The following is a 128,581-nucleotide window of genomic DNA, read 5'->3' on the forward strand; positions in this document are numbered from 1 at the left end:
TTATGTAGCTTTCGAGGCTCACACAGGCTCCCATCCTTCGCTTGTGAAAGGCAAATTCCCAGTTTCGAGACCCGGTCGGGCACACAGATTTAACCTTCCAGGAAGTTTCAAATCAGCACACACGCCTCTGCAGGGGGGAAATAACATCCCCGTGTTGCTTGGCGGTACTGTTTTTATACAGTATGAAATTATTGCTCTAGTATGGACGTTGGGTGCATTGTCGAAAGTGTTAAGAAAATTCTTTAAGTAGTCTGACGTACAGACAATATACTGTAGTACCTTTACTTCCTCGCGAAGTTTGTAATTAACAACCGTTAACGGATGAAATGTTATAAAAAAAAGAAAGGTATCAGTTCTTCGCTGTTAAACTTTCACGACAAAATGAAATTATTCTTGTACAGTGAGGTAAATTAACAAAACTCGTCGATAAAATGTTTTTCTTCTCGTTAATCACCTTGCTGGGACCGTGGTGGCCCAGTGGTAGGCTTTAACCCTGGGCATTCCGTGTTCAAACCTAGCTAGGGGGCAAGGATTTTCCCTCGCTCTAGTTCTTACAGGATGGTCCCAGATAGTTTCAGTATGTTGTCAAAATGAGTAAAGCGATCTTTCCGGGGATGAAGGGCTGCCAGAGGGAAGGACTTACCAGCCCTGCCCCTGCTAGTGCCAGATCGAAAGGCTACACACTGCCGGCAGTCATGATACTAGTCCGATCATGGGATTGCACCACATACATCTCTTTACATTTTTAGTCACTCTGTTATCTACAAATGTTAAGCTATAAAAGCACTTGTTCTGCTGTCCGTCCCTTCCTCTCTCCTTCTACATACTATTTTACTTAAGGAAGTAATTCACAACCATTGCCGGTAGTCCATATACTGACATGCTTTAAAGGTGCCTGTGTAGTCTTCTGTTGCTTGTTATTGTACTGCTAAGAAGTATTTGCTCTTTGCGTTGTTTCTCAAGATTAATTTTTCTGTTTCTGTTTGGCTAGAATATCCAAACACCTTCACCATCTTCGTAAGAAAATTCATTTTATTTGTCGCACCTCAAATTTAGTCTTATTGAAATGTTATTTAGAGCGAAACTTGAGAATAGAACTGTATCATGTTTTACAGATAACTCATCAGACTATAGTATGATATTTGTACATTTCTCCTCTCAAAATCCGGAATCACTCTCCCATTACAATGTTTTAAATGTTTCATCAATGTACTTATTAAACATTATTGGTAAAATATATCGAAACAAAATTTTTGGTACCTTTTCGAACAATTTTTGAAGATGTACCTAACTTTTATTCCTTAAATCTGTTGTGACGATATGGAAGCGTAAGTTGCAATAAAACTTTTGCAGCTACTATACCGTACCGTATATTTCTTATACTGACCAATGGTTAGACCATTTTTGAAATACGACAATCTTGTAAATTTTAAATGTGTTAAGTGGATGAGCATTGAGACAAATGGGTATTATGTGGAAAATGTGAAATGTCCAACACCACTGTTCAATTATCGCATGCTTATTCAGAAAAAGAAACGGACGGTTTCTTTTATTACTCTGATAACAGAAAATACAGATCCGAAGAAATGTTTCAATAGAGCTTAAGTGAATTGACAGCAACAATTGGCAGAAATGAACTCCAATTGACAGACTTGCACCAATTTATTATTAGTCTATTATTTTCACAACGTTCCATTTAGCGAAATATGTGTAAAAAATAATCTTACAGTGAAGAAGAGGGTCTGGTGCGTTTCGTTAAGTATAGACAAATTGTGGTTAAACGCCTTTGTCCTCTTACAGTCTGAGGAACTAATCAAGAGGAACAGGCTGGGAAACCCACAGTCTAACATAAGATCTGAATCACGGTGGAACTTTCCACCTCTCATATTTACGATGTGCTGCTTCATGCGAACAATGAGTACTAATTGTTCTCTCTAAGAATATTCTGGGATCCATGACGGACATGAGGAGTTGTTTCGATTGAAGTCGAACAGCTTCGATCAGTATCGGCAGTTTTCACGATGCACCTTACCTAGCAGACGACATTTACTGACGTCATTGCGTTTACATAAATGGTTCAAATGGCTCTGAGGTCATCAGTCCCCTAGAACTTAGAACTACTTAAACCTAACTAAGCTAAGGACATCACACACATCCATGCCCGAGGCAGGATTCGAACCTGCGACCGTAGTGGTCGCGCGGTTCCAGACTGAAGTGCCTAGAACCGCTCGGTCACACTGGCCAGCCTGCGTTTACATACCCGTAAAAGAAATTATGTCATTAGTTTTCAAGTAAGGGGATGTTGATGTTATTTGTACATAACCATAATCAAAGGACGACGTTAACACGGAAACAATATGATTATAACAATGCCAGTGCACTAGCGCACGGTGTTGAAAGCTACCGAAAACAAGTTAATATTGGTCAAACGTCACACATTATCTTCCTACTTCTATTGTAACAACTACTCCCGTCAACCACCGCATAGAGGCTCTTCTCACAATGAACAGTTAATAGAGACATTAACAAACTGTAAATTCATAAATTCTATCTCAGTTGGTGAAATACTGTGCCTCATTTCAAATTTGCACTTTTTGGGATTTGTTTGTCAGCTGAAAAGTTGGATATTACATTGATACGAAAGGAACATCATCCGTATATCCCAGGCCACGAATAGAAGTGTCGTAAATTAGAAATACATTTTTTGTATTAAAACTACTAGTCGACTTTATATCTGTACTTTCTCTTGAATAAGCGAGTTATCGTTATAAGATAAGAGATTGAGCTCTAACGTCTTTAAGAGCAGTGTCTATTTGGCCCTCATTCGAATCGATGTGCGCTAAAACACTATTCTTTACATATGCAGAATATAGCTGCATCGTTTAGCAATTCACACAGTAATTGTATTTAACACTCTACACAGCACACCATATTCATCGATTTTAACAAAGAAACAACGGTAAAAACCGTCGTGAAGAAAGTTTTGCGGTACTTACCTAACGCTTCGCCGATATATAATTAGTAGCCCAGCAAGTCACCGACATAAACTTGTACTTTTCTTTTAATTTTCTGGTTACGATTCGTTAATCATTTTGCAGTCGAAAACTGCGAATGCTTTGCTTTTATTATCCTCAGTTTTCCCATAGTATTTATTGTGAGATAGAAGAAACGAGAAGTACGAGATACAGGACGCTCTCGAATATATTACTCTGTGGCGTTGGCGAAGCGTCGTCAATGTCTAGCCGAGCAATGTTTTAAAAAGTCGTTCCAGAGTGCACTGTAACAATTTCTTTGTATCTCTTCTGCCTGCCAAATTCTGGGCCGTTCTTGTAACATTAAAGTAATTTGACAACACTTCATTTATCGCGGAAATGCGTATTCAGATGTCACAGATATATATACAGTGATGTCACAGTCTAACATGGTGCTATGGACTGTGGCTGTGGTGCTTTCCATGGAGGTAAAAATAAGGGGAGATGGCGCTACAAACTTAACGCTGTACTTTGTTTTAAAGCCAACGCCGCCATGTTAGACGCCCCAAAAAATTAGCAGACTATTGTTTACATGGAGATTGTCTACGATTGCTTTTTCTTCTCAATTTCTGTCATGTGTGCGTGACAGTTGTTTTAATTAGTACATATTATAGTGTTTATGTAAATAACGTAGTGTCAGGAATGGATTTTGGAACGTTTTTCTGGTCTTAAGTGCGTATACGACGTATGTGTCCTCGTAAATATAACTTGCTTTTTTGCTATACATTTCAAACAACAAGAAAGTGAAGCATCTGGAAAGAAAAAAATGCTTTTTTAATTCATACAACATCTTTTATTGCATTTGCATCGATAGCTCATGGAGAGAGAACTCTAAAAATTGCTCTTGTTTGCTTACTGATACTGATTCTTACTCGTTATATTTTCAACTTTCAAATCATATATGCAACAAGCTCAATGTTCACGTTTGCAAAAAACTTACCTTCGTTTTCTTTGCCAGCCCATAAATGCGTGCAGAGTGGGGAAAAAGGAAAGATGCCCTATCTTGCCTCGTGGATGTCAACAAAGTGAAAGATTCTTGAAATGTAGAGGTATACCTCCACGCAGAACTAATTCTTATTTCATCAGACTGTCCGTGTGTTAATGTCACTGTAGTTGACACACCTTCTTGCATTGAAATCTTACCCATAACGTATCATTCACTTCCACTCAGTGTCACTTTTTCAGAAATAACCCACTACATTTTACTTTTGAATTTCATTTTGAGGTGTTCAAAGTATGTAAGCCTACACCAAGCTTTGTGATAAATCTGTAATAATACTAGTGATGGGATCAGTGTAATTCGAAATGATTGACTTATGAATACTGACTAATCGGGCGCCAAAGGATTACACGCAACTGGAAACTCTTTACCCAATGAGAGCATGAGCCTAACTGAACTATAACCCAGAGCGACAGTACAGAACACAAGAAATAAAAACATTGAACGTAAAGCCAGCGCCCCTGACGGCCGGGTGTGGAATGCTTTGACAGTCGCGATTCACTTGTTACACTCGAAAAACGCAACGCCTCTGGCGAACGGCGTAGAACTACCCTGACAGCCGCGATTCAGCTGTTGAACCATGTGACAGTGCACCGTAGATACATTATACGAACACTTAAATCCTCCGCTTAGCAGCTGTTGTGTCGGATATTACATTTCTAACACGATGCAGGGCCGGACGCAGACATGCATTCATGAGATTTATTCGTAACTTATTTAATATTCTGTAGACGTTCTTCTCTTTGTTGTGCTGTATTATATACGTATACGTAGTGTATATATGTTGTTATCTTTGAAAATGACTGGTGATCAATCTTTATCTACACTTCGATTCAGTAACTGTGGCGTCAGAGGAGCATAAAAGAGCAAGCACGCTCTTTCGTCTTGGTCTTACATATCTGGTCTTTCGTCAGTTGTCATTCACTTGCAGTTGTTGATAGGTGGACTGTGCAGTCGAGTGCCTCTTGGCTTAGATTAACGTTCGACGGACACTGAACAAAATTCTTGAGTTTACATGTTGTATAAAATTTGATGGAGTTAGACAATTTGGCGAGTACCAGTTCCAGACCCTAAACTTCGTGCTAGACTCACAATTTTTTATGTGCTTTGCGATGATCGTTTTTAAACTGTGATATTTCGCTACAATTATTACCGATATTAGCGAATGATGAACGCGTTGGACTTTTTTCACTTTAGTTATTGTGTATAAAAAACGTTAGCTTACACAGAAACTATAAGTGTGAACTTTCGAACTGCGATTTCGAGAATTATTGTGTTATTATATGAACTTCATTCGCGTGCGTTACTGTATTCAACGCTCTGCTCGCATTACATAACTACACACTTTGTACTGCTTGTACATAATTCATTATTGTTTTAGGTTTTATTTTCATTTTGAGGCCACAAATCTACGTCAGGCCACAGTTATCATTTCGCTGCAAATTGTGTTCATTTAACACTTTCTTCGGTTTTAATTATGTTTCTCTGGTTTAGCCTACATCATTATCCTACGGAATTTAACCCAGTTAATTCAAATTCAAACATTTTCAGTCATTCTGCTTGCTGATTTGTCTACTATTTAATGGTTTGCGTAGTATTGTTATATTATACATTTGGGCTTAAAAGTGACGGACGACCACTCAGACATAACGACGATTCAGGCCAATAAATAAGTGGGTCCTGTATTGCCTACACCTATATCGGCTATTTTAAACCAAGATGCGCTCGAAAGTACTGCCCCACAAATACACCAACAGAAACTGCAAATGATTCCAAAACATTATCATCAAAGCAACTTCAGTACATCGAAATTAAGCGATGGATATTGGCCAGTATTCATAGAACTGAAAGATTTCATGTGCACCCACACAGCATTAAATTTCACCAAATACAACCCGGCTTTATTTTGGTGACCTGTCCACTAGTTTTGATATCAAGTAATAGTGCTGGACAATAGTCCAGCCACCCGACGATGGTTCAGGACACCCGCCGTCCACTGACGAGGTAGACCTGTTGATGAACAAGGGCCAACCACAGCACAATATCCTGCATCCACACCAGCGACTCCAGAGCGCACGTCTGGGCCACATGTTCGGTTGTATCCCCAGGTGAAGTTTGATTCAAACATCACATCTGGCGGCGCCACCACACACCCCCAGAAAACACCAGCACAACACCCATCCAGCTACAGACCACAAATGCCATGGCCTGTTTGACATCTCCTATAGGCGATCCATTCTGTCCCCATCTTCCTTTGGTGTTGATACACTACTGGCCAGTAAAATTGCTACATCAAGAAGAAATGCAGATGATAAACGGGTATTCATTGGACAAATATATTACACTAGAACTGAGATGTGACTACATTTTCATGCAATTTGGGTGCATAGAACCTGAGAAATCAGTACCCAGAACAACCACCTCTGGCCGTAATAACGGCCTTGATACGCCTGGGCATTGAGCCAAACAGAGCTTGGATGGCGTGCACAGGTACAGCTGCCCATGCAGCTTCAACACGATACCACAGTTCAAGAGTAGTGACTGGCGGATTGTGACGAGCCAGTTGCTCGGCCACCACTGACCAGATGTTTTCAATTGATAAGCGATTGGAGAATGTGCTGGCCAGGGTAGCAGTCGAACATTTTCTGTATCCAGAAAGGCCCATACAGGACCTGAAACATGCGGTCGTGCATTATCCTGCTGAAATGTAGGGTTTCGCAGGGATCGAATAAAGGCTAGAGTCACGGGTCGTAACACATCTGAAATGTAACGTCGACTGTTCAAAGTGCCGTCAATGCGAACAAGAGGTGAACGAGACGTATAACCAATGCCCCCCCCCCCCAATGGACCCCATACCATCACGCCGAGTGATACGCCAGTATGGCGATGACGAATACACGCTTCCAATGTGCGTTCACCGCGATGTCGCCAAACACGGATGCGACCATCATGATGATGTAAACAGAACCTGTATTCATCCGAAAAAATGACGTTTTGCCATTCGTGCACTCAGGTTCGTTGTTGAGTGCCTGTGATGCAGCATCAAGGGTAACCGCAGCCATGGTCTCCGAGCTGATAGTCCATGCTGCTGCAAACGTCGTTCGTGCAGATGGTTGTTGTCTTGCAAACGTCCCCATCTGTTGACTCAGGGATCGAGACGTGGCTGCACGCTTCGTTACAGCCATGCGGATAAGATGCCTGTCATCTCGACTGCTAGTGATACGAGGCCGTTGGGATCCAGCACGGCGTTCCGTATTACCCTCCTGAACCCACCGGTTCCATATTCTGCTAACAGTCATTGGATCTCGACCAAAGCGAGCAGCAATGTCGCGATACGATAAACCACAATCGTGATAGGCTACTATCCGACCTTTATCGAAGTCGGAAACGTGATGGTACGCATTTCTCCTCCTTACACGAGGCATAACAACAACGTTTCACGAGGCAACGCCGGTCAACTGCTGTTTGTGTATGAGAAATCGGTTGGAAACTTTCCTCATGTCAGCACGTTGTAGGTGTCGCCACCGGCGTCAACCTTGTGTGAATGCTCTGAAAAGCTAATCATTTGCATATCATGGCATCTTCTTCCTGTCGGTTAAATTTCGCTTCTATAGCACGTCATCTTCGTGGTGTAGCAATTTTAATGGCCCGTAGTGTATGATCGGCGCCTGCATCATAGTTCTGCGAGCAGACGTATCCCTGGACCACACACGGATCCCTCTGAAAACGGACACAGGGCTTCTTGCCACAGCCGACCCTGGGCTCATAACAGTGGAGGAATCATTGAGATCCCAGCAACAGGGCTGGATATACTAAATACCCAGCCAACACCCCATGGCGCGTTGTCTCCCTGACTCCTTGGCACCTCTTCTCTCCATATGTCACCGGTCCAGAAATTACCACAGACAGACCATATCTCCATTGGTGATAATGAGGGGGAGAATCTTATATCTGAATTGACAGTGATATCGAAATGTACACGGCCGATGTCAAACGGATTGTGCCTTTGTCGATTCACAAAATCGGCACTTATCGCACCCTCCAGGATCCCACCTGGTGCATGAAATGGGCAGAAAGAGTTCCGTTCAAATATCCAACTGCAGAAACTGTCAGACTGAGTCACTGTGTTTAATGCAGTTTAATAGTTCACATAATTACTGTCTCTCGTCAACAATTCTGGTAGACTGTTTGGATAAAGCATTCCATACTGTTGCACTGTTTACGCTATCTTAGAGCAACTTTGGCACTCTTGCCGTAGCAACATTGAGTCGTCGCGACGGTTCCTTATCTATTCTTCTCTGGTTTTCGTAGTCGTATGTGTTTATGGGGTCACATTTTCCTCTGTGTATAGGTTCTCCTTGTGAAGCAACTCGTCTAATGGTGCAGCGAGGGGGCGGCGGAATGCGGAGGGAGCCAGTACAATGACGGCAAGCGAACAGCTGGGTACGGCGGAGCAGCACGATTAGCAGACCGGACTACAAGCGGCAGCTACACTACTGGCCATTAAAATTGCTACACCACGAAGATGACGTGCTACAGACGCAAAATCTAACCGACAGGAAAAAGATGCTGTGATATGCAAATGATTAGCTTTTCAGAGCATTCACACAAGTTGGTGCCGGTGGCGACAGCTACAACGTGCAGACATGAGGAAAGTTTCTAACCGATTTCTCATACACAAACAGCAGTTGACCGGCGTTGCCTGGTGAAACGTTGTTGTGATGCCTCGTGTAAGGAGGAGAAATGCGTACCATCACGTTTCCGACTTTTATAAAAGTCGGATTGAAGCCTATCGCGACTGCGGTTTATCGTATCGCGACATTGCTACTCGCGTTGGCCGAGATCCAATGACTGTTAGCAGAATATGGAATCGGTGGGTTCAGGAGGGTAATACGGAACGCCGTGCTGGATCCCAACGGCCTCACTAACAGTAGAGATGACAGGCATCTTATCCGCATGGCTGTAACGGATCGTGCAGCCACGTCTCGATCCCTGAGTCAACAGATGGGGATGTCTGCAAGACAACAACCATCTGGACGAACAGTTCGACGACGTCTGCAGCAGCATGGACTATCAGCTTGGAGACCATGGCTGCGGTTACCCTTGACGCTGCATCACAGGCAGGAGCGCCTGCAATGGTGTACTCAACGACGAACCTGGGTGCACGAATCGCAAAACGTCATTTTTTCCTATTAATCCAGGTTCTGTTTACAGCATCATGATGGTCGCATCCGTGTTTGGCGACATCGAGGTGAACGCACATTGGAACCGTGTATTCGTCATCGCCATACTGGCGTATCACCCGGCTTGATGGTATGGGGTGCCATTGGTTACACGTCTCGGTCACCTCTTGTTCGCATTGACGGCACTTTGAACAGTGGACATTACATTTCAGATGTGTTACGAGCCGTGGCTCTACCCTTCATCCGATCACTGCGAAACCCTACATTTCAGCAGGATAATGCACGACCGCATGTTGCAGGCCCTGTACGGGCCTTTCTGAATACAGGAAATGTTCGACTGCTGCCCTGGCCAGCATATTCTCCAGATCTCTCACCAATTGGAAACGTCTGGTCAATGGTGGCCGAGCAACTAGCTCGTCACAAGACGCCAGTCACTACTCTTGATGAACTGTGGTATCGTGTTGAAGCTGAATGGGCAGCTGTACCTGTACACGCCATCTAAGCTCCGTTTGACTCAGTGCCCAGTGGTGTCAAGGCCGTTATTACGGCCCGAAGTGATTGTTCTGGGTACTGATTTCTCAGGATCTATGCACCCAAATTGCATGAAAATGTAGTCACATCTCAGTTCTAGTATAATATATTTGTCCAATGAATACACGTTTATCATCTGCATTTCTTCTTGGTGTAGCAATTTTAATGGTCAGTAGTGTATATTTCTTGGATGCTTATTTTAGTCACGGCCTTAGCGTTTCTCGCCTGGTGCAATTTGTGAGGAGACGGCGGCCTGTTGTATGAATTCCATTCGTCTTGACGTCCGTTGGTTTGTGATTCAGACGACTGGATATTTAATGTTATTTAATATTCGGCTTACCTTTGTCTTTTGTTCCTTCCATGCACAGTGGTCGTACTACGACAGCTTCTGACTTTGCCTGGTGTTGGTGGCTTGATGAAGAGCTGAATTTAAAGATAACTTGCAACTCTTGGTACGTTGTTTTAGAGGCTTCATTCATAATTGTTAAACCGCTTCTTTGGCCCTGACTTATTTAGTGCCTTTGGTCAACAGTATTAACTTGCCTCAGCTCGCGGCCGACTTCTCTACGCTTCACGGGCGCAGAGCCCTGTTGATGTTACACGCCGTCTTGTTGTTCGTTAACTTGTCTCGCGGCGCGGGGGACTGGCCTAACCGCAGTAATTCAGGCCATCTGTTGGAACGAGCAACTTAAGTCCTTATTCTAATCTGTACCTTTCCCGCACTACATCTTGTTTATTAGATTTAAGTAACTGCACTGTGCCAACTTTCTCTCAACCATTAGGGATTCATAGTTTATTTGAAGATGTTTCTTTAAATGGCTTCAGCTTGACTTGCCATTGTACTGCTTTCATCTTGCATCCCCTAGAGGCACTTAGTGTTTTGTTTTTTAAGTTGAAAAAAGGGGAAGGAAATATTCTGTTTTAGCAGTATATTTGCGTCTTTTCTTGATATAAGGAACTGTTAATGTTACAATGATATTATAACTTGTGGACTTTTATGAAATTCTGATTGTACTATAAATTGTGACAGTTTCTGCCTTCAGCAACACTGCTAGGTCAAATGCAGACTGAATGTGGGAATAGGCCCTGAGGCCTCATTTTTACCACTTTCGTAATGTTTCTTTATCGTGGTTATAGCTCTGTTATACATTTTGACATATTTGCCCTTAGGCTGTTGTTTCTTAAGAGAGAGTCCGATTATTACTGTGTTAATACTATTTCTTATTTGCATAAATGTAATCAAACGTCTAATAACATTACTACTCTGGGTTGCCCCCACACTTTTCCTTATCCCTTCCATCCTGTGTAAAGTGGTTATCAAAGGTTAGTGTTGCTATCTCTATGGATGTAAAATGAAGTTTAGAGTTTAACATCCTGTTGAAAATAAGGTTATTATACTTTCTCCAGTTTCCACCTTAAGACGCACAAACCAAAAAAGGCTCTGCATTTACATTGCTGTACTATTTTTGAACCCAGAGTACCTAGGAAACGAATTCAGTGTCTTAGACTCCTTTACTTTGAATGATCTAGGTAACGGACTTCTTTCTTACATGAGTTGCTAACTTCAGTCTTAATATGCGTACTTATTGAATACATATGAATGTGAAGCACTGTTAGCGGAATCATTAAAAACATGAAGTAGTTTCTGTAGAACAAATATCCTTCAGCATTTAAATTGTTGGTGTTATTTACACTCGCTTAGTAATATACTGAATTTGTACTTACATCACTGGAACTTCATTGTCCATTGTCATAGATCAAAAGCCATAAATTAATGTCTGATTAGAATCTTTAATCTGATTTGTTAATTCTTCTAGTAGTTTTTATGAATGACAGAGCTCATAGAACATATAGATATACTTTTATTTAGTCACAAAGTCGTATAATTATAATTTTGAATTCATCACTTTCTAACAATACATTGAATTATTGAAAGGATAAATTCTATAGCAGTTCTTAGTGAAGAAAGCTTAACCATTATACTCTATTATTGAAAATGACCAGATCTAGTAGCTTTTCCATCCACCGACAGCAATACTTAGGGATCTGTCAACATGGGATTGCAACTGGTATAAAATATGGACCTTTAAACCATTATTCAGTTTTTTTTTTCCAGTAGAGCAATTAGCAATACAGTGATGTATGAAGTAAGACATGTTGCTGTAATTATCGTTTGGCTATAGGCACGAGTCTGATTATCCTAGTTGCAACTGTTTGCTGCGTGTGCCACAAATTCCTGGTTTATTAGGAACGCGGGAAAAACTTTGTCTGACACAACCAATATTTATAATCTCGGTACATGTCTTTTTGTTTTAAATTTTGTTTCGAGAGATTGGCCATCCTAGTTACGATTATTCGCCGTAGTTTTTCTCTCGCAGCTGTCGTGATCCAGACAACAATCATAAACGACGACGAAGAGTGGGTAGCGCTTCTGCAGCTGAGTGCGGGGAATGGCGGCTCTCCATTCAAATCTCTGTGTAGTGTCTTCGTCGCTGTTGCCACACTTCCTTGGGAACTTGCATGACGAGGGTGCATATTCCTTAACGGCTAACAGGAAGTGAAATCCTTTAAGTATATTGATGAAATTTTCCTCTTAAATCAATAGACGACAAATAGAGATTTGAGTAACGTATTTGCATTAGTAGTAAATGTTTTTATTAAAGGAAAGGAGTTTCTCCGAACATATATACATATAGGCATTTAACAACATCAGTTATTCGAGACGGATTTAGTGATTTAAATAAGAAGAAAAAAAAGGATGTAATATTTACATGGATGCATACATACGTTTGGCAAAACTAAGTCCTTGCGTACATAATTTTTTCGTTGTTTTGCTTTGAACGCATATTAAAATACGGGTGAGCACCTCCCATACCGGACGCACATTTGAAAATATTGTTGCCATTAGCACTGATGTGTAATAATTAAAAGGAAATACTTGGGGCGTCAATCAGATAAAGGACATAACAGCACATTCTGCTCATCCGTTGTTTCCAATGGCACCCAAAGGTTTGGCATGCTAGAGACTAACACTGTAAGTGTTGCCTACACTACAAACAGTTTACATATCTAACACAAACTAAAGTGACAAACACTTTGATTGCGCTGAACCTTAGCGAGCAGTTGACATGTTTGCAGGAGAATTTGAAATTCGCTTCTTATTTAATGCCTCGGTTTGGTGGCATCTGTTGTTGATAATACACGTAATTCTTGCGTATATTCAGTTATTCTTGAGCACATATTGGAAGAGGAATAACACAGCAGTTATAGCTGACAGCTGCTAGTAAAAACTCAGAGGTGTTCAACGGATCCGTTTACTAACAATTACCGATTCGACAGAATTCCGCGATAAAGTAACAGTGTCCTGAAATTGCCCTTATGAAAGGCGGTAAGATATATAGGAACCACAAGTCGCACTAAATTTCAAGAGGTATTAACTATGGAACAATCGTGGAGGTAATGTAATTTCAATACATATCCATTGCAGAAAACTGTAACATCTTACCACGTTTGTCTACTTATAATTGCAAGCAACTGTACAAAATAAACGCCTTTGTTCCAAAATGTGCCACCTGTGGCTAATATTTCTTTTAATGACTTAGCTAGGAACTTGTTAGCCGAGAAATGATAGTTCGCGAAAATCGAAATCAGCACGATTTCTCAAGAGTACTCTAGTAACCATTTCTTGCTAAAACAATGTGCAACATTTTGCTTCGAGCATTATTTGAACAGTTTCCGAATATACCAGTAACATATTTTTTTCCGGGCGGGAAGGAGCGCCGGTCCCCGGCACGAATCCGCCCGTCGGACTTGTGTCGACGTCCGGTGAGCCGGCCAGTCTGTGGATGGTTTTTAGACGGTTTTCCATCTGCCTCGGCAAATGCAGGCTGGTTCCCCTTATTCCGCTTCAACTACACTACGTCGGCGATTGCTGCGCAAACAAGTTCTCTACGTACGCCTACACCACCATTACTATGCCACGCAAACATAGGGGCTACACTCGTCTGGTGTGAGACGTTCCCTGGGGGGTCCACCGGGGGCCGAACAGCACAATAACCCTGGGTTCGGTGCGGGGCGGCGGAGGGTTGAAGTGGACTGCGGTAGTCGCCGTGGGGTTGCGGACCACTGCGGCTGCGGCGGGGACGGAGCCCCTCCGTCGGTTCTATGTCCGCGGTTAACAGAACATAACATAACATCTTTCTACTAAAGCTACTAACAGGTTTGTCTCAAGAACGTACTCTGCAGTGGCTTCCGAGACATTTAAGTAGATTTAGATGAGAGATACGTAACGAAGGTGCATGAAGAGATACATTAAAAGCAATGAAAACTGAAAAATTAACAAAGAGAATAGATAGCTGTTAACTGACGTGTATAGGTAAAGTTTTGGGTGAAGATGAACTTGTCAGGCCATGCGTTGAGCCGCCATGCATCTTATTTTATTTGTTGTTTTCGTTCTCCGCCAGAGCTTCTCACTATGACTTTTTGTAAGAAGACTTGATTTCGAAGGAAATGCACAGTAACTATTTGAAGCATGTGAATCACAGTATTTCCATTCACAGTCATCGGGAATGTTACGTCACAAAAGCAAAAGAAGACAAACGAAGGTTACAACATAGGTTGCATGTATCTCTAATGTTATGACTGGTTCCGGTTCCACCGAACCATCTTTAGATCTCTAGAGGTAATAAAAATTAAAAAAAAATATATAGCGTGACATGAGATACACAGTATTTCTATTAGACCATATGTAAAACCTGATGCATTAAAATGTACCTCGTGTAATAGCTGCTTTGGCCGAGTTGCGTCTTTTTATGATTAGTTATTTTATTTTTCTTAACAATAAGCATCTGAACCTATTTCGATGAAACTTAAACAGCCATAACGTTAGGGATATAATAGCTCTACAGGGTGAAGGTTGTAGGGGACATAAAAACAAATATTTTTCCCTAATGTCATTTTTTCCTATGAGGAGTATTTAAACTGGTAGAGGATGATTTTTCTGGTCGCAAATTAATCAAACCAACAAACACTTTTCCATTTTTTATGACCAAGAGACAACACATTAACACAACCCAATTTCAGTTACATTAGATTTTCAAAAATGCCCTCATTGACTCGTAAACAAAGGTTACACCGTTCGATCATGTTCTGTCTTACACGCTAAGAAGCCCCCGGGCAACCAGATCCTCTTCTGATGCAACAGGAGTTGCGTAAACAGGGTTGCGCATCTAGCCCCACACAAAAAAAAAAAAATTAGAGGGGACATATCTGGGGATCGAGCAGACCATGGTACAGGACCACCTCTGCCAATCCACGTTTCTGGGAACCGTCGGTCCAGGAATCGATGCACAAGACGACCGAAATGTGCCGGTACCCCGTCATGTTGCAACCACATGCGTTATTTTGTAGGGAGCGGGACGTCTTCCAGCAATTCTGGCAATGCTCTGGCGAGAAAATTGTACTAGTGCCTGCCATTTAATGGTCTAGGTAGCAGATACGGTCTAATTAAACAGTCCCCAACAACACCGACCCACACATTAACGAAAAACCGTACTGATTGAAGGATCCCGCTGCACATGCTGCAAGACAGCTTCCTCAAATTGCAGCGTTCTTACCGTGCGACTGCGTCCCTGTCCAGGTAATCTGCTAAATGACCCGGTCTCACGCAGACGTCGGTACACAGCAGCAAAGGTCGTATGATGCGGGATACGGCGATTAGGATATTGTTGTTGATAAACTCGCTGTGCAGCTCGTCCGTTGTGGTGCGCTACGTAGTACGCACCAACAATATCAGTGTCCTCACTGCAGGTGTATCGCTCCATTAGTAAACAGAGACAATGCACTACTACACTGATGGACAGCAGTTGCCTACAACTGAAGAGCGTAATACGCCCTCTAACAACTGAAGATCGTAATACGGCGTCTAACAACTGACGAGCGTAATACTGCCTTCACCGGTTTAAATAAACCTCATAGGAAAAAATGACACTAGGGAAATATATTTGTTTTGATGTCCCCTACACCCTCCCAGAGTTTGTCGGTTTAAATACTTTTCACCCTGTAGACGAACAATAACGTGTTTTCAAATCATTGATTGTGGACTTGACCCAAAAAAGTCAGTATGCCAGTTTTGCGATAAAAAGGAGTGGGACGTAAGACAAAAGCGAATGAAGTACGAAAGCGGCGATTGGTCAGAGTTTGTCGTAGAGAAGAGTTCAAAATTAAACTTATTATTGGCTGATGTCGTGAACTGTCTCTCGCATTCGATACAGGGACAGGTACGCATCACGAAGGAGTTCATGACTTCCCCGCAAGTTCCTTCTGTATCTGTGCAAGTGGCTTGTTTCTGGTCTCTATGACGAAGAAGAAGATCCAGGTGGCAGCCACAAAACAGATGCCCGCGTACACCCAGAAGGTGATGGCAGTGCCGAAAGCGTCCACCAGGTTGGTGAACGTCTTGGAGACGATGAAGCAGAGGATCCAGTTGGCGCCGCCGCAGATGGAGCTGGCGATGCCCTTGATCTCGCCGGGGAAGAGCTCGCCGATCATGGCCCAGGGCAGCGGGCCGGTGCCCAGCGAGTAGGTGAGCAGGTAGGCGCACATGGCGAGCAGCGGCAGCCAGCCGACGCCGGCCACGGCCGAGGCGTTGTGCTGCTTGAGGTGGAAGTAGACGCCCAGCACCACCATGCATGCGCCCATGCCCGACAGCGACAGCACCAGCCACACCCGGCGGCCCGCGCGCTCCACCAGCAGGGTCGACAGCAGCGTCGACGCCACCTGAAACGTCAAACAAAATTCTGACACACCGCTCCCTGGTAGCCCATTAACCAACAAGAGCGATACATGCTCTACTGGACATTAAAACTGCAACATCATTGAACTGTGGTAAAAATTGTTGTTTTGAAGAGTGCGCCGCAGCGCGTTGTGTGAAGCAGTCGCCCTCCGTTTCCGGCGGTGGCGCCGCTGTGGCAATCGCAGCTTTGGTGTCTCCCTCTGGAGGGAAAAGGGAAAGGTTGCTTGTTCACGTGAATTTAAGGGGCGCTATGAGCTCGCCAGTCTCCCCCATCTGCTCCTATTCCTCGAACATATCCGCATCCTCTACACCTCCTGCCGCCTTGATCCCCCTCACCCCCTGGTTGCTCGTGTCCTCTCCCATCCCCGCCCCCTGCCACGTCTTCACTGTTGTGTCCCCCCTACCCTCCATCTCTACACCCTTCATCTACTTTCCCAAGGTGGCTTCCATCAACTCCCCCTCCCGGATGATGCCCTCTCTCCCTCCATTTATCTGTCCTATCAACTCTGATCCTCACTCCCCCTCCTTTCCTCTGTCCTTCCCCCGGGCTCCCTCTCCCCCCCTTTCCATCCTCTTTTTTCCCCACCTCCCCTCTCTCTGCCCCTTCTCTCCCCTGAGTCCTTTTGCATTTCCCTCCTCTGCCTCTTCTCATTCCTCTCGCGTCTGCCCTGCCCCTCTCCCCCTTTATGAGTCCTCTCCCGCCTTGGTCCCCCCCCCTTTTCGTTTTTTCCTTCCTCCCTCCTTGTTCTTCCCTCTCCTCCAGGTCCCCCCCCCCCCCATCTGCCTTTGGCTCGGGAGTGTCATCTTTGTGCCGCCATTTTCGTGTAGTGTTTTACAGTGAGTGTTTTACAGTGAGTGTCCCGTGTTGCGTTTTTTTGGGAAGTGTTGCGAACGGCCATCATACTGTCGCTGGGTGTGCTTTTTATCTCTTGCGAACAGAAACCAGACTATGTTTTTTAATTGTGTGTGTACTATGTTACTTGTCTGATTCCTGTGTCTTTTATTAACATTGCCAACCCCTTTTGCTTTCTGTTTTAACTTTCCGCATTTTTGCGCCTTTTTACACTTTAAGTCACCGTTTTATCGCCTGTTTTTCTTGTTTCTTTTCTTCTTCCGTTTAGAAAAAAAAGTCTGTAGGCTGTAGAGCAGCGTACTAAGCTGCTGCCAGCCCGCCCCCTTCGGGGGAATTGAAAATCAATAAAGAAAAAAAAAACTCGCCAGTCGGTCAGTCTGGGTCAGTCTCTCATCCCCAGCTTGCTAGTCTGTCTCTCGTCCGCATTTGTTAGGCAGTTAGTGTCTGTCGTTTGGAGTGCTAGTATGTCTGTCGTTCGGATCAAACTTTAATGCCGGCAGAATGAGAGTCTTTGCACTCCGCCAGTAAGAGAACTCAGCGAGTGGTCGCCCGGTCGGGGCTTGGTTCCTGCATCTGAGTCTGCGCGTTAGGCCACCAGTCTGCTCAGGCAATGGTCATTGGCGGTTGGATCGATCGGTTGGTCGGTCGCGCACTGAGACACGAATTGTCCGTCTTGAGCGTCGGCGCATGTGAGGTCGCCACATCAGTCCAGTGGGCCGCGGCGTATAGCGAGGGGTAGTGACTTCGCGGTCGACACGAAAGCAACAGGAGTCAACCCACGACATCAGTCTGGCCGGAGCGAGCCGCGACGCCGTGAGAAGGGAGATCGGCGCGCCTTCCTGCGTCCGTTGAAGCGGTTGGCAGCGGACGGATCGGGAGAACGATTTTGGGGTGCTGCGCCAGGTCTTCTCGAGAAATCGCAGTTTATTAGAAGTTAACTGATTGGTGATATGTTGTTTGATTTACTCTTGTTGAATTCTACTTGTTTTTTTTGGTGAGGTCACCAGCCGTACGTTAGTAGCTGCCTCTGTCATGTTTGTCGGATTTGGTGTGTTAACGAATTTATTGCTTAGAGTGTAACGGCCTAATACCTGAAATATGTTTTGATCTTTGGAAACTTTGATATTATTGCCTGTGATCTTGAGAGGCGGTATCTCTGTATTGTAGAGCATCTTAACTATTGTTTCGCCAACCTTGTAGAATTTTATACAAGATTGCATTTCATGGGATTTTATTTAAATGATCATTTTAGTATATAACGTTGCCACCCTTTTACCGTAAGACTTTTCTTAGAAGTTAAAATCAAGTTGCACCTTCGATGGCAAGGTTAATTTGGTTATTGTTAGTGGGGGGGGGGGGGGGGGCATAGTTTGTGTGCTCGTGTGAATTGTTAAAACTCTTAGTTTAGAGTTATCTGGTTTGTTGCAGATTTGCACCAGTGTAGTCTTTCAGAGGCTGTTGTGAACGGTCGTAACTACGGCCGTGTCAAAAGGGAGCAGCGAGGTTCTCTGCCCGAAAGCTCATACAGTCAAAACTTGTTTCTTTCTGCCTCTGAATAAATTGTAACTTTGATATTTAGAGGGTGCTTTCTGATTATAATTTTAAATCAGTTTCTTTTTAAAAAAATTCTTTTAGGCACTATTAAAGTGAATAAAACTCCCATTTGTTAAAAAGAATTTGATTATGATTTCATCAGTTACTCCCTGGCAACTACTTCCATGCTTACATAGTGTGATTAAATGTGTTAATGTTCTTGATGAATCGTTAGTAAATAAAATAAATTCCTTAGAATATTCTTTCAAAATAAATCGCGGTTCAATCATTTAGGCGCATGTAGAAAATGTCTGACATCTCCAAGACTTTCATCAGAAATACAATGTCTAATTACTGGCAGCCAAAAGGAACGCATTAAATTATAGACTGAATGCTAGACTCAAGTCAAGCAGACAGAGTATTTGTGTGAGTCATCTTACAATGAATCTTCTTAATATTTGGGATCTGTTAGAGACTGGGGCTCATAATTTTATGAGAATCTCGAGCTAGCATATCAACATCCCCAGGACACAGCATTTAGTCTAGACACAGGTTATGGCGACAACATATACCTCCTGGATCGGTGTTCTGCCTAACACAACCACAGCCAAAATTGATAATGTGCCCGGTGTCCAGAAAATCGATCATAGTGGTGCATGTACGCCTGTACATCTATATCTGTATCCACATCTTCATGGATACTCTGCAAATCACATTTAAGTGCCTGGCAGAGGGTTTATCGAACCACCTTCACAATTCTCCATTATACCAGTCTCCTATAGCGCGCAGTAAGAATGAACACCTATATCTTTCCGTACGAGCTCTGATTTCCCTTATTTTATCTTGGTGATCGTTCCTCCCTACGTAAGTCGGTGTCAACAAAATATTTTCGCTTCGGAAGAGAAAGTTGGTGATTGGAATTTCGTGAGAAGATTCCGTCGCAGCTAAAAACGCCTTTCTTTTAATGATGTCCATCCCAAATCCTGATCCATTTCTGTGACACTCTCTCCCATATTTCGCGATAATACAAAACGTGCTGCCTTTCTTTGAACTTTTTCGATGTACTCAGTCAGTTCTATCTGGTAAGGATCCCACACCGCGCAACAGTATTCTAAGAGTGGACGGACAAGCGTAGTGTAGGCAATCTCCTTAGTAGGTCTGTTACATTTTCTAAGTGTCCTGCCAATAAAACGCAGTATTTGGTTGTCCTTCCCCACAACATTTTCTGTGTGTTCCTTCCAATTTAAATCGTTCGTAACTGTAATACCTGGGTCGTTAGTTGAATTTACGGCTTTTAGAGTAGACTGATTTATCGTGTAACCGATGTTTAACGCGTTCTTTTTAGCACTCATGTGGATGACTTCACACATTTCGTTATTTAAGGTCAACTGCCACTTTTCGCGCCATTCCGATATTTCTTCTAAATCGTTTTGCAGTTTGTTTTGAACATCTGATGACTTTATTATAAACGACAGCGTCATCTGAAACAACCGAAGACGGCTGCTCATATTGTCTCCCAAATCGTTTATATAGATAAGGAACAGCAAAGGGCCTATAACACTACCTTGGGGAACACCAGAAATCACTACTGTTTTACTCGATGACTTTCCGTCAATTACAACGAACTGTGATCTCTCTGACAGGAAATGACAGACTCCGTCCACAGACCCTGCCAGCCCCATCGGCACCGACCGACCGCCGCATCTTCTCCCAATGGCGCATCAGATGCTGTATGGAGAAGCCCAGGATCAGCACACTGCTCCCCCGGCCATTGCTCGTTTCCGTTACCTGGAGCCACTACTATTCAGTCAGGCAGCTCCTTAGCTGGGAACACGGGACTGAGTGCACCACATTCCAGTCGTCCCACCAAGGAAAAATCCCTGGCAGTATCGGATATCGAACCCATGTCCTCTTCATGACAACCAGTCGTAGTGATCACTCAGCTACTGAGGCACACATGTGTATGCAACTGGCCATTATAATTGCAATTCCGTCAGGGCTGCATGCAACAGATGTGAAACTACGATAAAGCATAACACATGCTTGGACACGCAAGTGATCAGTTTTTTCCATGCAACCGTACAAAGCAGGTAGAAGGAACACTGTCTACATTTTGTATTTTAGGCAGTGGGTTTCTCATCGAGAAAACACATTTCAATGTTGTTTGTTTGTGCCAAGATCGTGTTGTGCCTTGTGCAAGAAAGAGGAACGCCTAGCAGCATGTGTCAGAATTTCACAGCGGTAGAATCGTAGCCTATCGAGAGGCAATTTACAGTTCAGTAATACTGCTGCTCGCTATGGTCGTGAGCCGACGACTGTCATGGGACTATGGAATCAATGGTTACAGAAGGTCCCATGTGTAACGCCGAGCACGATCTTAATGGCCGCAAGCGTCTAGCTCTCGAGAGGACAGACATATTATGCGTTTAGACACGCATAATCGTACATCCATATCATTTACGAGCAAGGAACAGGACAATGCGACGTTTGGAGCACTTTGTACTGTCAGTACGGTAACCACTGATGCTGTTTCTCAGCAGAGAAAGTGCACTGATAGTGATGCGCCGGCGACAATAGGGGAAATAGAAGCGGCGCCACATCGTCTTGTCTGATGGGTTACAGTTTCTCATACAGAATTACGAGAGACGTATCAGTCTGTGCAGGCTCTGATGAGAACCAACGCTACCATAGTGCATGCACCATCCGTGCCTGGTGCGATGGCTTGAGTATCATTATATACAAAATACAGTCAGCACTGATTAGCTTAGTTGGTAAACTGGACAGCAACCATTATATTTCTGAGATGTTAAGACCGACTACTGTTCTCTATATCCGAGGTCTGTAGGACGTTTTCAACAGGACAAAGCAAGAGCACCAAACGCCCGTACTGTGCCGACCTTCTTGGACACGAAGTGTGCTCAGCTGTCGTCCTGGGCAACACATTCTTCAGATCTCTGGTCCACTGGAAACATACGATCATGGCTCGCCGAGGAACTTGTACGCCAATATTCGTATGCCACTATAATATGAACCACGGCACAGAGCTCAAGCAGCACACAATGACTTACCCACATCTGTCATCCAAACCCTGTTCCAATAGATACCTATCCGGGTTAGAGTCATTGTTGCTGCAACAGGTAGAAACTCTGTATATTAGATTTTGCATCGAGTATACTATGAAATTGCCCGAACATTTAATCACGTATTTCTCCTACTATACTGGATGTGCACATAGAGTAAAATTTCGTTATTTTCAAACTTTCCTGGTGTTGAAATCTCAACTGCCAGCATTGTAGACCTATTTCTGTGGACACACAAGGCGTTTCAAAAAGATTCATTCTATCTCAGAAGGGTATATGAAGAGTGATGGAAACTAGGGGTGGATTTTAAGTTACGCACTGGAACTAAACTTTTATATTGCCTCCTGTCATAAACTGCCAGCTCGTGTGATTGCCGGTAGTAGTCTCTCTGGTGCAGCTAGTCCGCTTAATTACTATGCAAGGCGCGTCGAGTCAAGATGGCGACAACATGGCAACAAAAGGAGTTTGTGTTCTCCCTTTCAACGATTACGATTCAGTTATACGTTTACGGTGTAATTGCGTTCAAGAGTACAACACTACTCCTTCTACAGCTCAAAGCATTCTACGATGGTATCAGCAGTTTTAAGACACTGGTTGATTATATAAGGAGCTCAAAGCATTCTACGATGGTACTAGCACTTTTAAGACACTGGTTGATTATATAAAGATTAGTCGACAGCATCATTTACTTCACTGTTACTGCTCCTTTACTCGGCATGACAATAATGCTTCTACAGCATCAATTGGTATAGCTCTGTCATTTGATCCACAAATTTCTGAACTTTGACCAACTAGTGGTACATGTCAGTTTATGTCAATGCTCCTTGATTTAATCATAGGAGTTCAACCTTTCAGTCCTGTACAAATTCCCTTACTTAATTGAGCTATTCTTCTTGTATCAACAGTAACTGTAACATGAGCACATCATAAACTTTGGAATCTAATCATACACAAGCATTGCAAGGTCTGTTTTTCATAATCTAAAAAAAGTGTGTAAGTAGGCTGTTTATGTTTTCTCTATGTAAGTAGGCTGTTTATGTTTTCTCTATGTAAGTAGGCTGTTTAGGTTTTTTTATTGGTAACGCCACCTCTGTATGAAAATCACTGGCTGTGCTGTGCGCAGTCTGTGGCTAGTTTGCATTGTTGTCTGCCATTGTAGAGGGGCAGCTGGATGTTAACAGCGCGTAGCGTTGCGCAGTTGGAGGTGAGCCGCCAGCAGTGGTGGATGTGGGAGAGAGATGGCGGAGATTTGTAATTTGTCATGAACTGATATATATATTATGACTTGTGATGATATTAAGGTAAATACATTGTTTGTTCTCTATTAATATCTTTCATACAGAGATAAACATAGAAACAGACAATATGGGAACCAAAATAATTATTATCAAGGGAGACAGAATAACGTCAGACGCAACAGTTCGGCGCACAGTTACGATTCAGGGAGAAATTCTCCACCACGTGACGGACAAGGAAGAAACTACGGAACCCACCGACATGACGACAGACGATATATTCGTAACGACAGACCTGAATTGCATCAGAACTGGCGGGATTCAAACAGGGCAGGGCCTTCTCGTCAGAGTGAATTTGTAGAAGTTAGGTCTCCTAATCCCAATAACGACGCGCGCCAACAAAGAGACAGACAATGACTCGCACAGCAGGCAGCTGCGTGCGGCCGCTGGCTCAGGGAAAAATAACAAAGACGCTAGCCTTGAGAAAAGATTTAGCATTCTTTACCGATGTAAACAACATGATAATTGCTTTGAAGTTGAAAGTCTGCGTACTAGGAAGAGTAAAGGATTGCACCACACTTCACATGTAAAACCGCTTACTGAGAGATAATCTGCTTTTTAACTTTGTCTTTGCCATATAACTTTTCACTTCACGTTACTAGTATGCTTTAGAAACTGTTACCATGCAACAATGTTTGAAGTTCAATATCCAGCCAAGAACCAAGAGAAATTATTTAAACAGAAATTACGAATGCATTGTTATTGCGAACAGACGACACAGTGTAATTGTGTGTGTACATTCTTGATTGTTAGTTGTACGATTAGAACATTTACCAGTACTGCTAATGAGATTTTAATGCAACATTTTGGTTTACTTGAAAATACATTCCGGATTTAAAGTACTTTCTGAGAGATACCAGATGACACAGAAGTTAGTTTATGTGACAGCTACACGATTTTATCACGACGCTACTAATGAGTGACAATTTACAATGTTGCTTTTGCAGTGTTTCTGTTTTATATCTGCACAGTTTTTCTGTTTTATTCTGGAAAGTAAAACATGTTTTAGTAGTAACTTTTGTAGTATAGCTACAATGAGACAGGGTTTTCCGTAGCACAACAATACCTTACAGCACAGTACGTTCTTCACCACAACAATAAGCGTAATAACTAAGACATTTATACGCAAAGCATTTCACTTTTGTTTATCATGAGGTAAGTACATTGACTTCTGCAGAACTTAGCTTTCGGAGGACGATAACTACGACACTTCCACAGAGATTATGTTGCAACAAGACGCACATTTAGCGCTACAGTACATGTATTTGAGTGATTAATTTTGTACTTAAAACATTTATTTTTAAAGATATTTGAAGTACAATGATACGAAGTTTTTCCATGATACATTTCATTCCATTGCTGTAATCTGTAACACCTGAGGGTATAATTACATTAATCCTCAGGGGGGTACACGCTTACTTTGTGTACCATGTGTGTGGCAACCACAAGGAACCCTAGCTAATATGGTATTTGCTTATACAACTTTACACATCGGTACCATATTTCTCTAACAAACAAATTACACAGCTATCTGATCATGTAACTGAGAGAGACAAACATTTATTTTACTATATCAGTGACAGATGTTTACGTAATTACACAGTTGGATAACTTCACACTTATGAAACTGTATTTTGTCTGTACTTTGTAAACTGTTCATATTTTTTTCAGAACCATTGTGATACTATGAGTGCTTTGAATGATGTATTTGGTATGGGATCATGATTTTTAAAGTACGTTTGAGGTAGATGACACTATTTAAATGAGCAGAGAATTCTTTTTAGGCTTAGAAATTATTGGAGGAAGTTACGACGATTTTGAGATTTGACTGAAGTTTTATGATGTTATTATTACGACGACTATGTGTATTATGTTGTTGAGGAATGTTTATTATGCTACGTATTTCTCACGATGAAATATTGAAGAAGTGTCGACGAATATGTATATGTATAATGAGGTAAGGAATAATGAGTAGTGTTTAGGGACTCTGATTTATGAAAAGGATGTTGGAAACCAAGAAACGTACATTAAGAGTTATGAAATGTATGACTGTATCACAATGCTGACGAATATTTTTTTTGGACACTTATATTTATAGGATTTTGTTTCTACAGATTTGCAACGCTAATTCTTGACCTGTGAAATATTTTTATATGAGACAGAGACTGTAGCGGAAACTGCTGTCGTAAATATTTCCGTAAGAAAGTTAAGTGACCACCTGCACGTAATGCGTCGCGGGCACCCAGCTGTGTCAGACGCCTGGAGAAAAAGCCATAATTGCGAGCCCTTTTCAGCGGCACAGGTAGAACAAAAAAAAAGGGGAGGCCATTATCCTCGGAAATATTCTTACATCTGCAAACCCTGATAATGACAAGTGTCTTTCTACGAGAATTGAGAGCTACTGACTTACGAAATGCCACATAGCTATTGAATGATGTTTTTATGCTTTGGTTTGCGTAATTGCTTATTTCATTTGATATCTGGTTTCCAGCTGTGTTGCAGCATTGCTTTTATAAAATGAAATGCATTTGCTAATGTGAACACTTTCTGTCAACAGATCTATTAAATAATTATTTTATGATCCACATTCTTTAAAAAAGGAGCACTTGGAAAGGAAAGAACAATAAGAAGGAACTAGTAACAGTAACACATAATTTTCTTTTCAAGTACATGGTAATATTTCTTTTTACAATAAGTTGTTGTGGTGCACCACTTTAATTACATAGACATTAAGATGTGAATATACACTTCCCTTATCTGCATTGTTGTTTTTAGTGTAATATTTTTTCTGCTTGCGCTATGTCATGTTTAGGTATAAGTTGCTGCTGTTTGCCAGGCATAGTGTTATTGAATTTGACTTTTGCTCATTTATGCTGCTAGCTTTGCCAATTTGCATTTTTTTGCATTGCTGTTTGTGTTGATTTGTTATGTGATGCTGCATTGCCTCGTCCCTTAGTTTAGCATCTGAGCTCAGTAGATTTAAGTTAGCTTAAGAGGGGGTAGCCTCTAAGAGAATGAGTTGCGATGAATTGGAAGAAATGCATTGAGAAAACAGGTTTAGGTAGGATTTTCTTGGAAATAAATGTTGAGGTAAGAAATGTGTGAACATATAAATACAGAAAGCATGCTTAGATAGAATTTTTTTGGTGGAAACAAAGGATGAAATAAGAGGAAAGATATATAAAGTTTTGGGTTGGACTGCAGTACCAAATGTTACACGGAAAACGAACCCTATCCTTTCTTTTTGTGTTATCCCACTATATATTTGTGTACCCTTGTGTATTTGTTTTCTTCCTGTCTCTGTGTAGTTTCATAGAATTATTCTTCTTTTAAAAATTAAGCTACATTCACTATGTTGAGGAATACTGTTATCCTCGAATATAATTGGCATTAATAATATGTTATTTACTTTGTAAAGATGTTTATACATTACTTGTTCTGTTTTGTTTTAATGCTCATGTGTGAAGTGGATGTTTCAAAAGTTATTGTGATCTTTTATGTATGTACTCATGTCATAATTCCACTGATGTATATGTTAGTTCGATTCTTTTGTAAAGCCTGTACTACAAATGTTATCTGTATTGTTATGTTTTTAATGATGTATTTTGTACCTTTTGTAATTATATTTTCGTGTTATAATATTGTAATTGACACCAGTTAATCAAATTAAGTAACTTGTAAGTTACATTTCACTGCACACGTTTCTGTTGGTCATAGTATATGGACAATATGTGAGAAGTAGGGACTGATAGTGTTTGCATGTGTGTTAATGATTCAGCAAGGGACTGGATAACAGCATTGCTCGTTCTAAGGACAATTCCAAAAAACTTTGTGAGTGCACAAGTGGTGGTTTATGGACTTGCTATATTCTCCGCAAGACTCTTCGATGGTGAATGTGCACCTGCACAATCGCAACAGATGGCTGCTGTCCATCTCTACAAGGACTACAGTGGGTCTGCACCTCTGGTGGCCCACCAATACCATTATCTCTGCAAGGACTACAGTGGGTCTACATCTTTGACGATCCATCAATACCATTATTTCTACAAGGACTGCAGTGGGTCTGCACCTCTGGTGGCCCACCAATATCGTAATCTCTACCAGGACTACGGTGGGTCTGCTCTGTGATGACCTACCTACCAATATTCGTCAGAACTTCGAATGACTCTGCTGTGGGTTTGCTCTGTTGTGGACCATTACCTGTATGCATGTCAAGAGTCAGCACTGTCTTTCCGTTGGAAGGACAACACTACTTCTTCAAGACTGCATGGAAATCCACTATTTCCGTGTGCATTTTCTTCTACTGCTCAGACTTTGAGAAAAACACTATATTTTACCGTAATGAATGATCAGGACTGTCTTTATGGACTGTGACAAAATTTTAGCTTTTGACCAACGTTGTATCAATAAGTGTGTGCATTTGATTTCTTTGTTATTGTAATTATGAAAAATTTTATCAAATCATTATTGGCCACTGCCCAAAAAAAAATTTGTAAAATTTTTTGTGGGGAGCATGGGGGCTATGTAAGTAGGCTGTTTATGTTTTCTCTATGTAAGTAGGCTGTTTATGTTTTCTCTATGTAAGTAGGCTGTTTAGGTTTTTTTATTGGTAACGCCACCTCTGTATGAAAATCACTGGCTGTGCTGTGCGCAGTCTGTGGCTAGTTTGCATTGTTGTCTGCCATTGTAGAGGGGCAGCTGGATGTTAACAGCGCGTAGCGTTGCGCAGTTGGAGGTGAGCCGCCAGCAGTGGTGGATGTGGGGAGAGAGATGGCGGAGATTTGTAATTTGTCATGAACTGATATATATATTATGACTTGTGATGATATTAAGGTAAATACATTGTTTGTTCTCTATTAATATCTTTCATTTGCTAACTATCCCTATCAGTAGTTAGTGCCTTCAGTAGTTTGAATCTTTTATTTAGCTGGCAGTAGTGGCGCTAGCTGTATTGCAGTAGCTTGAGCAGCGAAGATTTTTGTGAGGTAAGTGATTTGTGAAAGGTATAGTTTAATGTTAGTCAGGGCCATTCTTTTGCAGGGATCTTTGATAGTCAGATTGCGTTGCGCTAAAAATATTTTGTGTCAGTTTAAGGACAGTCATGTATAATTGTTAAAAAGGGGAAGTTGCAAGTGTAATTCGTCAACGTGATTCACATAAAACACAGAGCAAGAACAGTAAGTAGCCATGATCAGATCCTGTGGAACAGGAACTAAATCTGCAATGTACTGTACCATTTATTCCATAAAAGCGTAATTTGTCTAATAAAATTTTATATTTCTATAATCTAATATTCCTGATAAGTGGCAGTATATCCCAATTGATAATATGTTGCAAATTTGTTGACATTGTCAACCAGGATATACACGATCTGTTGTAAATTTTTTATTTCTGTTAGGGATTGAAAAACTATGAAGTCAAGATGGCAACGGTTTCGGCTAACAATCAAGGCATCTTCAGATCATGAAACATTCTTGATTAGTGTTGGTACAAAATGATATAAACACCGATTATGTTAGTTACTAAACTGTAACGGCATAATGCCTTTCTTTTATGACTATCGTTAATTTACAATAGCCAGGAACGATGAAAAAATATTTTAAATTTTCAGTTATACGTGTTGTCATTTTAAGAGAGGTTTTGACGATGTGTGAAGCTGTAATCGCACCAACGCTATCAAGATTGGTTTATGACATGAAGTTGGCTAGATTGTTAGCCGAAACTAGTAAATAGTCCAAACAAAGTACATTTCATGTACGATCTTGACTTCATGTTTTTTTAGTCCCTAATATAAATTAAAAAAATAATACTTTGTCATTTGAACATTCGATTATTTGCTCATTGAAACTAGAAATAGCTGCCTCAGTAGAGCGACCCTTTTGAACCTCTGACAACGGCTGAGACCGAAAGAGACATGCTTCAAATGTCGTACTTTACTTATATATGAGGTGGGACTCACACGAAGTGGATCAAGAACCTCTGTACTGGCAGATAGAAATCCTCGACAGCTGGAAGCCAAGCATCTGTTTCTCTTTAATATCAGTGTGTGGGCTGTATTCGTCATCGTCATACAGGCGTATCACCCAGCGTGATGGTATGGGGTGCCATTGGTTACACGTCTCGGTCACCTCTTGTTTGCATTGACGGCACTTTGAACAGTGGACGTTACATTTCAGATGTGTTACGACCTGTGGCTCTACCCTTCATCCGATCACTGTGAAACCCTACATTTAAGCAAGATAATGCACGACCGAATGTTGTAGGTCCTGTACAGGCATTTCTGGATACAGAAAATGTTCGACTGCTGCCCTGGCCAGCACATTCTCCAGATCTCTCACCAACTGAAAATGTCTGGTCAATGGTGGCCGAGCAACTGACTAGTCACAATACGCCAGTCACTACTCTTGATGAACTGTGGTATCGTGTTCAAGCTGCATGGGCAGATGTACCTGTACACGTCATCCAAGCTCTGTTTGACTCAATGCCCAGGCGAATCAAGGCCGTTATCACGGCCAGAGGTGGCTGTTTTTGGTACTGATTTCTCAGGATCTATGCAGCCAAATTGTGTGAAAATGTAATCACATGTCAGTTCTATTATAATATATTTGTCCAATGAATACCCGTTTATCATCTGCATTTCTTCTTGGTGTAGCAATTTTAATGGCCAGTAGTGTAATTCTGCACGTGTCGTTTAGGGCATTATCAACCTGTTTGGCACGTTCTGACTTATACCAAACAGGAAGGCATACTCTGCAGCGGAGTAGCACATTGCCATTCCTGAAATGTATTGAAAGGTTGCTATCCAATGGGCCACCTACTTACCTGAGCGTGTCTGACGCCAAGCGGCCAGCCCGGATTAGATTCGCGGGCGGGTCGGAAATTTTCTCCGCTCAGGGACTGGCTGTTGTGTTACCCTCATCATCATACCATCATCATTGGCACTCAAGCCGCCCGATGTGGGGTCAAATAAAAAGCAACTCGGCGGCCGAGTTTCACCAGGTGGTGACCTCCGGCCATCAATGCCACACGACCATTTAATTTCACTACGCTGTGGGTCAAAACCTCACTAGTCGTTTGAAGAGATTATCAAGCGAGGCTTAATTAGACTGATTACAACATACAAAGAGACATGTAAGCAGCCATTCCAGTCGCGATTGGAACTAAAAGAAACTCTAAAAGGTGGAGCCATTCTAAGTACGTTCTGTCACGCACAGGAAAGTAATTTGCAGAGTATTTATGTGTTGTATGTAGATTCAGGTCCAGATGGTTCCCAAGTGAAGCGAAGGACGAGGCGCGGGAGCGCTCACCTGGACGACGCCGACAACAATGGCGCAGTCGCTGGGGTCCATGGAGGTGCCGGCGGCCACAAAGATGGGCACGGAGAAGAAGATGATGATGTTGACGCCGGACAGCTGCTGCGCCAGCTGCAGGCCCACGCCGATTGCCAGGCCTCGCACCGCCGCGCGAGACGTGAACATGTCCCGCAGAGAGCCAGTGCGCTCCTTAGTCTCCGTCACAGACTGTAGCAAAAAAACAAAAGTAAAACAGAAAAGTCAGAGTGGTTCATATTAACACTGTGTGGCGCTTTTTCCACCTTCTGAGAACCCATAGTCCCTTAGGCCGGTGTTACTCTATCAAATTTCTTTGTCCAATGTCTTTGTCAAATATCTTTGTCAAAGAAATATGATGGTGAAACAGGGAACTTTGTCAAATGTCGTCAAATATTTGATCAAATCTAGGGCCTCGCTGTAGATTTGATCAAAGAAGTCGCTTGTCTTCTGTTCACTGCAATGTGACATGTTACCACATGGAGCGCTAGCATCGCTACAGCGTTCTGTCATCTATAGTGTTTTTATAAACATTGCTGGTAAATACAATTGGTGTGTACCGACAACTACAGAATTAATAGAAATGTATAAAGCTGATGAAGCGCTTTACAACGTGAAGCACCCTGAATACAAAAATAGATTAAGAAGATTGGAGACCTAACCTAAGCTAACCTAACCTAACTCTCTCCTGTAGCAAGGAATCGGTGTGTTACAGTGAGCCTGTCTTCTGCAGATGTAGCAGTTCTTAAGTGAATATTGTGCTTTGTGATATGAGGATACACTTCACTGAGCACATACAGAAATATATGCTCGTCCATTCTTAAGTAATTGATGTACGACTTGACGTCTTCCACTATAAGCTCATGTAACAAGTTTTGTTGAATGCTCTTATTGTGTCGTCGTAAAACCCACGACTTCACCCAGGTACGCTCCCTTTCTTTTTCCCTGCTTCTCTTCTGCACGTGCACACAGTGCAGTTGTGGTACATGCAACTGCTGCGGATAATAGCACGTTGTTGCTGTCAGCCATCTTGAACTTTGACGAAAAATATAATGACAGCTTTACCTCAAAGATCTTTGTCAAATATATTTGACCGAATATTTGATTACATCTTTGATCAAATCTTTGACAGAGAAATTTGATAGTGTAATACCGGCCTTACTGCCAATAGTCTGATATATAACAATGCTCAAATGTACAGTTCCACCTCTAAAGCAGTTCCCAACGTTATTTCAGTTTCGCCTCAAATAGTCCATCACGAACTGCAGCGACTATTTCCTGCAAATCTTTTTTTATGTTAGTTCCATGAAATTCTCTACCATTACACATACAGGATGGAGCTAAACTTCTGAAATTGATCACACTCATCTTCTAAGGGTTTTTGTATAAAGAACTCGTTGTCCACGGTGCCTTGGTACAGATTAATAACGTAATTAGAGTGTTTTCGATTGCTACCCCATTTACCTTCTTTTTATGAAACTGCTTTCACAACACGATACCTAGAACAGTGGTAATCAACCTGGTCCCTACCACCCGCTAGTGGACGTTCCAGATTTGATAGTGGGCGGTGAGCTGTTGGGAGTCAAAGATATTTTCATTACATTCTCATGAAATTTGACGTAAACAGTTTGGTAAGCTATTACTATATGTTTCAACTTGTTGGAACTCTGATTTATGAATTTTATAACGTCAAGTTACTTTCCTACATTGTAAATTACCACTACTGTAGAAATGGTGGTCGGTTGGAAAATTTTATTACTATCATAGGTACAAAAGCACGAGGTAGAAAAAGTTGACTACCCATGACCTAGAGTAAAGCACCAATAATGGTTCAAATGGCTCAGAGCACTATGGGACTCAACGTCTGAGGTCATTAGTCCCCTAGAACTTAGAACTAGTTAAACCTAACTAACCTAAGGACATCACAAACATCCATGCTCGAGGCAGGATTCCAACCTGCGACCGTAGCGGTCTTGCGGTTCCAGACTGCAGCGCCTTTAACCGCACGGCCACTTCGTCCGGCGCTCAGGGTCGGCATGATTGTTTACGGATTTGGCGTGGTTAACTTAACGGGTGGTAAGATGCCCTTCCTGTCTCCACCCCCCTGCACCGTGGACGCAATATTTGTACTCCAGCAATTTACGTGTAGTGTCATTCCCGTGGAAGTAAGCGAAAGTTTTCCTAAATGTTTGCGAATCATGTAACTGTGTCTGAGCTTGTGTACAGAATGATATTCACCTAGTGGGATGTGGAAAACCACCTAAATACAACATCTAAAGTGGCTGGCACACCGACCCTCGCCGTCTGGGCGGATTCGATCCGGTACAGGTGCATCTCCCCGTCCCCGTATGTGAATCGTAAACTGTACATTACTATTGTCAAAAGCAAAATCCGTGAATGAGTGGAATACGTTTCCTTCCAAATAAGACACATAGCTCATACCAACAACATTCGCACTGTAGTGTAGATATTTTCAGTCCAGTTCAAATATCCTGGCAAAGGGGGGTAAGAAATCGAACGAAGTGCAAATGTTCTGTAACGAGCCACCACAGACCACGGTTCCCTTGTAGCAAAACATTCATACAATGTCCCTGAGCAACCTTCATAATTTATGAACTTTGATTGTATTCAATTACCTCTATAAAATTTATCTGGTTGTTGTTGTTGTTGTTGTTGTTGTGGTCTTCAGTCCTGAGACTCGTTTGATGCAGCTCTCCGTTCTACTCTATCCTGTGCAAGCTTCTTCATCTCCCAGTATCTACTGCAACCTACATCCTTCTGAATCTGCTTACTGTATTCATCTCTTGGTCTCCATCTAAGATTTTTACCCTCCACGCTGCCATCCAATATTAAATTGGTGATCCCATGATGCCTCAGGACATATCCTACCAACCGATCCCTTCTTCTAGTCAAATTTTGCCACAAACTCCTCTTCTCCCCAATCCTATTCAATACCTCCCCATTAGTTATGTGATCTACCCGTCTAATCTTCAGCATTTTTCTGTAGCACCACATTTCGAAAGCTTCTATTCTCTTCTTGTCCAAACTATTTATCGTCCATGTTTCACTTCCATACATGGCTACACTCCAAACAAATACTTTCAGAAACGACTTCCTGACACTTAAATCTATACTCGATGTTAACAAATTTCTCTTCTTCGGAAACGCTTTCCTTGCCATTGCCAGTCTACATTTTATATCTTCTCTACTTCGACCATCATCAGTTATTTTGCTCCCCAAATAGCAAAACTCCTTTACTACTTAAAGTGTCTCATTTCCTAATCTAATTCCCTCATCATCACCCGAGTTAACTCGACTATATTCCATTAGCCTCTTTTTTGCTTTTGTTGATGTTCATCTTATATCCTCCTTTCAAGACATTGTCCATTCCGTTCAACTGCTCTTCCAACTCCTTTGCTGTCTCTGACAGAATTACAATGTCATCGGCGAACCTTAAAGTTTTTATTTCTTCTCTATGGATTTTAATTCCTACTCCGAATATTTCTTTAGTTTCCCTTACTGCTTGCTCAATATACAGATTGAATAACATCGGGGAGAGGCTACAACCCTGTCTCACTCCCTTCCCAACCACTGCTTCCCTTTCATGTCATTCGACTCTTATAACTACCATCATATTTCTTTACAAATTGTAAATAGCCTTTCGCTCCCTGTATTTTACCCCTGCCACCTTCATAATTTGAAAGAAAGTATTCCAGTCAACATTGTCAAAAGCTTTCTCAAAGTCTACAAATGCTAGTAACGTAGGTTTGCCTTTCCTTAATCTATCTTCTAAGATAAGTCTTAGGGTCAGTATTGCCTCACGTGTTCCAATATTTCTACGGAATCCAAACTGATCTTCCCCGAGGTCGGCATCTACTAGTTTTTCCATTAGTCTGTAAAGAATTCGCGTTAGTGTGATGCAGCCGTGACTTATTTAACTGATAGTTCGGTAATTAACACATCTGTCAACACCTGCTTTCTTTGGGATTGGGATTATTATATTCTTCTTGAAGTCTGAAGTTATTTCGCCTGTCTCATACATCTTGCTCACCAGATGGTAGAGTTTTGTAAGGGCTGGCTCTCCCAAGGCTGTCAGTAGTTCTTATGGAATGTTGTCTATTCCCGGGGCCTTGTTTCGACTTAGGTCTTTCAGTGCTCTGTCAAACTCATCACGCAGTATCATATCTCCCATTTCATCTTCATCTACATCCTCTTATATTTCCATAGTATTATCTTCAAGTACATCGCCCTTGTATTGACCCTCTATATACTCTTTCCACCTTTCTGCTTTCCCTTCTTTGCTTAGAACTGGGTTTCTATCTGAGCTCTTGTTATTCATAAAAGTGGTTCTCTTTTCTCCAAAGGTCTCTTTAATTTTCCTGTAGGCAGTATCAATCTTACCCCTAGTGAGATAGGCCTCTACATCCTTACATTTGTCCGCTAGTCATCCCTGCTTAGCCATTTTGCACTCCCTGTCGATCTCAGTTTTAAGACGTTTGTATTCCTTTTTCACTGCTTCATTTACTGCATTTTTATATTTTCTGCTTTCATCAATGAAATTCAATATTTCTTATGTTAGCCATGGATTTCTACTAGCCCTCGTCTTTTTACCTACTTGATCCTCTGCTGCCTTCACTATTTCATCCCTCAAAGCTGCCCATTCTTCTTCTACTGTATTTCTTTCCCCCATTCCTGTCAATTGTTCCCTTATGCTCTTCCTGAAACTCTGTACAACCTCTGGTTTAGTCAGTTTATCCAGGTCCCATCTCCTTAAATTCCCACCTTTTTGCAGTTTCTTCAGTTTTAATCTGCATTTCATAACCAATAGATTGTGGTCAAAGTCCACATCTGCCCCTGGAAATGTCTTACAATTTAAAACCTGGTTCCTAAATCTATGTCTTACCATTATATAATCTATCTGAAACCTCTCAGTGTCTGCAGGCTTCTTCCATGTATACAACATTCTTTTATGATTTTTGAACCAAGTGTTAGCTATGATTAAGTTGTGCTCTGTGCAAAATTCTACCAGGCGGCTTCCTCTTTCATTTCCTACTACCAATCCATATTCACCTATTACGTTTCCTTCTCTCCCTTTTCCTACTACCGAATTCCAGTCACCCAAGACTATTTAATCTTCGTCAACCTTCACTATCCGAATTATTTCTTTAACCTCATCCTACATTTCATCAATTTCTGCGTCATCTGCAGAGCTAGTTGGCATATAAACTTGTACTACTGTAGTAGGCGTGGGCTTCGTGTCTATCTTGGCCACAATAATGCGTTCACTATTCTGTTTGTAGTAGCTTACCCGCACTCCTATTTTTTTATTCATTACACTGTTCGACATGGATTCTATTTCTGATATTAAAGTATGTGCTTCTAGACCATTTTACCGTGGGAAATTCAAATATGTAAACAAAATATCGTTGTCAAGGATACTTTTTATGTAATATGTATATATATGTATATTCACAATTCATGGCAAACACAGAGACGTTATAGAGAAATACGGGTATGTTGCCGCATCCAGTAGTGATAGAACGTGATAATTTCTTGTGCAACAGCAGGTGGGAAGAATCAGGCATCATTAGGTTATCCCCCGCCACACCTATGTCACTAAGACCACCTGAAACATCTCATTAACTCGAACGGCGACAGCTGGTCGCTGCCTCGGCAGTAAAGCTTCACGCCTCCTAGGGGCAGGTGCATCGAGTTTACAACAGTGGTGTTAGCTGCAGTTTGTGTCAGTCTTAACGAGTGGGTGTTTTGGCTGACAAGTAACTGTCTGTCGTATTTCCGAGCACGGTTGAATTTTTTAGTTCCAGTGTGTAAACTGATTGAGCCTGGTGCTGAAGGTAAAACGACTGCTTGTTTTTACACATCAGCGTTCCTCTAGTTCCCTGCTATTAAGTTAATTCAGGTGTATTACCAAAGCAGTATTTTTAAATTTGCAGAAATGTCACGTCGTCGTGGACGTCGATATAAGCCGGACAACTTCTGCTACATCTGTGGGAAGTTCACTTTTGCCAGAAATAGGAAGAAAATTTCTTCAGTCATAAAGAAAGCATACAAACATTACTTTGGAGTAGAGGTAGGAGACCAAGATAGAGAATGGGCACCACATTTCTGTTGTGCTACATGTTACTGCAAACTAATTCAGTGGTGGAAAGGTAAAGAGAATGTGGCGATGTTTGTTGTTCCCATGGTGTGGAGGGAGCCTAAGGACCATGTCACTGATTGTTATTTCTGTCTGACAAAAATTCAGGGTTTTACAAACAAAAAGTCGAAGAGGCACATTGTTTACCCAGATCTGCCTTCAGCGAGAATGCCAGTGCGGCATTCGGACAACCTTCCAGTACCTTCAAGAGCTCGAGGTCAGATTCCGAGTGACAGTGAAATAAGTAGCACTGAAGAAATCACAGATGATGATTCTTTATATCACTGCACAAGTGAGTCATCGCCACATTTGTTAACACAGGCAGATTTAAATGATTTAGTACGTGATCTAGGACTAAGTAAACAAAAGGCGCAGCTGCTTGGTTCAAGATTACAAGAGTATAATCTACTGCACCAAAGTACTAAAATCAGTGTGTTCAGGCACAGAGGACATGCCTTTATTTCTTATTTTTCAACTGACGAAGCACTGACATTTTGCAATGATGTTGCTGGCCTGATGAAAGTGCTGAACTTCACTTATATTTCACAGGAGTGAAGACTTTTCATAGATGCATCGAAAACAAGTCTGAAGGGTATTTTGCTCCATAACGGAAATAAAATACCCTCTGTTCCAGTAGCTTACGCTAGTTTGACAAAAGAGAATTACGAATTCGTACAAAGGATGCTAAATTCATTAAAATAGAATGAACACAAATGGAAAATATGTGCAGATTTCAAGGTAATTGCTATGGTACTGGAAAAGCAACAAGGCTACACAAAGTATGCCTGTTTTCTTTGCGAGTGGGATAGTCGAGACCGAAATTCTCACTTCGTGAAGAAGAAATGGTCTAGGCGAAGATGAAAAGTTGGCGAAAAGAATGTACAACGTGAAAGTCTGGTAGGTCCTGAATATATACTACTTCCACCGCTTCACATCAAACTTGGCCTGATGAAACAATTCGTGAAGGCCATGGATCCAACAGGCTGTGGGTTTGCATATCTAGCTACCAAATTCCCCCGTCTTTCAGCTGCAAAAATAAAGGAAGGAGTATTTCTGAGCTCACAAATCAGGGATCTGCAGAAAGATGCAAATTTTGAAGCATGTTTAACCTGTAAAGAAAAAATCGCATGGGACTGTTTCAAGATGGTGTCGGAAAACTTCCTCGGAAGAAGAAGAGCTACTAACTACAAAGCAATGGTGAAGGATATGATCAAAGCATATCAGGATTTGGGGTGCAATATGTCTTTGAAGTACATATGATGGACTCTCATCTGGACTACTTCACAGAGAGTTGTAGTGACGTATCGGATGAACATGGGGAAAGATTCCATAAAGACATTTCTACCATAGAAAGGCGCTATGAAGGCCGTGGGTACCTTCTATGTTAGCAGATTATTGCTGGAATATCATTCGAGAGAAGAAAGATTCACAATACAAGAGAAAGAAGTGATGTGCATTACAAGGCAGTGGCTCATTGTTTGTCAATTTTCTGTAATTTCTCATGTCAAATAAATGCTTCAAAGTGTATACAAATAGGTTACTGTGTTATATGTTAGATCACACCCTCCATTAATGTGATGAACCTATAACATCATAAAGATGGGCATTTGTTTGTCGAATTTCACCTCACGTTTGCTGCAGTATATCAGAAACTGAAAAGAGAAATAAAATTGCGATTACTCATGAACTATCCCTGACAGAAAAAAACCAAAAACAGTTTTCAATTCAGCACTCAAAATACAGCTAGGATCACAATATTTTTTATTAGAAATAGAAAAAAAGTTTACTTTTGTAGAACAGTGTTATTCAACCTACTCCTGCATTACCCCTATTTGACTTTGTATTTATAGCCCTGTATTCGCCTAACCAAAAGTCTTGTAGCTCCTGCCACCGAAAGTCACTAATTCCTACTATATCTAACTTTAACCTATCCATTTCCCTTTTTAAATTTTCTAACCTACCTGCCTGATTAAGGGATCTGACATTCCACCTTCCGATCCGTAGAACACCAGTTTTCTTTCTCCTGATAACGGCGTCCTCCTGAGTAGTCCCCGCCAGGTGATCCGAATGGGGGACTATTTTACCTCCGGAATATTTTACCCAAGAGGACGCCATCATCATTTAACCATACAGTAAAGCTGCAATCCCTCGGGAAAAATTACGGCTGTAGTTTCCCCTTTATTTCAGCCGTTCGCAGAATCAGCACAGCAAGGCCGTTTTGGCTAGTGTTACCTGGTAAAGGACCCATATCAAATGTTCAAATGCGCCCGCCGCGGTGGCCGTGCGGTTCTAGGCGCTTCAGTCCGGAACCGCGTGACTGCTACGGTCGCAGTTTCGAATCCTGCCTCGGGCATCGATGTGTGTGATTTCCTTAGGTTAGTTAGGTTTAAGTAGTTCTAAGTCCTAGGGGACTGATGACCTAAGATGTTAAGTCCCATAGTGCTCAGAGCCATTTTTTTTTTTTTTGTTCAAATGCATGCTGAATTCCTAAGGGTCCAAACTGCTGAGGTCATCGGTCCCAAGACTTACACATTACTTGAACTAACTTATGCTAACAACAACACACACACACACCCATGTCCGAGGGAGGACTCGAACCTCCGGCGGAAGGGGCTGCGCAAATCCGTGACATGACGCATCAAACCGCGCGGCCACGCCGCGCGGCGGTCCCATATAGAGGGGTAATACTCAGTCATGGGGCAAACGAGTATTTTCCGAGCTACCTCCTTCGTAGATGGAGTAGCCATCCTGGTGTAGTCCTGTTTCATTCTGTACCGAGTAGTCGCACTGTTTCAAAACTGTAGCGAAATGTAGGAAGACATGCAAATGATTGACGCTTGGTGCAGGAACCGGCAGTTCAGCCTAAACGTAAAGGAAAGCAAAAAATAGCGCATAAATGGATGGAAATAACTGTGTTTATTACACAAGTATCGATCACATTTCCGTGAGCGTGTGTTGGTATTTAAAGTGGAGCGATCAGATAAAACAAATCTTAGGAAAGGAAGATGCCAGAGGCCGGCCGAAGTGGCCGTGCGGTTCTAGGCGCTGCAGTCTGGAACCGCGAGACCGCTACGGTCGCAGGTTCGAATCCTCCCTCGGGCATGGATGTGTGTGATGTCCATAAGTTAGTTAGGTTTAAGTAGTTCTAAGTTCTAGGGGACTAATGACCTCAGAAGTTAAGTCCCATAGTGCTCAGTGCCATTTGAACCATTTTTTTTAAGATGCCAGACACTGAGTCACTAGAACAGTCATCAGGAAAAATTTCTCAAATTTTATTTTTGTTGGTGTCCACATCTTCAATGGGTTTTGAGAATGAAAACGTGCACCAGCATTTTATGAGAATTTGATATGAAGCATGAAGTTTAAAATACACTATGTGATCAAAAATATTCGGACACCTGGCTGGAAATGACATACAAGCTCGTGGCGCCCTACATCTGTAATGCTGGAATTCATGTTGGCCCACTCTTAGCCTTGATGACAGTTTCCACTCTCGCAGGCACACATTCTCTCAGGTGCTGGGAGGTTTCTTGGGGAATAGCAGCCCATTCTTCACGGAGCGCTGCACTGAGGAGTAGTATCGATGTTGGTCGGTGAGGCCTGGCACGAACTCGGCGTTTCAAATCATCCCAAAGGTCCATTACAGAGATGTTATTTTCGTGTAACCACTCCGTAACAGGCCGTGCATTATAAACGGGCGCTCGATCGTGTTGAAAGATGCAGTCGCCATCCCCTCATTGCTCTTCAACAGATGGAAACAAGAATGTGTTTAAAACATCAATCAAGGCCCGTCCTGTGATAGCGCCACGCAAAACAACAACGGGTGTAAGCCCCCTCCATGAAAAACACAACCACGCGAAAACACCAGCGCCTCCGAATTTTACTGTTGGCACTATACACGCTGGCAGATGACATTCACTAGGGATTCGTCATACGCACACCCTGCCATCGGATCGCCACATTGTGTACCGTAATTCGTCACTCTACACAACGTTTCTCCACTGTTCAATCGTCCAATTTTTCTGCTCCTTACACCAAGCGAGCCATCGTTTGGCATTTACCGGCGTGATGTGTGGCTTACGAGCAGCTGCTCGACTATGAAATCCAAGTTTTCTCACCTATCGCCTAACTGTCGTAGCACTTGCAGTGGATCCTGATGCACTTTGGAATTCCTGTGTAATGGTCTGGATAGATGTTTTCCTATTACACATTACGACCCTCTTCAACTGTAGCCAGTCTGTGCCAGTCAATAGACGAGGTAGGCGTCTACACTTTTGTGCTGTACGCGTCCTTCACGTTTCAACTTCACTATCGCATCGGAAACAGTGGACCAATGCATGTTTAGGTGTGTGGAAATCTCGCTCACACACAAGTGGCACCCAATCACCTGACCACGTTCGAAGTCCGTGAGTTCCGTGGAGCGCCCCATTCTGCTCTCACACGATGTCTAATGACTAGTGAGGTCGCTGATATGGAGTACCTGGAAGTAGGTGGCAGCACAATTCACCTAATATGAAAAATGTATGTTTTTGGGTGTTTATGGGTACTTTTGATCACATGGTGTATGTACTTGAAAATGACCCGCAGTTGAAACTAGCCAACTGAACAGATAATAAAGAGAAAACAGGCTACTTGGACCATGTTTTCATTTTATGAATCCTCAGGAGGTCTAGTCCACCAACGAAGGAGGTAGCATACGAAACGCTCACTTGTCCCGTACTTGAGTATTACAATTTGGTATGGAGCCCTCATCAAATAATGATGTTGGAGCTAATAGCGAATATTCAAAGAAGAGCAGCGGATTTTATTTACCACATGGAATTACGTTTTATTGGAGACATATTGAATCTCAGTTTTAACTTCTACAGCTATAGAAGCTGGAATAATGAATTAAAATTTGTGCTAAGGTTGGAACTTGAACCCAATTCTGATTCTTATTAGCCAATTGTACTATACACTACATAATCCTGCCATTTTAGCCGTCCGCTGTGGCTGAGTGGTTCTAGACGCTTCAGTCAGGAACCGCGCTGCTGCTGCGGTCGCAGGTTCGAATCCTGCCTCGGGCATGGATGTGTGTGGTGTCCGTAGGATAGTTAGGTTTAAGTAGTGCTAAGTCTAGGGAACTGATGACCTCAGATGTTAAGTCCCATAGTGCTTAGAGCCATTTGAACCATTTTAGAGCCATTTCAGCTAACATTACTGCAACATGGACTACTCTAGTCCAAGACCTGCCTAACACAAACTTAAATTCACACCCTAACCCATCTTGATTTTCCCCTTTTTGAACAGTCAGCGTCACTGAGGTTCTCCGATATCGAAATAGCACTCCAGATTTGTACATAATGAGGAAATACTACCTGTAACTTAAGTGTATGTGATTTATTCAAAAATGGTTCAAATGGCTCTGAGCACTATGCGACTTATCTTCTGAGGTCATCAGGCGCCTAGAACTTAGAACTAATTAAACCTAAGGACATCACACACATCCACGCCCGAGGCAGGATTCGAACCTGCGACCGTAGCGGTCGCTCGGCTCCAGACTGTAGCGCCTAGAACCGCACGGCCACTTCGGCCGGCTGTGATTTATTGATCTGATAGAATTAATTTTCGTGGAGACATATAAAGTCTCAAATTTATCTTCGATAAGGACAGAAGCTGAAGTAGTTAATTCAAATTTGTGCCGAGAGCGGGACTTGACCCTTGGCTTGCTGCATACTATGCAGCTGTGTTATCCACTATATGACCCTGGCAGTGTGCTTCAGAGAGCTGCATAGACTGCCCTTGGTTTGTGCTACGGAGGGCACTGGATTAGGGTAGTCTATGCATGTATGCTGCGCCACAAAGCAACACGCCGTAGTGGATAACACATGTGCCTAATAAGCAAGAGACTTGGGTTCAATCCCAGCCTTGGTAGAAATTTTAATTAACTACTTCTGGTTCTATCCTTATGCAGTATTTCGTTTAGTTCGTTTAGAAAACAGCACAGTGACGTTCATCCAACTACAGTGACAGAAGCTACAAGAGAGTACAGAATATCACGGAGATTTTCATGTACGTACCTAGAAGACATACGTTACGTAAATCTCGCGAAAATTTGACGAAGGTAACATCAGAGAAGAGCGAGCTTTCACGGAGGCTCGCTAATAGCCGTTCTGCCCGTGCATCACTCACGACTGAAATAGGGAAGGTGTGAAGTGACAAGGTACCCGAAGCACCGTCTGCCACAAACTGTAACTTTCTCGTTACAGGTGTAAATTTAGATAGTACCGCAAACCTCGTCAACAGTTCGTGGACTTCCTGTTAACTTGTAAGTAGGCTGTTTATGTTTTCTCTATGTAAGTAGGCTGTTTAGGTTTTTTTATTGGTAACGCCACCTCTGTATGAAAATCACTGGCTGTGCTGTGGGCAGTCTGTGGCTGCTTTGCATTGTTGTAATACTCGCCATTGTAGTGTTAGGCAGCTGGATGTGAACAGCGCGTAGCGTTGCGCAGTTGGAGGTGAGCCGCCAGCAGTGGTGGATGTGAGGAGAGAGATGGCGGAGTTTTGAAATTTGTCATGAACTGCTATATTTATATATGATGATATCAAGGTAAATACATTGTTTGTTCCCTATTAATATCTTTCATTTGCTAACTATCCCTATCAGTAGTTAGTGCCTTCCATAGTTTGAATCTTTTATTTAGCTGGCAGTAGTGGCGCTCGCTGTATTGCAGTAGCTTGAGCAGCGAAGATTTTTGTGAGGTAAGTGATTTGTGAAAGGTATAGTTTAATGTTAGTCAGGGCCATTCTTTTGTAGGGAATTTTGAAAGTCAGATTGCGTTGCGCTAACAAAATATTGTGTGTCAGTTTAAGCACAGTCTTGTATAAATTGTTCAAAGGGGACGTTTCATAATTACAATGATCCTCAGGGGGGTACATGCTTACTTTGTGTACCATGTGTTTGGCAAGCACAAGGAGCCCTAGCTAATATGGTATTTGCTTATACAACTTTACACTTCGGTACCATATTTCTCTAACACAGAATTACACAGCTATCTGATTATTTGACAGAGAAACAAACATTCTTTTTACTACATCAGTGACAGATGTTTACGCATTTACAGAGTTGGATTACTTCACAGTTATGAAATTGTATTTTGTCTGTACTGTGTGAACTGTTCATATTTTTTCGGACCCATTGTGATACTATGAGAGCTTTGAATGATGTATTTGGTATGGATTCATGATTTTTAAAGTACGTTTGAGGCAGATGACACTTTTGACATGAGCAGAGAATTTTTTTAATTATTAGAGGAAGCTACGACGATTTTGAGATTTGACTGAGGTGTTATGATGTTATTTTTACGACGACGATGTGTATTATGCTGCTGAGGTATGTTTATGATTAATAGGCTGAGGCTATATGAGTTATTTGATTATGCTTCATATTTATAATGACGAAATATTGACGAGTGTCGATGGATACATATATGTGTAATAAGGTAAGGAGTAACGAATAGTGATTAGGGACTCTGACTTATGGAAAAGGATGTTGGAAACCAAGAATCATACTTTAGAATTATGAAATGTGTGTACATGTGTGAATCATGTGTGAATGTATCACAATGCCACTGAAAATTTTTTTGGACACTGTTATATTCATAGGATTTTGTTTCTACAGATTTGCAACGCTAATTCTTGACCTGTGAAATATTTTTATGTGAGACTGTCACTGTAGCGGAAACTGCTGTCGTAAATATTTCCGTAAGAAAGTTAAGTGACCACCTGCACGTAATGCGTCGTGGGCACCCAGCTGTGTCGGATGCCTGGAGAGAGGGCCATTGGCGCGTGCCTTTCAGAGCACAGGAAGGAAAAAAAAAGGGAGGCCATTATCCTGGCCATTGTCATTCCTTTAGAGAAAGCATCGCAAATCCGACACGCTGATTACTTGGAAACATATCGTACTTTCTGATATTTACTGAAATGCCTAATGAAATGACAAGAAATAGTTTGTCTACACACCTGACTATGACTACTGTCTTTCTAGATGAGAGATTTTTTTACTACTTATGAAATGCCACATGACTATTGAACGATGTTCTTACGCTTTGCTTTGTACATAGTTGCTTATTTCATTTGATATCTAGTTTCTAGCTGCACTGCAGCATTGGTTAAAATAAAATTTTATAGATGTACTAATATAAATATTTTCTGTCTACAGATCGAGTAAATAATAATTTTTAAAAAAAATGAGGGAGCATAAAATGACATTTACCTTCACAGGAACTGCATTCATAATTTTCTTTTCAAGTAATTGGTAACTTTTTGGTAGAATAACTTCTTGTGGTGCACCACTTTAATTACTTAGACATTAAGATGTGATTATACATTTCCCTTATCTGCATTGTTATCTTTAGTGTACTATTTTTCTGCTTGAGCTATGTCATGTTTAGATATAAGCTGCTGTTTGCCAGGCATAGTGCTACTGAACTTTAATTTGTGTTACTCTGCTAAGCCAGATTTATTTTTTTGTTGCTGCACATTGGCTCATATTAGTTGTAATGTTGCATTGCTTGGTAATTTAGATTTACTGTAGCTTGCTTTGCAATTTTCCAATTTTTTGGTCATTGCTGTTTGTGTTACTTATTTTGTGCTGCTGCATTGCCTCGTCCCTTAGTTTAGCATCTGAGCTCAGTAGATTTAAGTTAGCTTAAGAGGGGGTAGCCTCTAAGAGAATGAGTTGCGATGAATTGGAAGAAATGCATTGAGAAAACAGGTTTAGGTAGGATTTTCTTGAAAATAAATGTTGAGGTAAGAAATGTGTGAACATATAAATACAGAAAGCATGCTTAGATAGAATTTTTTTGGTGGAAACAAAGGATGAAATAAGAGGAAAGATATATGAAGTTTTGGGTTGGACTGCAGTACCAAATGTTACACTGAAAACGAACCCTGTCCTTTCCCATTGGTGTTATCCCACTATGTGTTTGTGTACCCTTGTGTATTTGTTTTCTTCCTGTCTCTGTGTAGTTTCATAGAATTTTTTCCTCTTTTAATATTAAGCTACATTCACTATGATGAGGAATACTGTTATCCTCAAATATAATTGGCATTAATAATATGTTATTTACTTTGTATAGATGTTTAGACATTATTTACTCTGTTTTGTGTTAATGCTCATGTGTGAAGTTGATGTTTCGAAAGTTATTCTGATCTTTTATCTATGTACTCATGTCATAATTCCTGTAACACTGATGTATATGTTTATTTCTATTCTTTTGTAAAGCCTGTACTACAAATGTTATCTGTATTATTATGTTCTTTAATGATGTATTTTGTACCTTTGTTATTGTATTCTTATGTTATAAAATTGTACTTGTCACCAGTTCATGATATTATTAACTTGTTAGTTATATTTCACTGCACACGTTTCTGTTGGTCATAGTATATGGATAATATGTGAGAAGTTGGGACTGTGAGTGTTTGCACGTGTGTTACTAATTCAGCAAGGGACTGGATAACAGCATTGCTGGTTCTAAGGACAATTCCAAAAACTTTGTGAGTGCACAAGTGGTGGTTTATGGACTTGCTATATTCTCCGCAAGACTCTTTCATGGTGAATGTGCACCTGCACAATCGCAACAGATGGCTGCTGGCCATCTTTACAAGGACTACAGTGGGTCTGCATCTATGATGACCCACCAACGCCATTATTTCTACAAGGACTGCAGTGGGTCTGCACCTCTGGTGGCCCACCAATACCACAATCTCTACCAGGACTCCAGTGGGTCTGCTCTGTGATGACCTACCTATCAATATTCTTCAAAACTTCGAATGACTCTGCTGTGGGTTTGCTCTGTTGTGGCCCATTGCCTGTATGCATGTCAAGAGTCAGCACTGTCTTTCCATTGGAAGGACAACACTACTTCTTCAAGACTGCATGGAAATCCACTACTTCCGTGTGCATTTTCTTTTACTGCTCAGACTTTGAGAAAAACACTGCAATTTTACTGTGATGAATCAGGACTGTCTTTATGGACTGTGAGAAAATTTTAGCTTTTGAGCAACATTGTATCAATAAGTGTGTGCATTTGATTTCTTTGTTATTGTAATTATAAAAAATTTTATCAAATCATTATTGGCCACTGCCCAAAAAAAAATTTGTAAAATTTTTTGTGGGGAGCATGGGGGCTATGTAAGTAGGCTGTTTATGTTTTCTCTATGTAAGTAGGCTGTTTAGGTTTTTTTATTGGTAACGCCACCTCTGTATGAAAATCACTGGCTGTGCTGTGGGCAGTCTGTGGCTGCTTTGCATTGTTGTAATACTCGCCATTGTAGTGTTAGGCAGCTGGATGTGAACAGCGCGTAGCGTTGCGCAGTTGGAGGTGAGCCGCCAGCAGTGGTGGATGTGGGGAGAGAGATGGCGGAGTTTTGAAATTTGTCATGAACTGCTATATTTATATATGATGATATCAAGGTAAATACATTGTTTGTTCTCTATTAATATCTTTCATTTGCTAACTATCCCTATCAGTAGTTAGTGCCTTCCATAGTTTGAATCTTTTATTTAGCTGGCAGTAGTGGCGCTCGCTGTATTGCAGTAGCTTGAGCAGCGAAGATTTTTGTGAGGTAAGTGATTTGTGAAAGGTATAGTTTAATGTTAGTCAGGGCCATTCTTTTGTAGGGAATTTTGAAAGTCAGATTGCGTTGCGCTAACAAAATATTGTGTGTCAGTTTAAGCACAGTCTTGTATAAATTGTTCAAAGGGGACGTTTCAAACTTTGCTGTCTCTTGGCTCCGGCGCTCCGTGTTCGAATTCCAGCGATGTTGTGGATTTTGTCGGCTGAGCACTGCTTCTATGTATCGTTCTCATTTTCTCATCATCATCATCATCATCGACGTGCAAGTCGTCCATGAGACATCAAGTACAAAGACCTGCAACAGGCGGCCGAACGCACCGGAGATGGTCTCCTGACCAATAATGCCATACGCACACTACATACCTCAGTCAATAAAATGCTTCTGGGTTTGAGGCCGCATATTCAGCTGTAATACGGATTTTACAGTTGATAATGCAGCCTCATACCCAGAATAATTTTATTGCCTGTGACAGCGGCCGCGGAAGCCTACGTTTACATGCTGCTTACCTCATTGGCCCGACGGTATTTCAGGTTTTATAGTGTCAGTATAATATGTCTCTAAAGTTTTTTCTAAAACACATGTTCCATTTAGAAAACTGCTCTCTGTTTCCAAGGTCTGGTACAGTTAGAGGCAGACCTATAGGAGGGGGGTCTGGCGAAAGGGAGGGTAGGTGGGGGTTGCATTCACAGTTCGTTGTTGCTCTCTCCATCCCCACCCCCCTACATATATCTTGCTGTAACCCAAGTTTAAAACAGATACATCAACGAATTTGATGCAATAGTAGTAAAATGTATAAAATCTTTATATGTTAATAATAATTTGTTTATTTCGATGCTTAGTACATCGTTTGAATACAACTATCAGGAAACTGTAGCTGAGAGGAATACATTTGAAAAGCAATCGTCTAAAAATTTTAAAAGCACCTGTGTCATGTAATTGATGTAGGAACTATGATTGCAACAGTGTTGCACAATTTTCATAATTTCATAATATATGCGATATAAGATCGATGTATGCACTCATCATTATCAGTATTTAAGTTAGCACAGAGCTTGTGGACACAGGTTTTGAGGCTATTGCTATACAAATGGCGCAGTGCTGTTTCTTTCAGTCGTTTACACTTACTTTCGGGGATGTCCGTCTTTCTCTTATTTTTTATTAGTAGTGGAGGGTTTTACCATTTCATTTGTCCTTACTCTATTTCCTGTGGTTTGCTAGATGTATTGGTGGACTTACGAAACATGTTGGATTTCTTATTGCTGGTAGGTAGGATCAGGCCGCCTTTACCTGGCCAGAATGTTTGTACAGGCCACAAGCACATCCTCTTGGGTTATCCGTCATGCAAGCAACTGAAATTTGTCTTGTGATAAACAAACTTTGTTATTATCTAAAATTTCTTGGCATTTTCTGGGGTTTTAGTCTTCTTTCCGCTAGATTTTCTGAAAAAATTTGACCGTCCGGTGTGGCCGAGCGGTTCTAAGCGCTTCACCCTGGAACCGCGCGACCGCTACGGTCGCAGGTTCGAATCCTCCCTCGGGCATGGATCTGTATGATGTCCCTAGGTTAGTTAGGTTTAAGTAGTTCTAAGTTCTAGGGGACTGATAACCTCAGATGTTGGAGCCATTTGAACCATTTGAAAAAATTTGAAATTAAAACGTATCAAAACATAAGCCCTTTTAGTAAAATGCTCTTTGACGGGAGCTGAGGTCACAACTCCAGTCAGTCCCATTTGGAACCACGCCTGGCTACATTAGGCTTGAAACCTCCCCTTAGAAAAATTTATGAAGTACTGTGCTGGTAAACCCCTTACATTATTTGATTTTCAAACAGCTGAGAAAAACTGAACGTACTCAGACTTTTCTCTCTTTACTTATTTTGATCATCACTAAACTGGCACACGATATATTTTTTTAGCACAACGCAAGGGGGCTATGTAAGTAGGCCGTTTAGGTTTTTATGTTGGTAACGTCACGTAGCGCTCTGTATGAAAATCACTGGCTGTGCTGTGTGCAGTCTGCGGCTGGTTGGCATTGTTGGAATATTCGCTATTGTAGTGTTTGGGAGTTGGATGTGAACAGCGCGTAGCGTTTTGCAGTTGGAGGTGAGCCGTCAGCAGTGGTGGATGTGGGGAGAGAGAGGGCAGAGTTTTGAGAGAGGACGATCTGGACGTATGTCCGTCAGAAAAAGGAAATTTGTAAGACTGGAAGTCATGAACTGATATATATATTATGACTTTTGAACACTATTAAGGTAAATACATTGTTTGTTCTCTTTCAAAATTTTTCATTTGGTAACTATGCCTATCAGTAGTCAGTGCCTTCAGTAGTTAGAATCCTTTATTGAGCTGGCAGTATTGGCGCTCGCTGTATTGCAGTAGTTCGAGAAACGAAGATTTTTGTGAGGTAAGTGATTCATGAAAGGTATAGGTTATTGTTAGTCAGGGCCATTCTTTTTTAGGGACAATTGAAAGTCATATTGCGTTGCCGTAAAAAAATATTGTGTGTCAGTTTAGTGATGATCAGAATAAGTAAAGAGAGAAATGTCTGAGTACTTTCAGTTTTGCTCAGCTGTTTGAAAATCAAATAAGGTAAGGGGTTTACCAGCACAGTAATTCATAAATTTTTCCAAGGGGAGGTTTCAGGCTGTACAGGGGATCAACAAAATAGTGAGGCACCAAACACACATTGCTATGCCTAAAACGGTGTTGAAAACCATTGGCGTTCAAAATAGCTCCCATTTGTCTCGAAAAGGATAAACACAGGTTCTGTACGGTTTTTAAGTGAATCTTATGTAATTATTACTGCAAAATAGTGACGATTTTGGGTGCAGACAGTGGAGTTGGAGAGCAATCAGGCAGCATTCTTACCAAAGTAGACCACAATGGCTGCGTCATATTGGGATCTGGTGACTGTATTCGCCAGAGATGTGACACAATTCATCCTCATTCGCACAAAATACGTCCAGGATAGTGCGAGCTGTTTAATTAGGCACCCTGTCGTCTTGGAGCACATGACCACCGTCTAAGAAAGCACATTGTGCCATGAGATGGACCAGATCACCCAAAATGATCGCATAATCCTTGGCAATAACAGGACATTGCAAAGTAAGAATGGTGCCCGTGGAGCACTGCAATACGACTGCCCAAATCATGACCGAACCCCCGCCTTGTTTCAGTCTTAGGACTTAAAATAGGCCAGAAGCTGAAAACATCGTGAAACAAGATTCATCCGACCAAATGACATTTTCCCATTGCTCAGTAGTCCGGGTTTTATGGCTTCGGCAAAATATTTTCGTGCTAAGGGCCCTTGCATCAGTGATGAGTGGTTTCGGTATTCCAGCTCGACTTGAAATTCCCTGCTTATAGAGCTCCATGCTGGTTGTTTTGGTGCTCACAGAGTTCGTGAGTATGACATTCAGTAATGTAATTACTTTTCCAGTTGTCTTTGTCCTATTTTGCCTGAAAATCTTCAATGACGTCTATCACGATCACTCAGCACATCCTTTCGTCTTTCTGACTTAGTGAATGATAATTTTCCACTTTCCCTGTGTTGTTGTTGTGGTCTTCAGTCCAGAGATTGGTTTGTTGCAGCTCTCCATGCTACTCTATCCTGTGCAAGCTTCTTCATCTCCCAGTGCTTACTGCAACCTACATCGTTCTGAATCTGCTTAGTGTATTCATCTCTTGGTCTCCCTCTACGATTGTTACCCTCCGCGTTGCCCTCCATTACTAAATTGGGGATCCCTTGATGCCTCAGAATATGCCCAACCAAACGATCCCTTCTTCTAGTCAAGTTGTGTTACAAACTTCTCTTCTCCCCAATTCTGTTCAATATCTCCTCACTAGTTATGTGATCTACCCATCTAATCTTCAGCATTCTTCTGTAGCACCACATTTCGAAAGCTTCTATTCTCTGCTTGTCCAAACTATTTATCGTCCACGTTTCACTTCCATACATGGCTACATCCCATACAAATACTTTCAGAAACGACTTCCTGACACTTAAATCTATACTCGATGTTAACAAATTTCTCTTCTTCAGAAACACTTTCCTTGCCATTGCCAGTCTATATTTTACATCCTCTCTACTTCGACCGTCCTCAGTTATTTTGTTCCCCAAATAGGAAAACTTATTTACTACTTTAAGCGTTTCATTTCCTAATATAATACCCTCAGCATCACCCGATTTAATTCGACTGCATTCCATTATCCTCGTTTTGCTTTTGTTGATGTTCATCTTATATCCTCCTTTCAAGACCATGCCCATTCCGTTCAGCTGCTCTTCCAGGTCCTTTTCTGTGTCTGACAGAATTACAATGTCATCTGCGAACCTCAAAGCTTTTATTTCTTCTCCGTGGAATTTAATTCCTACTCCAAGTTTTTCTTTTATTTCCTTTACTGCTTGCTCAATATACAGATTCAATAACATCAAGGATAGGCTACATACCTGTCTCACTCCCTTCCCAAACACTGTTTCCCTTTCATGCCCCTCGACCCTTATAACTGCCATCTGGTTTCTGAATTCCCCCCTCCCGCATAGACCTTGCCGTTGGTGCGGAGGCTTGCCTGCCTCAACGATACAGATAGCCGTACTGTAGGTGCAATCACAACGGAGGGGTATCTGTTGAGAGGCCAGACAAACGTGTGGTTCCTTAAGATGGGCAGCAGCCATTTCAGTAGTTGCAAGGGCAACAGTCTGGATGATTGACGGATCTGGCCGTGTAACACTAATCAAAACGGCTTTGCTGTGCTGGTACTGCGAACGGCTGAAAGCAAGGGGAAACTACAGCCATAATTTTTCGCGAGGGCATGCAGCTTTACTGTATTGTTAAATGATGATGTCGCTTTACCTGCATGTGGTATAAATCTTCGATATGATGCCTCTTGAAACGCCAAACACTTAAGCTACTTTGGTTAGGAAGCACCTACAGTACGAGCACCAACAATTCGCCCACGTTCGAATTCACTTAGCTTCGACATAAGGCACTCGCAACTGAACAAATTACTGCTCTGACCACGACTGACCCTGAGCAAGATGTTGAGGTCATTGTACAGCTGCTATTCATGATCAAATACGACACCGCAACCTGCAGGCTTGGCTAGCATCCACATTTATGTTCTCGTGATATTCCCGTAGTTTTATCCAACCCCTGTATAATGTACACCACACTTCGTACGATGGTTTTATTTGGTCAAATGTAGATTGAGGTACGCCTCAGTGAGGAAAATTTACTGAACGGCCGTCCTACCTGCTCCATCTCGGCCAGGTCGTCGGTGATGTCAGCCTCATCGCCACCACGGAACCAGTGCAGAGCTCGGATGGCCTCCTCCCGCCTGTCCTTGGACAGCAGGAAGATGGGTGACTCCGGCACGAAGAAGAACAGCACGAAGAAGAGGATGGGCGGGATGGCGCACACCACAGACAGCCACACCAGCGGGGCCCACTTGCCCACCACGTACACGTACAGGATACCTGCGGACAGCAACAGCTAGCTGTTTGTATCGACAAACTGTCCGATCGCTACGCCTCGGATGCGTCTCGTGATCGGCATGTAACATTTACAAATAAGCTCAAATGAGACATAGCAGTCAAGGAGTAAGTGTATGCCAACCTGTCGTTTGGAATCATCTCAGTAAATTGGGTTGCTTATTTATTTCTAGTTTCTGCTACCAGTTACTTTTTATTTTATGTTTAATCTAACATAATACAACGCGTTTCGAACATGCTCTGTTCATCTCCAGGCGTTTGTACATACATACCGAGAAATGTTACTTAAAAATAAACAGTCTTAAACTAGATTAATATAGAAGTCTTTGTCCATTATTTGTTATTGTAGCGGGTGGTATGACATTTGGGAGGAGGGGGAGAGGAGGGGGGCAGTGTATGGCTGCCACACCAGCCACACCTTCCGCTACAATAACAAATAATGGACAAAGAGTTCTAGTTTAAGGCTATTTATTTTTAAGTAAAATTTCTCTGTGTGTATGTATAAACGCCTGAAGATGAACAGAAAATGTTCGAAACGCGTTGCATTATGTTAGATTAAACATAAAATAAAAAAGTGACTGGTAGCAGAAACTAGAAATAAATAATTATCCCACACAGTCACAGTTCACAAACATAGCCATTATGTCCGAGAATAAAAATGGATTGACTTGGCAGAAAGGAGCTTTTGCATTTAGATATGCTCATGACCGCACCGAAGGTGAAAGTTAAAATTGTGTAAAACAGTCTCCACCGCAGTAGATGTTTATTTAGATGGCAACCAGTTTCGGTCTGTAGATAATCTTCGAGCCGTGAGCACCGCGATCGCTACTGGTGGCGGATGGAGCAAGATCCATTAAGAAGACGGACGCCAAGGTGAGAGAAGGTGATCAATTTGTTGGTGTATCAACGCGGATTACCCAACGTGTCCATAAGACCTAGTGTACCACTCGCAGCCATGGAAGGCATTGGTATTCAAAACTTAAGGACAGAAGTGGCATTCGGATTATGTGTCACTGCCAGAAAACTCTGCTGGATGAAATTTGTCCAATACATTGAAAGAACTGTAGTGTCGCGGAATAGTAAAGAGTTGGAAACATGGAATATTGTCAAAGTTTCGTTGCCTATGCCGAGAGTCAGAGGCAGTAGGCTAGCCAAGAGATAGGAGGATTGCACATACATCGGAATGTGTCGTCACGCAGAGGCAATGGCCTGGTTACACACAACAGGCGAGAGAGAATTGCTTAGCACGCGGGTTTGTGATAGACGGAGACTTTCGTAGAGTGCAAGACAGAGGTATAGCGTCAGCTGTACTGCATTTCAGAACTTCGCGTAAGTCTGCCGTAACAACGCGTAACTCTGTCGCAAGAACACCTAAGGGGCGAGTACGACACATGAATCAGCAGTATAAGTGGAACGAATGCGTTCATTACAAACGAGCGTGACGTCAGGGCGTCGCTCGTGCTTCCTTTCAATACGCCAGCTTTGATAGCAACAAGGCACTCGCAGTTAGACTTGCAGTTACACTCCTGGAAATTGAAATAAGAACACCATGAATTCATTGTCCCAGGAAGGGGAAACTTTATTGACACATTCCTGGGGTCAGATACATCACATGATCACACTGACAGAACCACAGGCACATAGACACAGGCAAAAGAGCATGCACAATGTCGGCACTAGTACAGTGTATATCCACCTTTCGCAGCAATGCAGGCTGCTATTCTCCCATGGAGACGATCGTAGAAATGCTGGATGTAGTCCTGTGGAACGGCTTGCCATGCCATTTCCACCTGGCGCCTCAGTTGGACCAGCGTTCGTGCTGGACGTGCAGACCGCGTGAGACGACGCTTCATCCAGTCCCAAACATGCTCAATGGGGGACAGATCCGGAGATCTTGCTGGCCAGGGTAGTTGACTTACACCTTCTAGAGCACGTTGGGTGGCACGGGATACATGCGGACGTGCATTGTCCTGTTGGAACAGCAAGTTCCCTTGCCGGTCTAGGAATGGTAGAACGATGGGTTCGATGACGGTTTAGATGTACCGTGCACTATTCAGTGTCCCCTCGACGATCACTAGTGGTGTACGGCTAGTGTAGGAGATCGCTCCCCACACCATGATGCCGGGTGTTGGCCCTGTGTGCCTCGGTCGTATGCAGTCCTGATTGTGGCGCTCACCTGCACAGCGCCAAACACCCATACTACCATCATTGGCACCAAGGCAGAAGCGACTCTCATCGCTGAAGACGACACGTCTCCATTCGTCCCTCCATTCACGCCTGTCGCGACACCACTGGAGGCGGGCTGCACGATGTTGGGGCGTGAGGGGAAGACGGCCTAACGGTGTGCGGGACCGTAGCCCAGCTTCATGGAGACGGTTGCGAATGGTCCTCGCCGATACCCCAGGAGCAACAGTATCCCTAATTTGCTGGGAAGTGGCGATGCGGTCCCCTACGGCACTGCGTAGGATCCTACGGTCTTGGCGTGCATCCGTGCGTCGCTGCGGTCCGGTCCCAAGTCGACGGGCACGTGCACCTTCCGCCGACCACTGGCGACAACATCGATGTACTGTGGAGACCTCACGCCCCACGTGTTGAGCAATTCGGCGGTACGTCCACCCGGCCTCCCGCATGCCCACTCTACGCCCTCGCTCAAAGTCCGTCAATTGCACATACGGTTCACGTCCACGCTGTCGCGGCATGCTACCAGTGTTAAAGACTGCGATGGAGCTCCGTATGCCACGGCAAACTGGCTGACACTGACGGTGGCGGTGCACAAATGCTGCGCAGCTAGCACCATTCGACGGCCAATACCGCGGTTCCTGGTGTGTCCGCTGTGCCGTGCGTGTGATCATTGCTTGTACAGCCCTCTCGCAGTGTCCGGAGCAAGTATGGTGGGTCTGACACATCGGTGTCAATGTGTTCTTTTTTCCATTTCCAGGAGTGTAGATGTGTACTGGGTCGCTGCGTAGCGCTCAGCTCGGTGACCGACATGTTAATCTTTATTAAGGAGATGTTGCAGTAAGGGCGGCCCATCCAGCAGCAGACGTGAGGGAACAGTACCAGTTCTGGTCCTCTCTGCTGCCGCTGTCAACCATCAACCCAGGATTAGCAGACATCGCAGCAGACTCGCTCGCCGCCAATGCTGACCACATCAGTGAGCCGTCGTCGAGACCGTGCGGGGCCTAGGCCCTGTGCATCCACTGTCACAACGGGGTGAGCCGACGACACTGGGGGACTGCAGCCCGCTCCGCCCATTCTCCGCGGACGAGCCACCAGGAGGAGCAGGGAAGAAGACGGGGTGGGATAGAGTACACTCCACACTACGAGAACACCTCTTGTGAGGACAGCGCTGGGACTCCAACCCAGAGCCTCCCATGCAGAGCAGTTTGTTGTCCGCAGCCGAGCCGGCCGGCCAGCCGGGCGCCACCAGCCACCAACGGCCGAAGTACGAAGTAAGGACATTCCTTCGCTACGTCACAGCACGTGGCGCTGCGCTAGCAAGACTGGTGCGGCCCGGAGCTGGTGTCATCGCTACGAGTCAGCGAGGACTCGGGGAAGGTCATTGATATCACCAAGCCACATTGTACTCGGCAGGAATAAAGGTGTTATGAAGTAATAATGTTTCTTTTGCATTTCTAATGCGTCCACAGTCATTTCCTAGTATCCTGACAACTGGAGAGGTCACCGCTCGGCCATCCAGTCCACCGTAGGCGACCGGGATCACCGGGGGCGCCTACAGAACTGGTACAGTATAGTATATACTCAATGGGCTGAACAGAAATTACACTTTTACTCATAGACAATAATTATACTGAAATCACCTCGATTCATGATGATTCCGTGGACATTAAAAAATAAAGCGCGACATCCCTTTCAATACGGACTGTTATCACCATGGAATGCAGAGCATGTTCTGAAACGTGCTCGCATACTGACCACAGGAGTTGGTGAGGAGTTCTTGTTGGATGGCGTCCATTGCTCCACCATGATGGTTGTTGGTGCATGTGGAGATCCTGCAATACGTCTGCACAAAGCATCGAAAACGTGCTCTGTGGGATTTAAGTCAGGGGAACGGGCAAGCAAGTCCATTCGTCAAATACCTGTTCGATCCAAGAGCTCTACACTGGCACTTTGCGATGCGGTCACACATTGTCATCCACAAAAGTGAACTCAGGGCCGAATGCATACAGCAGAAGACATACGTAGGGGAGGAGCGCAGTGTCACAATAACACTGACTGGTGAGTGTACCGTGATCAATAATTTGAGGATCAGTATGCTCCCGCAACATTCTGCCACCTATGCCGTAACACCTGGACCACCAAAATGATCATGTTCGACAGTGTTGGACGCATACCGGCATAGCGAGAGGTGGGTACACGTAAAGCTACTAAAAACACTGTCGAACATGATCCTTTTGGTGCAGTGCAAGTGGGAGAGCTCTTGGAACGAGAGGCTCTTTGGCGAAAGGACTGGCCTGCCCCTTCTTCCAACTTAAATGCCATCGAGCATTGTGTGATGTGTAGGGGAGATGTAATGTATTATAGCACGTCCAGATGCACCAACGACCATCTCTGAAAACCAACATCTTAAATATCTATGCACAGCGCTTACTTGCAGCAGTTTTACCTTGAAAATGGCAGGGTGAGTTCCTTTCGAAATATCGGTGGTTGTCGACGGCCAGGCTGCATTCCCGCAAGTTTATGGAACATTGTATACGCCAGGAGAAACTCAGGTCTCATATCCATCGTTTTTGTTTGTCAGTGTACTTATGATTGTCTAAGAGCATCAGATATTAAATAAAAGGAATATTTTTAATGAGCCCTGCAACTATTTGTTCAAGTGTCACGTTTCATATCATAGCCATGGAGTCGACACAAGCGATTAGCTGGAGGTGGCAGATAGACAAAATGGTTACCTCCAGTGAGCAGCAGCTGGTAGCAGACTCCGAGAGCGCCGCGGATGTCGTTCTCGGCGATCTCCCCGATGTAGACGGGCGCGGCGGTGGAGAAGGCGCCGCCGCAGAAGCCGGTGACGAAGCGGCCGACGAGCAGTGCTGCGGGGTGCCGGCAGAAGGCGAGCAGCAGCCAGCCGGCGACGAAGGGCGGCGCCGTGGCCAGCAGCGCGCGCCGCCGGCCCACGCGGTCCAGCAGCACGGCCGCCGCCAACATGGCCGCCAGGGCGCCCAGCGGCGTCACGCCCGCCAGCCACGACACCGTCTCGTCGGACAGGCCCAGCTGCCGCCGCAGCGGCTCCGACGCGGGCGACGTCCAACCCAGCACCGCGCCCAGCGAAAAGCCGCCCAGCGTCGCTGCACGGACCACAACCAAACGTCAGCACTGGTGACTTGTGCATTGTGAATTTGACCGTTAGCAAGGGCTGTCCAAAATAGGAAACCAGAGACACAGTGCAGAGAACAAGAAAAAGTGGCAGCTTTTAGTTACCAGAAATGACCAGTAATTGAAGAGGCCTTCGATCTTGCAGATGCACCAGGTAGCTGTCCAGATGTACTAGTTTCATTCATACACTATCTAGCCGCTATTATAAGGTCTCCCAGTGGGTGGAGATCACCAACAAGCATATCATTTCATATACAGCAAACCTGATATTTGGTCCTGAGGACTCAGTGGTTGTATACAGGTTAGAGTGAGATGAGAAATGAGTAAAACTGTTGGAACGGCGGTCCCCACTCAAGAGAGCCCTCAGGGTGGTGCCAAGTAACGTAGAACACTGTTGTTGTTAGCCGTAATGGGAAAGATTTCAGCCAGACACTCTTGCTAACAAAAATGGAGTTTGTTAGAGTAAAATACATTAGTATCTCTGCCTATAGAGGTGGAGAAGGGAAAGGACCCGAACATTATGGCCAGAGGCCAGAATTTTTGTACTCAGTCAGACTATTGGGATGCCAACTACCGCTTCAGTTTGGAACCGCGCGACCGCTACGGTCGCAGGTTCGAATCCTGCTTCGGGCATGGTTGTGTGTGATGTCCTTAGGTTAGTTAGGTTTAAGTAGTTCTAAGTTCTAGGGGACTGATGACCTCAGATGTTAAGTCCCATAGTGCTCAGAGCCATTTGAACCATGCCAACTACCTGTCACTCAGAGGCAGTCTTGGGGAAGCTCCGACAAGTCTGTTTCCTCACTTGGAGTGCTACTCTCAATTTTTGTACTTTAAAATGATCCTAGTGATTGCTACTTCTCTTATTTTTAACCCCAGGGGCCAAGAAAGTGACTTCTGTTGGACAACCAGTAGCCTGTAGTGTAGTAGTTAGTCTGAAGGAAATACACCCTTGGGTTCCCTGAGTCTCCAGCGAGAATCACATGGTGTCCCAATGTCCGCTTCTTTCGTGGGTGCCCTGTGATAGTATTTGGCCGTGATCCAGGCAAACAACCTGCCACCACCTGAAGCTTGTCTTTCTGCATTTGCTCCTTGTGCTGCATTAACACACCAAGTGGCAAAGATGTTGTGAGAAGATCGATAGAGGACAAAGACAGACTCGCAAGAAACTTGCCACCAACACCCTCTCGGCCACCAGTATTTAGATCGCTGCCATGGACTGGAGGACCGTCAGTTCCAGTCAGTCATCCAGTGAGTTACTGAGCCATCAACTGCAGCCCAATGGGAGCCGCACTAGTAGTTAGCTCCGCCTCTACCTCAGAGACAGGCAGCACAGAGTACACAGCAGAGTTGTACTTCACCAGCAGTGAGGCTAACGTGGACTATTACAGAAGAGCTTGTACCTCACATCTGGACTATCTTAAGTAGCTTCCTGCTTATTTTAATAAAGAACCCTATTAATACATACGTGCATGCAGTTGTGTTACAGAAAGAGAATACCAGCCACCAAACAAGATCCTCTCCTTGCTTCCCATGGTACAGGCCTACAGTGACAATGGGTACACACAAAACTGCTGATCGCTCGGTAGCTATAGACTGACCTCTTAACCCTCATTCTCTCTCAGTCCTATGCTGGGACATGACAGCTTGCCCACCTGCATATACACGTAACACTGTAGCTTCCAGAAGACACGTTCTGATTTCGATGTGACTTCCACACATACAGACCATCAGCGGGCTTACAAATGATTAGACTTGCAATTCTTTGTGGCAGGCAGAACAGCCACCAGAATCCATTAATGACACCCATGATCAGTGTTGTTGCCAAGCATCGTACGGTATATTACGGGGTTAGACAGCATCACATCTTGAGTGATCACTGTGAAGGACACAGAGATGTCGCGCACTCTCGTGAGACAAAGCTACCACCGTCTCACAGTTTGATACAGCCCTCACTATCGGTCTCCATTTGGCCAATTGGTAGAATCGTCCAACGTCCAGATTTGTGGGGCGCTGAGATGTGACAGTAGCCTACCGCAAGAGTGATGCCAGATGTACTCGTCAAGTTCCCAATCGGAACTTCTACTACCACAAAGCAGGACTGCGTTATTGCGTACCAAGCACATCGTAACCCCTTCACATCTGTGCATGTTATCTGAGAATGGATAACGAAATCCCTGCAACATTCTATCTCATCCCCTGTCACTGGTTGCAGAGTAGCAGCAGCTGGGCTAGGGAATTACCGTGCCAGACACAGATTGTCCTTCACACCACACACAAACGGTTGTGTTTGCAGTGTTGCTGTGAGTGGGAAGCACGGACTAACGCTGAATGGCGTTATATTGTGTCTAGGAATCAACCGCGGGTCTGCTCTATCGTGGATGGGCATCAACTGGAGATATGGTGGCGACCTGGGATGAAGTACTACTTCTCGAATGGGTTGGAGAAGCATAGTCTAGAGAAAATATATGTAATAATATTTATCTTTCAGGAAGATATTGTATAAAATAATATTCTTAGAAGAAACACTTTTTCTGGAAAAATCTACCTGTCATTGCAGCCTGAAGTGTATTTTAAGGGAGTGTGGAGAATTATGGATTAATTTGTACTTTTTTTTAAAAAATTATTGTATACAACATTATTTTGTAAGTGATTTTTAGCAAAACAAGATTTTAAAAAACAATAGCCCAGATTAGTTTTAGAACCGCCAAGTAAGCATTATGTATTTTAGTCATTAAGTTTTCTTTTGGAAAATTAGTATATTTTCAAAAATTGTCACGATGTTGTATAATTATTAAAAACTCGTTGCAAATTTTTTGTAATCGTAGGGTTCAAATGGCTCTGAGCACTATGCGACTTAACTTCTGAGGTCATCAGTCGCCTAGAACTTAGAACTAATTAAAGCTAACTAACCTAAGGACATCACACACCCCCATGCCCGAGGCAGGATTCGAACCTGCGACCGTAGCGGTCGCTCGGTTCCAGACTGTAGCGCCCAGAACCGCACGGCCACTCCGGCCGGCTGTAATCGTAGGGCTCACTAGGCGCGCCTATAGCAGTTAATACCAGGGAGCTGCTCCCTCCAGAGATGAGTCATGGCTGTCACGTGGCAGAAGTGCGATGTGATTCAGCAGCAGTTTCAGGTAGTTACGGCTGTGGCCGAGAGGTGTCAGCATCTTATGGACTTAAATCATACGTAGTTAAGACATTGTATTTTGGAAACGAAATTGTATCTTCTGTGAATATTATGTCCTCTGATAATTATTGTTGATTTAATAAATTTGATTATTACTGTGAATGACAGTGTGAATTGGAAATAATATAATAAATAAATAAGTGGATAATTTCTGGGACCTACTGGATGAAAAACTATCTAAAATTCCTAAACACCATGTGAAACTCCTTATGGGTGACTGCAAGGGTCAACTCGGCCGAGAACGAAAACAAAAGAAAATTGTAGGAAATTACCCTGCCCATAAGAAAACCAACCAAAACGACAAAAGATTTTTATCCATCTGTGAAAATCGCAACCTGCAAGTAATGTCGACCCACTTTCGCCATCAACCCAGAGAGCAGACCACTTGGCGGTCTCCCGTCCAAAACATTGGAGAGTTCCAAATAGACCACATCTCGAGAAGGAACAGCCCGAAACTTATAAATGTCAAAGAAAAACATAAATGTGGCTTCGGATCATTAGATGTCAACAATTAAATTCAAACCTATACCCACAAACACCAGAAAGACCACCAAAAAAATTATACGCGTTGACAAGACAAGCTTCGACAAAGGGTCATGGAGTTCCAAGAAAAGGCAAGACCAAGTGACTGTGACTTCAATACCACCTAAGAGGGCCTTGTACAGGTTGACAAAGAAATTGCTGATATCAAAAGAAGCAAAAAGGGTGCCTGCTGGAATGACACATGTGAGTCAGTCTTCAAGGAAGGTTCAGTGCACGGAAACAAAACTACTCAACTAAATTGGAAACTAGCTGGGAAACCTACAAAATCCAACGTGCCCAAACAGCCAGGGCAATCTGAACTGAGAACGTAAGTACGAAGAACCACTCATTGAAAAGATAGAACAAAATTTTAGGAAGAATGAAACCAGAGAGTACTACAGAGCCTTTAAACACAGACTGAATGGTTACAAACCGCCGTCACTATGCTTTCAGCGAAAGGATGGTACACCGGCGACTTAAAATGGAAAAAAATTGTCAGATTCTAGCAGACTAATTTCGAGACCTAATGAACTGTAATAAACCCCCAAACCCCACTGAGACCAAATAACCACTGCTCAGGTGCCCAGAGTCCAGACAACCTGACAAAGATGAAATCAAGCGCCACATTGCCCATCTCAAAAACAACAAAGCCCCTGTGGAAGACTCAGTACTAGCAGAACTGCGGAAATATGCTCCAAAGGAATCACTTGAAATCTTACAAAAACAAATAAAAAAAATTTGGAATGAGGAAAAACTGTCCAAAGATTGGAAAACGGCGCTGATGCATCCTTTGCAGAAGAAAGGCAGCATGAAAGACATTAACAGCTACCAAGAAAGATACCTGCTACCGGTAACCTATAAAATTCTCTCACTTGCCATTCTGGAGCGTTTAGAAGGCCAAGTCGCGCATCAAATAGTTGAATACGAAGGGAGCTTCATAAAAAGTCGCTCAACAGCCGAACAGGTCTACAACCTCAAGACAATAATCAGATATTATACTCTAAGGTCTAAGCACTACGTGTCAGTCTTTGTGAATTTCTAGAAGGCGTACGACTCCATATGCTGAACATCCTAAATGAGTTCGGTGTTGACCTTAAACTACAGGCAATAATTAGAGCTACCCTAACAGGTACAAAATCCAAAGTAAAATTCTTCGGGTATCTCTTGGATTCCTTTGATTTCAAAACAGGGGTCAGGCAAGGTGATGGCCTGTCACCAATGCTTTTCAACTGCGTACTTTGAAAGATCATCAGAACCTGGCGCGAATAATTAATGGAAACCAACAATAGCCCGTTGCGAATTGGAACCATATCGAAGGGGATTGAGGTAAAATGCTTGGCTTTTGCGGATGACAGGGCCATTCTGTCAAACGACGTAGACAGAGCTAGAGTTCAAATCGAACTGTTAAAAGAAATCGCTGAACAAACTGGCCTGCAAATATCATTTGAGAAAACAGAAGTCATGACTAATATTAAAGACGCCCCACCAAAACTCCGTACGAAATATCGGGTCATCACTCAGGTAGACAAATTCAAGTACCTGGGTGAGATCATCATGAAAAATGGACTGGACAAGGAAGCGCTTAGGAAACAGGTACGCAAACTAGAAATAGCTTATCAAACATCCCGCATAATCTGCAACAAGAAATGCCTTTCCCAGAACACTAAGGTACGTCACTACGAAACAGTTTCGATCCAGTAGTTTTTTATGCAGTCAAAACCTTATCCCTAAACGCTGATAAAAGGCTCCTCGAAGAACTGGAGGAAAAAGACAGCAATATCATTAGAAGAATCCTTGGATCCAAGTACAAGAATGCCATCCATCAAAACAGATACAAAATGGAAGTCTACAGGAAAATAGAAAGAATTACAGACACAATCTGTAAAAGACGGGCACGATTTTATGGTCATCTCAAACGAATGGATGGAAATAGGTTAATCAAAAATATATTTCTCTTTTTTTATTCAAAACCAAAAACAACGATGCCATGATTTAAAAACAGCAAAGAAGACCTCCAGATGCTACATGTCAAACTCGAAGGTGCTTTTGAGAAGAGTTCTTTTCAGAAAGAAGATAGTGACAAACGTAATAACCCGAGATGAGCGACCGAAAAGAAGACACCCTGCCCATTGGAGAGAAGAGCGCAAGCAGGCCCACTCACAACCAATGAGGGAAATCTGGTTGCAGAAAAAAGCCAGGCTCTGTACCAAGTGCTACAAGACTTAACGGGGTCCTAGATGGTCCCAACGAATAAATAAATAAATAAATAATATTGTGTCTATTAACTGAGTATGCCTTAGCGTGAGAACTTTGTCTATACAAAGAGAGTGATTCATACTCTCAGGGGAAATTTGTAAAGTGTAACTAGCCAATTTATGGTATTGAAAAAACAAGAAATATGCGCTATTTAATTCTGATATCGGATTAGTTATGTTGTTCCTCAGTCAATCAGATGACAGCACGTTCGAGCATATTTTTTGACTTAAAGTATTGGTTTGTGAAGTCTAAGTTCGGAGCTCAGTCTTTATCATAATGAGAAGTTTGTATTAGGAGCGCTGAATACATGCGTTAATGTTGGGGGATTGTGAGTTAGACTTGACATTGGAGTGCTGCAAATAAACGTGAACGACTGCTAAACGCGAATGTGACATATTCTGGCTATAAGTGTAAACTGCCACTTTTGAATAACTAAAATGCACGTGGCGTATTATGCAAGTCGAGAGCAGGAAGTGACCATTCAAATAGGTCGATTTGGATAGTATTATGGCCAGCATACTGTCACAGACAAGCTGTTGTGTAATGTTTTTTGTACGTGGTTTGGTTGGATACCATAATCTGGCTATTACGAGTGACTGTGGTCGCGTGTGAGTGTTGAAATTGTAATTTAAGATTAGCCCGGGCTGGGAGGCGTTTTTGAATCAAACAAGTAACGAAATGTTGCAGTTTTCACTCAAAGACTATCTAACGTTTAATAGGTCAGATAACCTGATACCAGAAAACATTTGACGCAACCTGTAGAAGTGTGTAGTGGGGCAAGTTCTCGCTACAGCTTTCTCTACCCGGTGAACATTACGCATTTTCTATAACGTCTGTCGTGTCGACTGGGCTGCAGACGAAGAAATTCGCCACAATGTGAGAGGACATTATTTCTGTAGGATGAACACATAAGAGCGCCGTTGCAAATTCAATCAATGATCTTCATCGCATGGTTCAGCAATGTGATCGGGCGGTAATTTTAACACTCAGTGAGGCTTACTCTCTTTTTGAAGACTGGTAAAGTGATGCTTCGCTGAACCTGCTGCGTATCACTGTTGAGAACAGCATAACTCTGGTGGAAGATCAACAACGCCAATAGCTTTTCTTCTCTTCCTCTCTTTCAGAACAGTCTCGACTTAGGCTATGTTAATTTTTTTGACTGGTCCTCCAACAGCTGGTATGGTGAGTATTGGCAGTTAGGGAAATACCTCCGTCAAAATTGTCTCGAAGTAGCTCTGCAAGTGTTCCCTTGCTTACTTCCGATCGATCAGCAGCTCACCCATTTCGTCGTTGATGCAGTAAAGCCATTGGATATCTTCCGCTTTCCAAATATTTGATTTGACTCGTCGATAAATATCATCTCCTCCAATGCGTGCATCACGTTTCGTGTAGATATCTGAATATTTGTCTGTTTTCGTAATTGGACTGACCTCCTTTTCCTCTTGATATCGTCATTCCAAACATACGTGTTGTTCTTGATCCTTCGTCGTCCTGGTTTCATTGTTTCGAGAATAGGTGGGTTCATGAGTAGAATGGTTCAAATGGCTCTATGCACTATGAGACTTAACATGTGAGGTCATCAGTCCCCTTGACTTGGAACTACTTAAACCTAATTAACCTAAGGATATCACACACATCCGTGCCCGAGGCAAGATTCGAACCTACGACCGTAGCAGCAGCGCGGTTCCGGACTGAAGCGCCTAGAACCGCTCGTCCACAGCGGCTGGCTTTCATGAGTAGAGATCTTTAGTTTATTGGAACTGTCTTCTAGATGGGGGCACTGTGGTTTCTGACATAACGTCAGCCTTCTCAAAAACTGAATCGTGTGTAGTACCTACATACTTGCACCTATCTTTGTACCTATATTTCGCAAGCTCCCTTACCGCAATACAATGTTGATTTTCTTGTTATATTCGAGAACGGTGAATCGGAAGAAGAGTTGCCGGTAATCTTCCTCCCTACAAGCTTGACATTATTTATTTATTTTATGATATACTATAGTCCACGTCAGATTTTTTCCTCAAGCTGAGTCTTTTGTAAGCCACTATATTAGGATTCCTGCAATGAGTAGATGATGATGATGTTTGGATTGTGGATGGCTCAACTGTGCGGTTATCAGCGCCCGTACAAAGTCCCAACCTTTTTTCAGTCCAATCTTGCTACGTGCATGAATGATGATGAAATGATGAAGACAACACAAACACCCAGTCATCTCGAGGCAGGTGAACATCCCTTACCCCGCCGGGAATCGAACCCGGGACCCCGTGCTCGGGAAGCGAGAACGCGACCTCGAGACCACGAGCTGCGGACTGCAATGAGTAGTTTTAAGTTTCCGTTTCACTTTGGATCGTCCCGGCGGGGTATTACTAGATACTGTACGACTGCTTCTGTCTCCAATGCATTATCGACATTTTTATTTGCCACTACACTATGTGGATATAACGACATTATAACACTTTCTTAAAATGCTCTCAAAGTTCTTTGAACTTATGACTTTCTCGTCCCTTGGAGAGCAACGTGATGAATTGTATCTTCAAGGAACTACTGAATTCAGTTATAAAGCTGATCCGGCATCAACTACATTCACATTTTGTGCACTACCCGACTATCAGAAGCTGTATCACATGTCTCTTGGAAGGTACGGAACACGGTTTCATTCTTGCATCGCTCTCTGGCCCTCATGAGTGCGGAGCAGGAGCTGGGTCCCAGAAGATCCTTGTTTGTGGAATTCATGGTGAATAGCAGTTTTTCGTTCTACTCCTAGAGGTGTGGTCTGGCACACTCTTTAAGTCACTAAGTTTCACAACATATCAGGTGGGCACGTCGTTTTGATGTTCGTAAATTATCAATGTGCACGTCAGAGAGAGAGAGCAAGATATGTTACTGTTAAACAATCTTTGGTCTTGTTGTTGTACAGTCTTTGCCTCTGCGCAGTCTCATACATTCTTCGTTGAAGTGTGGTAGATGATGTACATATTCGGTAGTGCTATACTGACGTGTGATTGTATCTGTTAGATGAGGAAAGATTTATTGTAAAAGACAGCAAGGGTCAGAATGATGAACATACTGGAAAGCGAAGAGAATATGAATTATGGATAATATTACTATTCTTGAAGAGAAGAAATTGGAGGTAAGACTTCAGCACTGCGCTGCAACTTTGTTAGAATGCTCTTTGACGGCTACTTAATTTGCTCAGTGCTATGAGAAAGACCATTCCACTTCCGGCAGTCATACATTTACATATCAACTGATTAGGCCTTTTGATTTCCACAGAAATTCGTTGCTAACATTGTATACTTTACAAATAACTGTTCACTTTGTTGGGTATAGTATTGTTCAGACCAATGTTATGCGTGACGATCACGCGAAATTTTACTCACTCTGTTTTGAATACATAGTTCATTCAAAAATCGTTCTCTTGGGTTGTCATTTCATATGAGTAGTTACTCTCCTCATTCCAGTGTTTAAAGAAGATTTATCATTACGGATTATCACTTCGACCATCGGATATGCAACCGTTTGTATATAGTTGAATATTATTTGAAAATTTTAATTACAAATTAGAAAACTAAGTTAGCCGATGAACTTTAAAAAATTTAATCTGCATCACAGATAGTTACAATATGTAAAAAAACTGAATTAAAATATCTCGGAGAATGGAAAAGACCATGGGCATGAATAATAGTTAAACCAAACCGGAGAATGCCTACAATCTCTGTAAGAATATATAGGTATTTAAATCCCTTTCCGTCAATCTAAAGCTGTGACACCACAACACTGTAGAGAGACTTTCAATAATGTATGATCCCCCCCTGAACCATGGACCTTGCCGTTGGTGGGGAGGCTTGCGTGCCTCAACGACACAGATAGCCGTACCGTAGGTGCAGCTACAACGGAGGGGTATCTGTTGAGAGGCCAGACAAACGTGTGGTTCCTGAAGAGGGGCAGCAGCATTTTCAGTAGTTGCAGGAGCAACAGTCTGGATGATTGACTGATATGGCTTTGTAACACTAACCAAAATGGCCTTGCTGTTCTGGTACTGCGAACGGCTGAAAGCAAGGGGAAACTACAGTCGTAAATTTTCCCGAGGGCATGCAGATTTACTCTATGATTAAATGATGATGGCGTACTCTTGGTTAAAATATTCCGGAGGTAAAATACTCTCCCATTCGAATCTCCGGGCGGGGACTACTCAAGAGGACGTTGTTATCAGGAGAAAGAAAACTGGCGTTCTACGGATCGGAGCCTGGAATGTCAGATCCCTTAATCGGGCAGGTAGGTTAGAAAATTTAAAAAGGGGAATGGATAGGTTAAAGTCAGATATAGTGGGAATTAGTGAAGTTCGGTGGCAGGAGAAACAAGACTTCTGGTCAGGTGAATACAGGGTTATAAATACAAAACCAAATATGGGTAATGCAGGAGTAGGTTTAACAATGAATAAAAAAATTGGAGTACGGGTAAGCTACTACAAACAGCATAGTAAACGCATTATTGTGGCCAAGATAGACACGAAGCCCACGCCTACTACAGTAGTACAAGTTTATATACCAACTAGCTCTGCAGATGACGCAGAAATTGATGAAATGTAGGATGAGGTTAAAGAAATTATTCAGGTAGTGAAGGGAGACGAAAATCTAATAGTTATGGGTGATTGGAATTCAAGAGTAGGAAAAGGGAGAGTAGGAAACATAGTAGGTGAATATGGATTGGGGCTAAGAAATGAAAGAGGAAGCCGCCTGGTAGAATTTTGCGCAGAGCATAACTTAATCATAGCTAACACTTGGTTTAAGAATCATGAAAGAAGGTTGTATACCTGGAAGAACCTTGGAGACACTAAAAGGTATCAGATAGATTATATAATGGTAAGACAGATATTTAGGAACCAGGTTTTTAATTGTAAGACATTTCCAGGGGCAGATGTGGACTATGACCACAATCAATTGGTTATGAACTGTAGATTCAAACTGAAGAAACTACAAAAAGGTGGGAATTTAAGGAGATGGGACCTGGATAAACTGAAAGAACCAGAGGTTGTACAGAGTTTCAGGGAGAGCGTAAGGGAACAATTGACAGGAATGGGGGAAAGAAATACAGTAGAAGAAGAATGGGTAGCTTTGAGGGATGAAATAGTGAAGGCAGCAGAGGATCAAATAGGTAAAAAGGCGAGGGCTAGTAGAAACCCTTGGGTAACAGAAGAAATATTGAATTTAATTGATGAAAGGAGAAAATATAAAAACGCAGTAAATGAAGCTGGCAAAAAGGAATTCAAACTTCTCAAAAATGAGATAGACAGGAAGTGCAAAATGGCTAAGCAGGGATAGCTAGAGGACAAATGTAAGGATGTAGAGGCTTATCTCACTAGGGGAAAGATAGATACTGCCTACAGGAAAATTAAAGAGACCTTTGGAGAAAGGAGAACTACTTGCATGAATATCAAGAGCTTTGATGGAAACTCAGTTCTAAGCAAAGAAGCGAAAGCAGAAAGGTGGAAGGAGTATATAGAAGGTCTATACAAGCGCGATGTACTTGAGGACAATATTATGGAAATGGAAGAGGATGTAGATGAAGATGAAATGGGAGATATGATATTGCGTGAAGAGTTTGACAGAGCACTGAAAGACCTGAGTCGAAACAAGGCCCCCGGAGTAGACAACATTACATTAGAACTACTGACAGCCTTGGGAGAGCCAGTCCTGACAAAACTCTACCATCTGGTGAGCAAGATGTATCAGACAGGCGATATACCCTCAGACTTCAAGAAGAATATAATAATTCCAGTCCCAAAGAAAGCAGGTGTTGACAGATGTGAAAATTACCGAACTATCAGTTTAATAAGTCACAGCTACAAAATACTAACCTTCTACCTTCATGTAGTCAGGATGACTGCAGAAACTCGTTAAGGATTTTTTGCACTGCCCCTAGAAGGAGAACGGCTAACGCCAAGTAGACAAGATTTGTTAGGTTAGATTTTGATTTATTTACTTACCGGATTCCCTATGACTTCGTCACGGAACGACTTCGTCACGGAACGACTATGTTCATGGTCTTTTTTTACAGTGTGCTGATCATAAAATTTATAAAGGAACAATCAAACAATTAATAAAACAGGAGAAAATAGAGTATACGAGTAGATAACACATTAGAGAGAGAAGTTCTCAAATACTGTGAGTAATTTCTGTACAGAATAGGAGGTGTGTGCCAGAAAAAAACCTTTTAACACGGAATTCAACAATACTTAAGATTTATCACAGCAAACAAAACCTGCTGAACGGCACATACCATTCTGTACAATGCTTAAGAAAATGTCATCCATATGTATATCGCTTTTCCGACCAGTGTTCGTTGAAATACTGTTGCAGTTTCCTGTGAATTAATCAGTACTGTCAACAAGAAAACCCATGATGAAATATAAGGACAGGAACGGTTAAGTTTCACTTCCGAGATAGCTGAACAGCCGCCCACACGAAGTTCGCGATCTTACACCGCAGATCGGTCTGACGACCCGTTTCCGGACAAAAACTACAGTTGGCGAGTGAACAAAGCTGCCCCAAAATAGAGCGCTATCAGATACTAGCTGTACCCTGCCACACTTTGCTGCGGCTCGCTCTGCTTGAATGGAAAAAAAGGAAAAGAGAAAGCGTACGCTTCTAATATGTTTGGGAATAGGATATACAGGGTGGCCCATTGATGGTAACCGGGCTAAACATCTCCCGAAATAAGCATCAAACGAAAAAACTACGAAGAACGAAACTTGTGTAGCTTGAAGGGTGAAACCAGATGGCGCTAAGGTTGGCCGGCTAGATGGCGCTGCCATAGGTCAAATGAATATCAACTGCGCTTTTTTAAATAGGAACCATCAATTTTTATTACATATTCGTGTAGTACGTAAAGAAACATGAATATTTTAGTTGGACCACTTTTTTCGCTTTGTGACAGATGGCGCCTCAATAGTCACAAACGTATAAGTACGTGGTATCACGTAACATTCCGCCAGTGCGGACGGTATTTGCTTCGGTGTTAAAATGGACCGTTTACCAATTGCGGAAATAGTCGATATCGTGTTGATGTATGGCTATTTTCATCAAAATGCCCAACGGCCGTGTGCTATGTATGCTGCTGGGTATCCTGGACGACATTATCCAAGTGTCCCAACCGTTAGCCGGATATTTACGTTATTTATGGAAACAGGAAGTGTTCAGCCACATGTGAAACGTCAACCACATGCAACGAATGATGATGCCCAGGTAGGTGTTTTAGCTGCTGTCGCGGCTAATCCGCACATCAGTAGCAGACAAATTGCGCGAGGATCGGGAATCCGAAAAACGTCGGTGTTGAGAATGCTACATCAACATCTATTGCATCCGTACCATATTTCTATGCACCAGGAATAGCATGGCGACGACTTTGAATGTCGTGTACAGTTCTGCCACTGGGCACAAGAGAAGTTACGGGACGATGATAGATTTTTTGCACGTGTTCAACTTGGCGACGAAGCGTCATTCACCAACAGCGGTGACGTAAACCGGCATATGCACTATTGGGCAACGGAAAATCCACGATGGCTGCGACAAGTGGAACATCAGCGACCTTGGCGGGTTAATGTATGCTGCGTCATTATGGGAGGAAGGATAATTGGCCCCCGTTTTATCGATGGCAATCTAAATGGTGCAATGAGTGCTGATTTCCTATGTAATGTTCTACCGACGTTACTAAAAGATGTTTCACTGCATGACAATGGCGATGTACTTCCAACATGATGGATGTCCGGTACATAGCTCTAGTGCGGTTGAAGCGGTATTGAATAGCATATTTCATGACAGGTGGATTGGTCGACGAAGCACCATACCATGGCCGCACGTTCACGGGATCTGACGTCCCCGGATTTCTTTCTTTGAGGAAAGTTGAAGGATATTTGCTATCGTGATCCACCGACAACGCCTGACAACATACGTCAGCGCATTGTCAATGCATGTGCGAACATTACGGAAGGCGAACTACTCGCTGTTGAGAGGAATGTCGTTACACGTATTGCCAAATGCATTGAGGTCGACGGACATCATTTTGAGCATTTATTGCATTAATGTGCTATTTACTGGTAATCACGCTGTAACGGCATGCGTTCTCAGAAATGATAACTTCACAAAGGTACATGTATCACATTGGAACAACCGAAATAAAATGTTCCAACGTACCTATGTTCTGCATTTTAATTTAAAACACCTACCTGTTACCAAATGTTCGTCTAAAATTTTAGCCATATGTTTAAGGCTATTACAGTGCTATCTATCTCTACGTACTACACGAATATGTAATAAAAATGGGGGTTCCTATTTTAAAAAACGCATTTTTATATCCGTTTGACCTATGGCAGCGCCATCTAGCGGGCCAACCATAGCGCCATCTGGTTTCCCCCTTCAAGCTAGACAAGTTTCGGTCTTTGAAGTTTTTTTGTTTGACGCTTATTTCGTGATATATTTGGCCCGGTCACGATCAATGGACCACCCTGTATATACCCCTTCTCTCCCTGGACTCTGTCCATCTCCCCCTTCCACTGTTTCTTCAATCTCCTCCTCCTTACACCTCTCTCTATCCATAACCTTTTCCCCCTGTGTCTATCCATCTTCTCCTCCCCTCTCTATCTCCTCTTACCCCCGCTCTCTCCCTTCTGTCATTCCATCGTCTCTATTCCCTTTCTCTGTCCATCTTCTTCCCGCCCTCTCTCTCCATTTCATTCTGCCCTCTCTCTCTCTGTCCATCTGTTTCTTCCCGTTTTCTATGCCCATTTCCTTCCACCCCACAGTCCATCTTCTCTTCCCTCTTCTCTCTGACCTTGACCCTTATTTATTGTTATTGCGAATTCAGAGTCTGTAGCTGTATTCTTATCATAAACTAATAAGCCATAAATACAACTTTCCCTTTTGCTAATGATGTTTCACTATTGTGTATTACATATTTATATACAGTGTGAGTCACTATTGCCACCTAGAATAACACCGAAAGTATGATAGGAACTGAAAAGTTTGTGAGACAAATGTTCCATGGGGCAACGGGGGTCATAATATGACGTTGGGTTTTTGTTGTTAGGTGGGGTCGCGTAATAGATATGAAGGGCCGCTTCCTTTTTTTAAATGGGATGCTATAGTTTGGTACTTATTTTCCGATAGCGTCTATTGACACGAATCCAATGATGTGTAACAGTAAGGTATTTGAAGGTCAACCAAGGTCGCAAAGGTGGAATGAACGTCCATTTACAGAAGGTGTTCGAAGTGATGACCATTGGTATCTGTGCAGTGCTGCAATCTTCTTATCATGAGTTGAGTGGTATTCCTTATCACTTCGGCACTTATCGAAGCGCATGCTCTGACAATTCTCTCTCGTACATCGTGCAAATAGGAAATATTCGCCGAATACGGCGTATCCATGTAATGTGCCACTGACATGTAAACACCATTCGACGGTTTCGCAATACAACACTAATAGGAACGGAGAGACTAGTGTCATCGAATCAAGTGAATGTGAATAACGCATTCTTCGAAGAACAAGTCGATATGCTTCTCATTTACGGAGAATGCCAACGAAATTCAGTAAGAGCTAGAGATTTATATACTCAAAGATATCCTCAATGTACTCACCCTACACGTCGTACATTTAAATATGTGTATGAGGACAACTGGATCTTTAACGCATCGGAAACATATCTGGCAAAGGAAAGATAACGAGGAAATGGAAATTGGTACGCTTGCCACTGTGATTTGAGATCCTTGTGTTAATTCACGTCAAATCGCAAGGGAATATGGCATGAGCCAGAGTAGTGTTGTGCGTGTTCTGCATCGCTACAAACATCGTCCTTACCATATCAGTCTCCACCAAGAATTAACAGGTACGGATTCTACGCCTCGCACTGAATTCTGCCGATGGACTCAACTTCAGATTCAGAGGGATGACACATTTATTAATTTTATTTTACTCGTATTTGCTGACGGGGCTACATTCACGAATCATAGAAATGATAATTTGCGTAACATGCATTATTGGGTAACTGAAAATCCATGTTGGCTGTGGCAAGTTGCACACCAAAACCCGTGGTCGGTGAATGTATGGTGTGGCATTCTGGAGGACAGAATTATAGGCCCCTACTTTCCTCGAAGGAAATCTTAATGGTAGTAAGTACACCACATTCCTGCAAGAAACATTAGGTCCGTTATTGGTCGAAATACCTTTAAGAACAAGGAACAGAATGTGATATCAACACGATGGGTGTACAGCACATATTTCGCTGATGGCTAGAAATGAATTGTAGAGACAATTCCCAAATCGTTGGATTGAACACGGAGACGTATCGTGGCTGGCTCGTTCGCCAGACTTGACGCCTATGGACTTTTTCTTGTGGGGATTCTTAAAGACTTTGTTTATAAAGACATTCCAACTACAGCTGAAGATATAAGATAGAGAATTGTGCTTCGGTAAGTCCCGATGTGATAAGGAATACCACCTTATCCATGAAAAGAAGATTGCCGCACTACATTGATACCAGTGGTCATCACTTCGAACACCTTCTCTAAATGTACGTTCTTGCCACCTTTGTGACCTTCGTTAACCTTCAAAGACCTTACTGTTACACATCATTGGATTCGTCTCTATAGCCGCTATCAGAAAATAAGTAACAAACTATAGCACCTCATTAAAAAAATAAAATAATAAAAGTTGACCTTCATATCTCTGAAGCCACCCCACCTAGCTACAAAAAACCAGCGTCATATTATGGCCCCCGTTTTCCCAAGCAACTTTTGTCCCACAAACTTTTCATCTCCTATCATACTTTCGGAGTTATTCTTGGTAGCAATAGTTAGTGACTCACTCTGTATATTTATGTATTAAGAAGTGTGGAGTCTATATGTGTATAAACTTTTTTACAGTAACATGTAAAAATCTGAAGTAAAACGGGAAAGTACATTTTTATATTTTTGGTAACAATATTATCCCTTTAGCATGGTGAGATGCATCAAACCAGTCTTTCCCCCTGAAGATCACAACAACAACGATACATTTACATATTATATGTATCAAAAATATACATATCTTAAAGAATTAGAAACCTAAGAACACGTCAGTATTAGAATTCAACGTTGTGTCAAAACTTTCGGAGGGACACGATTTTGAGCAAACGAACAGTTACTTTTTATCTGTATAGACAATACAGAGAAAGTAAGCAACGTTAATAAGCCTTCGTGTTTTAGTGTCGGAGACAGTGGAGGTCACTCTGATAGTGAAGACAGAAGCCTTCAGTTTTTCCACAAGGTGGTGAAAGAGACACTTCCGTCTATCCTCAACCCAAAGAATTTAGAATGGTCGACATCAGTAACTGTTTGACCACTCTGCAACAACAAAATTTCTTTTTTACAAGAGTTCTACGTCACAAACGCTGCTTTTTGATACAGTTAAACACGAATCTGTTCTCTGGAAGCCACATGTCGATGTTACTGACTACTATATTAGCGACATCATTTGAACTAAAAGTGTAGAAAGGACATACATATAACAAAATTGAAAGTTTTCAGTAGATACAAAGAAAGTCGTAGATAGTTTGAAACACGAAGTTTCCATATGAACCTTTTCTGCACCTTTGAAGTCATATTTTGTCCCATTGCTGAAAGGAAAACTTCTCCGACATGTGTCATTTGAGCCAATTACTGTCCATTGTGTATATTATACACATGCCCTTTTTGCAAAGCATGACCTTTACAATTTCAGAAATTGTAAAAATATTAATAAAATAAACAGTCAACTGTCAGAAAAAACTTTTTACATTGTTATTTCAAATGACACAATCAGGACGTGAAAAAAATTAATAATCTTAGAAAAACGTATGAACAGAATAATTATAGGCAGTTTTTCTTCTCATTCACTGTCGTATTCTTCTATTTATGTTGTGTGCCATTTGAAAAATGTCTCATAAAACTCACTGTATCCTGCATGAACATGTTGTGCAAGTTTTTGCATATCCTACTCTTTTTTATCATTGTTGGGATACCAGCAGAGATGTATCCTTTCTCATGAGGTAGACTCGGAAGGATATTATGGGATTTAAGAGTAAATGTATGGCTGGCTAGTCTATCAATATGCTTAAAACCAACGGTCTTAATTTTCATGGCTGATTTATATTCAGTACGCTTAAGCTTATTCCCTTAGGAATATCTCTTCCTGTTGTGTCATCTGATAGACACACATTTTTATAGTTCCTGGCCCACCATTTCTTGACAGTTAGAGTATCATCTGAATTCTCCACAACTAACTCTTCCTAGCATTTCGACATTACGAGCGGAGAGTCTGCAATGCAATTAAACTATAAGATGCAGAAAGGACATTTTTACTTTGCAGAAAAGGAACAAGTGCGCTAGATATGTCATTCCAAATCTTACATGATAATCAGCAGCCACAAAAATCATGTTCCAGTGAGCATATCTGTGATCTTTCTGCACAGTGCACAGAGTTGCACTCCAGTTATCGGTTAATGAAAAAAAATGAAAATTTCAAATTTTGTCAGATATTCCTATTCTGCATCTTACTTTTTTTTTTGGTCATCAGTCTACTGACTGGTTTGATGCGGCCCGCCGCGAATTCCTTTCCTGTGCTAACCTCTTCATCTCAAAGTAGCACTTGCAACCTATGTCCTCAATTATTTGCTTGACGTATTCCAATCTCTGTCTTCCTCTACAGTTTTTGCCCTCTACAGCTCCCTCTAGTACCATGGAAGTCATTCCCTCATGTCTTAGCAGATGTCCTATCGTCCTGTCCCTTCTCCTTATCAGTGTTTTCCACATATTCCTTTCCTCTCCGATTCTGCGTAGAACCTCCTCATTCCTTACCTTATCAGTCCGCCTAATTTTCAACATTCGTCTATAGCACCACATCTCAAATGCTTCGATTCTCTTCTGTTCCGGTTTTCCCACAGTCCATGTTTCATTACCATACAATGCTGTACTCCAGACGTACATCCTCAGAAATTTCTTCCTCAAATTAAGGCCGGTATTTGATATTAGTAGACTTCTCTTGGCCAGAAATGCCTTTTTTGCCATAGCGAGTCTGCTTTTGAAGTCCTCCTTGCTCCGTCCGTCATTGGTTATTTTACTGCCTAGGTAGCAGAATTCCTTAACTTCATTGACTTCGTGACCATCAATCCTGACGTTAAGTTTCTCGCTGTTCTCACTTCTACTACTTCTCATTACCTTCGTCTTTCTCCGATTTACTCTCAAACCATACTGTGTACTCATTAGACTGTTCATTCCGTTCAGCAGATCATTTAATTCTTCTTCACTTTCACTCAGGATAGCAATGTCATCAGCGAATCGTATCATTGATATCCTTTCACCTTGTATTTTAATTCCACTCCTGAACCTTTCTTTTATTTCCATCATTGCTTCCTCGATGTACAGATTGAAGAGTAGGGGCGAAAGGCTACAGACTTGTCTTACACCCTTCTTAATACGAGCACTTCGTTCTTGATCGTCCTCTCTTATTATTCCCTCTTGGTTGTTGTACATATTGTATATGACCCGTCTCTCCCTATAGCTTACCCCTACTTTTTTCAGAATCTCGAACAGTTTGCACCATTTTATATTGTCGAACGCTTTTTCCAGGTCGACAAATCCTATGAAAGTGTCTTGATTTTTCTTTAGCCTTGCTTCCATTATTAGCCTTAACGTCAGAATTGCCTCTCTCGTCCCTTTACTTTTCCTAGAGCCAAACTGATCGTCACCTAGCGCATTCTCAATTTTATTTTCCATTCTTCTGTATATTATTCTTGTAAGCAGCTTCGATGCATGAGCTGTTAAGCTGATTGTGCGATAATTCTCGCACTTGTCAGCTCATGCTGTCTTCGGAATTGTATGCATGATCCTTTCCGAAAGTCAGATGGTATGTCGCCAGACTCATATATTCTACACACCAAAGTGAATAGTCGTTTTGTTGCCACTTCCCCCAATGATTTTAGAAATTCTGATGGAATGCTATCCATCCCTTCTGCCTTATTTGACCGTAAGTCCTCCAAAGCTCTTTTAAATTCCGATTCTAATACTGGATCCCCTATCTCTTCTAAATCGACTCCTGTTTCTTCTTCTATCACATCAGACAGATCTTCACCCTCATAGAGGCTTTCAATGTATTCTTTCCACCTATCTGCTCTCTCCTCTGCATTTAACAGTGGAATTCCCGTTGCACTCTTAATGTTACCACTGTTGCTTTTAATGTCACCAAAGGTTGTTTTGACTTTCCTGTATGCTGAGTCTGTCCTTCCGATAATCATATCTTTTTCGATGTCTTCACATTTTTCCTGCATCCATTTCGTCTTAGCTTCCCTGTACTCCCTATTTATTTCATTCCTCAGCTACTTGTATTTCTGTATTCCTGATTTTCCCGGAACATGTTTGTACTTCCTCCTTGCATCAATCAACCGAAGTATTTCTTCTGTTACCCATGGTTTCTTCGCAGCTACCTTCTTTGTACCTATGTTTTCCTTCCCAACTTCTGTGATGGCCCTGTTTAGAGATGTCCATTCCTCTTCAACTGTACTGCCTACTGCGCTATTCCTTATTGCTGTATCTATAGCGTTAGAGAACTTCAAACGTATCTCGTCATTCCTTAGTACTTCCATATCCCACTTCTTTCCGTATTGATTCTTCCTGACTAATGTCTTGAACTTCAGCCTACTCTTCATCACTACCATATTGTGATCTGAGTCTATATCTGCTCCTAGGTATGCCTTACAATCCAGTATCTGATTTCAGAATCTCTGTCTGACCATGATGTAATCTAATTGAGATCTTCCCGTATCTCCCGGCCTTTTCCAAGTATACCTCCTCCTCTTGTGATTCTTGAACATGGTATTTGCTATTACTAGCTGAAACTTGTTACAGAACTCAATTAGTCATTCTCCTTTTTCATTCCTTGTCCCAAGCCCATATTCTCCTGTAACCTTTTCTTCTACTCCTTCCCCTACAACTGCATTCCAGTCGCCCATGACTATTAGATCTTCGTCCCCCTTTACATACTGCATTACCCTTTCAATATCCTCATACACTTTCTCTATCTGTTCATCTTCATCTTGCGACGTCGGCATGTATACCTGAACTATAGTTGTCGGTGTTGGTCTGCTGTCAATTCTGATTAGAACAACCCGGTCACTGAGCTGTTCACAGTAACACACCCTCTGCCCTACCTTCCTATTCATAACGAATCCTACACCTGTTATACCATTTTCTGCTGCTGTTGATATTACCCGATACTCATCTGACCAGAAATCCTTGTCTTCCTTCCACTTCACTTCACTGACCCCTACTATATCTAGATTGAGCCTTTGCATTTCCCTTTTCAGATTTTCTAGTTTCCCTACCACGTTCAAGCTTCTGACATTCCACGCCCCGACTCGTAGAACGTTATCCTTTCGTTGATTATTCAATCTTTTACTCATGGGAACCTCCCCCTTGGCAGTCCCCTCCCGGAGATCCGAATGGGGGACTATTCCGGAATCTTTTGCCAATGGAGAGATCATCATGACACTTCTTCAAATACGGGCCACATGTCGTGTGGATAGACGTTGTTTGTCTTTAATGCAGTGGTTTCCATTGCCTTCTGCATCCTCATGTCGTTGATCATTGCTGATTCTTCCGCCTTTAGGGGCAATTTCCCACCCCTAGGACAAGAGAGTGCCCTGAACCTCTATCCGCTCCTCCGCCCTCTTTGACAAGGCCGTTAGCAGAATGAGGCTGACTTCTTATGCCGGAAGTCTTCGGCCGCCAATGCTGATTATTTATCAAAATTTAGGCAGTGGCGGGGATCGAACCCGGGACCGAAGACGTTTTGATTATAAATCAAAGATTCTACCCCTAGCCCACGGGTACATCACGGGTACTGCATCTTGTAGCTCATTTATATTATGTTCCACGTCTTTCAAATTAATACTTGTGTCACCTGCAAAAATAACAATTATAATGCCACCTGTCATGTTTAGTGGCAGATCGTTGATGTTGTTGTTTCCTGTTACGGTCTTCAGTCGAAAGAATGGCTTCATGCAGTTTTCCATGTTATTCTATCCTGTGCAACCCTTTCGTATCTGAATAACTACTACAACCTACATCCCTCTGAATCTACTTACTGTATTCCCTCTACGATTTTCACCCCATATGCTTCCCTCCAATGCTAAACTGGTGACCCCTTGATTCTTCAGAATGTGTCGTACCGACCGATCCGTTCTATTGATCAGGCCGTGCCACAAATTTCACTTCTACCCAGTTCAGTTCAGTACCTCTTCATTAGTTACGTGATCTACCCATCTAATTTTCAGCATTCTTCTGCAGCACCACATTTCAAAAGTTTCTATTCTCTTCTTGTTTAAACTGCTTATTGTCAATGTTTCACTTCCATATATGACTATGCTCCATAGGAATACTTTCCGAAAGGACTTCCTGACACTTAAATATAAACTCGATGTTAAAAAATTTCTATTCTTCAGAAACGCTTTTCTTTCCATTGCCAGTTTACACTTTCCTCCCTAGTTCGACAATCATCAGTTATTTTGCTCCCCAAATAGTAAAACTCCTTTACTACTTCAAGAGTCTCTTTTTCCTAACCTGATTCCCTCACCATCACCTGATTTAATCCGACTACATTCCATTACCCTCGTTTTTCTTTTGTCGATGTTGATTTTATAGTCTCCTTTTAAGATACTGTTCATTCCGTTCAACTGCTCTTCCAAGTCCTTTACTGTTTCTGACAGAATTACAATGTCATAGGTAAACCACAAAGATTTTATTTCTACTCTCTGGACTTTAATTCCTACTTCAAATTTTTCTATTGTTTCCTTTACTGCTTACACCATATACAGATTGAATAAAACTGCGGTTAGGCTACAGCCCTGCCTCACTCCCTTCTCAACCACTTCTTCCATTTCGTGCTCCTCGACTCTTATAACTGCCACATGGTTTCTCTATAAATTGTAAATAGCCTTTCGCTCCCTGTGTTTTACCCCTGCCACCTTTAGAATTTGAAAGAGAGTATTCCAGTCAACATTATGAAACGTTTTCCCTAAGTCTACAAATTCTATAAATGTAGGTTTGCCTTTCCTTTCCTAACCTCTATGAGAAGTCGTAGGGACAGTATTGCCTCGCGTGTTCCTCCGCTTCTCTGGAATCCAAAACGACCTTTCTCGAGGTCCGCTTCTACAATTTTTCCATTCTGCTGCAAAGGATTCATTTAGTATTTTGCATCCGTGACTTATTAAACTGATAGTTCGGTAATTTTCACAGCTGTCAGTACCTACTTTCTTTGGAATTGGGATTATTGATATATGTAAAAAAAAAGCAAGTCCCAGAACCGAACCCTGTTGCACTGCGCACTTTATATGAGCCCAGTCAGATTTAAAACTCTTCCCTGTTTGTAGATACTGGAAAACAGCATTCCGCTCCTGCTTTCCAGGTATGAAGTGTACCACTGTCGAGCTTCTTCCCTAATCCTGTAATGCCCCAAATAATGCAAAACTATTCTACTGTTCCACACAATCGAATCCTTTTGTTACGTTAAAGGCTCTACCCGCTGTCCTCAACCTATCGTTTAGACCTGCTAGTGCATCACATATAAAAGAATTACATCTACGTCTACATCTACATGGTTACTCTGCAATTCACACTTAAGTGCTTGGCAGAGGGTTCATTGAACCATTTTCATACTACTTCTCTAACATTCCACTCTCGAATGGCGTGTGGGAAAAAGGAACATTTATATTTTTCCATTCGAGCTCTGATTTCTCTTATTTTATTATGATGATCATTTCTCCCTACGTAGGTGGGTGTCAACAAAATATTTTCGCATTCGGAAGAGGAAGTTGGAGATTGAAATTTCGTAAACAGATCTCGCCACAAAGAAAATCGCCAACCGTTCAGTGACTGCCGTCCCAACTCGCGTATCATATCAGCGACATTCTCACCCCTATCGCACGATAACACGAAACGAGCTGCCCTTCTTTGCACTTTTTCGATGTCCTCAGTCAATCCTACCTGGTAAGGATCCCATACCGCGCAACAGTATTCCAGCAGAGGACGGACAAGTGTAATGTAGGCTGTCTCTTTCACCACAGCCTCATTAATGACAGAGACCACTACAGAATGCTTATCAGATCGTTCGATTATATCCAGTTACTAACAGCAGTAAAAATGAGTCCAGATACTGGAGTGACATCAAATCTTAAATGGAAAAACACCCATAGCGCCGGGATGACAAAGCACTGGGCTGAGGGGAAATATTGCTAGACCTAACGACTAATTGGTCCAGTGAAGGCCTAGAAAGAAAGTAAAACGTCGTGGAAGTCAAGTATAATCAAGGTTGCTGTGGAAATAGTAATTGACCTGATTACAAAAACGTCATCTCTCATGGTCTATATTGTATATATCTTTTTTTGCCAAAAGTAGTTCAAAAATACACTGTCCAGTGACCACTTGTCAAAAGTCTGCGTAACCACCTTTTGCAGCGCGATCGCTATGAGGTGTGCAGGAAGAGAGTTAGTGAGGTTCAGAAAGGTATCGACATTAATGTGGAGGCGTACCAACTCCTGTACAGTGGTCATCTGCACTAAGTATCTTGGCTGAAGATTTGTGGCATAGACGGCCCAATCGAGGTGATCCCAGAGATTATCGATTGGATTTAAATCTGGGGACTTCAGTGGCCCGGGGCGTACGGTAAATGTCGGCCGCTGTGGTAGAGCGGTTCTAGGCGCTTCAGTCGGGGACCGCGTGACCGCTACGGTCGCAGGTTCGAATCCTGCCTCGGGCATGGCTGTGTGTGATGTCCTTAGGTTAGCTAGGTTTAAGTATCCAGAATGAGATTTTCACTCTGCAGCGGAGTGTGCGCTGATATGAAACTTCCTTGCAGATTAAAACTGTGTGCCCGACCGAGACTCGAACTCGGGACCTTTGCCTTTCGCGGGCAAGTGCTCTACCAACTGAGCTACCAAATGGTTCAAATGGCTCTGAGCACTATGGGACTCAACTGCTGAGGTCATTAGTCCCCTAGAACTTAGAACTAGTTAAACCTAACTAACCTAAGGACATCACAAACATCCATGCCCGAGGCAGGATTCGAACCTGCGACCGTAGCGGTCTTGCGGTTCCAGACTGCAGCGCCTTTAACCGCACGGCCACTTCGGCCGGCTCAACTGAGCTACCGAAGCACGACTCACGCCCGGTACTCGCAGCTTTACTTCTGCCAGTACCTCGTCTCCTACCTTCCAAACTTTACAGAAGGTACTGGCAGAAGTAAAGCTGTGAGTAGCGGGCGTGAGTCGTGCTTCGGTAGCTCAGTTGGTAGAGCACTTGCCCGCGAAAGGCAAAGGTCCCGAGTTCGAGTCTCGGTCGGGCACACAGTTTTAATCTGCCAGGAAGTTTCATAGGTTTAAGTAGTTCTAAGTCTAGGGGACAGATGACCTCAGATGTTAAGTCCCATAGTGCTCAGAGCCATTTTTGAGTACGGTAAACTCAGCCTGGTGCTCTTCGAACCACGCACGTACTCTGAGAGCTGCGAGACGCTTCGCATTGTCCTGCTGACAGATGCTATCGAGCCTGGAAATAACAAACTGCACGTAGGAGTGGACAAGGTCCTCGAGGATGGATTCGTATTTGTGTTGATCTATTGTGAATTCTAGAATGACGAGATCACCCAGGGAATGTCAAGATAACTTTCTCCACACAAGGTCCTTCCGTGTTTGCTTTCAGACGTTTCACGCTGTACTCCAGAACGTTCGTCTGTCTGATGGAGCACAAAATGTGATTCATCTGAAAAGGCCGCTTATCACGACTCAATGGGCGTCCAGTTCGTATATTAGCATGTGGATTTCAGAAGGGTACAGGAACCAAACGCTGTACCCTTGTTGTGAAAATACTGTTACTGGCCCCATAGTTCATGTGGTGGTCAATTACTCAACAGCTGCATGAGTATTCGCCTGCACATGTCTTGCAGCAGTCGTTCAGCAATGTTATCTACGGACGGTGGTACACCACAGCTGCTTCGGTGCAAGTTCTGAATAGCGCCGTTTTGCCATGCACTGCACGCTTTAACCTCGGCGGAACGTGAATTGTTTACAAACTTAGCCGTTTAGCAAATACTTACACCCTTGGAGCGAAGGCCAATGATCGTGCCCTTTTGGACGTCAGATAAATCGCTCCGTTTCCGCATTACGACAATGTACAATTTTCCGCATTCCCCCAACACGAATCATATATTCTCCACTGCCGGTACTGTCACCAGCCGTCTGTGAATGGTTAATTGCATGTTGACGTCGAGCATAGGCGGCGGTCACATTAAAATGACTGCACCGTGTATAATAAATGTTTGAACTGCTAGAAAGAAATTAAGTAAGAGATTGGTAAACAGATTACGCCGTAGAAGAACATAAGGATAGCAAAACGATACCGACAAACGTTAAGGGATTGCACAGGTTGTCTTAATGAACAACTTGAGGAAACGTCAACCAACGACATTTCAGACAATCGATATGATAGAAGTCAATGCCTGCCCCTGGTCACGTCTTCAACAGCTAACGCGAATGAGTACACTGGTGGAGGAAGTTGTCTCAGTGGACTTGACAGCATGCAAGTCATCAGATGGCGCCTAGCTTGTTCACCCTTATCGCACCACCGCTGGTGATCCATCGATCAACAAACTCGCGTCTGCTGTTCTCAGTTTGTTCCTCAAGATGCCCTCTACAACCATTCAAATTTTGTTGGTGCCGTTTTATACTATTCAACATAATCGTCACTTTCCTGGCTGACTCATGTTTTTACAGGTCTTCAGAACTGGCTTCACCATTTGGTACCGAATTTCAATTATTCTTATTTAAGAACATCGCCAGAGCCAAAGATATATTTCTTGCTTCTACAGAACAAATAGTAAACTAGACACATACCTGAGAGAGCCGCGAACAGTTGAGGCAACCTTCTGCGTAAGGTAGACGGCTTTCCCATTTCGCCCATGGCTACTGTCGCTTAAACTCTGAAACATGCATTTATCCAAGTATTAACATCACAATAACTGTAAGACCAAGAGCAGTGGAAAGACTGCTGCTATAGTTATTTGAGTGCGAAGTGTTAGTTTTGTTATGTGTCATCAATGTAGTTGTGACACCTGTTGAGGAGCTTTCACTACGCTTCCTAGACGCCGTCACTGCAGTCGCCTACAGCACCAACGTCGATTACATTGCAGTGACAATCAGCTACATCTTGTCGTGTGGATAGATAGAGAGGACACTGCAAAATCGACATCTGCACTTCTCCCGAAATTCTCAATAGGTCACTGAAACTCTTTCTAAGACGTGTCATACCCTTTGAAAAGCTTGTTTTCAACCTGTCGGATATCTTATTTAGTGTTCTCCACTCCAAAGCGGTGACGGCGGGAAGGGGATCCGGCTCTACCACTAACATTGCCGGATCCGTTATTTAACATTACGAAATAGTTTCGCATTCTGCGACTATACATTGACGTCAGCTGTTTACGACACATGAAAATTTTTGCTGTACCGTGACTCGAACCCGGATTTCTTGCTTATCGCTAGCGGACGCCTTAACACTGTTCTCGTCATTTGGTCTGGAAGGACGTCACATGACAACCCTTCAAGTTCATCGCTCAGTGCTTCCATATGCCATGTAGTCCCAACCCTTATGGTCGCACTGTTCGTGATGCCTGCACAGGGAGACAAATATTATATTGTTATTTTAGCCCACTGAGACTTGTATACATCATTGACAGTTACAATTTCTTTGTTTACATACGGTCTGCTTCTTCATAATACGATGTCCTCCAGACATGCATATGTGTCTGAAGGACATTATGTTGTGAAGATACAGACATTGTGTAAACACAGACATTGTAACCATCAATGATGGGCAAGTAGTTACCATGCCGACACCGTGAAGACACGGGATAAAGACCAGGAAAAAGAAGGTGAATGATTTATACGTTACAACAGTTCATCACGAAAAAACTCCAATTAAAATATCGTTCCAGGTACCAACGAGTCAGTACTTTTTCCAGTTGTACTCGTTTTTTTTGTAACGAGTTTGTTTTTTTTACTTTAATTGCAAGACAGCAATATTTACTCGTATTTACCCCTCTCTTACTAATGTACCCAGGGTGCATCCCAACAGCTATATCACTGTAGCATTACACAGAGAGTAAAAGTTGGGAATAATGGAAGATTTTAGATGGAAATTCGTTCTATTTGTTTAAAATGTAAATTTTTGCAATTGTAAAACTATAAAACGTGCAAACATATTGTCAGCGATCAGGTTATTTGTCTGTAAAAGACCATTTCATAAGACAATTATCTCTGCATTATTGTCAAACGCCCAACTTAGCTTCATGAACACACAGTTATGTAATTCCCAGACTCCTGTATTTATCAACTTTATATGGATAACGTACTCGCAAGCAGCTCTTAATACAGCTTATCTTCGTTAGAACATTCTCACACAGAGATTTCTAAAATTTATTTTTAAGTTTTTAATTAGTAGACTCGTATTTCGTCGACAAACATGATACAACATAAAGTTCGATCCCAGTCCTAACTGAGTTTTCTGTTGTGTATATTTTGCTACGTTAGATGTAATCTAATCTGATTTAGTCACATAATGTGACAAAGCAATTTAAAAAATATAATACACAAAGTGAATGCTATATACATTATTTTTCATAAAGCCTGCCTGAAAAACTTGTAACTGTATAGAGAAAAGAATGAAAGCTTCTGTAGAAAAGAACACATTTGTGTCGTAAAATTGTTGTGTTCTGAGTAAAATCTTTTTGTAAACAGACATATTTTGTGTTTAAGCCCATTAAAAATAATAGAGCTCTATCTCTTGAAAGTAATCGGGGAGTTCTAAAGGCGACTTGAACCTGAAATCATTGAACCTACGATTTCCAAATATGGAATGTAAAAACGCGGTATCCGTACGACAATATCATAACTTTTGCTTTGAGCACGTTGCTGATATCCCATGATGTCAGCACGCCACATAAATGAAAACCTTCATAAACTAAGTTCTGTTATCGTATTTTCATAATCTCTGAGAGAGATATCTGATGGACATAGCAAAACTGTCTCTCATTAGTCCTAAATACCGGTTCTCTAAATTTACCCACCAGATTTTGGAAACGGTTTCCTTCGTAGACGCCTTGCAATTTTCCAGAACACTTACAAAAATTTTAATTATTTCATTCGTCTTCGTTTTTAAAACGAGGTTGTCGTCTACAAATGTTTGTCACTTCCCTTGTAATCGTATACTTTATAACGAGTCAGAGGAAGATGTTTTATTTTAGTTATCATCACAGCAGATTTTGCGTCTTGACACATTGGCACAACTGCTGAATTTACGTTGATATAGGCTGAATATTAATTGTTAACTATTGTACTATTACTGCGTTTGTTCAAAAGCGTCATAGAATCCCAGTACAGAAGCGATGAATTCCATTTATATTTCGAGTGACAAGGGTCATATCTACCTCCAGGGAAGATTGCAGTAATAGTTCGCCCTGCAAATATTTTTCAGTAGTAGCAGCCGGCAGCGAGAAGAATTGGCAACAATCTGAAATAATTATTTAACTGTTAAAAGTAATGGTATCGCTGTACGTTTGTTTGTGTAAGAGGTCTCAAAATAGTCTAACATGAGTCTTGGAGGAGTCGTACTGGACACTCAAGTTCACACTGGGTCATTCTCAGCGTGGGTGATGGTCGATTACTTACAATACGTTGTAGTACGGATAGTTGCAGTGGTAGTGTAGTCTGAGTACTTAAAGTTCATTGTAATTACTGACTTGAGATAGTTGATTGGTTTAACTCTGCGAACTTCCACCAGTGAAATAATGCTTGGTGGTTCTCATTGTGACTCATTGAATGGCTAGGTAGGGGAATCTCGCAACGTACTGGTAAAGAGTGGACTTCATTAGTTTGTTGCATGACAGAAAATTTCATAGTGAGAACTGAATTGAGAAAAAGAACTTGTTGTTAATATTTGATTGGATTTAAGGTCAAATACTGACGTGGTTTATTACGTATTTTCTAGCTAGTGTTTCCGTTTATCAAACTCAGGTGGAATTCAATATTGCTGTATTTTTGTACCTGTCATCAGGGCACTGTGAGCGAATCGAGTGTTAGCTGTGTTATTTGGACTATTTGCGAGCACTAAAAGGCTAGTATAGTGCGTCATTCGTCTAAAAAATGGATTTATGGTTTCACTGAGCTATAGTGATTCCATTTACAACGTATCTGATTAACCAGGCACTACGGAATTTCATAAGGAATCTACATATTGGCCGTACAGTGCTGAATATGGACTTGCGGAAAGAAGTGAAAGAGGAAGCCTCCTGGTAGGATTGTGCCCAGAGCAAAATTTAATCACCGCTAACATTTGGTTTAAGAATTACGAAAGAAGGTAGTGTACGTGGGAGAGACGTGGAGACACTGTAAGGTTTCAGGTGGATTATGTAATGACAAATCAAAGATTTTGGGGCCAGATTTTAAGCTGTCAAACAGTTAGGGTAACAACCCGAATGAATCACAATTCAATTATTATTCTTCACTGAGCAACTGGACTGCACATTGCAATAATTTGTGCAGGCACGTCACAGTATTATCATTACTTAAGGCTTTGAAGTGTCGAGAGTCCATTAAATTAGGTAAAGATAGTGAGTCGCAATTCGCCAACACCTGGAGAGGTATAATTTTTGTTGGAAATGTCTAACTTCAGAGCCAAAGTGTTGCTGGCACGTAGGCCCTTGTGTGTGTGTGTGTGTGTGTGTGTGTGTGTGTGTGTGTGTATCTGTGAAATCTAAATTGCTATGCTGAGGACAGAGAATTGCTGACACTCGCTCACTGCCGTTGATTTCTGATATATTAGAAAAAGCCCAAATAAAGCTCTGGTACATCAATTAAAAAGAAGAGTTCCCCAATTTTATCTGAAAATTAATAGAAAAAATTCCCTGAAAGTAACTTGAATTACAAAAGGAAAATCGTAATGAAATTAATTTAAAGAGACGAAACTCTGATAATTTCATAAAAGAAATTTGAAAACAATGATATTATTGGGTTGCTACTAGTTATCAGAACGAAAGAGACAAAGTTAAGATATGCAATGACTTAGCATTGCTTCTGACTTAGTGGTATTATTTGCGAACAACTTCATAAAAAATGAAGATAACTAAGGAAAGAAACATTATCCTTACTGATGATTAATGTCTAAGGAAGTACTTCATAGTAAAATATTTGAGAAAGTAAGATAAAAATAAATATTTAATTTACGCCGAAACAAAACAGAGATGAAAATGAAATGAAATGATCGCGTCGCTTGATGACCGGAAGGCCCCGCCAAGTTCGGCCGCCGAGTTGCGAGTCTTATTTCAGGTGAAACTTGTGCGTCGGTGATGATGAGAAGAACACAACACCTAGTTCACGGGCGGAGGAAATGTCCAACCCGGCTGGGAATCGAATCTTGGCCCGCTGCATGGTAGGTAAACACGTTACCATTCAGTTAAACAGGTGGACAAACCAGAGATTACCGGTGTCAATAAAAACTGCACCGCCGCCTTAACGTTCAGTTACCTCTTTGGTTTAAAACAGTCGGCGTTAATTAGCAATTTAAGGAGAATCTGTGCCATTATCTATTGTAATGCATTATATGTAAAGGAAGCTGTGCCATTATGTATTGCAATGTACTTTAAGTACAGAAAATTCTTTTAGCGCTTGGACTGCTCAGGATTAATTAACTTTGAGTGATAGCTTGTTACTAGATTTTATATTTAATTAGAGACGCATCTAATTACGTCACGGAAGACAAACATATAATTATTGTTGAGCTATGCATCAAGACACACCTTATTTCATTTCGATTGAAGCAAAAAAATCAATAATAATAATAAAAATTTTAATCGGTTGTCATTGTAAATAAATCACATAAGGCTACAATTTGGTAAAACGGCATAGAAACTATTGATGAATAAGATCATTGACTACCAGTAGTTGATAATGCGCAGCCAGTATATAGTATTGTACTATATCTGTACGGATTGTTTACCAATATATGTTGCTTTGTAGAACACGAAAGGAAAGGTCTGACAGTATTACATGATTCAGTAAAAGATTTAACTGTAGCGAATATTATCTACTCGCTATTCAAAAGTTCATCTACGTACTTGAAAATCTCTAACGGCAACTGATACAAATGATCAACGGGCAGTTCAGACGCGGGATTACGCGTATCTGCTTGTACGAAATTTAAATTAAGTAAAAAAAGTAAACTTGTGCTGGAATTATGGAATGACATAATATTTATGGTCAGGGCATATATGAAACTTTTGTTTCTTCATATACGTTAGCACGTCGTAAGCGTTGTTTTCTGGTTAAGGTTGTGAAATATCGTTCGTTGCCAAGATATTTTTCTTGTAAAAGATTACTGAGTGCTGCCACGACAATAAAATTAGCCACATTTCAATAAGTGGCGATCATGAGCTACCAATGCATTGATAAGTGATTGTTTGAGATGTAATTATGTAGGTATTCTTCCGTCACACTGTCACCCCCCAATTCTTTTTGTTTGTTACCTGTGTTAACTTCCGTTTACATTCATTAAAGGAGGTCTACTGTTTATCATACTAAGTCGTTCTAGATTCCCTTGGCATCGCCGAAGTACGATACGTTCTTGTAGACGGCAACGTCATCTGCAAACTAACTGATAGAGCAGCTAATCTTATCTCATAAACAGTTTATCCACATCGATACATGCAATAACCTTGTCGAAACAGTCTTTTAAACTACAGGCTTTTCTCAACAAAACACGTTAGTCATGAAATCGGCAGTTGTGGTTCAGTTCCACTATATTTCAGCAGACACGGATGCTTGGAAGCTCCAACACGTTGTTAAGCTCAGAGCTCAGAGTTATGAACCAGGCGCTTGCGATCAGCTCTCATAGCTCCACATAAAACCACTGTGCGGCTTGGTCTGCCTCCAACAAACACGACAAGTGAATTCCGTTGTATATGGATAAACGAATTGCTTATAATTGTCCTTAGAGTGAAATCACCAACAACTGACAACCTACTATTGTGAACTCCTTTCATATCGGAGCACACTAAGTTTGACAGCATAAATATTTTTGTAAAGTCGAAGTAGCGTCACGCGACTGGTACACACACACACACACACACACACACACACACACACACACACAAACACAAACACTCACGAAAATACACAAACATAAAGCAAGAATTTGGCAAGTGTGACTGTTAGAAATAATCGTTACTGACAAATAAAAATGACATAACGTAGCAGACAGGTATTCCTATTTTACATTAGGAACATTACTGGTCAGCAAGAAGGCAGAGGTGCCTACCTTGTGGTTGGTGTGTGCGCGGCAGCCTGGCGAGTGCCGCTGGCTGGTGTAACTGCAGCCAGAGAGACACCGCGCGTGTCCTCTTAGCCGCCTGCTAAGTGCTCTAAGCGTCACGTCACCCTCCTACAGCACCTGATGCCCCAGCCAGCCTTCTCAGCAAATCCTCTTACACTACGGCATCATTTCCCAACATTTTGTAGCCTACTATCTCCTTTAAAAAAAAATTTAAAAAAAAACATAGCGACATATCCAATCTAGCTCTTGAAGTCAATAGTTTTTTGGGTCACAGCCCAACTTTTTGAACAGTGATTCGATGGGCACTATCTTAAATGCATTACGTATTGAAAAAAGACAAGTTTCCAAAATTACTTCATTAAAATACAGGGTGATCACAAAGTCAGTATAAATTTGAAAACTTAATAAACCAAGGAATAATGTAGATAGAGAGGTAAAAATTGACACACATGCTTGGAATGACATGGGGTTTTATTATAACAAAAAAAAGTTCACAAAAAGTCCGACAGATGGCACTGGACAGCAAAACTGCTACCGTGACGGGTGAGAGATACGCCGATACGTTACAGAATCGCATCATCCCCATCCTGGCTGATAAACACCTGCTGGAACGTACGACGTTTATGCAGGATGGCGCTCCACCCCATATTGCTAGACGCGTGCAAGATCTCTTACGCGCGTCGTTTGGTGATGATCGTGTGTTCAGCCGCACACTTTCGTCATGCTTGGCCAGCCAGGTCCCCGGGCCTCAGTCCGTGCGATTATTGGCTTTGGGGTTACCTGAAGTCGCAAGTGTGTCGTGATCGACCGACATCTCTAGGGATGCTGAAAGACAACATCCGACGTCAATGCCTCACCATAACTCCGGACATGCTTTACAGTGCTGTTCACATTATTCCTCGACTACAGTTATTGTTGAGGAATGATGGTGGACATATTGAGCGTTTCCTGTAAAGAACAGCCGGCCAGGGTGACCGAGCGGTTCTAGGCGCTACAGTCTGGAACCGCGCGACCGCTACGATCGCGGGTTCGAATCCTGCCTCGGGCATGGATGTGTGTGAAGTCCTTAGGTTAGTTAGGTTTAATTAGTTCTAAGTCCTAGGTGACTGATGATCTTAGTAGTTAAGTCCCATAGTACTCAGAGCCATTTGAACCATTTTTTTTCTTTTTTTTTGGTAAAAAACTTCATCTTTGCTTTGTCTTGCTTTGTCATGCTAATTATTGATCAGATGAAGCGCCATCTGTCGGACATTTTTTCAACGTTTGTTTTTTTTTTTTTTTTTTTTTTTTTTGTTCTAACAAAACCCCATGTCATTCCAAGCATGTGTGTCAATTTGTACCTCTCTATCTACATTATTCCGTGATTTATTCAGGCTTCAAATTACACTGACTTTTTGATCACCCGGTATATAAACAATATTGGTATACTGCTCATGGTATGAGGAAAGCTGTAGGCCTTTACGAAGGGCAGCCAATAAGTAAATTTCCATGTTTTATAAAAAACATTACCCGACAAACCCTGCCTGTCCCTGGTATTCATTTTATCAATTTTGTATTAAAAACGAAAAGAAAAATTAACTGTGTAATGAGCTCAGTCACAGTTTTTATGTCCTGGAGTACATCACGACATGAACTGACGCCCCCACCGATGAGTAGACTACATTTTCCCCATTTTGGTATAGTACAGATGTTCAATACATTAAGAGGTCATCAGGTTTTTCATGAAAGATATGAGAGGTCACCACTAGGTGGCCCGTACACTACTTCTATAGCTAGCTTAAGACTCTCAGTTACTAGACCCGATATTTCAAAATGCAGTTCAACAGAAACCTTAATTTGGCGCAAGACGTCTGTTTACGTATATTGCTAACCCCTCCACGCAAGTGATGTTCTCTACTACAGCAACTAAATAATGTTTAGTCATTCAGTACTTTGCACCAAACCTCTTCTTTTTTGTTGCCCAATATTCACATAAGCATAAAATGTCCAACATGGTCGGCCGATGTGGCCGAGCGGTTCTATGCGCTTCACTTTGGAACCGCGCGACCTCTACGGTCGCAGTTTCGAATCCTGCCTCGGGCATGGATGTGTGATGTCTTAAGGGTAGTTAGGTTTAAGTAGTTATAAGTTCTAGGGGACTGATGACCTCAGTGCTCACAGCCATTTTTTTTTTTTTTGTCCAACATGTTTTCATTAGAAAATTGATTAACTATTAGGTTTTCATCCTCATGCCCTGAATGCTGAGGAAGCCTATTTTAAACTCTACCTTTAGCGTTACTTTTTTGCGTGTTTACTTAGTTGACGTGTTGTGTGAAAAGGACTGAAACAGGCTGCAAATGCTCTTTCACCGAGTTAACGGGTTTCTGTAGTTTCTTGGTGACATCAGCTTTGAAAGGAATACTCATGCTCTCTACTCACCTGTCCTGTCTCGTAGCGACTATTGGTTGTTTCCAATGACTAAAGACTCTCTCCGTGATCGAAAATTCTCTAGGCGTGCCGCTATTGCATCAGTGACTTACTAGTAGTCGAACCAGACTCCTAAGGAAGAGTTCCCAGCTGGCATGGGATCATGACATCGACGCTGGGCAAAATGTGTACGGCTGCAGGGATATTACAATGAGAAGAGACACAATTTTCACAGTTTTCGTGTGATTAGTTTGCAAGGATAGAAATCGGAGATTTTATAGCCTAATGCATCCCGTTCCTGTGGTGCGGTCAAGAGAATTCGAAACTTCATTGAAGTCGATGGAGTTCATCAATCTCAACTCTGAACCCAATCATCAGCCTCCCGCAACACATTCTGCGAGTACTTGTTTTGGTTACATTCTAACATCCGAATCTTTGCAACCAACACAAATTTGACACGTGTTATATGAAAAGTTTCATTCGAATTAATCCTTACTACCACTTCGCAGAATATTTACTATTTCTCCTGAAAATAAAACTACATTTGCCTAGACTGCAGTCCAGTCAACGCGAATAAATAAGAGGAAAACGTAAATGTTAACATAGATTTTGTCTTCGCAAATGACGTCTGATGCGTTTTATATTACATTAGCACTGACATAACTACATGGTATCCTGAGGGCACAACGGAAAACCTTAAATTTTCTTCATCCTACAAGATGACGGCCTCAAATTCTACGAGAGGCGTTAAATAAATAATACAACTTCCTTTCGGGCAAATCGGTTGAAAAAATGTGGGAGTTTTTGTGGAACAAAGTATAATATTCCAGCTTCAGCCCCTATATTTTCATGAATTTCCGATAGGTGTCGGAGCTATGCGTAGCCTTTAAAATGGCGTCTGTAACGAAGGTGTGTTCCAAGCAGAGAGCCTTCAATTTGGTGCAAAAGTATAGCTTCACAGATATTCATTGCAGACTGTCTACGAAGACCTAGCAACGAACAAAAGCACGCTGAATCGTTGTGCAACGCGTCAACCATCATCGTAACAAGGTCGCGCAAACCTGTCTTACCTCTCGCGTGCCGGCCAGCCGAACACAGCGGTGATGAAGTCAGGGAATTGGAGAAACGACTCCAGGGTGTTCCATGAGAACGCAATGCCTCGCACAAGTTTGGGCACCCGCGAGAAGCTCACAAAATTTCACTGGACTGTTCTTCCTCATGAAACCTACAGCCCGGATCTCGCCGCTTCCAAGTGCTTGGCCCAATGAAGCATGCACCCCGCGTATGATGGGGAGGTTATTGACGCAGTAAGACGTTGGCTCCAACATCACCCAATAGAGTGGTACCATGCGGGCATTCAGATAAGGTAGCGTAAGGCTGTCGCATTGAAAGGAGATTATGTTGGAAAATAGGGTTCTGTAGCCAAAAGAGTGGAGAATAATATGGTGTGTTGGAATCCTGAATAAAACAACCCACTTTTAGAAAAAACTGTGTTGCATTACTTATTCAACTCCCCACGTAAATCTATTTTCCTTTCTTACGCATTTTTCGAATATGATAGCTAAAGTAATAGACCAACACCTCCTTTTAACTTTCCTTGAAAGGCATTTTAAACATTTTAAAAAATCATATTCTATTACTTTTAAGGTTAGTTAAACTTTTCAGTTGAATATTATTATTAGATTACAGATAGGGGCAGCGGTTATGTATTTAATTGCTCTAAAGTTATCTTGAACCAAAAAGGCCCCCACCCCCAGTCCCCACTCCATATCTCGTGAATGCCCATCTTTGGACGTTGACTCCGCTGGGAACCACTGCTGTAGATGCATAATAACGCTATTCTAATAATTTTCCGTCACATTCCATACACACCAACGTTCGCAAAATAGTGAATCACCAAGAATGAGAAACGTCCCTTAAATGATCTTCATGCCACATATCACGTACTTGACAATACACAAATACTTAGGATTACAGAAACATACAGACTTGAGCCTTCAGTTATTCGGTGAGTTGCCACCAGAGGATCTAAAAGTCTTTACATTGAATCGACATCAAAAACATCCATGCCCGGGACAGGATTCGAACCTGCAACCGTAGCAAATGGTTCAAATGGCTCTGAGCACTATGGGACTTAACATCCGAGAGCATCAGTCCCCTAGAACGTAGAACTACTTAAACCTAACTAACCTAAGGACATCACACACATCCATGCCCCAGGCAGGATTCGAACCTGCGATCGTAGCGCTCGCGCGGTTCCAGACTGAAGTGCCTAGAACCGCTCGGCCACACCAGCCGGCTGGTCCGAACCCATCACAATGTTTCACATATTTTACGTAGTTTAGTTGATTCCTACTACAGTAAGATTTTGATAAGACTTCTGATTACAGACTCTGCGACTGAACGTTTTCACAGGTAAGCGAGCGCGTATAGAACATGATGAGACACATCATCGTGCAACGGAGAAAAGTGGGGCGAAGAAGGGCGGTTTGTTGGCATAAGTAAATCTACGGAGAGAGGTGCTCCTTGGTCAGGTGCCACAGCGAGATGATTTCGTAACAAATAATAATTATGGTAGGCAATGACCACCCCCGAGAACAAAGGATAAATTACGTATTTGCCGGATTACAAGTGTTTTTAACTACAATGAAATTGGTATTTTATGAAATAAGCGTCACAATTATGTCACTCCAAAAAGAGCCAAGGTTATTGTGAAGGCTTACAAAAATGTAGCACTATACTTTACTGCACAGCAAAGAAAGTTCATTCTAAAGTCGGGTAGAGACAACATTGTGCACCAGTTGTGGTAATTCTGTTTCAGCAACGTACATTCAGAATGCAATGAGCTCTTAGATCTATATAAATCTAAAGAAGAGTGTCCATTTTTTGTTTGTAATTCACACAAATCTACAGCTCAATTCCGATCTTGATGAAATTTTACACACTTCACCTTCAAGACAGGAGGAAGATCACTGTCTACACAATTCATAATCTGACTGGAAACATATATTTGCGTAATATATAAAGGGGAAATTTTCTTACCAAAAATCTCTAAACGTTCTTGGCCGATTTATTTCAAATTTGGGCCGACGTAGACTATATATTTTTAATACACACTGTATGTAAACATATATATATATATATATATATATATATATATATATATATATGTGTGTGTGTGTGTGTACACAGTGTGAAGAAAAATTCGCGCACTCGGACGTCGCAGCGCGATTCCTTATATAGTGGCAATACAAAAAATGTATCCCTAAAATTATCGTCTTGTCCGTATTTCGAGCAGTAAATGGACCTTAAAGACAGGCAGTCTTCAACACTGTAATCACGTGTACGGTAGCTATCCCTGTCTGCAGGTAGAGCAGTGCTGTGCAGCTGGTGTAGTGATAGCGTTTTGGGTTAGCATGCAGGAAGTCGAGGATCCGATTGTGGGTCGAGGCTTGTTTGTTCTGATTTGCTAAAAGTATACTGCGTGATCCGGTATCTGGCGTCTCAATCGTCATTCAGCGATTGCAGTGGGTCTTCTACCAAACATTTGCAGTTACGTACTGTGAACACAGAAACGGAAGTACAATCGTTTTCATTGGACATCTTTGAAATACACATTTTGCACGTCGTGAGTGCGAAATGTTTCGTACCACTGCATCTACTCGATTCCAAATTTATTTGTGTGTACCATTCCCCAATAGTCCCATCGAAATTATTTGCAAAGCATATTGCTAGCCCTACTGATGACATAGGGTCTAACGAAATTTAATGGACCTAAACTTTGCAAGAATAATAGTTGGTATTAATCTATGAGACCATTGGAGAATGGTACACAGAAAACAACTTTGGAATATAGTATATGCAATGCTGAGAAACAATTCGCGTTCACGCCATGTAAAAGGTTTCTTAGAAGCTGACCAATGAAAACGATTGTACTTCCATTTCTGCGTCCTCAGTACGTAGCTGCAAATGTTTCGTAGAAGACCCACTGTAATCGTTCTATGACGATTAAGACACGAGATACTGTACCACGCAGACTACTTTTAGCAAATAACAACAACTAAGCCTCGACCTCCTGCATTTTAACCATTCTGGCCCCTGTACCAACAGCACAGCATGGGCATGCCTGCTGACAAAGGTAGTTATCGTACACGTGATTACAGTGTTGGCATATAGTCAATCTTTAACGTCCATTTACTGCCCGAAATATGCACAGGACAAATTTTGCGACAGACATTTTTGTGTTGCCAGTTTGAGAGGAATCGCGCTAGGAGCCCTAGTGTGCGAATTTTTCTTCACCCTGTGTAAAGAAGAGTGTCCGTTTGTTTGTAATTCATACAAAACTATAGTTCTGTTCCGACAAGCGATTGCATTTTCCCATGCGGCTTGTATTCGCTATGGGTACTAACAAGGCACATAGCCAATCACTTTTTCTAACAGATATTAAACATCCCAGGGAACGCCGAGTACTGCAGCTAATATAGTCATAATGTGTGATGTAATATTAAATTTGTCACTGAAGTGAAACAGTTGTATTACGAACAGTATGGTCACGAAGAGGAGATGTTGTAGTGTTGGAGTTCAGGGTATCAGTATAGCCTCCAATAAATGACATTTGTCATCGCCTTATTACTTGAAAAAGACTGCACCAGAACCCACACAGCCAGCAATAGCCACTTACGCAGACACTCTTATTCCAGCCAATGATCGCTTCTTCCGCCCGCAAGGGACAATGAGAATCAGTATGTTACAACGTTCTAATATACATGCCGAGGTCGTAAGCAGAAGATGAGGAGATACAGAAAGTATATGAGGATATCGAAAGGGGAATTAAGTACGTAAAGAGAGATGGAAATCTTATAGTCATGGGGGATTGGAACGCGGTTGCAAGGGAGTCAGTAGGAGAGTTACGGGACAATATGGGCTTGGTAGTAGAAACGAGAACGGAGAAAGACTAACTGAGGTCGGCAATAAATATCAGTTACTAACAGCAAATACTGTGTTCAAAAATCACAGTAGGAGGTATACTTGGAAACGGCCGGTGGATACGGGAGGATTTCAGTTAGATTACATGATGGTCAGGCAGAGAATACAAAATCAGATACTGAATTTTAAGACGTACCCAGGAGCAGATATAGATTCATATCACAAATTAGTAGTCTTAAGTTTAAGACTAGACAGGAAAAATCAACGCGCAAAGAAGTGAGATACGGAGGTACTAAGACAAGCGTTTGAAGTCCTCTGAGGCTGTAGACTCTGTGATGATGAATAGTTTAGCGAGCAGTGCAGTTGAAGAGGAATGGAAATATCTAAAGACGGCAGTCACAGAACTTGGAAAGAAGGTAACTGCAAAGAAACCATGGATAACAGATGAAATATTTCAGCTGATCGACGAATGATGATGATGATGAGGTCCCATACTCCGAGGAGCGTAGGGAACGACGCGGGACACATGCACCGCCGACTACGCAAAGTCGTAGCGGAGGTGGTTTGCCATTGCCTTCCTCCGACCGTAATTAGAATGAATGATTATGATGAAGACAACACAACAACACCCAGTCATCTCGAGGCAGGGAAAATCCCTGACCCCACCGGGAATCGAACCTGGGACCCCATGCGCAGGAAGCGAGAACGCTATCTCAAGACCACGAGCTGCGGACTGATCGACGAAAGAAGGAAGTAAAAAACTGTTCGAGGAAATTCGGGAATACAGAAATACAAGTCACTTAGGAACGAAATAAATAGGCAGTGCAGGGAAGCGAAGGCAAAATAGCTGTACGAAAATGTGAAGACATCGAAAAAGAAATAAATGTTGGACGAACGTTTCAGCATACAGAAAAGTCAAAACGACCTTCGCTAAAATTAAAAGTAAGGGTAAATGGAAATTCCGTGTGGCTAGGGCCTCCCGTCGGGTAGACCGTTCGTCTGGTGCAAGTCTTTCGAGTTGACCTCACTTCGGCGACTTGCGTGTCGATAGGAATGAAATGTTTGATGATAAGGACAACACAGCACCCAGAAAATCTCCGACCCAGCTCGGAAAAGTAAGGGTGGTATAAGAGTTCAGCGGGAATTCCACTGTTAAATTCAGAAGAAAGATCGGGTACGTGGAAAGAGAACACTGAACGCCTCTACAAGGTGGAGGACTTCTCTGATGATAGAAGAAGAAACAGGAGTTGAGTTAGGGGCTCCAGTATTAGAATCAGAATTTAAAAGACCTTTTGAAAGATCAAGATCAAATGGGGCTGAAGGAATAGATAACACTCCATCAGAAATTCTAAAATCGTTCTGCGAAGTGCCAACAAAACCACTACTCAGACTGGTGTGCCTTATGTATAAGACTGATGATATACCATCATACTTTCCGAAAACATCATCCACACAACTACGAGACAGAAAAAGCCAACAAGTGCGAGAATTATCGCACAATCAGCTTAACAGCTCACGCATGCAAGTTGCTGACAAGAATAATGAACAGAAGAATGGAAACGAAAATTGAAAATCTGTTAGATGACGATCAGTTTGACTTTAGGAAAGGTAAAGGCACGAGAAAGGTAGTTGCGAAGTTGCGGATGATAATTTAAGCAAGAGTGAAGAAAATCAAGACAAGTCCATTATATTCGTCGACCTGGAAAAAGGGTTCGAAAATGTAAAATGATGCAAGATGTTCGAAATTCTGAGAAAAATAGGGGTAAGCTAAAGGGAAAGGTGGATAATATACAATATGTAGAAGAAACAGGAGCAGACAATAAGACTGGGAAACCTAGAACGAAACGCTCGGATTGAAAAGGGTGTAAACGAGCGCTGTAGTCTTTCGCCCCTATTGTTCAGTCTGTACATAGAAGAAACAATGAGGGATGGAAAAGAAAGGTTGAAGAATAGGATTAAAATTCAGGGAGAAAGGATATCAATGATAAGATAAGCCGATGACATTGATATCCCCAATGAAAGTGAAGAACAATTGCAGGATGTGTTGAATGAAATGAACAGTACAATGAGTACAATACATGGATTGAGAGTAAATTGAAGGAAGACCGAAGTAATAAGTAGCAGAAATGAGAGCGGCGAGAAACTTAACATCAGAATTGGTGATCACGAAGTTGACGAAGTTACGATATTCTGCTACCTAGGCAGCAAAATAACCTACAAAAGGACGGAGCAAGGAGGACATAAGAAGCAGACTAGCACTGGCGAAAGGAATACTCCTGCCCAAGGAAGTCAGCTAGTATCAAATAAAGGTCTTAAATGAGAAATACACTGGTACGCCTGCCTAATATCGTGCAGGGCCCCCGCGAACACGCAGAAGTGTCGCAACACGACGTGGCATAAACTCGACTAGTGTCTGAAGTAGTGCTGGAGCGAATTAACAGTATAAATCCTGAAGAGTACGAATACGTAAGAATACGAGGTGGTGGAGATCTCTTCTGAACAGCACGTTGCAAGGCATCCCAGAAATCCTCAATAAATTCCAGGTCTGGGGAGTATGGTGACCAGTCGAAGTGTTTAAATTCAGAAGATTGCTCCTGGAGCCACTATGTAGCAATTCTGGACGTGTGATGTGTCGCATTGTCCTGCTGGAATGCACAATGGACATAACAGGATGCAGTGATCACACAGGATGCTTACGTACGTGTCACTTGTCCGAGTCGTCCATAGACGCATCAAGGGTCCCATATCGCTCCAACTACACACGCCTCACACCATTACAAGTCTCTACCAGCTTGTCAGTCCCCTGCTGACGTGCAGTGTACATGGATTCATGATGTCGTCTCCAAACCCGTACGCGTCCACCCACCGATACAATTTTTCAACGAGACTCGTCAGACCGGGCAACATGTTTTCAGTCGTCAACAGTCCAAATGTCAGTGTTGATGGGCCCAGGCGGGACGTAAGGCTTTGTGTCATGCAGTCATCAATGGTACACGAGTGGGCCTTCAGCTACGGAAGCCTATATCGATGATGTTTCGTTGAATGGTTCGCACGCTGACACTTGTTGGTGGACCATCTTTGAAATCTGGAGCAGTCTGCGAAAGGGTTGCACTTCTGTCACGCTGAACGATTGCTGTGTCGACGTTGGCCCTGTTCTTGCAGGATCTTTTTCTGGTCGCAGCGATGACAGAGATTTGATATTTTATCGGATTGCTGATGTTCACGGTACACTCATGAAATGGTCGCACGGGAAAATCCCCATTTCATTGCTGCCTCAGAGATACTGTGTCCCATCGCCCGTGCGCCGACTAAAACACCACGTACGAACTAAAGTAAATCTTGATAACCTGCCATTCTAGCAGCAGTAACTGATCTAACAACTGAGCCAAACACTTGTCTTATATGGGCTTTGCCGACCACAGCGCCATATCCTGCCTGTTTATACATCTCTATATTTGAATACAGTTCCTTTGTTACTTCACTGTAAATTTCTGACAGTGTACGTTTGGAGTACAGCATTTTACGGTAATGAAACACGGACTGTGGAAAAACCAGAACAGAGAAAAATCGAAGCTTTTGAGATGTGGCGCTACAGAAGAATGTTGAAAATTAGGCGGATTGATAAGGTAAGGAATGAGAACGTTCTCAGCAGTATATGCGAGGAAGGGAACATATGGAAAACATTGACAAGAAGAAGAGAGAGGATGATAGGGCATCTGTTAAGGCATCAGGGGATACTTCCCATGGCAATAGAGAAGCATTAGAGGGTAAGAACTGGAGAGGAAGACAGAGATTGGAATACTTCCAGCAAGTAATTGAGGACGCAGGGTGCAGCTGCTACTTTGAGATGAAAAGGTTGGCGCAGGAGAGGAATTCGTGGCGGTCAGCACCGAACCAGTCAGAAGATTGATGACTCAAAAAAAATAAATTACAATGAACAGACTAAACCTAATTCAGAACAAGTAAATGCTCCACCAATACAGCAGCTCCCTGTATCACGTGTCTGCCAGAGTAATTATACGCTGCCGCTAAAGTGGTGGGACAGATTCATGACCAACCACGGAGGTAGCTAGCAAGTAACTCTGGGTCCGTGTTGCCATCAGGTCGAAGCCGTGTAAGTCTCACGTCGGATAGAGCAGTGCTGCCTACCATCGCATACTGCGTTGGTCCGATATACTGTTCAAGAATGGAGGCTATCGAATTGCACTTATTACGGTAGCGTCTAACACGTGTTTGACTTCAATAAAATTCTTCAGGGTATCAGACCGCATCGTCATAATTTAAAATGTGCCAACGTAAGGCCCTGATGAAGGCTAGCTGCAACGCTGGCCGAAACGTTGGCGCATTTTAAATTATGACGATGCGGTCTGATACCCTGAAGAATTTTATTGAAGAAGACAACGGCCGCGGAAGCCTACGCTTACACGTGTTTGACTGTTACTGTACACAATATGTCCCACAGGAAAAGTGACAGATGTGAAATAAAATACAAGAAGTTGCTTTTTTTTAGTTTTCATGACTTTTTTTAAATACAGGCTCATTGAGAGACAACGCATAACTGGAAGCGTTGCAAAAAGTGTTCGAAACACCCTTTCAAATACCCTGCAGTAGCATGGTCGTAGCCTGCTGGATATCGTGTCGAAACGCATTCCTTTCTTAGCCATTTTCAGTCTTGGAAATAACCGATCCGCACATATACAAATCAGGTGAATAAGGACAGTGTTCAAGGACCACCATACATTTAGGAGCCAAGAAATCGTGGCTATGCGGTGTGGCCGCGCGGTTCGAGGCGCCATGCAACGGATTGCACGGCCTCTCCCACCGGAGGTTCGAGTCCCCCCCTCGGGCATGGGTGTGTGTTGTTCCTTGCGTAAGTTAGTTTAAGTTGTGTGTAAGTCTAGGGACCGATGACCTCAGCAGTTTGATCCCTTAGCAATTCACACACATTTGAACAGTTTTGAAGAAATCGTGTACGATCTTGCTTTTGTGCGCCGGCGCATTGTCATGCAGCAAACACCGTGTCTCTTGATTCCTTTATTCAGGTCGGACCCGACCAGTCCTCGCCCATAAACGATTTGAAACACTCAAGTAGTAATCTGCATCACCATCTGACCTTCTGTAGTAAATACTTTATTGACAATTTCTTTTGAATTAAAGAAAGCAGTGAGCAATCTCTCGACACGGCTTTTTTGCATGATCACTTTTCTCGGTCTCCAAGACTCTGGACTTTTCAATTCTGCGCTTTGGCGCTTTATAAGTGGCTCACACTGAATACGCCATATTTCGTCACCTGCCACTGCATAAGACGTGAAAGCTGGGCCTCTAATGTTCTCCTTCCATGACGGTACCTTGCATGCCACTATAAACATTTTTGCAACTGATTGCTTGACTACCGCAATAGTTTCTATAATTTCAAAAGTGTCTATGGCACTTTTAACGATTTTAAAACTTAAACTTAATGATCGCTCGTTGCTTCGTTGCTCCTTTTATGACCGAAGTTCAAAACGTAGTGTTACAGTTAACGTTACTAAGCTCAGATAAATTTAAAACGGAAGGAAGCCGAAATACCACGCCAGTTAATTCATGAATCCGCCCACAGTTGGCATTACTAGTTACGTAAACATAAAATGAGACACCTTACCTTTGAGACGGACTGTGTAGAACACGTGTACTTTTTCCATATCATTTCGATAAAGGAACCGTTCAAATAACCTAAGGAACAAGTAACTAACTAACTAAACGCTGTTTGTCTACAAACACAACATTTCGCATTCTCGCAATCCTATATGCACGCTGATTCGCAATGCCTTACTTACCGTTAGTCCAGTCAGCAGATGGTGTCGAACAGTCGACGCAGACAGGTCTACACAGAATGGAGTGCTCCAGGACGAATCTTACGGCGGTATCGATAAGATGAGAGTCATTCGGAGCAGTATTCTCTTTGTGTAGTTCAGTATACACTCATCGTCTTATACAGACCCCTTCTGTTCAACAGTTTTGCACACGCAGACCCTGTTTGAGTCCAAACGCCACAGCATGGTTAACACATTTCTGGATGCCTATCACTCTGTCCTCTTGAAACTCACTCAAATCCAGAACATTATGAACTCGCTTCAACTAGTCATACAGACACTGCATTCACACTCATATTTCTTTGAAGCACCTCCATTGAACTAGCTTGATGTCTCTAGTCACACAATGAATGGTACAGCTTCTTTACATTTATTCGGATTATTCTCCCTTCGTGTTGCTCATTTCAGATGTGAATACATCATCTACATCATACTTCTACGTCAACATGTATGCTAAACCAGTATCTGCGCTGTGCGTTGAGGAGCAATGTAAGCTACTCATTTGGTATTCAGTTTACTCTTGAGCGAGAGCAAAAGACCTTCTGTATGCCTTAGTATGTGTCTTAAACTCCCTTATCTTACAGTGCAGATCGCGTGGCGGTATGTGCGAGATGACAAAATTAATTACCTTGAATACCGTTTTTCTGAAACCATCCAAAGGGGTTTCCTTCCTTTCGGAGATTCTCTTTCAAATTCCCTGAGCATATCATTTACATTTCGTATGGCACGTGTTACGATCATAGAGCCGCGCCCCTGAATTTCTTTTACGTGTTGCACGGTATAAAAACTCCAATAAGATCTCTTAAGCGGTTTCATTAACAGAAACAACTTGTTTTTCCAGAATTCTTGCATCAAATCTAAATCTTCCGATCTGTTTCCCTACTAGCAAAGAACCAAAACGTATACGGGAAATTGCCTGTGCTTCGGACGACGTTTGTTTGATAATATCTTTGATGTTCCGCCAGTGTTTCACTGGCATTGTCAAAACTTCACCCTCCATGGCTGGTGGTGAACTCGCGACCGCAGGTTGTACGTACTTGCGACAGAGTAACAGACAGAATCGGTCGTACATTGCACAAATATGGCATATTTATAGACCGGCAATGAATATCAAAGAGAAAAAGGACCCACTTTCAACGGGAGTATACCTTACGCCATGTACATGGGAAAAAGTCTATGTCGGAATGACTGGACGATCAATCAAGGCCAGGATCGAACATAAGCGGCATTGCAGAGTGGAGGAGGTGGAGAAATTGGCCGTGGTGGAGCACGCGCTGTGTGAGAGCGATCACATAGTACAGTTTACCAACACGAAAGTTCTTGCTGTAGAGAAGAGCTGTTACCCCGCTTGTTCAGGGAAGCTATAGAAATACACAAAAATGACAATAGTTTGAACAAGAAAGACGGAAGCCTTAAGGTGAACGGACCCTGGATTCCAGTGCTGCAGAGAGCGACAGTTGCATGTAGCAAGGTGAAGTCCGCAGCAGAAATGATCACGGAAAAGTTTTTGTCTCGCCAGGTACATGCAATCTGCGACCGCGAGTTCGACTCCGGTCCACCACCAGCAATAGAGGGTGAAGCTTTGACAATGACAGCCATTCGTGCTGGCGAAACGTCAGAAAAATTATCAAACGTAGATCGAAAAACCCGAGACAGAAGCCAACAGGCAATTTGTCAACAACTTATCTGGGAGGCCTTTATAATTTTGTGAAAGACGTATACGCTGAAAAGACATGATGTCGTTTGATAAAAGTTATAATGGTAACGCAACTAGACGTTCGCTGCGCGACCGCTACGGTCGCAGGTTCGAATCCTGCCTCGGGCATGGATGTGTGTGATGTCCTCAGGTTAGTTAGGTTTAAGTAGTTCTAAGTTCTAGGGGACTGAAGACCACAGCAGTTAAGTCCCATAATGCTCAGAGCCATTTGAACCATTTGAATAGACGTTCGCGTTCATTCTAGAAAATGTTTCAAGACGGAAGCTAAATATCACGCGTAAGTCTACTTAAAAAGTTTCGAGAAACAGCATTGAGGAATCTGGGAATATAGTAGAATTTCCTCCGAATCGTTCCTGTGGGGGCTGTTAACTCACGATTAGACTGATTATAGATGGCACAGAGGCATTTAAGTAAGTTTTGTTCCCTTGCTGCATACGTAAATTAAGTGGAAAGAAGCCCTAATAAGCAGTAGAATAGAAAGTAGCCTCTGCCATGCACTTCACAGTATTTTCCAGAGCACAGATGCCGAAACTGCTGCTTAGGCCCGAACACAAAGGAAATCGAAGTGGACGGCGGGGTACATTGGACGTTTGCGAGGCGCAGATGACAGCGTCTCTGTGAACCCTTTCAGTCGACTCGAAGAAGTTCGGTCCCATGATCAGAGACCACTGTCCTCTGCACTGGATATAAGCCGGCAGACTGAGCCAGCTCGCCTGCCGTAGTCTCGCGTCGATGTGCTGACAACACGTGCTACGCTAACAGCCGAGTATACATGTTCCCGGTGTTCTTCTTTACACTTTAACTGGCCAGATAATTTTCACGTCGTCGACGACTGCACGCTTGGACTTGTTACATACACTACTGAGCTTTCGCTGTGTCAGTTGTAACAACCACGTATTTTAAGGTCGTTCAGCTGGCCGCCATGTACCTGTTCTTAAAATCGTTTATTGTTTCTAAGAGTATGTTTTACTTAACTTCGGACAAAACGCGCCAACATAGAAGCTGTCCAACATCCTGCTGGAAAACTGTTGTTTGATCCATGCTGTGGGTTACTTTACATTATTTTCCTGGCATTCACCCTCCTGCCTCCACATCCTCGCTATCCCACACTCACTCACACTATCACATCGAAGTGTTCAAGAAGGGTACTCAGGGAAAGTTATAGTTCTCGTAGTGTAAAACTCCGTTCTAGCTCGGGAACATAGTCACCTATACGGACACTGCAATAGTTACAAGAAACTGCACAAATACTACACGTGTAAGACTGAACCCGTCTCCGAGAAGTTCACATAATTTTTAAAGTTCCGTTCCTCAATCGATAAAAACTAAATCTTTTATGGGATCACTTTGTTGACCGTCTGTTTGTCTCCCAGATTATTAAAAACCCAAGGGGTAGACGTATCAAGTTGAAATATATGTCGCATATTAAAGTCTAAGGTCTCTTGGCGGTGTAAAAAATTTAACCTTCTAAGTCAATCCAGTCAAAAGATACGATCGTTCATATCACATATTTTGGTACTCTGAAACTCACTCACCAAAATCTGAAGGGTTTTTCTGTTGATCTGCAATCATGAAATTTCTTAAGAAGCTGAAAATTGTTAGTCTGTAACTGTATCACACGGAAAGATTGTTTTTGTCTGACAGTATGTTTGTCCGCCTGTTAACACCCTTTTGTCAGAAACGGGAGTACGCATCAAGTTAAAATACGTGTCACGTACTAACATATATAGTTCCTTGACGATGTAAAAAATTTAACCTTCTAAGTCAATGCTATCAAAAGATGCTGCCATTTATGTCACATATTTTGATACTTGCGAACTCGCTCATGAAAACATACGGCGTACTTCCTGTTGACCTAGAATCACAAACTTTGGCCAGAATCAACCCTTCACCATAAAAATTAAGAAAAAACCGGAAAGTCGTTAATTTATAATAATAGCAAACGAAAAAAAAATTATTTTCGTCACCCGGCTGCATGTCTTTTTGTGAAAACCCATTCTTTTTAAAATGGGTAGAGGTATATCTTGACTGTATTGATATCCATCACAGGCCAAAATCGTCGAGACTGTCGATTCCCAGGTGGATAAACAATGGAGTGTTGGGTAGCCCTGGTACTTGTATCTTTGCTAAGAGTTGTCATGTGCGATATTGGAGGGTGAGTTTTTGTTGATACATTAGCTCAATGTTTCGGGCCACTTAAACTTGAACGGCCACATACAACTAGTTGTCAGGGAGGAAGATACCAAAGTCTGATTCATTGGAAGGATCCTGGCCAGATGTAATTAGATGTTCGGTATTGTCTGTCCAAAGTCAGATTCCAGTTTATGTTAACGCTCAGTGTCAACATTCTGAACACTTCGTACGACAGTCACAATAATAAACAAACGAACCCCATCTGTATTGCGTTTTTGCTTATCAGCTAGCGTGTAATATTGTAGGGCTGGTGTTTGTTGGACCGCTTCTTCTATCGACTACGGTTTTTGGCGCTCTTACGAGTACATATACGGAGCGAGGTGACCCAGTGGTTACCAGACTGGACTCGGATTTGGGAAGACGAATGTACAAAACCGCTTCCGGCCATCAAAATTTACATTTTCCGTGATTTTCCTGGCTCAGGTGTAGTATCGACTATCCCCCTTGCAGCCCCATTGCCAACATCTATGAGGAGAAGTTGGTATCTGTGGGTTGTGTCCTTAGGTCTTTGCTTGCCGATATATATACAGGGTTCGCTGGCCCGAGATAGAGGCATGACGGTTGGGGATTGGTGGTGGCGTCGCGCCAAGAGATGGTCACGAGGTCCGAGCGCCCAAAGCCACGAGCTGCCCAAGGAGGGCCTGCACACAGCGAAGATACTCGAGTACTTCACCGGGGTCAGCATCGACTACAAGCAGAGGCCGACATTCCATCGGTTGGTTGGCAACATTAGTGTCGGACGACCGCTCGTGACCTGGCTGCCCTATCCTACCTGGCTTTCATCGACACCACTCAGTAACCGCTGCGACACATCGTGGACCCATGGAACTGCTAGCTGATAAAGAGGAGAAACATTGTCTTCGTTTCCGTGTTTAAAAGACCGGTCATTATTAATGTATTTTAGCTGCATCTTGTGGTTCCGTCGAGAGAGTTCTCTTGTAATAAGTATTCACAAGTGATGTTTCAGGACGTTCCTAGAGAGCGGTGTTAATAACTGACACTCAGTTCAACCTTGACAATATTAACAGCCAACTGTCACCAGGGATTCAGTCAGTTGTCAGAAGTGACGGGGTGGGGTCCAGTCGCACCTCGGTTACCGACTGAAATAAGAGGTTGGTTGCTTTGATGTAAGCCTTATCATTATCATATTGTTTGCTAGTCTGTTAAACCTTGAAGCACAGGTGCGCATCTTAACCACAAACCTTTAACGATTTCAAATTAAAAGGTAAGTTATTTGTTTTGAGTAATTGAATCACTCTGGTCATCAGTGGTGCTTATATAGTTTTCATGTGTTGGAGAAGGGCATCTAATAAGACAGACTATGTCCAGCGCGGTTGTAAACACCGCTATTTCACCCAATAACGGGTGGGCTGCAGGTCCGGCCGTCTTGCAATCATTGTCATATTGTTTGCAGTTTTGCAATACATCACATCAGATTTCTTTTGCAAAGGTTAAAAGCTTATTCAACATAAGGTTTAAGATCAAAAAAATTTTGCAAATTTTTTCGTTTTGTTAATGAAAATATTGTGGTTAAATGCTTCGATTATCTGTAAAACACTTTTTATATATATTGTTAAATAAACAGGTTATGTGAAAAGAAAGTTATATTGATACGGCCTTCCTTCCACATTTTCCTTAATTCCAGCAAGTACCACGTATCATTCTACCAGAGCGTGGTTTTCGATCCGTTAGCGGGTTCTCACTATTATCATTTCCCGCAACCTGTTTCAGTTTTAATTTTGTACTTTATTCTTTTGTGACATTGTCTAATCATTCTCTTTAGACCAAAGCAGCACCATGGATCCACGTCAGTGTCACGGTATTTCGTGTCTAAAACGGGATCAGCTCGAGTATGAACTGAGCCTTAGGCAACAAAATGTTAACGGTACGGTGGGTAAGCTGGCAGTCAGGCTAGGGGCAACATTGTCAACACCACTCTCTGTTTCTATCAGCGTAGTTTGCTGACGCATTAAGGATCCCCCCATCATGTAGTACTTCTCGCACTCTACCCATTAGCACGCGGTAGCTTATCTAATCAGTAACCGAAACCTTGCACCAGGGTAAGACGATCGGCCAACTGAGGCAATCGGTCGTGGAGGGTAAGTTATCAAACTGTATGCGCAAAGAGCTAGAGTGTAGATATTATCATCGCATGCTGGACTCCCACGAATCGTTGGTTGAATATGTAGAGTGGAATTAACACCCTTAGCTGCTTACAGGCTGTACACATAGAAGAGGCCTGGAGATATTCGAAGGTTTCAAATAGATTATATAATGGTAAGACAGAGATTTAGGAACCAGGTTTTAAATTGTATGACATTGCCAGAGGCAGATGTGGATTCTGACCACAATCTATTGCTTATGAACTGTAGATTAAAACTGAAGAAACTGCAAAAAGGTGGGAATTTAAGGAGATGGGACCTGGATAAACTAAAAGAACCAGAGGTTGTACAGAGATTCAGGGAGAGCATAAGGGAGCAATTGACAGGAATGGGGGAAATAAATACATTAGAAGAAGAATGGGTAGCTTTGAGGGATGAAGTAGTGAAGGCAGCAGAGGATCAGGTAGGTAAAAAGACGAGGGCTAGTAGAGATCCTTGGGTAACAGAAGATATATTGAATTTAATTGACGAAAGGAGAAAATATAAAAATGCAATAAATGAAGCAGGCAAAAAGAATACAAACGTCTCAAAAATGGGATCGACAGGAAGTGCAACATGGCTGAGCAGGGATGGCTAGAGGACAAATGTAAGGATGTTGAGGAATATCTCACTAGAGGTAAGATAGATACTGCCTGCAGGAAAATTAAAGAGACCTTTGGAGAAAGAAGAACCACTTGTATGAATATCAAGAGCTCAGATGGAAACCCAGTTCTAAGCAAAGAAGGGAAAGCAGAAAGGTGGAAGGAGAATGTAGAGGGTCGGTACAAGGGTGATGTACATGAGGACAATGTTATGGAAATGGAAGAGGATGCAGTTAAAATGTGAAATACGATACTGTGTGAAGAGTTTGACAGAGCCCTGAAAGACATAAGCCGAAACAAGGCCCCGGGAGTACACAACATTCCATTAGAACTACTGATAGCCTTGTGAGAGCCAGCCCTGACAAAACTCTACCATCTGGTGAGCAAGATGTATGAGATAGGCGAAATACCCTCAGACTTCAAGAAGAATATAATAATTCCAATCCCAAAGAAAGCAGGTGTTGACAGATGTGCTAATTGCCGAACTATTACTTAAATAAGTCACGGCTGCATAATACTAACGCGAATTCTTTACAGACTTATGGAAAAACTAGTAGATGCCGACCTCGGGGAAGATCAGTTTGGATTCCGTAGAAATGTTGGAACACGTGAGGCAATACGGACCCTATGACTTATCTTAGAAGATAGATTAAGGAAAGGCAAACCTAAGTTTCTAGCATTTGTAGACTTAGAGAAAGCTTTTGACAATGTTGCCTGGAATACTCTCTTTCAGATTCTGAAGGTGGCAGGGGTAAAATACAGGGAGCGAAAGGCTATTTACAATTTGTACAGAAACCAGATGGCAGTTATAAGATTCGAGGGGCATAAAAGGGAAGCAGTGGTTGGGAAGGGAGTGAGACAGATTTGTAGCCTATCCCTGATGTTATTCAATCTGTATATTGAGCAAGCAGTAAAGGAAACAGAAGAAAAATTCGGAGTAGGAATTAAAATCCATGGAGAAGAAATAAATACTTTGAGGTTCGCCGGTGACATTGTAATTCTGTCAGAGACAGCAAAGGACCTGGAAGAGCAGCGGAACGGAATAGACAGTGTGTTGAAAGGAGGATAAAGATGAACATCAACAAAAGCAAAACGAGGATAATAGAATGTAGTCGAATTAAATTGGGTGATACTGAGGGTATTAGATTAGGAAATGAGACGCTTAAAGTAGTTTTGCTTTTTTGGGAACAAAATAACTGATGATGGTCGAGGTAGAGAGGATATAAAATGTAGGCTGGCAATGGCAAGGAAAGCGTTCCTGAAGAAGAAAAATTTGTTAACATCGAGTATAGATTTAAGCGTCAGGAAGTCGTTTCTGAAAGTATTTGTATGGAGTGTGGCCATGTATGGAAGTGAAACGTGGACGATAAATAGTTTGGACAAGAAGAGAATAGAGGCTTTCGAAATGTGGTGCTAAAGAAGAATGCTGAAGATCAGATGGGTAGATCACATAACTAATGAGGATGTATTGAATAGAACTAGGGAGAAGAGAAATTTGTGGCACACCTTGACTAGAAGAAGGGATCGGTTGGTAGGACATGTTCTGAGGCGTCAAGGGGTCGCCAATTTAGTATTGGAGGGCAGCGTGGAGGGTAAAAATCGTAGAGGGAGACCAAGAGTGAATAGACTAAGCAGATCCAGAAGGATGTAGATTGCAGTAGGTACTGGGAGATGAAGAAGATTGCGCAGGATAGAGTAGCATGGAGAGCTGCATCAAACCAGTCTCTGGACTGAAGACCACAACAACAACAATATATACAGGGTGTTCCAGCTATCTTGTCCACCCAAAAATACCTTTGGAACAATAACAGCTATTGGAAAACGACTTTCACCGGTATCAGTGTAGGGCTGGGGCCCATGTATGTACATATTTGGAAACATTCTAAAACGAAAGCATATGTTTTTTTTAATACAAACTTATGTTTTTTTGAATGGACCTCCTATATTTTTTCTTCAGAAATCCATAGCATGACAAAGCACATACACAATGGCGTTGATTGCATCGCAATATTCCCTTTACATCCCGAGATATTGAGGCGCGAAGTTGACGTTTGAAACACACGACATGCGCTGCTAGCGCACGTCCTAAGGCTCAGGCGTGAACCCTATGCTGCCCGTAATCGCGATGTGATTGACAAGTGTAATCACACCTCCATACTTATCAAGACGTCCGAAACGAATAATACGGTCTGCTGCCATCAACTCTCATAAGCACATAATGGTTTCCCTCTTGCACGTTTTACGTATCTACCTACACAATATGAACCAGTACCGATCGGTGTACACCCGTCAGGTTGTCTTATTTATCCTGCACACCCAAAATAAGGTTTATCTAATGCGTTATATGACTCATTGTGCCTGTCGCGCAGGGCCTGGCTCTACCTAGTCAAGTGTCCAACGTAGTTCCCACTACTGCCACAGTTACCACTTCGCCTTGTTTATGATTTGCGACCCATGCAAACTCCTGTACTCCACCACCCTCCGAGCATCCCATTTGTTGTTGCTTTGGCGTGCAGTACACCGCTTGCCAGTGTAGTCGTGCATCAGAGTAATGTAGTGACGGCACGGAGGTAGTACACATTGTGAATAAACGTTGTGTTGTGGAACTTATACTGTAGAGTGTAATGTACACACATGAAGATATGGTAGAAATGCTGCTGATCTATGGAGAATGTACGTTGACGGGAAATACATTATGAGATTGCTTGTTTGTTGATAGTACTGTTAGCGAACATTATGATTATTAATTTAATATGACTGTTTTCTACCCTACTCTACATACCTGTACTGTACCCTGTTGTAGGTGGACGAAATGCTGTTCAGGCAGAACGACTGTACAGAAGACGATTCCCTGACAAGCCATCGCCTTCGCGCCAGATGTTTGGTCGTCTCACATCTCGTCTACGTGAAACAGGAAGCTTAAATCCAAGACCTCGACATCGTCCTAGAACACGCACAGATGAACGTGCTGAAGTTGCTGTGCTCGCTACCATAGCTGTGAATCCTCAAATCAGCACACGTCAAATTGAACGTGAAGTTGGTGTGTCGAAATGAAGTGCACAGCGTATTCTTAAACGTCATAAATTTCATCCTTACCATGTTCATTTACGAGGTGTGGCTAGAAAAAAACCGGACTAGTACTGGTGAAACAATAAAACGAATGCAATAAGGCTGAAAGTTGCGTGGCCTGTCACGTGACTCTCGCTCCGCCTACTGCTCGAGTTTCATCTGGCTCCTGCACTCAGTCTGCCCGTGGCGTCTGTTTTAAGTAGTTGACGTTTTGTCTGTGCGTAGGAAAATGTTCAGTGTACAGAAAGAACAGCGTGTTAACATCAAATTTTGTTTCAAACTAGGAAAATCTGCAAGTGAAACGTTTGTAATGTTACAACAAGTGTACGGCGATGATTGTTTATCGCGAACACAAGTGTTTGAGTGGTTTAAACGATTTAAAGATGGCCGCGAAGACACCAGTGATGACACTCGCACTGGCAGACCATTGTCAGCAAAAACTGATACAAACATTGAAAAAATCGGTAAACTTGTTCGACAAGATCGCCGTTTAACAATCAGAGCAGTGTCTGAGTTAACGGGAGTTGACAAGGAAGTGTTAGGCAGATTCTTCATGAAAGTTTCAACATGAACAAAGTGTGTTCAAAAATGGTTCCAAAGTGTCTCACAATTGAACAGAAGGAACGCCGAAGAATGATTTGTTCTGACATCCTGGAAAACATTGAAAGTGATCCCACCTTCTTACAAAATGTTATTACTTGCGATGAATCGTGGTTTTTTACTTACGATCCCGAAACTAAACGCCAATCGATGCATTGGAAAACTCCTGGTTCTCCACGACAAAAAAAAGCACGAATGTCAAATTCGAAATTCAAGGCAATGATGATTGTTTTTTTTTTTGACATCAAAGGGATTGTGCACATTGATTGGGTACCAGGGGGACAAACAGTGAATCAGCATTACTACATTAGCGTCCTGGCTACCCTACGTGAGCGAGTACGGAGAAAACGGAACGATTTGTGGAGAAAAAAGTCATGGATCCTTCACCAAGACAATGCCCCAGCTCACAGTGCGTTGTCAGTGAAGACGTTTTTGGCAAAACACAACATTCCCATCTTAGATTATCCACACTACTCACCTGATTTGGCCCCCTGTGACTTTTTTCTTTTCCCTAAAGTCAAGTCAGCTTTGAAAGGAACTAGATTTGAGACTGTTGAAGCAGTAAAAGAAAAAGCGACGGAAGTAATGTATGGACTTACCGAAAATGATCTGCAGCATTGCTATGAACAGTGGAAAATTCGTATGGAGCGGTGTAGAGACCGAGGAGGAGAGTACATTGAAGGAGATAACATGAAATTGTAAATAATTGTAAATAAATGTTTTTTCCAGCATCAGTCCGGTTTTTTTCTAGCCGCACCTCGTACACCAGGATCTTCATGGAAATGACTTTCGCAATAGGGTAACATTTTGTCGGTGGGCTCAGCAAAAACTTCTGACTTATCCAAATTTTTTTGCAGATGTTCTCTTTACCGACGAGGCATCATTCTCAAACAAAGGAATTGTCAATATGAGGAATATGCATTATTGGTCCGCAGACATCCCGAGACAATCCCGAGACAATCCAAAATGGCTCCGTCAGGTAGAGCATCAACGTCCGTGGAAAGTTAATGTTTGGTGTGGGATTATTGGAGATACCATTATCGGACCTTTCTTTATAAATGGCACCCAAAATGGCAGACAATACTCCAGATTTATATGACACAATCTTCCTGTTCTCTTGGACACTGTACCTCTGAACCGGTGAATGGTCATGTGGTATCAGCATGACGGATGCGCTGCACATAACGCCTTACGAGCACGACGACTTCTGAACCGTAAGTTCCCTGGTAGGTGGATTGGACGAGGTGGCCCAGTTAGGTGGCCTGCCCGATCTCCGGACCTTACACCGCTAGATTATTTTCTTTGGGGAGCAGTGAAGGATGCTGTTTACCAACATGAACCAACAACACAAGAGGACATGAAGCAACGCATTATTGATGCTTGTACAGCCATCAAAGAGGAAACAGTAGCACGAAGTAGGGCATCGTTCATACGCAGAGTGACCCTATGTATGCAAGCCAATGAGCATCACTTTGAGCATGAGATGTGAACGCTATGTTTAGTATGTAGTGCTGGTATCACAGTGGAAGTTTCTACAAAGGGCCATTTATCCCAGTGGTGTTAAGAAACATTTGTTTGCAACAATTTGTCATTTAACGCATTAGATAAACATAACATTGATGATTATGTGATAGTAAAACTAATTGGTTAAACATGTTTACATTCATCTTCTATGCCCTACCTGAACTTCCCAAATCAAAACATTTTTACCTAAACAACGTAAAACTTTTAGTCCACTTGCTCGTTTCACTAAAACCATCAACATGAATTTTACTATTACGAATGAATGATTAACTGTCACTTGCGCTAGATCTACAGTAAAGTAAAGTTTTAACGTTGAACGGCATTACCTTTTTAGTAACGGATTAACGATAAGCGAAGTTAACTTTGTGACTAACGTTGCGGTACACAGATATGTTACAGAATCGCATCATCCCTAGCCTATGGGATAAATGCTTGCTGGAATGTACGACGTTAATGCAGGATGGCAGCAGATCGTATTATTCGTTTCGGACCTCTTGATAAGTATGGAAGTGTGATTACGCATGTTAATCACATCGCGATTACGGCCAGCATGGGGTTCACGCCCGAGTCTCAGGACGTGCGCTAGCAGCGCAGGTCGGGTGTTTCAAGCGTCAACTTCGCGTCTTAATATCTCGGAAAGTAATGGGAATATTGCGATGCAATCAACGCCATTGTGTATGTGCTTTGTCATGCTATGGATTGCTGAAGAAAAAATATAGGAGGTCCATTTAAAAAAAACATAAGTTTGTGTTAAAAAACACATATGCTTTCGTTTTAGAATGTTTCTTAATATGTACATTCATGGGCCTCAGCCCTACATTGATACCGGTGAAAGTCGTTTTCCAATAGCTGTTATTGTTCCAGAGATATTTTGGTTGGACAAGATAGCTGGGACATCCTGTACATATATACGGGGTTCGCTGGCCCGAGAGAGAGGCACGAAGTTTGGGGATTGACGGTAGCATCGCGACAAGAGCTGGTCACGAGATCCGAGCGGCAGAAGCCATGAGCTGCGCAAGGAGGGCCTGCGCAGAGCGAAGATACCGGAGTACTTCACCGGGGTGAGCGTCGACTACAAGCAGCAGGTCGACTTCCCGCCGGTTGGTTGGCAACATTCGTGTCGGACGACCGCTCTTGGCCTGGCTGCCCTCTTCTGCCTGGCTTTCATCGGCACCACTCAGTAACCCCCACGACGCACCGTGGATCCATACAACTACTTGCTTATAAAGGGGCGTAATATTCTGTCTCGAGAGCGGTCTTAATAACCGAAAATTTAATGAATTTCGCATATTGTTGTTTGCAATCAATCATTTAATAATGTATTTGTAATTCTTTTATTAAATTAATTAATAGTGTGTGTGCAATTTTACTCTGTAGATGCTATACGCTAAATAAATAAATAAACTGAAAATCAGTTTAACCTTGAAAATATTAACAGCCAACTGTCAGCAGGGCATTAGTCAATTGTCAGAAGGGCCGGTGTGGGGTCCAGTCGCACCCTGGTTGCCGACTGAAATTAAGAGGTTGGTGGCTTTGAAGTAAGCCTTATCATTGTCATATTCTTTTCTAATCTGTTTAACTTTTAAGCACAGGTGCGCATCTTAGCCCGAACCTTTCGATATCCAGCTTTCAAATTAAAAGTTAAGTTTTCTCTTTTGAGTAACTGAATCACTATTGTTATCAGTAGCGCTTATATAGTTTTCTTGTGTTGCAGAAGGGCAGTTAATAAGACAGACTGTTTCACCTGATAACGGGCGAGCTGCAGGCCCGGCCGTCTTGGAATCATTGTCATGTTTGCTGTCTTGCAATACAGCACCTCAGATTTCTTTTGTAAACATTAAAAGCTTATTCATCTTAAGGTTTAAGATAAAAAAAAATTTACAACTTTCTTCATTTAGTTAAAGGAAAGTTTATGGTTAAATGATTCGATTATCTGTAAAACACAGTATATATTGTCAAATAAACAGGTTGTGTGAAAAGAAAGTTTTCCTTAATTCCAGTGAGTACCACTATCAGAATCACCGTAGCTATTCCGAAATATATGGATTCAGTGACAATACTTTTTAGTGATTTGACCTACCAAGGACCACAAGAAATAACTTGTGCTCTTTCGTCATTCCCTTCCAGTAATTTTTCACGCTTAACCTATGTTTTCCTCTTCTTTCTTCTGTCCGTATTGCACCTGTCTATTCTTTGTTTTCTCGTTGAAGCCCTTGAAACCTTTTCCTTTTACTCTGAAACTTTCTACTTCTTTCTCCATATTTCCATTTCCTTCAGGTCTGCTTTAACTTCTTTTATCCACATCATTGATGTTTTGCGTTTTCTGTCAAAGAAGTTCAAAATTCTTTTGTTATCTTGTTTTCGTCTAGCCTTCTTAGGTGTCCATAGAATGCAACTCTTCTCTTCCTCATTGTGTCTGATATTCACTCTATTTTTTTTCATAAACTTCTATATTACTTCTTAAGTGGCTCCGGAAAGCCCTATCTTTCGAATGTAAAAACGAGCGTTTATAAATTACATGTTTTCTCAGAAAGTATTTGAGCTGGGAAGTTGAAGTTTTTACAGGTTATTTATTGGCGTATTGGCTATAGTTTAACACAGGGATTTTTAAAAATTTAATTCAGTTATTACACATCAATTTTTTCTATTGTAATGAAAATTTACTACTTTTGTTCCGTTTTTCGTTTATAAATTCAACAATTTTGGGAAACGGCTTTGTTAGGTTACGCAGAAGGGACCGTGTAACATTTTCAGAAAATTGTAAGGAAATTAGTTTGGTAGATCATGAGAAAACATGTAATTTGTATGAAAAAATAAAGTTTTGGAATCCAGTGACTAAGTTTGAATTCCTTTTTTAGTGCGTTCTAGGTCTACAGGATGGATTATCTTCATCTTTTGTAAATTTCTCCTCCATCTTCCTGTTGGTCCTCTTCCTGTTTACTCTGAGTTGTATTTCTAGGCTATTTACACACCTGTCAGCAGGCCGAAGACGTTTCTTCTCTAAAGCAAGCCTCGTTCATTTCATATTCTTCATTCCCATATTTCGAAATATTTTGCACGTTACAACGTTGCCTCATGGAAAGTAGCAACAGCATCATACAAACCAAAGTGATGTGTTTCTATTCCAACAAACACAGTCTTGGAGATTCTTGACCATATAACACTATTTACACTTTCATTGAAGTTTTGAGTTTTTCCATGAACACTTTTTCAACAGTTCACGTGATGCTAAGTCTCTGAAAGAAGGTTTTATCACCTCCATTACCGTATCAGGCAGACTGTGGTTATGAGTGTACACTTCACCAGTTAGCAATCCCTTGCTGTACTTACACCAATTCTTTCATCCCTTAGGACACAAGTAACGATGGGGACTTCCATCGGTTGAAAAAGTATGAAAAAAAGACCCTAAACAGCCTTCTTCACTTCGTCGACACTGTGTGTCTTTTGCCTAATAGCCATTCCATAATAGTTCTGTATTTTGACAATCACACTGTCAGTTAACCTTCTCTTTCCGTCCAACGCTTTATCAGCACTGAGCTTTTGTTTTTTGTACGAAGCTTTCAGTCGCTGAAATCTTGGTCCTATTCGTTTCTGTACGTGTGCAATACACTAAAATTTCTGCACTACAACATCATCACCATACTGTTTCAGTTCTCGAATATGTTTGAAACTTTTAGAATCACTGTCACCAAGGTAATTCACATATCGCACTTTGATACGCTACAGACCGTTGAAATATACTAGCAACACCTGCCACTTCCATTACTCCGCTACTGCCACTATAGTTAGCTGTACAATTATTTTCATGTGTACCTTTATTTTTGGTGGGAATCTACAATACTTAGGTATTACTTCTACATCTAAAACGTTCCTTGTATTCATACTGGTTGCAGATACTACACCATGAGGTGTGCGTCCCCGTTTATGCCAGGCACCATCGAATGCTGCAGTCAAACCCTGTTACCACTGTTTTCTATTACTCCATCTTCCACAACTTTCTTCATAGATTCTATACATGCATCTTCTACTTTAGACCCTATAAATCTACTATAGTTCGTAAACTTGGTTGGGATTTGGAAAATTCATCATGCCACAGAAAACTCCACCTGTAGTAGTATCCTTACCAACTGTACACACGGCGTATAAAACCTAATGCTGTGTTCAGATTTTGCTGCCATTTTCTTCGTTTGGAGTTACTGTAACACTGTTCCAAAAGATGGTCATGTATGAACACTTACCGCTCTTCAGTTCCATTTCACTGCCAAGTCCTACGTGATTTTTTGTAGAGAGTTCCAGACCAACAACACTACACTGAATACGTCTTACAATTTGCAAAAATTCCGTTGAGAACTGGCACGTCAAATATTTCATTCACATCCGATTCGCCAATACTTTTCACTAACTGAATCGAGCTTCCTCTGCGAAGTACTTTCTTTCTCACTTTCATTGCAATGGCCAGGTGTACTAGTAAGGTTAGATCCACACACTTGGTTATCGTCTTCATTGTTTACAGTAAGAACACTTACCTTTGGCTTTCCAACATTCCTCTTTTCTTAAAAGCTTTCTAGGATTTCTAGTCACTTTACGTTTACCCATGATTATCCTTCAATAAAACAGACTTCAATGAACAAAATTCAATACGAATATTTTCAGTATTACAAAAGAGTAAATGGACATGAAACACACGACAATCGAGCAAGTGATATGTATCTAACTACCACAGGTTAGCCAAACACCTACTCGTATTTGGTAAAACTTATTTTCTCTCTCATCATTAAAATGTACATGATGAGCATGTAGACTCATGATTACAACATTTGAAAGCTGTTTAACAGCGCCCAGTGGGTCACGCCCATGCAGAACATAATTCAAAAATATTCTGAACTCAATAAATTACATACTAATTGAAAGGGGAGAGTCTGTAGGTTTTTAAAATTCAAAAAAGTAAAAACTGAACATTTCATGATTTTGAACCTTTCCGGAGCCCCTTAATTTCCATTTTCCATTCCCATATTTTGGTCCCAATACTTCCCTGATTTCTTTTTTTCTATTTCATGTGATTGTTTGGCTGTGTTTAACGAAAGGCATTTTGATGCAAAATGGCACTCTGGTTTAATGACAGTATTGTAGTGCCGAAGTTTTGAATTTTTGTGTAAATTTATTGTTGTACAGGTTTTCTATTCGTTGAAAAGCCACCTCCATTTTCCTTGCCCTTGTTAGGGTAGCTTCTTTGTCTAAAGCATTTGGTTGCACTATTTCACATAGATATTTGAATTTTGTAACCTTTTCTATTCAGTTGTAAAGAGTTTCCACATATTTCGGTGCCTCCTTCAAGACTGTCATGTATTCTTTTTTCAATAGATATATCTAGGCTTGCTTTTGAAGCTGTAGGAGATTTAGCTGCGATGTTGTATCTACTACAGATTCAGCAAAGATCAGATCATCTGCAGAAGCCCCACAACCAAAACTCAGATTATCCTCTTTTCTCCCAAATGTGACTCTTCTACTACCTTCTTCTTCTATTTTTTTCCCTCCATTTCCTGATTACCTTTTCTAGCACACAATTGAACAAAAGTGGACTGTCTATCTCCCTGCCTTACGCCAGTTTTGATGTCAATATCCTTGGAGGTTTTGCCAAAAGTTTGATTTTGTATCTTGTATTTGTTAGTGTATCTTCGATAATTGCCCCTGATTTGTTGCCAGCTCCAAACTCTTTCACTTACCTGAGATAACAGTATTCTGAAAATGTCGCAAAATGTGGCTGCGAGACAACGCTGTATCCTACCTTCATCAAATGACTATCCTTAATTCGGTGTTTCTAGTGACGTCTTTATGCAGCTGCCATACGATTGCAACTCTGTACGGACTCACAAATTTAAATGGCCGTTGTTGCTGCACTGGCAGTTTTGCCCACCCTTCCCCTACATTCATTCCTAAATACACTGGTATTCAAAATTAAAGCAACAAACCTTTATTTCCCTGTGTTGCGTCTAAGTCGCGATATAGTCATACAAACTGTCCGTACGATCGTGTTGTGTACGGAAGATGGCATTCCGGTCAACAGACAACCACGCCAGCAATGATATCAGGCCACCCTTCAAATGGGGTAGTACATGTCGGGTAGTCCCACATCCACAGTCGCTGTGTACGCAGTCAAAGACGGTACAGAATGGCACAGAGAAGACGCCTACCAGACTGTGCAGTGGAGAGACATAGGAAGAATGGAAGCAGGACAGTCGCAAACTGATGTGGCCTGATGGATTAATGTGAATCGTTCTGACGTTTCTCGCATGTGGCGGCAGTCTGTAGAGATCGAAACTGTATACCAAAGACCAGGGCGGGGCCGACCACGTGTGACATCAGAGAGAGAGAGAGGACAGGTATTTGGCAGTAAAGGCGCGACGGTACCACCATGGTACTGCATGGCAACTGCCATCTGACCTCGGAGAATCCGCTGGACTTGTTGTATCTAGGCAAATTCGGAATAACAGAGGCACTGCAATATGTATTTATTCTCCGACATCGGGCGAGCGGCTTTCAAGTAAAATGTTTCCTCTGTGCACGAATAAACACAATGGATGTAAGAGTACAGATGTAGACACATGTTTGGCGATATATGGAAGTTTGGGTCTGGTTGTGAGTCGTGCTCGCACTGCCAAATTGTAAGGTGACCTGTGCGGCTGGTCGCGGCGGAGGTTCGAGTCCTCCCTCGGGCATGGGTGTGTGTGTTTGTCCATCGGATAATTTAGGTGAAGTAGTGTGTAAGCTTAGGGACTGATGACCTTAGCAGTTAAGTCCCATAAGATTTCACACACATTTGAACATTTTTTTGTAAGGTGGCCGCTAGCGATAAGCCGGAAATCCAGGTTCAAATGGCTCTAAGCACTATGGGACTTTACATCTAAGGTCATCAGTCCCCTAGACTGAGAACTACTTAAACCTAACTAACCTAAGGACATCACGCACATCCATGCTCGAGGCAGGATTCGAACCTGCGACCGTAGCAGCAGCGCAGTTCCGGACTGAAGCGCCTAGAACCGCTCGGCCACAGCAGCCGGCTGGAAATCCAGGTTCGGCACAAACTTTCATTGTTTTCAATCCATTACGTAGCTGATAGTAGTCCCTATTCGCAACTGGGAATACATTTCATGTATTAAAAATAGCTGCAGTCCTATGGTACCGACTAAAGTTTCCGGGAGTTTTCTGTTTGCTATTGGGCAAGTGCCGTATACGTCAATTGGGAATCCATCCACGCGACTCTCAGTTCACTGGAATGTGGCTCAATAGAGCAGAGTTCTACAATAGGCAAAATCATAGACAGACTTTCCTACTTTCGGTTACGGAGTAAAACGTATACGCTGAACCGCAACTGAGAAAGGAGCTACAGCTGATTACTATTGCTGTTGTATCTCTTTCTGTTCCTAATTTCAGTGATAAAGCCGAAAAAGTGGGGGTTGTGTTTTCCCTGTACGTAACTTATTATTACACTTTGTATTTAATAAGGAAATGTCTTTCGAACTTGAGCAAAAAATTTTTTCTTCTTTTAGTACCTATACACTTTTTGGAGAAGTTTCTCCATCTTCAGTCGATTAATTTATTCTCTTAGTATTACATATTGGAGTTCACAAGCTTGTTTTATTTATAGTCTTCCGGTACGTTATTTTTTGTAGAGCTCACGTTTTTGTGCTTTTACAGAGTGTTTGGGAGGAGCTTCCTAACAAACATTGTTTGACACAGACAGTAATATACAGAAGCGACAAAGAAACTCGTATGGGCATGAGGATTCAAATACAGAGATATATAAACAAGCAGAATACGGCGCTGCGGTCGGCATCGCGTACATAAGAAAATGTTCAAATGTGAGTGATTTTCTAAGGGACTAAACTGCTTAGGTCATCAGTCCCTAGACTTACACACTACTTACTCTAACTTATGCTAATAACGAACACCCATGCCAGAGGGAGAACTCGAACCTCCGGCGGGAGGGGCCACGCAGTCCGTGTCATGACGCCTCAAACCGCAAGGTCACTCCACGCGGCGACAATATAACGCAACAAGTCTCTGGCGCAGTTGTTAGCCCGCATACTGCTGCTGCAATGGCAGGTTTACAAATGGTGTTATAGTAGACGCACGGGCGATGGGACACAGAATCTCCGAGGTAGCGATAAAGTTGGGGTTTTCCCGTACGACCAATTCACGATTGGCCCGAGAATATCAGGAATCCGGTAAAACATCAAACCTCCTACATCGCTGCGGCCGGAAAAATATCCTGCAAGAACGAGACCAACGACGACTGAAATGAATCGTTCTGCTTGACAGAAGTACAGCCCTACCACAAACTGCTGCATTTTTCAATGCTGAGCCATCAACAAGTGTCAGCGTGCGAACCGTTCAACGAAACATCATCGATACGGGCTTTCGGAGCCCAAAATCCATACGTGTAGCTTTGATGAGTGCACGACACAAAGCTTTACGCGAAGCCTGAGTCCGTCAACACAGACATTGGACTGTTGATGACTGGAAACATGTTGCTTCGTCGGACAAGTCTCGTTTCAAATTCTATCGAGCAAATTGACGTGTACAGGTATGCAGATAACCTCATGAATCTATGGACCCTGCATATAAGCATGGGACTGTTCAAGCTGGTGGAGGCTCTGTAATGGTGTGGGCGTGTGCAGTTGGAGTGATGTGGGACTCCTGATACGTCTAGATACGACCCTGACAAGTGACACGTACGTAAGCATCCTGTCTGATCACATGCATGCATTCATGTCCATTATGCATTCCGACGGACTTGGGCAATTCCAGCAGGACAATGGGACACCCCCCGTCCATAATTGCTGCATAGTGGCTCCAGGAAGACTCTTCTGAGTTTAAACACTTTCGCTGGAAACCAAACTCTCCAGACATGAACATTATTTAGCATATCCGGGATGCCTTGAAACGTGGTGTTTAGAAGAGGTCTCCATCCCTTCTTACTCTTACGGATTTATGGACAGCCCTGCAGGATTGATGGTGTCAATTCTTTCCAACACTACTTCAGACATTAATCGAGTCGATGACAAGTCGTGTTGCGGCACTTCTGGGTACTCGCGGGGGCCCTACACGATATTATGCAGTTTCTTTGGGTCTTCAGTGTACAAACAACAATCTCAATTTCTACCAGGAATGTATACTAAGGAATTTTTGATAGCTTGGTAGCTTATGTAGGAATTAAACAATAACCTATACAATCTGTTATCTTGGCAACATCTGTATCCTATATAATGTCTCGACTGAGCACGTAATCCCAGTGTGACGTAGCCCCAAAATTTGTTTGATGCAGTTGTGCTTTAATAAGTTTTGAGCTTAGCTGCATCGGTATAAATTTGTAAACAGGAGGAAGAGGAGGAAGTTACACGACTCTTATTACAGAAACATTCTCATAAACTATGTAAAATAACAGTGCAAAGACCCGTTTGATCGGAATAATTAATTGGTAGCGATAAATGTGATATATAACAGTACTGGTGATTGTAGGTAGTTAACTAACGTAATTTACTCTTTTATTCGAATTTGGACGCCTTACGTAAAGGAGAGGGTGTTGAAAGCAGACTAGAATGAGGTGGCAGCACCGTAGAGTCACATAGGCCGTTACCTTAGATATGGTTCTCGGATGCAGCTCTGGACCACGCAGGTCAGACCGTCAGTATTTTGCAGTGCCACTACTGCGCGCCTGAATCACTACAGGCAAACGCAGCTAAGATCTCCAGTGGTGCAAGGCTCTCAGTCACGGCTATTTTCACAACTGGCACTTATTGCTTAATATGTTTTGTTCAACGTAATAAACCGAATTAATTGTGATTCTTGATTCATTTAACAGTCAATTAATTCCCAATTCATTATTTCGGAGGGTGTTTCACAAACGTATGTCACACACAGGACCCAACTGCCACACCTCCAAATTTCAATCACACAAATATAAGCTAGCGCAGCACAGTTCATTGCTCAACAGCACAACCAAGTGATGGAGACGCTGAAATTTAAGAAAGAAACTATTAACTTGGAATATGAGCCCTTAACATTTACCCTCACTGTGCGCCATGCAGCCACTGACATAGAAGAACCGCAGAAGGTACAGCATGTTTGCCTTTCTCATCACACTCCCGACACGGGCCACACTGTGCCCTTCCTCATGGTGAGTTCTGTGTCACCATTATCACAACCAAAGGGTCAATGGTTTGTGGCCGTCCTACAGTAGGACTCTTCTCTACCCGCACCAATGATGCAGTTGGTTGCTTCCACCTTCAACTGTCTCGTGTGCCCGCATCTCGTAGTCGTGCGGTAGCGTTCTCGCTTCCCACGCCCGGGTTCCCGGGTTCGATTCCCGGCGGGGTCAGGGATTTTCTCTGCCTCGTGATGGCTGGGTGTTGTGTGCTGTCCTTAGGTTAGTTAGGTTTAAGTAGTTCTATGTTCTAGGGGACTGATGACCATAGATGTTAAGTCCCATAGTGCTCAGAGCCAGAGCCAACCGTCTCGTGTGATGACATGCTTTGGACGAACTTCAGCAGAGATTCTCTGATAACTGGGGACAGAGAGCGTTGTTACAAAGATCGATGATGCAGACTGTTTGTTGATAACTAGGAATTCGGATATGAAGATTTGGGTAGCGTCACCCCAATCGAAGGAATGAGGTCTAACGCAACTGCTTCAGCGTTCATCTTTAACACATAACTTGCCTTTATTAAAGTCAAATGACTTTTTAAAAAATTCAGCAGTAAAGTTTACTGAGAAGACTTTAGAAAAATGACGTTCAAACAGGTGTCACTAATTGTGAGCCGCCAGCCATTATTGAACCCACTGTCACAAAATGAAAAACAAAAAATAACAGTCACTGAATACTTACCTACAGTTAACCAAAATTCTCCGATCAGAATTGAAGAAAATGATTTTCAACACGTTGTTATGAATTACGAACCCACTATCATTCTGTAGACAGCAAAATACAGAATTTTAGAAACAATTAATGGTAACTGATTAAACAGGTACAGTTAGCCAAAAATCGCTGACCACAGTTTAAACAAACGACTTATAAACAGCTGCCAGGATTACGTAGCTAAAACAGAGTAGGGGTTTGATAAGAAATGTTATACAAATAAATAATAATAATAATAATGATTGTAAAATATCCAATACTCCACATAACACCTTCACTTTATGTTTTTTGCTTTTTTTTCCTTTCTAGAAATACCGGGTGATGAAAAAGTCAGTATAAATTTGAAAACTGAATAAATCACGGAATGATGTAGATAGAGAGGTACAAATTGACACACATGCTTGGAATGAGATGGGGTTTTATTAGACCCAAAAAAATACAAAAGTTCAAAAAATGTCCCACAGATGGCGCTTCATCTTATTAGAATAGCAATAATTAGCATAACAAAGTAAGACAAAGCAAAGATCATGTTCTTTGCAGGAAATGCACAATATGTCCACCATCATTCCTCAACAATAGCTGTAGTCGTGGAATAAAGTTGTGAACAGCACTGTAAAGCATGTCCGGAGTTATGGTGAGGCATTGGCGTCGGATGTTGTCTTTCAGCATCCCTAGAGATGTCGGTCGATGGCGATACACTTGCTACTTCAGTTTACCCCAAAGCCAATAATCGCACGGACTGAGGTCTGGGGACCTGGCAGGCCAAGCATGACGAAAGTGGCGGCTAAGCACACGATCATCACCAAACCACGCCCATCTGTCGGACATTTTGTGAGCTTTTTTTTTTGTTCTAATAAAGCCCCATGTCATTCCAAGCATGTGTGTCAATTTTTACCTCTATCTACGTTATTCCGTGGTTTATTAAATTTTCAAATTTATACTGACTTTTTGATCATCCGGTACTTACCCCCAAGCTATGCATAGTACAATACTAACACCTCTT

The 128,581-nt window shown here is 42.2% G+C and overlaps 1 protein-coding gene across 1 annotated transcript; it reads right to left on the bottom strand.

Moving 5' to 3' along the window:
* Positions 1-16,043: 16,043 nt before the first annotated feature.
* On the bottom strand, positions 16,044-85,204 carry LOC126474686 (facilitated trehalose transporter Tret1-like). Its single transcript, XM_050102165.1, has 5 exons — positions 85,147-85,204; positions 57,836-58,200; positions 52,653-52,892; positions 30,608-30,820; positions 16,044-16,523 (listed from the first exon to the last, which is right to left on the bottom strand). The coding sequence occupies exons 1-5, from the start codon at positions 85,202-85,204 to the stop codon at positions 16,044-16,046; spliced, it is 1,356 nt and encodes a 451-aa protein (XP_049958122.1).
* Positions 85,205-128,581: the final 43,377 nt, after the last annotated feature.

The sequence above is a fragment of the Schistocerca serialis genome, chromosome 4 (genome assembly GCF_023864345.2).
Source record: "Schistocerca serialis cubense isolate TAMUIC-IGC-003099 chromosome 4, iqSchSeri2.2, whole genome shotgun sequence".
Classification (NCBI taxonomy): Eukaryota; Metazoa; Arthropoda; class Insecta; order Orthoptera; family Acrididae; genus Schistocerca; species Schistocerca serialis.

Coding starts and splice junctions, on each gene's coding strand:
- LOC126474686 (XM_050102165.1), bottom strand. CDS start 85,204: ATGGGAAAGCCGTCTACCTTACGCAGAAGGTTGCCTCAACTGTTCGCG. Junction 58,201..85,146: donor ACTGTTCGCGGCTCTCTCAG/GTATGTGTCTAG, acceptor TGGTCCGTGCAG/CGACGCTGGGCGGCTTTTCG. Junction 16,524..30,607: donor TTGTTGTCGGCGTCGTCCAG/GTGAGCGCTCCC, acceptor TTGACGTTTCAG/GTGGCGTCGACGCTGCTGTC.